The sequence below is a fragment of the Talpa occidentalis genome, unplaced genomic scaffold, assembly GCF_014898055.3.
Source record: "Talpa occidentalis isolate TD23 unplaced genomic scaffold, MPIMG_talOcc4v2.1 talOcc4.11, whole genome shotgun sequence".
NCBI lineage: Eukaryota > Metazoa > Chordata > Mammalia > Eulipotyphla > Talpidae > Talpa > Talpa occidentalis.
The window spans coordinates 75,532,014-75,638,487 of record NW_023601104.1 but is presented as its reverse complement, the minus strand read 5'-3'; the positions used below and the strand labels follow the sequence as shown (position 1 = coordinate 75,638,487).

General features: G+C 48.3%; 1 protein-coding gene across 1 annotated transcript; it reads right to left on the bottom strand.

Moving 5' to 3' along the window:
- Positions 1-21,758: 21,758 nt before the first annotated feature.
- On the bottom strand, positions 21,759-105,405 carry GALNT16 (polypeptide N-acetylgalactosaminyltransferase 16). The gene is made up of 15 exons (XM_037503567.1): positions 105,135-105,405; positions 52,823-52,980; positions 49,314-49,412; positions 48,035-48,102; positions 47,430-47,495; positions 45,389-45,510; positions 43,512-43,599; positions 41,661-41,745; positions 41,255-41,358; positions 36,335-36,461; positions 34,641-34,733; positions 33,549-33,632; positions 28,137-28,278; positions 27,368-27,490; positions 21,759-23,998 (listed from the first exon to the last, which is right to left on the bottom strand). The coding sequence occupies exons 1-15, from the start codon at positions 105,309-105,311 to the stop codon at positions 23,861-23,863; spliced, it is 1,674 nt and encodes a 557-aa protein (XP_037359464.1). The 5' UTR covers positions 105,312-105,405; the 3' UTR covers positions 21,759-23,860.
- Between the last annotated feature and the right edge of the window lie 1,069 nt (positions 105,406-106,474).

The window sequence follows — 106,474 nt, the reverse complement described above, 5'->3', positions numbered from 1 at the left end:
TGCGGGACCCTCCTCCAGTGGCCGGGGAGCAGCCGGGGATCGAACCGGTGCCGCAGAGGCTGCGGGCAGCTTCGCAACCCAGTGCTCAACCGCTGCACCACCAAGGTGGCCCTAATCTTGCTTTAAATGTAGAGACTATGGTCACATTGTGATTTGATCACACATTATATTGTACCTCATCATCAAGTACATGGGCATTCCCTAATGTTTCCCTGCCTCTCCCCCACCATTAAGGCCTTTTTCTTGTTTTATGCAGAACCAAATTTGAACTTAGTGTTATGTGTATATATATTATTATATATACTCATATGTATGATACACACATATGTATGTATATATACACATTTTTTCTATAGGCCTATTAGTCTAATAATGAAATGTCATCACTAGCACAGGATTATTAAAATTAGGGTACTTGACAGAATTACACATAGTTGTAGTTAATGTTTCATTGTGAAGCAAAGTTTAAAGCTAAAATGTTCTCACAAAATAAATAGATCCAAAAGTAAACTGGAATATCTCACCTTTCACTTGGCCTATCTGGCTGAAAGTTTTATTTCTCCAACAGATACAATCTTAACATCGTTTTGGGGCGATAAGAAAACGGCAGCGAATCTGAAGGAAATGGGATCCCTTGCTTCTCATAGACAATGTTTCTGGCATTGGGCTTACAGAGGAAAATAGGATTCTCTAAGGAATATGAGGAAACATCTGCATCCTAGATGTTAGAATATGAGCAAAAAGGGGAGCAGTATTTTGAATCACACTTTATAAAGTTCAAGAAAGAATAGCCCTGGGCCTCCCCGGTGGCGCAGCGGTTGAGCGCTGGGTTGCAAAGCTGCCTGTAGCCTCTGCAGCGCCGGTTTGATCCCCGGCTGCTCCCCGGCCACTGGAGGAGGGTCCCGCATGGCGCGCAGACCTCTCCTGCCGCCTGCTCTGCTCCCCGCTCTGGCTCTGGTGAATTCTCTCACCCTCCCGCGCTTCTGACTGTACCCAGTGCTTGTATAAATAAATAAATAAATAAATAAATAAATAAATCTTAAATTAAAAGAATAGCCCTGGAATAAATGTGGAGAAATACACATCTGACTGTGCCCAGTATCACACAGAAGTAGCCTTTTCATTGTTATGGGAAGCCTGTGATGAAACTGCCAGTGGTTTAGGCCACCTGCAACCACTGGAGAGTTGGAGTATTGATTGTGTGGCCTTTCCCCAAGCACAAGTAAAACCAGTTTAATTGCTTATATAACATACATAGCTACCTAATGGTGAAATCTACCGGACCAATTATAATATCCCCCAAACTCTAATTCCTTTAATATACCTGAGCATTTCTAAAATACTTTTTTTAAAAAAAGATTTATTGTGCATATAAGAACTGGGGTACAGGCCAGAGGTGTGTGGGGGGGGGTGGATGAGAGGATTCACCAGAGACAGAGTGGGGAACAGAACAGGCAGATCAACTGAAATACACTGCTGAGGGGGGCAGGTGTGCTGCGCCATGTGGGTAGTTCCTGGCCGGGGATCGAACTTGCGCTGCAGTGGCTGCGGACAGCTTCATCGTCTGCATCTTAACCCCTTGGGCCACCAGGGAGGCCCTCTAAAAGACTGCTTCTGTCTTTTAGCATTTGACCCAAGAGGCCCCAGGAGTATTAGAGGGACATCTTAACTTCCATCTCCCTGGCTTAAAATATTTCCAGCAATTCACTAAATGCCCAAATTACACATCTTAGTCATACTGTATAGGGTGGGAATGGTAAACTGTTTCACTTTAATCAAGGATGAGCAATTTTTTACTGTCCTGAAAGCAAACCAGACTTTGGATTGGGAGAAAGAGGACAAGGAAGTGGGTAGTATGACATCATCCATGTCAAATGGCCCTTCCCTATGTCAAATTGTTTTTATTAATTAAAGATTGGAATGAAAATCAGGATCAATATGTGAACTATATGATAAATATTACTACATTTGTAGGAATACTGCTAGAAGAAATGTTAATTTATAGGCTGTGTTAAGTATTATCACTTAGGCATAGCACTTACTGCTTAGAAAACATGTTACATGTATCTTATCAGCAATCCTTTGGAGTAGGAAATAATTGTGTTACATCGCCTTAATCCGTTAAAAGTTGTCAAATACGTCACCATTTTGAAGAAAGGGAGCAGTAGATAGATCGGGACCTTGAAGGTATATCTTTAGATCTTCTGTTAATTTGATTTCTCAGGACATTCGTTTTTCTTGTATACCTTTGCTCAGCTTTTCTGTGCATTCTCCCATTTCTTTGAATTCTTAATCATGGCAATTTTGATCTCTGTGTCTGATAGGAAGAACAGATCTTTCCTGTCTTTGTGATTGGCTCCTAGAGATATGTTCTCTCTCTTTGGTGTAGTTTTCCCCTGAGGACTCGGGTTGCCATTTGTTGTATTTTTTCTGTCCCCTCATTATTTGCTTTCTAAAAACTAAGAGGGGTCTCCCTGGTGGTGTAGGGGTGAAGTCTCAGCGCTATAGGCTGAATTCCAATCCCCACCAGGGAGCTAACCCATGTGGCACAGCAGACTTCCCGTCTGTCACCTGTTGCTCCTTCCCTCAGCAGTATATTTCAGTAAGTCCACACTCTGCTCACTACTCTGTCTCAGGTGAATCCTTTCACCATCCCCCCCACCCACCGCATCTCTGGCATACACCCCAGTTTTCTACACCAAAAAAATAAAAATAAAAAAATGAAACTAAGAGTGCAGCACTTCTGCTTTTCCTGTAGATTGTGCTCTGTGTCGGAGAACTAATCTGTAGGTGTGTCTTTGGTGTATGGGGCCAGGTTCTGTCTGAGGGTCTGAGGGATCTGCCATTGTGGATTCGCCCTCATGTCCCTTCCCGGAGTTTGCTGAGCCCATGTTGATGTCTGTTGGGGTGGGTCTGCCCTCATGCTCCTCTAGGGAGTTCACTGGGGCCACTCTCTGCTGTCAGCTGGCCTTCTGCTGGGCATGACTGAAGGTATATCCTTAGAACAGATAACACGTGGAATATGGGTTACACACTTTTCGTGGAACTAGTCAGCATGCTGTGACTGACCAGAAGTACTCAACTAGAGTGTTAGATATTGGATGCTCTTTGGTAAATAAAAACCATTTATGGTGACCTATACTGTTTCATACGTAGGTTCTCTGCCTGAATACCTTATTTCATCTTCATTCTTGCATATCAATTGTTATTTTACAACTTATTACTGAAATTAAGGGCAGTATTCAAGGTCAAGAAGTAAAGTCCTCACTTTGGAAGCCTTTTAAAAATAAGGTTCTCAGACCTTCTGTATTAGGGATGAGCAAACATTTTCTGTAAAGGCCAATAGTAAATATTTTAAACTCTGAAGGACACATGGTCTCTGATGCACATTCTTTGTATATTTTTTACAACACTTTGAAGATGTAAAAACCATTCTTAGCTTGCCAACCATGCAAAAATAGTCTGTAGGCTGAATTTGGTCTGTGGGCTATGGTTTGCCAACTCTTCCTCTAGAGACTCTGATTCAGTCCATCTGGATTATAACCAGGGAAGATGAGAACTTTTTAAAAAATCTCAGGACTTGCACTTCTAGCCATAACAGAGAGTCAGACCTGACACTGCATTTAAACAAAGTTCCAGATGACCACACTTGGAGTAGCAAGGAATTCCTCACCATACTACTTTCTATGAGACAACATAGAGGAAAGTCCCTGTTAGATATTATGTGCAGTAATTGCATCTGATAAATATTACAGGGTACATAATTGTAGGGTAAGGAAAAATGTCAGGCTTTTCTGCCCTCCTGCCGTCAGGATAGATGATGGATCCTTGCAGTCCTGAATGCATGCCTGAGGGCGGGCACCTGAAGTGGGTACACCTGGGCTGAGAGACTGGCCTTTTAAGGGTGGCGTCATGGGAAGCCAGCAGAAGCCAAGAACGAACAGAAGCCGAAGGAGAAGCCGAGAACGAACAGAAGCCAAGAGAGAAGCAGAGAAGAGAGCCCAGATAGAGTGAAGACTTGCTGGGGGCTGGGAGGCCTGCCAGCCTCCCGGCCCCCCAGCCCCTGCCTACTGTGTACCTGGTAATCCCAATAAAAGACCTGCAAAAACCACTGAGGACTCTGATTCCTCCTTTACCCGGTCTGCTGGATCCTAGAAAACCTGCTCAGTGGCCAGTCCTGCCCTTACAATAATAGACTACTAAAATAGGGGTTAAGTGTGTCAGCTCTATGAAGCTATCCACAGCCACTGCAGCAGAAGGTCAATCCCCAGCCAAGGAGGAGACCCACATGGTGCAGCAGCAGACCTCTCCTGTCTCACCTGCTGCTCCCCTCATCAGTGTATTTCAGTCGATCTGCCTGTTCTGCTCCCCATTCTGTCTCTGGTGAATCCTCTCACCCCCTGCACCTCTGGTCTATACCCCTGTTCTTATATGCATAAATAAATCTTTAAAAAAAAAATAGGGGCCTCCCTGGTGGCATAAAGGGTTAAGACGCAACCTGTGAAGCTATCCACAGCCTCTGCAGTACAAGTTCGATCTCTGGCCACAGAGCAACACACATGGTGCAGCAGACCTCTCCTCACTCACCAGCTGCTCCCCTCAGCAGTGTATTTCAGTAGATCTGCCTGTTCTGTTCCCCACTCTGTCTCTGGTGAATCCTCTCACCCCCCACACCTCTGGCCTGTACCCCAGCTCTTGTATGCATAAATAAACCTTTTTAAAAAAAAAAATAGACAAAGGTGATCTTAGGCAGTATGGATCTCCTGTAGTAGAGAGTAGAGAAGAGCCTAATTTGTGTAAGGAGCAGTATAGATTTGTATGGGAGAGCAAGCTGGGGTGGGAGTGGGGAGTTAAGGTGTCAAGGAACACAGGTAACAAAGGCTAACCAAACTCTAGGCTAGACACAAAGGCAAGTGAGTGATGGGCTAAGAGAGACTGAAATCATGAAGATATCTGGGAGGTGGTGAAGGCTGAAGAAGTTAGATGATGGTCAGAGGGATGCTTAGTAATTTGCTTTTTTGTCTCCACAACAGTTTGGTTTGGAAGTCTGATCTAAGACATTATAACCTTGAAGACAATAGTAATCCCTTCAGCTACATTTAGAGATCCTGTGTCAACTTACCTAGAACACTCTTTTCTCTTTTGTAATTATATGTTTCAACTGGATGTTCAAGTTGAGACAAATTGTGAAAAGGTTTGTTTAAAAGCCTCTTCTGTGCCAAATGTAATTTTCTTTATGCTTTTCAAGAGAGTAGGGAGAAGTCTAATGAGGACTGATTGCATCACTTAACAGAGACAGATCCTGTGTCCTTGTCAACAGATGTTTGAATTTAAGGTCTCTGGACTGTAATTTAAGAGAAATGGCAGAGAGCATCATGATTTCTTCTTTGGAAGCATGAAATTGGAGAGGTTGCCATGGTAATGCTAACTCCCACCTTCACCTATAGACATTTGTTGTGGAGTACCTATTCTATTCCAGGACCCCCTATCTGGCCAACTATATTGTCCCTCTTGTCTTTGAGAAAAAGAGTTTAGTTGAGTCTTTTAGGTCCTGCTCCAGGATGAATAGTTTAAAGAGCACCCAACAACCTGGGCCCTTTCTCTCCAGTGGCCCTGGCCATTCCACAGAGTGTTTTATATCCTTAACACTCAGTGAGCCCTGATGCCTGTTGGAGGCATAGTCAATCCATGCCTTTATGTCTGTGATTCAGTTCCAGAAGGGATTACCATAATGCTCTTCCCAGTTGGTAAGCAAATCCCAGTGGGAAGTTGCTGTTGTAGTGACAGGGTTAATTAACCTCACACTTCCTGCAGAGGAGTGGTATCAAAGGAGTTAAAGACAGTTTCCAAAAGGCTACTGAAGGCATATATGCATGAGCCCGAAGTCCTCCTGATGCAGCCCTAAGAAATCTGAAGATAGAAAGTCTTGACATCTCAGTTTCTGGTGTCTCTGAAGCAGGACTTCTGGATCAGCTCAAGTTTTTGATTGAGAAATCACTTCTTCCCCTTGTGTAAACAGCTAGTGACCACTGCTTAAATAGTAGAGTATTTAAGGTCTGCATGACTATATGTGATAGTCACCATTTGCACAATATTGCCCAATAATTCCTGCAATTGACCATCCTAAATATTGGAATTATGCTGTTTGTATAAAGGATCCTTTATCATCCCTTCAGTGGATCACCCAACAGTGAGTCAGTGTTGGTGTTCAGCAAGGAAATGCTGCCTGGGGGGCCCATGGGTGGTGGAGTCACTCCAGGCTTCCCTACATGAACACCCTCCACTAGATACCCTTGGCATGGACATCTCCCCTTATGCGGTCCTCTGACTTCGCACCCCAAGCCACTCTGGGGGGATTCCTTTCTCACCCTATTCATCCATAAAGATGCTTCCACATGGTAGACATGAATATGACTGGCTGCCCTAATAGTCAGTTGTGCAGCCTACATTTCATTTTCAGAATGTAATCCTCAGGACAAACACAGAGCTTAGTAAGTGGTAACTTAATATTATTGCAAAACAAACTTGGAGTTTTGTGTGCTTTTCTAATATACTATACTTTTATAAAATTTCCCAATTGCTGTTAAAACAATACTACCAGAAAAAAGGTCTAAAAAATTCACATTACCATGAATTTATTCCTGCAACTTAGTAGAGGTCTGGCAACCTCAGGGGTCCAGCCTCAAGCTGACCACTCAAGAAAACTGTTCATCTTCTTGCTCTCTAATGAGCTGTCTTGGTAGCACTGGGGAGTACCAGCAAGTCTGATGAAAACTGAGGGTCGCTGTGTTAACCTGTCTATTAGGCTACTTCTTAGAGTGTTTTTAAATGACTAAAGTTGCTTGGCACATCAATAACAATCCTAGTGTGGATATGATCTTGCCATGCCTTCATCTTTGTCATTTTCATTTCACTACTTTGCATTTGACATATTGTTGCTGCTGAGATGGAGGATAAAAGAGAAGGCAGTGCCAGGAGTTGCTGTCACTCACCAATATATGGTTCAATCAGTATTGAGATTTACTGTGACTTTTTGAATAATGGTATTGTGCGTATTCTTTTAAGTTGTTCACTTTCAGAGTATGTACTGAACCATTTATGGATAAAAGTGACATCATATCTGAGATTTATTTTAAAATAATCCAATGGTGGGGCCTCCCTGGTGGCGCAAGGGGTTAAGCACCGTACTATGAAGCAATTCGCAGCCTCTGCAGCACGAGTTTGATCCCTGGCCGGCCAGGAAGCAACATGGCACAGCAGACCTCTCCTGACTCACCCGCTGCTCCCCTCAGCAATGTATTTCACTCTGCCTGTTCTGTTCCTGACTCCGTCTCTGGTGAATCTTCTCACACTCACACACACCTATCTCTGGTCTGTACCATGGCTCTTGTATGCATAAATAAATAAATAAATCTTAATAAATTAACCCAGTGGAAGAATGTAAATAAAACATGAAACATAAATTGATACATGGTCAACCAAACTTTTTTATATGCTTGCTATTTTCCATAATGAAAAGTTAAAAAAAAAATCAAACCCCCAGTTACAATCCTGTCGTGACTACTGCACAGCTGTAGAGCTGAAGCCAATATGAGTGTTTTGAGGCTGGCAATGAGAGGCTGGCAATGAGTGCTCAGCCCTTACCCTCAGAGCGCTTTGTTGGTCACAGCATCCATAGACACGCCTCCATTCACCCTGGACACTGCCCAGCTCCTGCCCCTCAACGTGAGCTCAGAGGAGGGGAATGCAGACTGCTCAAAGCAGGACATATTCGGGTCATAAAAGAGCCTCTTCTCTGTACTATTTGGCCACTGGGTCAGGAGAACACTGCAAGGAGGCACAGCTGGTTCTGCAGAGTCAGGCTGGCATTCCAAAAGCCCAGCGATGTTTGGAGGGTTGTTTGGAGTTGCTGGAGCTGCAGTTCTGACACATGCTAATGAGCTTCACCCGGGGATGTAAACACAGAGCTTCCAACTGATTCTGGTGGAATTTAACAACCTTTGCTTAACTATCTCCCTAGATCCTTCTGAGTGGACAGAGAGCCAGTATAAAAGGGGGTATTTCCCACCTCTGACAACTTTACAATTCCATTTTTTTTTAAAGCTGCAACTATCCCCCACCTCAGTGTGGGCATCCCCAAAGGAGAAGCATGGATATGTTTCCTGAATACCCAATTTCAAGTTTTCAACTCATCTCCATAATCTTCCCCAGTCTGGTTGGGAAGTAAGCTGTCCTACGGGGGACCCTAGACAATTGGTCTGGGCGTCACAAGACTGATTAGACTGGCACTTCACAGCTGATTTTGTCATGCTGCTTTGAACCTTGCCTAATCAAGAACCACCAGTCCCCCAAGGTGGTTATGATCATTGGCTATTTGCAAAATTAGTTCTTTCTCTAGCAAGCAAATACTTTGATTGCATGCAGCGGTGTTACTCAGCTGGCTACCTGGTTAGAGTGAAGGACAACAGTGATGCAAGTGTTCCTCATAGAGATAGATGAATTTCTCTGTTTCACTAATCCCCGTCCCTGCTCCCAGTCCTTCTTAAGGGTTCCTTGGGTATATCACATGATCATTTCCCGGCCTTTGCACACACCCTTTCTATTATAGACTTGTCTAATCCTTTGAGGCCCCCCACTCTACCCTCTAGTCATAGGCTGAGACACCACTCAGGCATCACCATCTACTGGAGGTCGGGGGCCTTCATGGATGGAGGAGCTCGGGATTCTTGCCATTCAGTCAGGAAACCCCTGTGGGAAAGCATTCACTGAACATGAGCCACTCACTCCTTAAGGTCAAGTATCTCCCTACAAGCCCTCTCACTCATTGCTCCCTCTGCCTGGAATGTTCTTCCCTTGGATAATCCTCCGACTCCTTGTCACCCAGATCTCACATCAAATGCCAACTCCTCCCTCATTTTAAGTTAGTCCTTACCTTCCTAGTAACTCAAACACATTGGCTCCATTTATTTTCTGCACCATACCTATTCATATCTTGGAATATACTTGTATATCTTTGAGTTTACTTGTTCTTATCCCTTTAGCATATACGCTCCATGGGGCCAGGGGGGTTGTATTGTATTGCTTACTGGTCTACCTCTATGCCTGGAACACTGCTTGGCATATAGCAGTAGTTGACTATTTATTGCATTGATCCATTCAATTAGACAACGGGTTTTTTTAATTTTTATGAAGATTTATTTATTTATACAAGAACTGGGGTACAGGTCAGAGGTGCAGGAGGGTGAGAGAATTCACCAGAGACAGAGCGGGGAGCAGAACAAATGGGCAGAAGGACCAAAGACACTGCTAAGGGGAGCAGCAGGTAAGACAGGAGAGGTCTGCCGCATCTAGACAATAGTTTTTTCAAAGTCTGTCATGGCCAGACTCAAAGTCAGGCTCCAGGATAAAACATATCTCCAACCAGTCCCGACTCTGGGCTGGCTTCATGGGCATGCAACCTGTGCATTTGTACAGAGCCCTGTGCTTCGAAGGGCCCTGTGCTTGTTTTAATGCTCTGCTGTCATTATTTTCGAATTCTTATCAGTTTACGAATTAGGTTATTCATATTTTCATATTGCAGTTAACCACACAAATTACGTGGCTGGCTCTCCCCTGATAGTAACCCCAGAAAGTTCCCCAGCACACTCAGATCTGAAAACAGTTTAGGTAGAAGTCAGTGGGCCCTCTACACTTTTGTTAATGATTTTTTTTAATATGATTTTTTTTTTAAGATTTTATTTATTTATTTATACAAGCACTGGGCACAGTCAGAAGCACGGGAGGGTGAGAGAATTCACCAGAGCCAGAGCGGGGAGCAGAGCAGGCAGAAGGACCGAAGTACACTGCTGAGGGGAGCAGCGGGCGGCAGGAGAGGTCTGCACGCCATGTGGGGCCCTCCTCCGGTGGCCGGGGAGCAGCCGGGGATCGAACCGGCGCTGCAGAGGCTGCGGGCAGCTTCGCAACCCAGCGCTCAACCGCTGTACCACCGGGGAGGCCCTTTTGTTAATGATTTTAACAGGACTATCTTACATATTTAAAGAGATGTAAAGAGCAAGTGATTTATAGAGATGTAGTTTGAGTATAATTCTGGGGGTCTCCCTGGTACAAGGGGTTAAGCATCAGCACTATGAAGCTATCCACAGCCACTGTAGCATGAATTCAATCCCCAGCCAGGGAGGTGACCCACATGGCACAGCAGACCTTTCCTGTCTCGCTGCTGCTCCCTCAGCAGTGTATTTCAGTAGATCTGCCTGTTCTGCTCCCCACTCTGTCTCTGGTGAATCCTCTCACCCCCTGCACCTCTGGCCCATACCCCCAGTTTTTGTATGCAAAAATAAATTTAAAAACCTTAAAAAGAAAAAAAAAGAATTCTGGGAGCCAGACATCCTTGGAATGCAGATCCTGCCAAGTTCTGTGTGACCTTGAATGACTGAGTGACCTTGAGACACAATGTCTCCCAACCTTGATTTCCTCATCACAGAAGGAGATAATAATGTCTACCCCATAGAGTTGGCTTGAGAATTCAAATACTTAAAACTTGGGTCAGGATCTGAGTGTCTTAGAGTGGGTTCTGTCACCCAATCACCTCCCTTCTCTGCGCTCCCCTTGGCTCCTTTTGGTCTCCCACACACTCCAGGAAAATCTGGGTCAGTGTGAGCGGCTAAGTGAGAAGAATATTGAAGAGAAAAACCAAGGAATTACAGCCTTCAGGAAAGCAATAACATTTTTACTTAAAAACTGCTTGAGCATAGACTTTGTAGATGTTTGCAATTTGTATGCAAATAAACTAAGGACTCCTCTATCTTGAGCTGAGACATGGCCCTGGGCAAAAGCTTAGAGAAGACCCTGCTTGAGCCACAGAGAAGCCTTCATAGTTTCTCTTTGCTGCCAGTTCACACTGAAACTTTAGATCATCCCAACACAGCAATTTTCACTAGTTTAGCCTTTAATAAATTCGTTAGTATGGAAGTCAGTTTTCCAGCAAAGTAGGTGCATCCCAATCTGTATTTGTGGCATCATTTCTATTGTATGAATCTCCTTATCTTCACATTCATTGTCTGTTTAATCAGGGACTGATTTGAGATTAACTTGCAAAGGCTGGGTCTCTTGTGCCTGATAAAAAAGATTTTCCACTGGCCAAAACCCACCTGATTCTTTGAAAACCCAAATCAACACCAGGTAATAGAAAGCTAAGAACAGACATGCATCTCAAACTTGCCTTCCAAGTCCAGAGAGTCTCAGAAATGAAGGAGAACAGTAACTTCTTGTAATCATTCATTCATTCATTCATTAGATAAACATTTATTGAGCACCTACCATGTGTTAGGCATTGTCCTAGGTGCTGCAGGGAAGTCCTTTTCTTCATGCAATTTGTAATCCAGTGGGAGTATAGAAATGTTCAGGCGATTCCACTATAACCTTGATTCAAGGTCAAGGGACAGGTAGGGACACCCAGGGAACCCCCGTGGCTAGGGATGAATATAGAGCACCTCATAGATACTCCCAGTGTTACAGGGCTACCCCAAAGGGAGGTGGGATGGCCTGGGTGTGAGTCCTCACCAGCATGCTTAAAAATTCAGAACAAGACCTAAAGGCAGGCACACAGAAAAGGGTTAGTAAAAGGTTTATTTACAAGGGAAGTGAGAAAAGGAGAGCACAGGGAAAGAGGGATTAATTGGTCATTATGTCTTACCAGTAACACTGTCTGAGCCGGAATCCTGTGGGCACGCTTAAGACAAACAAAATCAAGCCTCCTGCAGGCCCATGTGTTTGTTTTTATACCAAGCATGGCTGCTTAACTCCACCCTTAATTCCCAGTAATACCCCCTTCAAGAAGTCAGGTGAGTCATGGCAGATTCGTGGCATGATGGGAGTAGTAGTCCTCTGCACCTGCGATCTCTGGCATGGAGGTGGGGGTAGAGTCCATTCAGGGCATATTGTTCCCCCAACACTGGCATTCTTGCCTCCCACAGCCCATGTACTCCATCTGCTTGTCCACCTCTCAAATCCATGCAAGCTGGGACTCTGTTATCAAAGTTAACACGCCCAGAGGCCTCACTGGTAGTGCAAGGGGTTAAAACACAGCACTATGAAGCTATCTGCAGCCACTGCAGCATGAATTCGAGCCCCGGCCAAGGAGCTACCCACATGGCACAGCAGACCTCTCCTGCCTGGCCCGCTGCTCCCCTCAGCAGTGTATTTCAGTCAATCTGCCTGTTATGCTCCCCATTCTGTCTCTGGTTAATCCTCTTATCCCTCCACACCTCTGGCCTGTATCCCAGATCTTGTATGCATAAATAAATAAATCTTTAAAACAAAACAAACAAACAAAAAACAAAGTTAACAAGCCCAATATATATAGCTATCTTTAACACATACCCCTACTGTTGTCTTGGGAACCTGGGCCAGGGCTCCTTTGCTCACACAGTTACACTCATTCATCTGTCATTAGCAAACACTGATCACACCCCTGTCCAGGCTCTGCTGGGCCCTCCTTTGGGTACCATGTCCCCTTTTCTTTATTCACTCCAGCCTATTTACAAATGTCACCTTCTTCAAACCTTACACTGAGAAGTGGGTGGGGGAGGAGATTGAGGTTCAGAAAGGTAAAGTGCCTTGCCCAGGTGGCCAGCTACTGACAGAAACAGCCAGGCTTCAGCTCTAGGTTTGGCTCCACAGCCTCTGCTCTTCCTGCCCTGCATGAACCCTGGGCTGGAAAAGGGTCCCCCAACTGCTGCTTGTCATTGGTATTGACAAATATCTGGGTCTTGACAACCTGACTTTGTCATCCTCCCTCAGGCCTTCTGTGAGAGGGCACCTGCCTGAGACAGTCACCATCTCCTCTGCCACCTGGGTCAGGCCCAGTGAGCCCTGATCCATACTAGCAGAGGACTCAGCAGACAGGGGCAGCTCTGCTATCTATCCCAGATGGAACTGTTATAGAGCAACCCCGATATTAAACGGGTTCCTGGCTGTGGGTCCTCACCCGCGCGCTTTAAAGGGACTTATGAATACTCTACTACAGACACACGCAAAAGGGTTAATAAAAGGTTTATTTACAAGAGAAAAAGAAATAAGGAAAATGTACAACTCAGGGAGAAAATAGGGAAATAAAGTCTTGAATGCGTCCTACCCGATCCGACGACCTGGAAACCCCAAAGTCACTCTCAGAGCTAGACGGACGCCGCGAGCTGGCCGAGGGCCCCAAAATGGAGAGAGGCCCACGTGTCTGCCTTTTGTATCCACCTGGCTGCTTAACCCCACCCTCAGGTCCCAGCCACCTTCCTTTGGTGGTGATGGGATTTGGAGTTCCCAGTGTCTTTGGCTTTGACCTGGGGTGGGGGTGGAGTCCACAAAGCCTGTATGGAATTTGCTTTGGGACTGCCTAACAGAACCACTCTTCCTGCCTCAGAACCTTCCCTCCTGCCTCCCATCCTGGCCTCCCTGCTAAGTCAGAAGATTTCCAAAGCCTTCTTGGAACATCAACCCCCCTGTTAATTTGCTTTCCTTGTTTCTCAAAGGCAAAAGTAAATGCCACCAAGAGTTTTCATAGCTAGAACAGCAGTTACCAGCTCAGGAACTAAGTGGATGTCTAGACATCCCTCCCCCTCACTCTGGGGTCCCCATGTCTGGGCTACAAGACTTTGCCCTAATGCTGGGGAATGTCCTTAGCAGCTGGAAAAATCCATAGCTTTGGGGTCTAACAAATTTAACCTACCCCAGGGTCAGAGAAATACTCCCTAATATTCTCAGACCACTGCACATGCTTTCCAGTTTTCCAGGCCTGACATTTTCTCATTTGCTCTTCCCCCACCTGATCCCCATTTTTCAGTTGAGGACCCCATTCATAAATGTCTGGGATTTCTCTCTTACTATCCACTCCTGCTGTGACACAGTGAAGCAGCCAAGAAATAACTGGAATAGACACATTTGGTTATAATAAACAAAAATATTAGCCCAGCTGCTTGAGGAGCTTGCAAAGACCCTAGTGCCTGGTGAAAACTGGGTGGGTCCTCCAGGCTCCATAAAGCATGCACAAGTCTCTATCTCAGATGCACAAAGCCAGAGAGACAGGTCTGCACAAGGGGAGTCTACCTGAGCAAGCACAAAACTAGTGTCTGTGGAGAAATAATGCAGAACAGAGAACCTCGGTGCCAAGAAGACACTTGGAAGCAATAGCCACAGTCAGGATGCAGAGAGAAAGCAGGTAGAGGGAGAGACAGATGGGGAGGCCACCTGGTTCCAATTTCACCACTGGGAAGTAGGTTATGCCTGTTTTACCAGTGGGAGGGGAGGGGGGCTTCCTGGGGGAAGGTAGAGAGGTCAGATCATTTGGGTTTCTCACCCTCCTTTGTTCCAGAGAAGGCATCTGGCACCAGACAGAACCATCGGTTGCCTCTGTCTCTGTGCCATGGTCTCAGGTCTACCGAGTCCTCTTGCTCCCAATTTCCTGCTCTGGGACTCCAGGTGTATGGGCCTGTAAGCCTGTATCAAATCCGTAGATGATAATAGAGCCAGCCCTACCCCGCAGGCTTCCAAGAATCGAGCATGAAAGGATGTGCGTTACAGGGGGACAAGCCTTGGGCTCCGGAGTGAGACGAAGAGCTTTCATGGGGCTTTAGTTTCTTTGAGTGCAAGATGGGGTCATAGCAAGTTCAGAGTTGGCATGAGGATACAAATTAATACATTCAAGGCAAAAAAGGGCAGTAAAGAGCATGGGCCCTATACTTGATCTTAAATCCTGACTCCACCTCCGACTAGCTGGGTAATTTCGGGCACGTATATTAACGACTCTGGGCTTCTGTTTCCTAGCTTTCCTAGCTGTAAGTTGAAAACAGCTACATGACAGAGTTGTTGTAAGGATAAAATAATTTAAAATGTGTGGATCTCAGTGTCTGGTGAAAAGCAACAGCATCAGCTATGAATGTCAGCAGTCGGGTGATCCATAAAAAGGACTTTGCCACGTAACTCATGGTAAAATGTATGCTGGCCTTCGGGCTGGGAGGTGCAGCACCAATTCCTTGATTAATGAATCTTCTGGGGTGGAAGCACTTCTATAATGAAGTCAGCCATATGTGGCTGGTGTTGGGGAAGAAACTCATAAATCACACAAAGCAAGGTTGGCATGTGGCATCTGGCTCAGCAGCAAACCTTGGCCCAGCCTCGTGCCCACCCACCTTCCGCCCCAGAGAGATCCATCACCACCCAGAGCCCCTTGGGGGGTGGCCTGCTTAGCAGAGGCCAGGCCTGCCACACAAAGCAACATCTCTGAGACTCCTGTGCCAGGTGGTGCTCAGTTAGGGGACCAGACCTATCTCGGTCACCAAACCAGTGGTTCTCAAATTGAGTGTGGATCCAAATCCCCTAGGGCCTTGTTATGCTCAGGTGACCAAGCCTCACCCCCAGAAAGCGTGGCATCCAAGAGTTTGCATTTCTAGCAAGTTTCCAGGTGCTGCTGTGCTGCTCTGTGAGACCATGCCACTTTGGTGGGACTGGATTTAAACCTCAGTACTTGTCTTTGGGCAAATTTTTCCCCCAGATTTGAGTCCCCATTCCCTCATCCGCAGAGTGGGCATACCATACCTCCTGGAGGTCTTGGGGTCTAAATGGGAGAACGTAGATGGTTGCCGCGTTGAATTCTGGGTGTCCAGGAAAGGCTCGATGCATGGCAACCCCCAACATCACCAACACATTGCTGTTGTGGGCTTAGGGGCGACTGATGGGTAGGAGGGGTGGCGTTGTGAAGATACCATACTTTTAAGGAGAAATAAGAGGAACAATGAGCAAATACCAATTGAGTGCTTTCTGAATGCAACGTACTAATTCCTAAATGCAAAAAAAAAGCTTTATCACTGAACAAAAAAACCCAGCTGGAAGCTTTTAATTGATTCATTTGGCAAGCCAACAAGTGAATCCGAGAAGCAGGCTCTGTGCTGTCTGTACGATGTAGGAGCTGAAGCAGACATCAGGCCTGCTATCAAGGAGCTACAGTCAAACAGGCATAAAATAAGTAAGGACCAGAGAAGACATGTTCACATCACAGTAAAAGGAGGGAGGTGACCACTGTGTCTGGAAAGGAGCGTTCAAAATGCTGAAAAAAATGAGCTGGGGAGATGCTTCTCAGACAGGTGGGCGATCAGGATGGTTTCCTTTGGAAGCAGCATTTGTCTGGAAAATGGGCAGCATTCCACCCATGGAGACTCTGTCCTCCCCTACAGGCAGAGGAATAGCATGAGCACAAACTTAACAAGGGCAGGAAAGAAGCACCCTCGTGGAAGAGGACTCGGGTCAGCCTGGCTGGATTGCCAGCAGAAGAGCCAAGGGTGGAGGCTGAGGTTGGCCTGGCTGGCTGATGGCAGACAGCCTTGACCACTGCTTTATAGGCTCCTCTCAGGCCCTTCTGTGTCCTTTGCAAGGACACATCCTCTTGGGCTTGATGATGCTTGTGGTGAGGATGCCACAGGAGTGAGGGTCTGCCTGATCCCTCAGCAGCAACCCACGCAACTCAACATGCTCCCCTTCTCAGCATGTGTCAGAATGAAAATGGTCAGTCTCCACCTCACGCTGCAGGACATGAACTCAGGGCTGAGTCACATACACACAGGCAGACCAAAGCCCCCCGTGCTGCCCACTGCCGCTCTGCTGATGAACCTGCCACCCCCCACAACTTATTGCAACCTGACTTAACCTTCACAGTTCCCCCCTGTAGGGGCAGGAAGGACACAGTGCAAGGTTTCTGATCCAGCAGACTGGGTAAAGGAGGAGTCCTGGAACCCTCAGTGGCTTTTGCAGGCTTTTATTGGGATTACCAGGTACACAGCAGGCAGGGTCTCTGGGGGGCCGGGAGGCTTAAAGGCCTCCCAGCCCCCAGCAAGTCTTCACTCTGGGCTCTCCGGCCTTCTCTCACGTTCTCTCTGCTCTTCTCATGGCTCTGCTTCTCTCTCGGCTTTTCTCTTGGCTTCTGTTGGCATCCCCGTGTCGCCACCCTTAAAAGCCCAGTCTCAGCCCAGGTGAATCCCATCTACCTATGCCCACACCCTACTCCAGGTGCCCGCCATCAGGCATGCATTCAGGACCACGGGGATCCATCATTAATGCTAATGGCGGGAAGGCAGAAGAGCCTGACACTTACCCTACACTGTCCCACATAGGGTCTCCTAGCTGGGGGTAAATCTCCATCAATGCTCTCTTGGCCAAGTTCTGTCGGGGGCCTCTGGCTCCTAGATCTGGTCCCCACATTCATCAGATCCAGGGGAAGCCTACTGAGGATTGTGGGGGTTGCCTTTCTTTGCTGTGGCTTGTTCTTACAGTGAGGTCAGGTGCAGCCTACTCAGTTGGGAGCATGGGCCCACCCTGACTCTCCTCTGCAAGGCTTCCTGGGACCTTCAGTTCTGCTCCAGAGGGTTGCTGATTCTTTATCCCTAGCACTTGGGCCACACTTCACACTGATGAAAGTTCTGAGTCAGCAGGTTTGGGTCAGAACCAGGCCATACCCACGTGATTCCCCAGGTTATCTGGTTTCTTGTTGAAACTGTTGGCAGGCAGCTGGGTTTTCAGATGGCCTGAGGGGATCGGAGATAACCTGAGCCAGGTTCAGATCATTTGTATTCATTCTCTCCAGATAAGTATCAAGGTGGGTCTCCCTAGTGGCCTAGGGGATTAATGCTCAGTGCTATTACTACTGCAGCCTGGGTTCAATCACTGGCCAGGGAGCTGACCCACTTGGCGAGGCAGACCTCTCCTGACTTGCCCTCTGCTCCCCTCTGCAGTGTATTTCAGTTCAGTCCTTAAGTCCTTTCGGCTCCCCAGTGAATCCTCTCACTGCCTCCCCACCCCCACACCTCTGACCTATACCCCAGTTCTTACACTCAAAAATAAGTATATAAAATCTTTTTTAGGGCCTCCCTGGTGGCGCAAGGGGTTAAGACACAGCCTATGAAGCTGTCCGCAGCCACTGCAGCATGAGTTCAATCCCCGGCCAGCCAGGGAGAAACCCACTTGGCACAGCAGACCTCTCCTGACTTGCCCACTGCTCCCCTCAGCAGTGTATTTCAGTCAGTCTGCCTGTTCTGTTCCCGACTCTGTCTCTGGTGGATCCTCTCACCCCCCGCACCTCTGGCCTGTACCCCAGTTCTTGTATGCACAAATAAATAAATCTTTAAAATCTTTTTAAAATCAAGGAATTTTCTGGCCATCTAGCCCCACCCCTTCCTTGGCCTTCCCCAAGGGAAGAAGGACATTGGCCTCTAGAAGAATGCTGAGGGCTGCCTGTGAGTTTAAATGGCACCCACAGTTTCCTTCTAGAATTCTACGATTATAGATTAGTCCATAACACCACAGATGGAGGCTAAGAGTAGGAAATTTAGGATGGAGGTGACACAAGACCAAAAACTGCTGTGGGGCTAGAAATGATTAACAGAGTGGCTAAAACAGCTATAGAAAGGTATCCTGAGGTGCAGACTGAAGGTGGGTATACAGAGATTGAGGGCCACTGTCAGAATTACTGATTCTTTCAAATCTAACTGTTGTAGAGCAACCCCGATACAAAACGGGGTGCCTGACTGTGGGTCCTCACCCGCACGCTTAAAAGGACTTATCAATGCTCTACTGCAGGCACACGTGAAAGGTTAATAAAATCAGGACATCACTTCCCCCTAACATACCTAGTTACACCCTAGAAATAATTAATTTAACAACAGTTATCAATTCCATAAAGGGACAAAACTCCCTCCCCACAGAAAGAAGATTATGTAAGAACAAGGCTGCCCCCCTCTGCAGCTCACCTGCCCGCCTGTGACTATGCAGGTGTTTCTCTTCACCAACCTCCTTCCTTTGCAAAGCAGCAGAGGCAGCTCTCCCCCCAAGGCTGCCCGCCTGTGACATGCTGGTGTCACCTTTAACAACCTGTTCTTTTCAGAAGCAGCTCTTTCTGCCTGCTTATGTCTGTGCAGGCATCCTGTCCCTTTTCTTATATAATGAACCTGCCCTTTTGGATATAAGTAAACGTCTCTGCCGCGTGAGCAAACTTGCTGAGTGCCACTGGAAGGGGAGCTCTGCTGAGTTTCCTCAGTGGTGACCTAAGGACCCGGTTCTCTGAACAGAACACTTCTCCAAACTGACATCAACCACAATGTGGCATAAAAAGCCCAGCCCCTCAGGTAGTGGTCTGCTGAGTTTCTACAGGTAGTGAGGCCAGTTGACTTCACCAGGACCCACCCAGCCCCCTTTTCTCCAGTCTGAGGCACATACAGCCCAGAATGTCTTTCAAATTGACCCACACACAACATCTCCTGAGACTTCCTGGTCCCCAGGTCACAGTGAGGGGCCCCTTCTTGCTGTTCCTGTAGCTCCTGCCTCCCCTGTAGCTTTTATCCTGTTGTATTATGGCTGCCTGCTTATTTTTCCACCTCCCCTCTGACATTAGTTCCTAAGGGCAGGGACCATTTCTGTCTTGTTTGCCCAGTATGTAGTAGGTACGTAGAACATATTTTTTAATAACAGCAACAACAACATTTACTAAGCATTTGGAAAGGGCCAGATGCTTGGCAACCATTGAATAAGTTAGTCCTTACAAAACCCTCTAGGGCTAGGGACTGTTTTATGGGTGAGGAAACAAAAACTGAGCCAGGAGCCAAGTTATTCAAAACCAAGGTGGCTGGAACCCATACTCCTGCCCCTGCCCGAGGCTGTCCTCAGATGACCTGATCTTATGTGTACGGGGTCACTCACACAGCCCGGCTGCCAGGCCAGGGGACAGCACCCCTCCTTGCTCTACCACCAGGTCCTCACTAAGGGCCTGGCAGTGAGAACCTTATAAAATGAAAGAAGCTGCCTGGGTCCCGTCCCCCCTGGAAGAAACTGACTCAGCCCATGACAGGGGACAGAAATACCAAAGACTTGAAGAACACTGCCGGGAGAGAAGCTGTGGCCATTCTCAGCTTCAGCCTTGCCTTTCAGGCTTCCTTTTCCTGCTGTCCTGGTGGGAGAGGCCCACAGGCCACTCAGTGCTCCATGACATTCCCAGCAGGCCTGGGGGTGCCACACCTCAAGGGACAGTGGCATTGCTGGGCTCATTTCTCTCTAGAGCAAAAAGGGAGACCACTACTGAGAGGTGGTGGGAGCCTTTGTGAAAACTGCAGCCAAGTCTCAGAGGCCAGGGAATGGAGGATGTCCTCCCTGCTGGACAAACGGGAGGGCTGGTCCCAGCAGAGACCTTCCCTCTGTGCTCTGGGAGAATTTCTTCTACTGGGTTATATAAGGCCTGTTGTTAATGGCCAGCCTGAGGGCTTTTGCTGATTCCTCTAGGGATTAGCTAAAGATTAACAGCCTTAGTTCCCAGGAAAAAAGGAGATGGTGAGAGAGAAAACGGGACTCCGGAGAGTTAGATTTGCAGAACAGCAAGAGAGTAGACACTGGAGAAGCAGCACCAGAGCCCTGCAAGGAAGGGAGGAAAAAGAGAAGGGAGGTGGGAAGCTGGCCCACCCTGGCCAGGGAGGAGGCCTGACAAGGTGGTGGTGTTAGGGGCAAAAGATGTCCTGAGCAAGCTCCATACAGGCTTTGTGGACTCCACCCCCACTCCATCAAGACACTGGGAACTACAAATCCCATCATCACCAAAGGGAGGTTTCGAGGACCTGAGGGCAGAGTTAAGCAGCTAGACTTTCAGGTTGGGTATTTAACCAGTCATGTGGCCAGGGGTGGGGGGTTGCATGCTTGGCCACGAGGCAAGCTAGGTTTTTTTGCCAGCTCGGCGGGTCACTGGGATTCCATGTTAGCAGAACGGGTAGGACGCATTTACCAACTTATCTCCCTCTTTTTCTCCCTGAGTTATTCATTTCCCATTTCTTCTTCCCTTGTAAATAAACCTTTTATCAACCTTTTGAGTATGTCTGCAGTTTAACATTAATAAGTCCCCTTTAAGCGCATGGGTGAGGACCCACAATCAGGCAACCCCATTTTATATCGGGGTTTGCCCTGTAACAGTGGCAGCAGGGACTATGCTCCTTGAGAGGAAGACCAGGGACAGAGACTGCTGCCAGGATCTTCTGTAGCAAATTGCCACCTTAGCCCCGAAGAAGCCGGACTCTGCAGCCACCAGCCAGAGCTTTGCCCCAGGGTCCTAAGGGTCCTTCTGGTGGTCAGAAGTTCTGGGGAAACCTGGATGAGCAGCCTTGAGACAAGGTGGGGTGGCCAGAAGTGGCTGCATTCTGGGGAGGTTTAGCACACACTGGCCTGCCCACCACAATTCATGTGCACATTGAAGTAGCATTTATTTTTACCAGGGCAGGTTCGGCTTCTGATCACAGAAATGGTGAGGGCTTTCCATTGGTTTCCATGGAAACATAGGCAGAGCATCTGCTACCAGATCAAGCAAGGCTGGGCTGTTAAGATTCCTTCTGAATGGTTTTGCTGTTTACTCAGAAGGCTTGACTCACCTGCTTTTTCACTATTTGGCTTCTAGCGTGGGAGAGGAGAGGAAGGGCAGTCCAGAGGGATCAGGGCTGGTGGCCAGAGGGTTGGCTAAAGGCAAGCATTGAGAGAAGCCCTTGGCTTCTCTTTCTAAGCCCCATATAGGTTCCTGTGATGAGGTCACAGGAATCTGGTCTCTGGTTCTAGCCTGACCCTGCCCTGTAACAAGGCCAGCCGCTGGCTCCCTTCTGAGTCCCTGTGGCACCAAGGGGCACATAGGCCAAAGAGCAAATTTTCAGGTGCTGGAGATAATTAGATCAGAGCATTTTCAGTTCCATTTTACAGAACAGAGGCATGGACTTTGCTACAAGGCCTGGGAAGATGGCACTGAGGGCTTGGCTCTGGAGCCAGAAAGCAAGACAACGGTGCATGTGTACATGTGAGAAGTGGTTTTATTCCAGGTGTATTTTCATAAAGACAAAGTCCTCAGGGACAGCTAGTGGCACATGCTTTGGTCAAGAAGAGGAAAAGCAAAAACAGAATAGGGTTGAGTCCCACAAAGGACGGCGGACAAGTGCCGAGCCTGGTCTGACCTCAGGGGAGGAGGGCAGGCCCCTCCACGTCTCTCTGAGCAGCAGTCCTCTTACATTCAATGACAGAAGTACAGGCTCCCCCTCCCCAACAGGCCACATTGCCTGCTGGGTGGACACGAAAACGGAGGTGGAAGTGGATGAGACAACAGAGGACAGGAGAAGTGTGGCCAAGGGCCCCGGGTTGGTGAGCTCAGGAGCTGAGAGGACGCTGGTGAGAGCCAGGAAGGAGGGGACACCACTAAGAGCTCTCCAGGGGGGCGCTGCCAACTAGGGACGATTGGCCCCTGACCCCTAGGACCGAGTAGAGGGAGCAGGAGGGTGGCAGCGCAGGCACATCGGGGAGGGAGACGGGCACAGTAGCTTCAACCCAGAGCAAAGGTTCAGACCCTTTGGGGCTCAGGGATCTCTGTAAGAAGCTGGGGAAAAGCACAGACCCTCTCCTCAGGAAAACGCATCTAAGCACACATGCAATATCTGGGGGATAATTTCAGCAGATTCCTAGGCCCCCTGGGAACCATAAACTCTCTAGGGGGTTGTGGGTCTCTAAGAAAGGCCAGGGGAATTCCTGGAGTAGCTGTGTCCATCCCATTTCATTAGCTATGGGAGGGGCCTCCAGGGTCCTGGTATCAACCTCTTTTACCCAAGATCATACTGCCTGAGTCGGCAGGGGGAGAGGGGGTGGAGGAAAACGGGGCACAGCAGAAACAGCAAGACAAGTCCATGGGGTAGAAGGAAGAGGCCGGTGAGGATGAGAAGGACCCAGGCGCTCTCCGCACAGACAGGAGCCAGCAGCCCGCCTCCCGGCCCACTGCGGGAGCTGACCTTAGGGGCCTCTCTTCTGAAGTGGGGAGGGGTGAGGATGAGGCTTAGCCTGGATGACTTATCTCCCAGGGACTTAAGGAATGTTTATGCTCCAGAAATGAGGTTCCATTCTTACAGGGTACCCCAAGGCCACAATGCTGTATTTACAGGGGCAAAGGCTTTTGAGAAGGCGGGAGTCAAAAACTATGAATGAGATCAGAGCTGTTCAGTGGTACCTGATGGCTGCCTCTCTTTGGGGGTCCTCATGGTGGGCCCAGGCAGGGGGGCCAGGGCACAGCTGGTCATTAAGGCCCGAGGGAGAAGTCTTAGCCTGAAACATGGTCAGAGGCGGGGTGTGTTTAGCTAAGTGTGTCTCAAGGCTGCCCACACAGCCTCTGACTAAGAATGTAGGGTCAGAGTGGAGGGCTGGAGGCAGAGGCCTGGGCTGGTACGTGTGGGAGGAGCTGGGGTCCTCGGGAAGAGACCTGCGCTTTGGGTGGTCTTGCAGCTCTTCTGCCCATGTCCTGCAAATCCTACATGTTTTTCCCAGATTCCAGCCCTCCATACCCAAGCCAGTGCCTGCCCGGGACAAGCTGCTGAGCCCCTCACCTCCTTCCTGTTCCTGGCTGTGCCGCAGGCTGCCCCCTCCTCTCACCTTCAGCTTTCCCATCCACGACGCCCACATTCTCCTCTCAGCCCCCGTGACCCAATGAGGCTGCTGTGTGGGCTTCTGTATTTGTTCTCCTCATTCAACAAGGGGAGGATTGTAAACCACAGCCTGGGCCCCCAGGAGGACCACGGGAGGGGACAAAGGACCAGGACACCTCCCAGTCTCCATCCTACAGCAGTCCAGCACCCTGAGCGCCCCCTGTTCCTGGCAAGGCCAGGAAGGCCCTCCCTGTGCAAGCTTTGGAGAGTCGTGTCATGGCAGGGCTGTTTGCTGATGATTCTGGCAGAAATGTGAGGAGATGGAAAGGGCCCGCTTTACACTCGCCCACCCTAACCCCTTCGGGTCCCAAAGTCTCATGCAAAAGGTACAGGAGGCCCTGGGGCTACCGTCATGTGTGGGGCAACAGCTGCCACTGCTGGGCCGGGGCATCCGCCTGGCACTTGCTGGTCACCAGCTGGTCGGGCTTGGTCTCCAGGCAGAGGCCGCTGGCTGAATGCTGGATGAAAGAGGCTTTCCTCCTCCATCTCTGGGGAAGGAAAACAGTAATTGTAACGTAAATGACCCTGTGTAATCTGTACCCCTTCATTTATCAATCTGTGCGTCCCCTACACTGGAGGCTCCCCACGCCCCTGCTGTGCTATTGCCTCTGCAGTGTGGTGTGAAGTCACTGTCTAGAACAGAGGCCTGTGGGCTGACTCTAACCCAGAGATGTATTTTGCTTGGCCTGCACAGCGTTTATTTAAAACTCGGCCAAGTTGTCACAGAAAGTCTGCATTTCTAGTTTCCTCTTAGACTTGGGCCACTTTCTTCTGTGACATCACTGTTTGGGCCCAGGATCTGCTCCTAGCTGTAGATGGGGCTCTGTCTCGGTTCTCTGTAGTCCCAGGACTGAGAAAGAGGTTCCCAACCACTCCCCAGAGGCACTTGAGTTTGTGGGTTCTGGCCTAGGTGAATCTTTCACTTCTCCAAACATTTCTTTTCCCTGCAGATCTAAGCTGACCTGGTCTGTAACTGCAGCTGGCTGCCTACATACTTTAGCAGATCGCGAGCAAGGCCAGCAGGTGGCAGGAGTGCTTGACTCCCTATTAGAGTCATGAAGGGGGCCTAGGTCAGTGCCTTTTCCTTCTGGTGCCTCCAGTGCCCACATTTAACAATGGGGGGGCGTGGGAGTGTGTGTTCCAGTAGAACATGTTGGAGGTGCCTGGATGGAGGATGGAATGTTCTTTGGAACATTTAGGCAGGAGAGGCTGAGACCCCGGTCTCAAAGCTCAGGGAAGAATAAATAGTGAGATAAGTCTTTTGGGGGCTTCTCTCCTATTTTCTGTCCCATTCATCAATCTCCTATCTTCCTATGCCCACCTGGTCCTCCATAAGAAGTGCAGAGAGCTGGTGACTGTGTGAGTGGAGCCAGAGGCTCTGAGGGGGAGGGGAATGTTCTTTTTGGAGCTGCAGGGAGAAGGGAAATGAGCTGCATCCCACCACAGGGCCAGGGCGGGGCTCTGAGGTTACTGGAGTGGGCACAGAAGGGAACCGAGTAGGATGAAAGGTGGGGAGCCGCAGAGCCTGGATTCCCCCTGTGAATGCAGAGCTATGAATCAGCCCCTCCGACCCACGTGGCCCCAGCAGCGGAGTCTGAAGGTCAAGAGTGGGGTAGTACAGGGCCTCGGCTTTCTCTGGAACTCACAGCATCCTATTGCCTGTTCTCACCTAGGCCAAATGTCCAGCAATGCCCAGCTAGAGTGCGCACCCCCTCTCCAGGAGGTCTGACTGACTGTTATGTCCTAGTACCAGGCTCCTCGGGGCTGCACGGGCATGCTTAGTGCTGCCTCAACATCTAGCCCTGGTGTGGGGTGGATGACTCCCTCCCCTTCCTCCCCCGCCAGACTGTAAGCTCCTTGGGGACCAAGGACCAAGCCCTTCTTTCATGCTTGTGGCCAACATGATCCGCACAGACCCTGGCACAAGGGTAACACCAAGTGCAGTTTTATTTTATGAAGAATGAATGCAGGGGTGAATGCATGAATCCCTTAATTAAGAGGTGCTCCCTAAATCATAAGGGTCACACTTCCTTCCAGTGCCACTGGGCACACATTCAGGGCACTCCCAGCTACGTGGCCTGGCCAGTGAAACAACATCTCCTCCAGCACACTCCTGCACCACCACCCCTGGCCTTGGTTCTGGCAGCTTCCTTGTGGGGCAGGCAGAGGAGAGAGCCCCTCATTTTATAAGATAGAAGACTGAGGGTCAGAGAAGTGACCCCGCTAGACTTGCTGGCCCCATCACACTGTCACTAATGCACAGGGAGACATGACACCACATGGCTTTGGAAACAGGGTTAAAGGGAATCAAGAGGGAGCCCAGATTCTAGAAGACTTTGGCACTGGCCAGCCTGTCCTCCCAGGGGGAGAGGGCATAGCTGCCCAGGGTGCTGTTGGGGGGCCTGGCAGGACTTGTAGGATCAAAATGAGTGGAACCAAAGGAGATTGCTAGAGCACCTTAGCCAGGGTCAGCACGAAGAGAAACTGGATGTTTCAGTCCCTGTGAGCACTTGTGGGGTAGCTGCCCAGGAAGTTACTTCCCAGTTGGCTTCAACAAGGAGGGGATTCCATGGACTCAAGGCTTGACCCTCAGGGAGACCCATGCTGCAGGTGAAGGGGAGCTGGATGGCAGACAGGTCTCACTCCAGGGCAGAGCAGAGGGCAGGAAGCCTGGGGAAGGGCAGAACAAGCTGCGTCTCCCCAATCAAAAGTGCTTCAGAAGTATCCACAGACCCAGCAAGCAGGCCAGGGCAGACAAATCTCTCAAGCACACACACACACCCTGCTCTCAGACCTCTCAAACATACACACATACCTCTCAAATACACACACACACACACACACTCTCTCTCTCTCTCTCTCTCTCTCTCTCTCTCTCTCTCTCTCTCTCTGGAGGAAAAGGACCTGGCTGCTTTTCCAGAATAGAATAGCAAACTGCCAGTCATCTCTAAAGAAAGAGCTGACCCAGGCAAACAGCAAACAGCAAAGAGGTGGAAGGAAACCCCTGCAGGCCAAACCAGAGAGCTCCACAGGCTGGCCAGGGTCAGGCACAGGGAGGACTGCAGAGAAGGGCGGGAAGAGAAAGAGCTGGAGCAGGCACCGGCTGGGCGTCCATTCCCTGCTCAGGAGGGAGCCAGGCCGCCTGCCTCTGGCTGCCCTGTGCCCTGAATGAGTGACGTCATCTCCCTAAGCACCAGTGTTTCCTCTACAGGTGGGCCTGACCTCTCTCTAGGGACTAACAGAGATCAAGTGGATGGGAATGTGTGACTAACAGAAAAGGCAGCCTTGCGTGGAGTTGGAAACCATAGTAACTGGATCTCAGTTTCCCCAGTCGGCCAGCAGTCAAGAAATACTTACTGAGCATCAACCATGTGCTGTGTTACAACTAGGCTTAGGAGTCACACTGACCTGGGTTTGAATCCCAGCTGTGTGATCTGACATATTCCTTAAATTCAGTGAGCCTTGGGCTACTCGCCTATAAGATGGGGAAGTACTAGGGCCTTCGTCCCTGGTTGCTGGAGGATTCCATGTAGAGCTCCTAGCACAGGTGCTTAGTGAAGCTAACACTTACTTTGATTGTGGGGGTTGTCAGGGGCAAGAGATGAAGTGCTGACAAGTCAAACAATCCCTGCTCTCCTGGAGCTCACAGGCCAGCAGGACAAATTTACCCAAACAAGTGTTTCCTCATAAGTAAAACAACAGAGTTGGCCATGACTTGACTTGGGCCCCCAAAATCCTCACTCTGGAGGCCTGATGAGTCTGTCTCAAGCTGGGGTTCCTTTACTGAACTGCCCCCCTCCCATCCAGTGTGCTCCTGGGACTGCTGGCAACCCTGTGCCCTGGGGGAGGAGCCTTACCTGGCGGCCTTCTCTTGGGTTGCACACCTGAAGTATGACCAGGGACCCAGTGGAGACGGAGGTGGAAGTGGCAGCCAGGCACTTGCCCTGCTGCTGGATGAAATGGTCACTGAACAGCCACGTCTGCAAGACAGGGACCAGGAGGGCCAAGTCAGGAAGTATAGTGACGGACGGCTAGGTGCGTAGAGGGGTGACAAAGCAAGTAGGTCATGCTTTTCGCAGACTTTTCTACAAATGACAGGTGGGTGTATGGGTACTCACTCTTCTATAAGTTTGAAATTTTTATAATAAAATATTAGGGGGGTGCTTAGGAAGAGCTAGTCAAGAGGATGTAGCAAGGGATGTTGGGGTGGAGAAGAAAGAGAGGATGTGTGACCAGGGCCACCAGGGAGCTGGCTCTTGCTGGGGGCTCTGTGATCTGCTCTAGTTGGTGCATCTACATTCATATGTTGCCACGTGTGCACACAGGAGTCCCCAACACCCTGCTGCCTGTCATACAAACTGACCACAGCATGCGCCAGGAGAGAACAAGGTGATGTCAGGGCAGTGTTTCTCCCACTGTAAAGAGAAAGTGGGTAGTGGGCAGAGGGCACCTGTGTGACACTGGAAAGCAGAAGGGAAAATGGTTGGAATAGACCCGAGGGGAAGGTTTGGGGGGGCATAGACAGAGAAGATGAGAATGAGTAGAGGGAAACCTCTCACCCCATTCCTGGACAATGACCCTGGCTCCTCTCCCCTCATCCTGACCCAGAGGTCCTAAGCAGCTTACCTGAGGTGCTGGGGGGTTTTTGGCTGATCCTCTGCAGGTCCCCATTCCGAGCAGGAAGTTACCAGCCATGTCCTGGCCCTGGGTTTCTAAACAATTAACCCCCTGCTTAATGATGCCAGGCAGGACTTCCTTCACCGGAACACTGAGAAAAAAAGACAGCTGTCAGGCTTCTTCTTCTGGGTTTATCACACCTGAGGATAGCACCTGCTCCGCTCCCAGGCACCAAGGTCCCTATGGCAAGCAGCAGGTGGAGAGGGTACCTAGCTGGCAGGGGGAGGTGGGCAAAGAGAAGAGGGGAGTCAGATCCCTCTGGGAAGACCTTGCCCCATTGGATTTTGAGCAGCCTGAGACTGTCCTGGAGATCAGACTTGGGAGGCCCACAGGGCCAGAAGTCCAGGGCTCCCAGTCCTGATATGGGCTCAATAAGCAATCTCAAAATGACAGGGAAGGGGTTGCTATGGAGAGGCAGATTTAAAACACACATATAACAATGTATCCAACCTCACAAATGATTGAAGAAATACATATTAGAGTTACTACAGTTTATTCACCATATAAGTATATGGGTGGTGTGTGATTTTCAAATATTTATTAATCAGTGTAAATAAACCCAATACAACAGACTGACATAATTTCATGCATTTAAAGGGGAAATATTTCCTGGGTAAGTAGAAAATGGTGCAGGTGGGTTCTGGAAGACCTTCATTTTAAACAGCTTTACAGTGAAATAATTCATTTACAAGTCTGGACCTTCCTTCAGTTTGCTGTAATTGACATTCACTGAGTGGAACTTGTATTGATCATTGTGACCCAGTTTGTTCCAAGGTTCTGGGTTATTCTTTCTGTCCCAACTGACATCTGGATTGAACAGAGCCAGACGCATGACATGCAGGCTGCTCTGGTACCTCCGGCGCCAATTAATACAAAGGAGGAATCAAGCCAGGAGGCTGCTTGGCCTAAATGAGTATTAGATCTTCTCACATCCTACTAGTAACAGCATAAATTGACCCAGATTTTCTGGAGCACAATGTGGTATTATGTATCAAAGACCTTAAAAATGTATCTGACTTTGACCTAACAATTTCACTTCTGGGAACTTAATATCCTGTAGCATTGAACATAGTTGTGTGCAGAGATTTAGTTAAAAAGATATTTTATTCACAGTGGTTGTTTATACTGAAAGCACTGGAAATTCATAGATATCCAACAATAGGGAATGGAAAATAAATTCTGATTCATCTGCAGAACAGAAAACCCTTTAGTCATTAAAAAGGACTTTGTAAAAGAATACCTGGTGGTGTGGGGAAGTGTGCACAACATACTTAAATGTTAAATAAAAAGGCATGTTTCAAAATATTCTATTTTAAAACACTTTATAGTCCCAGGAAACCATGCTTAAATACACACAGTGTGAGATGAGACACCGGCTGGGTCTATGGATAGCACACCTAAGGGCCTGCCGGCCCAGGGACACTGCGTTAGGAGGTTGTACACTCTCTTGGACTATGGACTCCGAGGGAGTGATGGGGAATCAATTAGAGTGACCATCTGCCTAATTTTATCTGTCTCCTGTTGCCACCGATGGAAAGAAAAGTGGGGGTGGGGGAGCATCATGACATTTCTGGCATTCTTTGATGTGCAGCTCCTGCAGGATCTCCACCAAACCAGGACTCCTTCCTCAAGATAGGTTGGAAGCCCCCAGAATCCCAAAGCCAACCTATTCTCTTGGCACACTGGGGAGGTCTTCACTCTCTTGCCTTCCTGGCAGCAATGCACACCCTGTAGGCCCCCCTTGGAGAGATTGCCTAGTTCTAGAGCAATGTTTGCAAACTGCTGGCCCTGGAACTGAATCTGGCTTTGGATATGTTCTGCCTCACTTGCGGTGTTGAGGTGGTCGCTTTTAATTAGATGGCAATATTTAAAAATTTTCAAGGTTGTACTGAAAAATCTGAATCCAGCCTCTCTTGAAAAAAACACAAACAAACAAACAAAAAACACAGAAGATCTGGTCACACCAAATTTGCATTCCAGCATAGCATTAACAGCCCTGAGTAGCAGCTGCCCCAGGGGCAGTAGTGGGGGGAGTTGCAGCTCCCTGTTTGCCACAGTTCCCTTAACTCCCTAAAGTCTCATCCCCACCCACCCGATTATTTGCATCAGCTGTCTGATCACTGCAGGATTTGTGCTTGCAACACCTGCCAGGTGCAAGGGTGTTAGGAGGCAAGAGCCCATGCCCTTGCTTCCTCAGGGAAAGGGGTTATATTTCCCCTGTCCAGATGGAGACAAGATGGCTGCTGGTCCTCTGGGAGCTTGACTCTGGGGAATGCAGTCAAGGATTATTCCAGACACTCCTATTTTCTTTTTCTCCCTACTCTGTTGTATAGGGATATTGGCATCTTTCAGAGGCGAGATGGGCACTGTCCAAGGGTGGCCAATGGCCACGGGCACCAAGACCTACCCACTGATGCTTATGGAGGAAACCCGGGGCCTGGGCAGCAATCTCAAGACCAGACGCACTTCCTGAGGTGCCTGTGTGGTAGCAGCCCTGGAGCTGCTGGGAGCAGCTGGGGTGGTCTCCATCCCCACCTTCCTCAGGTCCCTGAGCCAGGCCAAGCTGCCCTATTATCAACAGCCCTCTTGAGTCTGCACCTGCTTCCCTCATATGGACCTCCTCCAAGCTGGCTGCCATTAGCCTTTGTGATGCCATTGCATAAATAGCAGTAGGAGCCCCTTCCTTAAGACAGTTTATTTCTATCTGTCAGAAAATTATGGCAACATACTGGTTTTGTTAGATGAGGTTTACTGCCATCTGCCAGGAATTATTGTAATAAACATACAATATCTACTGTGTGATGAGCGCGCTCACAGAAGCTGTAGCTTGTGCAGTGCACAGCCCGCCCTAGTCCTGACCATACTAGTAAAAGCAGGGAGTGAGCAATTGCTGAGGCCAGCTGCAGAACTCCGGGGTAGAGAAGGGGCAGAGCTGTGTCAGGGCTGCAGCAGGATGAGCCTGCATGCAAAAGCCCCTTCCTTCAGCCTCTCAGTTTCCCTCTTGACCATCTGCAAGTGCAGGCCAACTAGTAAGATCTTTCCTTTGGAGAAAAGTTGGTTTCATTTGGGCTTCTAGGTCTCCTTTCTAACCAACAGCTGATCTGCTCCTGGCTTCTCACCCTGAGGCAGAGTGGGCGGGGATAAATAATCTGGATAGGAATGAGGTGTGTGGCTTCTAGCTTACCAGAAAAATGTATTTTCCTTCCACAGTGACAGAAGGAAGAGAAGATGACTTACGCTCCTCATTTAACACAGTTGGTTTCATCTACTCTCCTGTCTTGTGACTGATCCAAGTTTCTGATAGCTTTAAAATTCTCTTCCTCATGGTCCTCAGGGGAGGACAGGGGAGGCTGTGCACGGAGACAGGCCTGCAGGGAAGGGCACACTCCCGGCCCTCCCAGCACCTGCCTGCCTGGGGCCAGTCTGTGTCTCCAGCTGTGTTTTATGATCTCTGACAGAATGTAAAGAAATGACTTTTCCCCCCAGAAATGACAAGATTCAATGAAATTGTCCCCTTGGAGGTGGTCATTTGAGGAAGTTGTTCATTTATGACACTTTTAATGCTCGTCCCTTCACCACTATCACCTGGGAGCTGGGCTTATCCAGGCAGGCAACTTTTTTCCAAGGATGCTGCCATTGCTCAAATTGTTATGGAGCTCCTTGACACTGCTCCTTGACACTGTTCATTCTTATTGCTTGCATCAGTCTTGTTGTGCTGTATTTGGGATGCAGGGTGTGTTACCTGAGTTAACGATCTAGCTTATCCTATGGACTTGGTTACCATTTAACTCTGGCTGCTTCCCAAAAATCAGATATGCTCTCAAAGAACAAAGATTTGCTCTCTTTGAGGATAGACAGGTGCTGAGGGATGGAGTGTTCCAGAAAACCACAGGCATCCTTGGGAGAAAACTGGCAGCAGTGAGAGTTATAGAAAGGAGAATGCCAATTTTGAAGTTATTGCTGAAGGTTTTTTTTTTTAAGATTTATTTATTTATGCATACAAGAACTGGGGTACAGGCCAGAAGAGTGGGGGGGGGGGTGAGAGGATTCACCAGAGACAGAGTGGGAAACAGAACAGGCAGATTGACTGAAATACACTGCTGAGGGGCAGCGGGCAAGTCAGGAGAGTCGGCTGCGCCATGTGGGTAGGTTTATTGAGTGCAATTTTTTCAGTCAAAAATATTTATTGAGGGCCTCCCCTGGTGGCGCAGGCGGTTGAGCATCACACTGTGAAGCTGTCCACAGCCTCTGTAGTGCAGGTTCGATCCCCACCAGCCAGCGAGAATCCCACATGGGCAGCAGACCTCTCCTGCCTCGCCTGCTGCTCCCCTCAGCAGTGTATTTCTTCAGTCTGCCTGTTCTGTTCTCTGCTCTGTCTCCGGTGAATCCTCTCACCCTCCCATGCATCTGTACCCCAGTTCTTGTATAAAAATAAATAAATCTTAAAAAAAAAATTTATTGAGTGCCCATAGATGCTGAGATAAAGCCATAGACAAACACCTCTACCCTCATGGAACTTACTGTCAAGTGCAGGGAGGTGATGAGAAAATTAATTGGCCACATACATGCTAGATGATGAGGTAGACAGAAAATAAGCAGGGAATGCTGGGGACCAGGGTGGTATGCAACTTTTCTGTTCAGGGGGCTTCTCCCTGAGAGGGGGACACTGAAGTCAAGACCTAAAGGAGTTGAGAAAATGAGCCACATGGATTTAGACAAGACACAGAAAAAGACTTTGAAGGAAGAAGAAAGGCATCCTCTGCAGTTCCAGCCGTATCCCCTGTACCCGGTTAGCACACACAGAGGCCCCTCCACTTGAGTGATGCTCCATTTGCATTTTGCATCCTCATTTGCTAGAGCAAACATTTCCCTGTGTTTTTTCCCACAGTCTTTATGATTACAATATTAATGGGCACATAATATTTGCTTAGATGGGTGTATTGTGATTCAATAAACCCAGCCCTTATTGTTAATTGTCTCTTGATTTTTCACAATAGCAGGAAGCTGACTGTCAGCACCTATCTATGCATCTACATTTTTTTTCTTGGGTTGCTGATTTCCTTAGGATAAACTCCTAGAAAGGAGAGAACAGGGTCAAAGGGGAGTGCATGTTTTTTTGGCCTTAGCTACATAACACTGTGTTGTATCCTTAGGGCACAATGCCCATTTCTAGCTCTAAGATCCAATCCACTAAACATTTGCTTCTTACTATACGTCACTTTCAACTCCTGTGAACATCCTCCTAGTTCTCCCACAACCTGCCCACAAAGACAAACACTGACAGCCAGAGAGAGAAAACTTCCTGGGGGGTGAGGGGGGTGTCCCCAAGCAGCTGTCCCTCACCCAGCCAGAGGCACTCACGTGAGCTCTGGGTAGACGTTATCCAGGTACCAGCGGAAAGACTTGCAGTTCATCTTCTTCCTCTGCTCGATCCTGGTGGCCACACTGAAGAAGGAGGCAAGGCTCAGTCTTTGGCCAGTGGCATGGGAGGAAGCCCCAGGGAGGACAGAGGTCCCTTCCCAGCCCAGGAGGGCCAGGACCAGGAGCCATCCATGACCAAATTGGCCACCTGTCTTAAGTCGTCCTTTGACCTAGAAGCTCACCCTAGGTTTCCAAACCATTCCTCTCTCCTCTGTACAGTTTCCTGTTCCCACTCACATTTCAGGGTTAGCCAGCCCCCAGGGACCAGGCTCTATTCTCAGCTTCTCACTCTTAACTCCTCAGTTGGAATATCATTAACTGCTCCTTATATCCATAGAGAAGCTTCATGAACTGACGTTTTCCTTTCCTGCATTCCAAATTAGGAGCAAGAGCCTAATGACCAAAACAAAAACAACCCAGGCTTCAAATATTCCTCAGAAATTCTGGAAAACAAGAAGCCCTCTGCTGTGTCCACAGGACACCCTGGTTTGTTCTCCTGACCATCCTCAGCTACACTGACCACAGAGACTGCTGACAGAGGAACCCACATTCTGAGCCTCAGCTTCTTCTCCAGTAAACTGAGGACACGAACACCTGCCTCAGGCTTTTGTGAGAATCAAATGAAACCAGGGTGCATAAGTGACTAGTAGAGGGTAGGCCTCAGTAAGTATTATTTCCCAATTAAAAGGAAGAGTTAGTGCCATAACATTTTTTATTTTAAGGAATAGCTATAAACAAATAGAGGAAGATTCACTGATGATCACTAATAAAGTTTTCCAACTTTTCTGACCACAGCCTTAAGCAAGGCAAATAGACATCTTACATTGGAGCACATATGCCCCATGCACATTTGTAGGTATACACACACACACCCCTATATCTGAAGTAAGTTTCACAAAGCAATACGTACCCTTCACTGCAATCAACTGTGAGAGCTTCCCTGGCATATTTTTGGCATATTTTGCTAGGGTTGTGCTAATGTAGGTGGAGGGAAGCAGACAGGGATATTGGGGTGCGGGGGAGAGGGCCCACCTGCCAAAGGCCTTTCCGATGGCCGAAGGTCGAGCCTCATAGTAATATTGCTTGTATTCATCCATCCACACCTCTGCAGTGCGCTTGGTATTCCTGAAAGGAGAGGAAGGAGCAAAATAAGGTCACCAGGGCAGTGGCAGTGTTAGAGTTTGGCTCAGGTTCAGCTATGCACAGTACAGGATAATGAGAGAACAAAACTGATTGGGATGGTATAAATGAGTACAGTCTTTCAGGAGAACAATCTGTCTATCTCCATCAACTCTGTAGGTATGTATACTCTCTGATGCTCCACTTGAAGAAATCTATTCTAACGAAATACTTGGCAGCAAAATAAATGCCCATCAGTAAGAGGATAATGAACTATTTCTGTGTGTTGGAGTACTAGGCAGTCTTGAAAAAGGATGTACTGACACAGAAGGATGTCTGCATTTAGTGTGGAGTGATTAAAAAACATGTTGCAGATGGATGGTGCTGGAAGGGATCATGCTCAGTGAAATAAGCCAAAAAGAAAAAGAAAAATACCGGATGGTCTCACTCATAGCAGGAATCTAGAAAACTTAAATAAGGGACCAGGAAAATGAATAACTATAAGAAAGTGAAAATCAAAATCAGCAAAAAACTATGAACCAGAGACACTTTTAGGGGGGCGGGGGCGGGAGGGGAGGGATTGGGGTCAGAATGGGGGGGCTGCAATTGTATGGGGAATATAACAATAAAATTTATTATCTAATAAAAAAAATAAAATAAAAAAAAATAAAAATACACACCTATATGAAAACTTGTACCTAAAAAAAAAAAAAAACAACATGTTGCAGAAAAAACATACAGCATGACCCCGTTTATATAAAAACACAAACAAAAATCCATTGTACATGTATGTACATCTCTGTCCATGAACTATATATTGGAAAAATGAATGAAATGGTAGACCAGAAATCTACTAACAGTGGTTACTTTTGGAGAGGCAAGTGGGATAGGAGTAAGGTTGAGTAAAAGGGAACTTCACTTTTTTCTCTGTATATCAAGAATCAAAATTATATATATGTGTGTATATATATATATATACATACACACACATTCACAAGTATGTATATATTGTATATTGATACTACTTGAATTTTCACAGTGTATATGTATTACTTTTATGATTATGAAAACAAAAATGGGGTGGGGACAAGCAAAACAAAGTGATGGACCATTGGGTTCATGAGACTTGGAGAACTTGCTCTAAACAGGAGCCAGAGCCCAATAAGGCAAAGAATCATCCTTGGAAAGGAGAGATCATGACATTCCTCCTACCCCCGCTTGCCACTCTCACAGGAGAGTGGGTCATGGGGTGATTTCTCAGGAACTTACCTATTCCCTTTTGAGACCTGTGGCTGGGAAGGATGGGCAGATGTTACCCAAGGGAGGGTTGGGATATGGCATCCATGACTGACTTGGTGCCCAGTGAGTGGAGGGCAGCTTCTACTTGGTCATTTGGTGGATTTTCCAAGACTCTCAAGAATAAAGCAAGTCAAAGCAAGGGAGACACTCTAACTCTATGCCTCCATTCCTGAAAGTACCTGGAATCCCAGAAGAAAGGACTGGAAAGGAGCAAGTGGGGAAACAGACCCAGAGAGGTGGGGTAACAGGCAGAGCTGGGGTCTAAAGGGTAGGTGTCCTAGCTCTTAACCCAGGCCACTGTGACCTACCTGATGTAGGTGAGGGCATTGCCCTCAGGGAAGTTGTAGGGGTGTCGTTTCCTGAAGACGTGGCCCACCCTGCTGCAAGGCACGATCTCCAAACTCCCACCGCACATCCACACCCTGAAGGAGAGCTCTGTAGGAGAAGGCAGCAGCTGTCACCAGGAAGAACCCCTTGGCAAGTCCCACTGAGTGAACAGAGAAGGGCTGCCTTCCCTTCCCTTTGGTGTCCCCTGGGAGGCATGTGCAAGCATGGGAGCTCCTTGGCTTGCTTCCAGGGGCTGCACCCACTCTCTGCATTCGATCCTAACTGCTCATCCCATGCATGTGCAACACAACCACACTGTGCCTCACATACACTACACAGCACACATGCATCAACCCTCTACACACACATACACACACACACTCTAAACACACCACATGTATTTTCCACACACACACACATCTTTTACCTGTATATCACACACACCTCTCCACATACATACATCCTCCACATACACCAAACACAGCCCTCCATATACACACCCCTTCACACATACACCGTCCACAAACACAGGATATACAAATATACCACACACACCCTCCACGCATATCAATCATATACATCCCTGTACACACCACATACACACGTACCAGTCACACAGACACACCTTCCACACACATACCATATACCTGACACACACACACACACACACACACACACTCACACACACTATTCCCTACATTTGTGCCCTGGGATATCAGGGGGAGAGCTTTGAAGGAATACCAAGACCCTGAATAGAAAGAAAACTGAGTGAAATGGCCGCATCATTTCTAGTCTCTGTCCTGAAAACCCCATCCAGACATGAGCTAAGAAAGAACACATTTGCTCATCCAGCTCTGAAATCCAGGACATTAGGAGACCAACCACCAAGCAAACCCCAGGCTGCTTCTGCGGCATCTTTCTCACCGGCCCAGGCTTCCTCAGTGGTTTCTGATCACAGGTCACCACTGGCCCTCTTGAGACAGGCTTTCTTCTGATAGTGGTAAGGGAGCTAATGAGGGTTAGCAGATGCCTGCAGTCCCTGGTGGTGTCGGGAGATGCCTGAAGTGGCCACTCTGCTTCCCAGAAGAGGGCATCAAAGTGGTACACTCTGTCCTCCACTCTCTAATCATCACTTCTGGCAAGGCCCCCTGAGCAGCTGACTGGACCTCACATAATTTCTCCTGATTTCCTGCTTTCTTTCATTCTAACCCTATAGTTGGGTACCCTTTGACAGTAAAACATCTTTCTGCCTCAGAAATCCATAACTTTTGGGTTTTTTAATTTTTTAAATAAAGATTTATTTTTATTTATTTATGCATACAAGTAATAAGATGTAAGCCAGAGGTACGGTGGGGGGTGAGAGGATTCACCAGAGACAGAGTGGGGAGCAGAACAGGCAGACTGACTGAAATACACTGCTGAGGGGAGCAGCGGGTGAGACAGGAGAGGACTGCTGTGCCATGTGGGTAGCTCCCTTACTGGGGATCGTACTCATGCTGCAGTAGCTGTGGATAGCTTAATAGTGCTGAGACTAACCCTTTGTACCACAAGGGAGGCCCACCCATGTTTCTTAAGTAAGGACTGTGAAGCTCAAAGGTGTCAAATCACCTTTCCAAGGTCACCCAAATATTCAGTTGCAGAATTACAATGCAAAGTTCACATTTTGTCCAGCCAGCCACAGCATTTGAAACATGTTCTGGACTTCATTCATGAAATTTTTACTGGGGGCGAGTAAAAATTCCATTCTAGTGGGGGCGAGACAGGAACTCAGTAAAATAAGAAACAGAAATAAATACAAGTAGACAAGAAAATGAATGGAACATGTCATCTGTCAGATGGTAATAAAGCTCAGAGGAGTAAAGTGAAGCAGAGTAGGAGACTGAAGAGGGCGGGTGGAATTGGGGTAGGGGGGGACTACAATTTTAATTACATTGGTTAGTTAGAGAAGTTCTCACTGAAAGGGGAGATTTGGGCTAAGACCTGCAGGAAGTGAGGAAGCAAGTCACGTGACTCTTAGGGAAGAAGCATTCTAGGCAGAGGGACCAGCCAGGGCAAACTCCTGGCAAGTTCAAGGTGTTCCCCAGGGAGAAACAGTAGTTGAGAGCCGAACTCTGGGCTGGTGTGTGCCTGTGTGTAGTGGGGGTGGGGGGTAGGGGAATAAGTAGCATAAGGGCTCTGCAGGTCTGGAGCAGTGGAGCAACATGATCTGAGTGAGCGACAACATTTTCTAAAAGGATCCCTAATGTGAACCCAGAAGTTTTTGCCCTGCCCACCCCACCCCCCAATTTTCCCAGTGGTGGCTCCCATCCCTGACCAGGGCTCCCCAGTATGCCTTTCTCAGGGATGCAGGAGGAATGATCTCAGCTCAGGCATACCCTTTCCCTCAACAAAGGGATAAAATGAAAGGCTCAAACCCACCAGCAGCAGGAGTCTCCCGGCTCCAAACTCAGCTCCAGCAGCCGAATTACTGAGCACCTTAGCTAGCCCAGACAGTTCTTTGAAATTCTTCTAAGAGACAAAACCTTCCCAGAACCACTCCACCTTTCAAGTTCCCCAAGCACTGAGCCCTCGCCTCAGGCAGAGTTTGAAGTTAGCTATTTGATCATTCACTTGTTTCTCTGTCAGTCCCCAGACAAAATAAAAGAAAAAGAAAAAGGCCCTGGACGCAGAAGAGACCATTCTTTCCCAGTCCTCGAAGTCTCCACAGGGAACCGGCTTTGCCAGAGCTCCCTTCAGGCTGAGACCTAGGACACAAAAGAGGTCACTCAGGCCCCAAACACATGAAAGGAGGTCAGAACAGAAGAGTCACTGCATCCCAGTTCCCAGAATTTACTCCTCCAAATGCCTGCTCAGAAACTATTTCCAAGAGTATGTTACAGAGGGGAGAGAATTTTACATCAGCGTCCATGCTGGTTGGTTTTGAGTAGGAATCAGGTCTGTTTTAAACCCCTTGGCTCATTTGTGTGCCATCAGGGACAAAGAAGAGAAACACAGACTGACTTTGCTAAGGCCTCACCCCTCAGCAGCACTGCGGAGGCCAGCATGCACCTGCCAGACGGGAGCTCCTGACTGAAATCTGGAAGGCAGCATCCACCTCAGTTTTCCCATCAGAACCCCACCAGCTCTGTTTACTTCTCAAGATATCTAATCAGGATGACAAAGGAAAGACTAGGAACAGGTTCTGCAAAGGACTGGCCCACCCCAAAAGCAAGGACAGGCTTTGGTGTGCTGCTGCTTCCACAGACCTCCGTGAGTGGCTCTACACCATCCCATTCAGGAAGGCTGCTGTGTGGGCTTCCCTCTGGATTTCCTTCCTGTGGCTGACAGGTTCTGCCTGCAGAGGTGCTACCGACACATAAGAGTAGGGACAGTGAAGGTGGGTGTTCATCCCCTCCCAAGGCTGACAGTCGGTGCCCCAAGACCACAGCTCCCCTTAGGGACCTCTCCAGAACATCTTTCAGACCTAGGGGGCCTACACCTCCTGGCAGTCACCAGGGCAGCCCAGTGCAACACTGTCTCTTGTGGTTCCCTATATCTTGCTCACACTGTGTCAACAGGCCTTTTTTTTTTTTTTTTTTAAGATTTATTTATTTATACAAGCACTGAGTACAGTCAGAAGTGCAGGAGGGTGAGAGAATTCACCAGAGCCAGAGCAGGGAACAGAACAGGCAGACTGACGAAATACACTGCTGAGGGGAGCAGTGGGCGGCAGGAGAGGTCTGCTGGGCCATGTGGGACCCTCGCCAGTGGCCAGGGATAAAACCGGCGCTACAGAGGCTGCGGGCAGCTTCGCAGCCCAGCACCGAACCGCTGGGCCACCAGGGGAGACAACAGGCCTTTTAATAAACCTCCTTTAATTACCAGTGATTATTCCAGCTGTATTGGACCTTTATTTAACCAGTGACCTGGGATGTTTCCTGGGCTCTTACTTCCTATTTTGCCCATGAGGTTCAAAAACTGATTGACTCAATCCTCTCACCCCCACACCTCTGGCCTGTACCCCAGTTCTTGTATGCATAAATAAATAAATCTTTAAAAAAAAAACTGGCTTAGGGCCTCCCCTGGTGGTGCAGTGGTTGAGCACTGGGCCGCAAGGCTGCCCATAGCCTCTGCAGTGCCGGTTCGTTCCCCGGCAGCCGGCGAGGAGTCCCACAAAAAAAAATAAATAAATAAAATAAACTGACTTACCCAAGGACACTGCCATATATAGGAGAGTATAGGGTCTGGCATCTGGTGTCCACTTCACAGTGTGCAGGGGTCCGAACACCAAGTACTGAGAAGCGAGTATGTGAGGGGCAGCTTTCTCCAGAATCTTTTTGCCCTGCTGTCTCTTTCAGGGGAGAGGGGTGGCTTCAGGGAGGAGAGGGAAAGGAAAGCTTCCTTTTCCTCCTGGGCTAGAGGGTTCCTTCAGGCAAGACAAAGGCCACCAGCACTGTGCCACACCTCATTTGGTACTCTTAACTCTTGAGGAAGCTAAGGTGTAGGGACACTTGAACTAGCACATGACCAAATAACTTGTAGGATCTGCCCCCAGGCCATCTGACCCCATGACTTATAGTTAACAATTATTCTCTTTGCACCACCAGGTTGTATCCCCAGTCTTTCTGGTAGGGAAGCCACCACCTTATCTGTAAGTTCTTCTACATAGGTCAAGCCGTGTGGCCATGGGTTTCCTTTGACCACCTAAATATTTGTTTATGAGCTGTGTCACTCTGGACAAAGTACTTAACTTCTCTGTGTCACAGTTTCTTTGTCAGTAAAATAGAGATATTAATATGTATACTCAGCGGGTCATTGTGAGGATGAGTTAATGTGAAGCCCTAGAACAGGGCCTTATGCATAGAAAATGCTCAGTCAAGGTTATCTGTTATTGTTGTTATTGTTATTACTTTCCAACTTACCAAAATTCTCACCCCCCCAGATGTCCATCTGGGCATCATACTTTCCCAAGTGGTTGAACCAGGACTTGTCAATCACAAAGATTCCTCCAGCTATGACAGGTGTCCTGGGAGGAAGGAAAGGAAAGAGGCAACACATGAATGAGTCTAAGAAGCAAGGAACCCCTCTAACTGTCTCCAGGGCCCCAGGCAATTTGCCCCAAACTCTCCTGTGAGCAGAGTCACTTGGTCAGAATGTCTGGCTAGCTTTCCTAGCCACTGTCCTCTCTGTCTCTGGGACCCAGAACAGAGTCAGCACTTAGATTGTGCACTTTCAGAAGCCCTTGTAATGCAAACAGCCCCTGAAGTACCACCCAGGCTCCCTGCCCAAGAGAGGAAGGGGTCTCCCGGAACCCACAGCAGTCCTGACCTGATGGGCCGCGTGGGGTCTGTCCGGGCAATCTTCTGCTCAAGAGGGATCTGCTCCCACTTGAAATGTAGGCTCCAGTCGAATCCTAAGAGACAGAGTAGGGTGAGAACAGGCTCAGGGCCAAGCCTACTGGGAGCTAATGCCCTCTCCTTCCACCACCCCTCAGGGTCTCTCTTGATCTAAGGGTCCTCATTTCTTCTTTCGGAATGAGACAGGTCTTTGCCCTCATGGAGTTTCAATCTACTGAGCAAGACAGAGGTTATAGAGATAAAATTAGTGAAGGGATAATATGTAAGTTGGGGATGAAGAATGCTAAAAGGAAGAAATTAAAGGAGAGATGCCTATATTATTCTAATAAGGGTCATCAGGAAAGGTTCTCTGACGAGGTGACATTTGAGTGGAAAACTGAATGAAGAACTGATCCACACAGATAACTGGGGAAAGAAAATTTCAGACAGAGGGAACAGTAAGTGCAAAGGTCCTGAGGTGATTTTCCAAAGGAGAAGTGCTTAACTCCCTTCAGAATCCCACTCAGCCCCAAGATCTACTAATGGATTATGTCCCTTTACTGGAAGTCTGGGCCCCAGACAGGAAATCCACTCTGCACACTAGCCCCAGAAACAGATTCTGTAGAGTCCTGTACTACAACTTTCTGGAATGATGAAAACATCTTATATCTGCACTGTTCAACATGGCAGCCACTATACAACTATGAATATTGAGCACTTTAAATGTGGCTGGTGAAAACTAAGAAACTGAACTTTAAATTTTATTTAATTTTAAGTAATTTCTTCTTCTTTTTTTAAAAGATTTTATTTATTTTTATGCAAGAACCAGGGTACAGGCCAGATGCGCAGGAGGGTGAGAGGATTCACCAGAGACAGAGTGGGGAACAGAACAGGCAGACTGAAGAAATACACTGCTGAGGGGAGCAGTGGGCGAGACAGGAGAGGTCTGCTTCGCCATGTGGGATTCTCGCCGGTTGGCTGGGATGGAACCCACGCTGTGGCTGCGGACAGTTTCACAGTGCAGCGCTCAACTGCCTGCACCACCAGGGAGGCCCTAATTTTAAGTAATTTAAATTTAAATAGCCAAATGTGGTTATTGTCTAGTATATTGGACAATACAACTCTAAAGTCTAGAATAGTGCTGCCAAAAGAAATAGAATGCAAGCCATATGTAATGTAAATTTTTCCAGTAGCTATTAAAAAAATAAGAACATATGAAACCAATTTGGATAATTTATTTTTAATGCAACGAGTCAAAAATATTATCATTTCAACATATAATCAATATAAAGAATCACTAATGAGATATTTTACATTTTTCATACTAGGTCTTTAAAACCTTCTGTGTATTTTATACTTACGGCACATCTCAATTCAGACTGGTCATATTTCAAGAGCTCAGAAGCCAAATGTGGCTCACAGCTACTGTGTTAAACAGCACAGGTCTAGACCACTTCCAGGTGTACATGTTAGGAATTCATGCAAGGTTGAGGGCTCCCCCTCCACCACCCTCAAGACAGTTGTCATGCCATGCCCTTCTGCCAGGACTTGGCTGTGGTCCCTGGGTTGGCAGCATTTGGGAGGATGTGTCAATGTTTGGGGGAGGGAAAGATGAGAGAGTAGGTTGGCTCTGCCACTCAATATGCCAGGAGCCTGCAAGCGCCAGATCTGACCCTTGGCCCCACCCCAGGACTCCACCCAATCCCTTTTCACTTTCTGGAGGTATAGAGGGAAGTGAGACACTCTGGCACAGCTGGGAAGAAGAGCACCAAGCCAGGACTTTAATCTGCCCTCACCTGCTTCCTTTCAGGTCTAGAGCCCCTCCCCTGGGAGCAGGACCCACCTCCGCGAAGGTCAGCAGATGCAGCAAGGTAGGCAAAATTATCCAGGCTGATGACATCAATGATGGGGCTCACCACACGGGTGTGGTCCTAGGAGAAGAAACATAAGATGCTGTGAGGCCAATGAATAAAAAAATGAAATGAAAACAAAACAAAACAAAATCTACCTTCCTGATCTGACACCATCTCTTCAGAAAAGGGGACACAATTGCTTACTGCAGGCCATGTTAGTCTCCCAGAAGCTGTCCTACATCGCCATATCCCGGTTCCTAGAAGGTCCCCCTGGGTGCCATCAGCACAAAGCTCTCTTTCACGCATGATGTTGAGCCCTGCTGGGATCTCACCTCCTCAGTGAAGCGCTCCCTGATTGCTGCAGGCTGAAGGAGTTCTTCCTCTTTTAAGCTGCTCTCACAATTGTAGTCTAGACAATTCCTAGAACATGACTCATGTGCTATCTAGAGTGGCTCTTCTGTTGCTGGTTTGAACTGTTGATTTATTAATTGTCATTCACTTTGTGAATGTTTGGATTGAGTCTTCCCAATAGGATCACCAACAGCTTCGAGGTAGGGGCCCTGTAGTTCCCATGTAATTTGGGTCTCACTCCTCTCGTGCCACATATACTTCAAGGTCAGATTGTAGCTCCTCCATCACCTCCCAGACACAAATCCACCTCCAAAACATTGGTGAGTAATATTGATTTTACCAAAGTTTGTTTGGGGGGAGTTAGAGGTAGTGTTGTTACTTATGCAACTTGCAAAACTGAATCATCAGCTCTCTTCTCTTTCTTTCCAAACTCCTCCTGCCTCCCTCCCAACTACTAATCTACTTTCTACCTCCATGGAATGTTTGTTCTGGACATTGCATATAAATGGAATCATATAGTAGGTGACTGGCTTCTTTCACTTAGCATGAGGTTTTCAAAGTTCATAAATTAGCACTTAATTCTTCTTTATGGCTGAATAAATTACATTGTAGGGATAGAACACATTTCATTAAGCCACTTAACAGCTGATAGACATGGGATTGTTTCCACATTTTGACAATAAAGGATAACACTGCTCTGAACACTTGGTGTACAAGTTTCTGTATGGTGTATGTTTCTATTTCTCTTGGGTATCTATACCCAGTGCAACTGTGGGATCATATGATCCTATGTTTAAACTTCTGAGCACTGCCAGACTGTTTTCCAAAGTGGCTGCAGCATGGCACATGAAGGCTTCTGTTTCTTCACAGCCTCAGCAGTGTTTGTTACTGTCCAACTTTTCGATGGTCTCCTAGCATGTATCAAGTGGTAGCTCATTGTGGTTTTGATGTACATTTTCCTAATGCCTTAATGTGGAGCATCTTTTCATGTGTTTGCTGGCCCCTTGAATATGTTCCTTGAAATAAATGTCCATTTAAATCCTTTGCCCATTTTTAAATTGGGTTATTTGTTTCTTTATGGTTGAGCTGTAATCGCCTCATCCTCTCCTCCATCTGTCCAAATCCTCCTCATTCAGAGATGGCAGGAGCCCCTTTGTCCTGATCTGCATCTGTACATCCTCTCCTGCCTCCCTCTTGATCTTCCCAGCCCAACTCAAAGTTCCTCAGCACAGGACCCTGTGTCCCCCAGGAAGAGAACAGCACCCACTCATTGTAGGAACTCTGTAGCTCACTTCAGCTTTCATCCAAGTTGATTCTCCCATCAACCCAGCAGGGCAAATACTACAATTATCCTCATTTTCAGGAAAGAAAGCTCAATGAGATAAAGTCATTGAGGAGGAGACCATCTAGACTGCCTACTCTGCCTGTCCAACCTCAAAGACTGTTCTACATGCCCACAAGTCAAGAACTGGCGGGTGGCTGGAGGGACACAGCCCCCCTGGGGCAGGCGGCTCACCTCCTTCACCCGCTGCAGCATGGGCTGCAGCCACTCCGTGTTCACTTCACAGTGGCTGTCCAGAAAGGTGAGGACAGCAGCTGTAGCCACATCTGCCCCTCGAACTCGCGACCGGATCAGCCCTGCAGTGGGAGTGAACAGGGGTCGGTGCTGACACTGAGCCAATTTGCATCCCAGTCACCCCTACAAAGTCCCCAGTCACCACCCCTGCGAGCTGAGGTTTCCCCTGAGTTACTGTGATTCAATGCTACTTTGTATTTGTTTATTTCCTCCCCCATTTCTTTCTCTCATTCATCCATTAGCCATCATTACCCCAAAGTCATTGTTTGGGTGCCTTCCTGTGGCACACACTGCTCTGGGCCCCAGGGACACACTGATGAACAGACACAGTAGAGTGAATGGAAATTGCAATCAAGTGTAGTTTGTTACCAGAGAACCAGAAATCAAAAGCCTTTCACCCTCCCCAGGGAACCTCAGGGTGGGATTCTCCACTTGTACCTATGTGACCTGGAGAGAATCTTCTAGACTAAAACAGGCTTGAATTAAACTACCAGTCCCTTTATTCACCTTGAGCATATTATTTAACATCCCTGAGCCTTCGTTTTCTCATGGAGAAGATTCAGAGAGTTAATCCCTGCCTGTTGGAAGAGCACCTGGGACCTAGTTGGCTATGCAGGCTGGATTCTGTTGTTTCCACACCACCAACCCCCCAACCCACCCCCGAAGTCTCCCTGACAGCTCAGAGAATGACCTCACTCTTGGCAGCTCCCTGATCAGGGCTGGGAACTTTCCTGGCCAGGAGAAGGGAGACCCAGCTGGTCCTGCCCCAACAGAGCAGCCCCTGGTGCCCTGTGAGCTATGGGTCTTTCTCTAAGACCTTGGAATACAAATTGCTGCTTAGGGATATTTCCCTACCCGTCACTCTGCCTTGATTCCTCTGATTGTCCACCCATCTGTGCGAAAGTCCATCTGCCCCCCTCCTTCCACTCCACAGGTGGCTTAGCACCCGATCATAAATTTACCTCTCCGTCAGACAAAATTCCAAGGCACAGAATATCCCTGAGCCTAAAGGCACCCACAACCTGGTGCCGGGGACTGATTTCTCTTTGTCATTTCCATTCCAGACCGACTGGTCTTTCTTAAACACGCCCATCACCCCTCTTTCTCTCACCTTCAGTGGTTCCCTACTATCTGTCTTATCAAGTTTCAAGGCCTTTCTCTGGCTTCCAAGGTCCTCTGTCATCTAGCCTCACATCTCCCCTGCTGACCTGGCTCAAAGTCTCCCTGGAAGGGAGAAGAGACACAGGGAGATGAAGAGGCTGGGTTTGGAAAGTCTGGGTTGGCACTCTGCCTTTTCTATTCATCATTCCAGGCAAATTACTGAACCTCCTTAAATCCCACTTTCCTTATCTGCAAACTGGGGTCATGGCTGTTATGAGGACTGAACAGGTCCATGTAGGCAAAGTGAAGGCCTGTTCCCAAGGGGCACTCAGGAAGGGGTCATTCACATTCCAAGGGTGCCTAGTCCTGGCCCTGCCTCTGCTTGCAACGCTCTGAGCCTGGAATGCCCTTGTCAATGGCCTCACAACCCCCTCTCCCAATCAAGGCCCACTCTGATCACCACCTTTCCTCTGAGCTCCATGCTATGCCCATACAACTATAACCAGCTCTTGCTCTGGTAGATCCTGACTCCTTGGCCACGGAATAAGCTCCCGGAAGGCAGGGACAGCTCTAGTGCTGTGGTTGATGCTGGAAAGCCCCTCTTTATTAGATGTGAGGTTACATCTGCTTTATAAAATCTTTAGATTTCTCTCTATCTTGAAAGAGAAACCAAGGCAGCCAGAAGCAGAGCAATAGCCCGCATGCTGTACAGGGCTGCACTGGGACAGCTGGAGGGTCATGCCACATACCTTGGTCCTGGCCTCCAGGAAGGCATAGGACCATGCTGGCCTGGTGTGACATGGCGCCAAAAGAGAGAGGGGAGGTGCAGAGGACTAGCCCACAGTGACTGTGTTGTGGCGCCCAAGGTCCAAGAACTCACCTTCCCGCCGGTCATTGCGGAGGCATTTGACCTTGGGGATCCTAGTCAGGAGCAGACAGTCTTCAGCTGAGGGTGGAGAGAAGGAAACATGCACATTCCGGTACAGACATCAGACCACGAGAGGTTTGGCCCCTCTGGAGCTGCCCAGGAGTTTCATCAGGCAACAGGCCCACGGAAGGGCTAGGCTGGGGAAGGTCTGGGGGTGTGGTCATCATCTACTCCCAGGTGGGACTGAGGAATGCCTGTAGCTCCAGCATCACCCCCAGGGAGCGCCAGAGAGCATAGCTCGGCGGGCAGACCAACCCTGGTGGAGCTGGGTTGGAAAGACTACTGTCCTTTGCGTATGGCGCTTGCAATAAAGAAGGACGTTGCTGTTTCCATTTTTTTTTTAATGCCGCTGCACTGGTGTCATATCAAGGCAACACCACTTCTCCTCCTCCTTTGGCATCAGGGAGCAGGGCCAGGGATGGCACATAGAAAAGACTAGAATCCTAGTGGAGAACACAGAGGTCAGTCTGTGATGGCCAGGGTCACTTCCAGAATGTCTGTCTCGGTGTTCTGGGGAAACAGGGATCTGGAGGGGTGCAAAGAAGGTGGAAACTTACGATCTGAACTGAAGTCATCCACTAAGATGATCTCCTGGATCAGGCTGGCAGGAGTTCGGTTCAGGACACTGGAGCAGCAGCAGAACAGAGAAAGAACCCGACTGAGGGGTCACCTTGCATTTATCTCTCCTGCCATGGGGCACCCTCCCACCCAGTTTGGTGTCAACACACAGGCAAATGCTAGCAAACCTTCCAGGCCCTGATCAGTGGCTGAGAAAGTGTGTTCTGGAGACTCCTCTAAGGGTCCAGCTGACCCTGCTTCATGGACCCTCAGGCACTTGCGACACCCACCAGAGGCAGGGAGGGGCAGGGAAGGCTCTGAGTGGTCCAGGGAGGAGCAGTAGCTGCTCCAGCTGCCTGAGGCTTGTCCTGCGTGGGGCAACCCCTAGCTGGATCCAGAGCTGCCAGCTCAGCTCAGGAAGTCTGGTGAGGTTCCCATTGGCCTAATGGGCAGGAGGGTATTCTCAGAAAGCCCCTCACTCTTTCCTTTAAGGGCCCTCCTCTTCCTCTACTCCCTGGGAAAGGAAACCCAAGCGTCTTTAGTCCCTGGAATATTACCACTGGACACTCCTTTCTGAATGCTCCTCTGTCCATGCTCACTGAAGAAGCAAGGTGAGTATGGGTTCAATTGGACCACCAGGCAGGCTTAGAGGGCAGAAGGGACGCCTCTCTGAATGGCTGATGGTTGTCTACTGGACTGGCACCTGTCCACCTGGGACCTTATGTCCATCCCCGCCTCCCTTGACCTCACCCTGCATCTCTGCCCTGTCCGAGGAACCTGACCTGGTGTTTATACATCTTGCTAACAATTGCACTTCTTTTTTAAAAAAATTCATTTATTTATGCATACAAGAACCAGGGTACAGGTTAGAGGACTCACCAGAGACAGAGTGGGGAACAGGACAGGTGGATTGACTGAAATACACTGCTGAGGGGAAACAGTGAGCGAGACAGGAGAGATCTGCTGCACCATGTAGGTTGCTCTCTGGCTGGCTGGCCAGGGATCAAACTCGTGGTGCAGAGACTGCAGCTAGCTTCACAGTGCTGTGCTTAACCCCTTGCACCACCAGGGAGGATCCAATTGCACTTCTGGGGTCTTCCTGACTCTGATTCACCAGCCCCAGCATCCCAGAAGGGCAGTGGGAGGGAGTGCCCATGGGCTTCATGCTGTCTGGGCATAGCACCCTACCTCAATGACCCTCAGTCAGGGTCTCAGAAGATCACTCCGAGGCTTTGGGGGGCAGCACCAGTGAGACGAGGGTCCCAAGGCAGGGCTCACCTTTTCACCGTGCGCAGGAGGGTAGAACGGGCTTCATTGTGGAAAGTGATGATAACACTGGTCGCTGGCAGGTCCAGGGAGTAGGACATGGAGGGGCAACTGGGAAAGGAGCAGAGCAGTCAGAGGGCAGCTGTGGGAGCGACACAGGGCAGACTTGAGGCCCCTCCTTGTCCAGCCTGCTGCCCCCTAGCATCCCTCTGTGGGACAGAGAAGGCAAGTCTGAAGCCAGGTGCTGACCCCACCACTCCACACCCAGGCTGTGCCCAACTCAGGCCACCCAGCCTGGGTCCTGGAGGAAGCAGCAAGTTGGGGGCCTTTCCAGGCCCAGGAGTCTATGACCAAAGACCTGGCACACCCAGAGCTAGTAGTCACTGAAGGACTTAGGAGGGCTCCTATGCTACTATGCGCAGGCACCCCGCCAGGGCCCGATCCATCCCTGCAAACCACAGCAGTGAAGACAGAAAAATGGGGGAGAAAGGGGGAGCAAAAACAGCCTCTTTGTCTGACGGGACCCCTAGCTTGTTCCTTCTCTCCTGGCTCATGACAATTACGCCTCCTCAGCCTGTGAATTTCTCCCTCTCACTGCCCAACACTCAGCGCCCAGACACCAGGAAGAGCGACAGTCTCACTCCGCCCACGGGTGCCTGGGACTCCTGGAGGAAGCTGGAGCTGGGAGCAGACACCAAAGGCATTTCCCGCCACCTGCTCTCCCCCGCCGCCGAGCCCCACCAGATATGGACACCACGTTTTTTGGCTCCCTTGGCTCCCCCCTCCTCGGGAAAGGGAATTGAGACAATGCATTCTGCCTGGCTTCTCCCCTGTCCTTCAGCAAATGCATCTATTCCACTCCTGGGGTGGCAGGCGGGCAGGCAGCTGCAGTGGTTTTCTTCTTTATAGTGGCAATCTTCTTTATTACAATTGCTCTCTGACTATTCCAGCAATGACTATTTTTTCATTACAGCATTCATTCCTCTGACAGCAGCTTACAGCCAAATTCCCAGGCCCATTTCCGGCCCTGCAGAGTAGACAGTGTCAGACAGGCAGGCGTCCCACAACCCTGGGACGCCCGCGGGAGAAATCCTGAAAGGGTTTAAAATAATTCTCCTTGAGAGGGGATGTGGGAGGGGTAAGAGGAGCAGGAGGGGTAGGGATATTCACTTCTGCCCCTCTCCCTCAGCCAGGCTTCCCTAGTACCCATGGGGACTTGGGGGTGGAAGGGGCTTGGCTGCTGAGATAGGGAGTGCTGGGAGAAGCAGCCACTTCCTGGGTGCCCAGCCCCCCAGCACTGATCTCTAGGGCCCCATGTCTCTTTTCTTGAACCCCAACCATCTGGTGTCCAGGAGGAGGGACTCTGGGTAGCAATACTCATTCTTGACCCACAGGTGGCCAACCTACCCTCACCACATCTGGAGGGGGGACTTGACCTCCTCACCACCCCACTCTTCACCCTGCTTTTCTCTGGGACTTAGATCTGCGATGATGGGATTTACCTGGCTCCCAGCAGCCAAGTGTCTCTGAAGGGTTTCGTGCTGTGTCTGTGTTTTGAGTTTGGGGCTGGTGGGGTTTTCTCTGATAGGTCTGTCTTGTATGGTTTAAGTTTCTTTTTTCCCCTGGCGGGGGCCTCTGTAGATTGAGAGCTGGACCAGAAACAAGCTTGACAGTTTTGAGTCCAACAGATATTGGAGGGTCAAGAGAAAGAGGGTGGCTTCTGCCAGCACACCCACCTCGGCCATGGGAGCCCTGCCCACCAAAGCCACCCCTTCCTTGCTCCCCCAAACATAGGGAACACCTGTGCATAGGCATGAATGTGCATGACACACCTTCTCATCCACCTTGGGCTTCTGAGAAGGCAGGGCCGCAGCAATGGGGCAGGAGGAGAGGCCTACCTTACCCACCCATCACTAACTTGGATTTAAAGAGTCTCATTTTTAAATTAATGATGCCTCAAGAGGAATTTCCCCTTTAAGTTCCTTGTAAGTAGGTGGGAGAGATGGTAGAGATGAGGCAGGTCAAGCCCTCAATTCAGATTTGAGTCGGCAGGTCCTCCATCTAGGCCCTGGTGGATAGGTTGGCCATTCTAGGGCTGCCCATGAAAGGTTTCCAGGTGAAGCCTCATGGACTTAACAGCACTGGCAGACATGAGGGAAGAATGGCCAGGTCTGACTGAGAAAGAATTTCCAAAGCCTGAAATTGGCCATTAGATCTGGCTAGGGGGCCTTCCCCAGTAGCAGGCTTATCGCCCCCTTTGGTAGCATGAGAGATCTCTGGAGGCTGACAGTGCTGGGTTACAGGATAGTGAGGACAGTCTGGGGCTCCCTAACCCCATGTCCATCTCACCTTGCACAAGCATAAGCCCATTGTACCTCAGGCACACCTCCATGAGTGACAAGGAAGGTGCTAGAAACAGACCCCCTTCTACACCCTTATTGTGAGAACGGTCTCTATGTTCTCTCAGATCAATGGCCAGTGATCTGAAAAATAAGTGTTTATTATTCAGATTCAATTCTTGTCTCTGCTTATTGGCCTATTTGGCAATGACAGGGAGCAGGACCCAGCCCTATTCCCACCAACATTACCTCACGTTCATCTTGTGCTCCAGGGCAACTGCTTCAGAAGGAAAAGCACTTTTGACCCAAGTCATTCTCTCCTACCCTCAAACAAGGGCCAGACAGAGGCCTAACCTGGCGCTGGGTACTTAGCTACATCCAGCACAGCCCATGCTGGTCATTCAAAATTGCAGGCATATCAGCGGGACCCCGGCAGCCCCTCCCTGCCCTGTTAGACGTCCACATGGAGCACAACTCGAACCGGCCTCGGTTGTCAAGAAACCTCCCCTGAAGGAAGGACTCTGAGAGGAGCTGTGAAAGTATGTGTGTGTGTGTGCACGTGTGCGTGTGCGTGTGCACGCGCAGAGAGGAAACAGTACAGGTAGAAATGAGGACGGAGGCAGCAGGAGTACAGGGTTGTGTTAAATACCAGGTGCAAGTGATCAGAGGCTGGGAAGTAGGGAGGGTTTTGTGCTTCAGGATAAGGAGCCCAGTCTGGTCCAGATGGTGAGGCCAGGAAGAGGAGTGACTGGGTAACCTGGATAGGACACAGCAGGGCCTGCACTAGGTCGGTCACCCACAGTGGGAAGTCAGAGCTGGTGCTGGCGTGGAAGGTGTCCTTATCATGGCCGAGGGCCCCTCTCACCTACCGCAGCAGCGCCCACTCCCTCTCTAAGGTCGCCTGGGAGGTCACTCTTGCTAATGGACCTTCCTGACCTGGGCTAGGAGGTCTCCTTGGTCTTCACAGGTCTTCCCTCAGCTGGCCAGTCCCTCATGAGGCCAATGAAATAAAGAGAAGTGAGAAGGCCCAATGAAAATGAAGTTTTGAATGTCTCAGCAACTAGATTGAATCTAAGGAAGTTTTTTTCATTTCTTAAATCCACGTGACTGAAAGGAGACAAGCTAGGCAGCGCTGGCGCTTCCCTCCACCTTCTTTCTCCCTTGGCACAAAGGAGGCCGTACCTATAATGGCGGGTGTCCCGGATGGGCCTGTCTGGGCTCAGCTTGTCGCTCTCCAGCTGGTTGAAGGCGTGCTGCCTGTAGGGGTCTTCTCCCGCCTTCAGCTGCTTGGCGGCCAGGTACGCCTTCTCATCGAAGCCTCTAGAGGGCGTTCCTGTCACCTGAGACAAAGGTCAGCATAAGCGGGGCGAGGGCAGCCTGTGTGTGAGGAACTCTTGGTACCACCAGGTGGGCGGCAGCCATGGGATCTCATCCGTCCCTCACCCCCAACTCTGGGAGGAATATCATTATCTCCCCATTGTACAGTTGAGGAAACTGAGGCTCAAGAAGTTAAAAACAGCACCTGCATGGGGGGGGGGGGCGGGTAAAAGGGAATTGAGTACTTTTCTGCTCACTTTTGCTCTGTACCTAAAACTTCTAAAAAATAAAACTCATAAAAAAAATTCCAAGGTCAGAGCTATTGAGTCAAAGGTTCTGGATTCAAACTGATGATTCTCACTCTGAAACCCATCATCTTAATCCCTGCCCTTCGCTGGATATAGAACTGGAGACTTCCAGAGTGCAGCGGACAAGGCACCCAGAGGGACCACAAACCAGAGTGGAGTCAACAGTCAACCTGCAGATTGACAGCCTCCTGAGGGTGAACTTGGGCCTGACCCTGGACTAGGCAGTAACTGAGCAGTAACACCCAGAGCTTGGACGAGCTGCAGCAGAAGCACGCAGGCCCTCACTGGCGAGTACCACTGCTGCCAGAACTCAGCACTCCGTGATGCATCTCCCAGACCCGTGCTTGCTGCTAACGCAGCCCCACATCAGGCCTACGGGGCTCACTGGCATTAAGTCCTGGGGAGTGATAAAAGACAGGTGCTATCTAGCCTCCTTCCTAGAAGCCACCTCCCACTCCACGCTCCCAAAGTGCCCCCATGAAAGACACTGGGGAAGGACACATATGAGATGAATGGCTGGATAGATACATCCTGACAGGTCATTATTTGAACCAAACTGCTGGCCGATGTCCCCCAGAGTGCCCTGAAATACCATCGGCTATGAGCGCGCTCCATCCCCAGCACTTCCACCTGACCACAGCCCACACTAGAGGCACAGGCTCACAGAAGGTGGGAGAGAATTGTCTCCACAGAAGGTGGGAGAGAATTGTCTGTGCACAGCTCCCTTGCATGGGGACTCCATCACAGGCCAGTGGCCCCAGGAAGGCAGCGGGACCTTCAGGACAAGTGGCGGATATGTTGGCTGATGCTGGGGAATATCCATCAGCAGCCCAGTGCTCCCATATTCCTCTCAGAGCCTAGCTCTCCACCAACCTGGACAGAAAGGCCGAGGGCTCCAGGGAGCACTTATCTCCTTAAAGGCTGCCAGTCTGTAGTGTTCACAATTCCTGGACAGGTTGCATCCTGTCCTAGGAGTCAATCCCCAAGCTTCATGAGGTCAGAGTCAGTGAGAGAGCTTGTGTCCCCTGGGCCATGCTAACCATGCACATACGTGCTCAGGATGGTGCCAGTGGCTGCCGCACCGTGATCTCCTGAGTTAGTGCCATGCTAGAGACTGGACAGTTGTAGCAGAGCCCACGTGGTCTTGAAGTTTATTTCAGAAAAGACAGAAAAGGGGAGGCAGAAAGGACAGGATGAGAGAGGGAAAATTTTCTGACTTGAACCTTGAATTGCCAGAGGCATCCAAGCAGCTGGACTTTGAGAATAGGAATGTCCTTTCCAGCAGCAGAAAGAAAGGGTGCTAGCTCTGCCTCCTTCCTCCCAGCCAAGGGACATGGAGAGCAGACTCCAGTCGATGGCTGAGCAACTAAAATGAAAGAAAAACTTCAGAGGGGTGATTTTTTGGAAGCTTCCAAAGGCCACTTAATTGCCCTATAAGTCTACTGTGGGAAATAACCATGTTTATTTATTTAGGACTATGGCCATTCTGTGGGCTCAGGAAACCTCTGAGTCCTCAACCTACATCACCCATTGCCCAGTAAACATTGATTGGAGCCTCCATCTCCCAGACTCTGGGGCACCCTCTGCCAGCAACTGAGGATCACCTGGGCATTCATTCACTTGCTTATGAATGATTGAATTCATCACTCATTCAGCCAAACTCTGCTGAACACCTCCCATGGGCTAGGAAGCGGAAGGAAGGCTTCCAAGACTATGTTCCCCTGTTCCCGCCCCCGCCCCCCAAATCCAGCCAATTGCTTTCCTGGTCCTCACCGAAAGCTGCCTATGGGCCACACCAGAATGTTGTCGAAAGCGTCTGCCTGGGTCCTTGAAATTGAGTCAAACAGCCTCACAGGTGTTGTCGGGGAAAGTCAGCTGCTCCTGGCTACAGATCCTCAGCCTCTGATGGTCCTGCCCCTTCCCAGGTGAGACCCTTTACCTGTGAGACATCTTTCCCTTGTGAAGAAGGGCGCCATGAAATAACAGGCCCGCTCCTTCCCAGAGGTCTTAGCTCCGCTCCCACGTTGACCCTGCTGTCCCCAGGATTTGGAGCTGAAACACTAGTGGACCCTGAGTTGGCCGGGGGTGGGGGGCGGTGCTGGGGAAGGAAAATCCCCCCTTGCAGGACATTCACCTCCTCTCTGCCCAGCCCCTCCCCGGTATCACCCTGTCACCACCCAGAGCTTCCTCCTCTCATGTCTACCCCCAGCCCACGCGTCCACACAGCATTCATATCCTCCCAGCTCGCCGACTCTCCCTTTAGCCTTGTTCTTTGATCCTGAGGCTTCAGGCCTTTGGCGACCCCATTCCCACTCTTAACTCGGGATCTCCAAAGTCCTCATTCATCCCCAGAACAGTCGCTTCCTCCAAACCACACATCCATGGTCATCCTTGCTGCCCTTCCCATGCTGCACAGCCTGCCCAGATCCCGGCCCTGGGTGCCCATAGGTGGGATTCTGTGGGCAAACCACTAGTCATTAAATCCACAAATATCTATTCAAAGACATTGTGCAAGAGGCTGGGAAGATGGGAATAAACGAAAGGCGGTTTTGTCCCCAGAGGAGGGATTTCGGAACCTGGTGCCTTTCCTCCCCTGTCCACACCAGGCCAGGCCAGGCCATGGGGAATGACAAGGAGCATGAGGAGCTGGAGAACTGAGCGTGGCTCCTCACTCCACCCTAACTCCAGCGAGGGTTGGGTTCCCCTCCCCTCTTCGCTGGAGAGGTGTGCTGACTCGCTCCCGCTTTCCCGTCCACACCGCTCACCCAGCATGGCAGCGAGGGGTAAATGCATCCTATGGCTCTGGGCTGTGGGACCAGGAAGAGCTGAATCTGGATCAGCTGGAGAGCCCCGAGATGCTAGGCTGGAGCCACTGGATGGGACTCGAATTGCTGCCCCTTCTGGAGGGGTGAGCGCCTCAGGCACGCTGTGCACTTCTCGTGTCACATGGCCCTGACCTCTTGCCTTGCTTCTCTTTCTTTTCAACTAGATGTGAGGGTCCCAGCACCTGAGCAGGTGTGGCTGAGTAAAGGAATGGACGAGTGAATGAATACCTAAAATAGTGTCCCTGTAGCCACTTAATATAATCAACTGGGGAGGAAACCACAGCAAACAAAAGGAACCAGTTAGCCTCCACGGTAGGGGCGCAGTCACCCCATGGGCTCAGCCTCTGCAGGTGCCCTTCCCCTGTGTAGGGTAAGGAAAAATGTCAGGCTTTTCTGCCCTCCTACCATCAGGATAGATGATGGATCCTTGCGGTCCTGAATGCATGCCTGATGGCGGGCACCTGGAATAGGGTGTGGGCAGAGGTAGATGGGATTCACCTGGGCTGAGACTCGGCTTTTAAGAGCGGCGTCACAGAGATGCCAGCAGCAGCAGAAGCCAAAAGAGAAGCCGAGAGAGACGCAGAGAAGACGCAGCAGAAGCAGCGAAGGCCAGAGAGCCCAGACACAGTGAGGATTTGGTGGGGGGTAGGAGGCCTGCCAGCCTCCCGGCCCCCCAGCATCCCTGCCTGCCATATGCCTGGTGAACCCCAATAAAAGACCTGCAAAAAACCACTGAGGGCTCCAGGACTCCTCCTTTACCCGGTCTGCATGGGATCAGAAAACCTGCACCGTGTCCAGTCCTGCCCTTTACACCCTGGCTCTGCTCCAGCCGGGGCCGCCGCCTTCTGTTCCTGGAGCCCGCTGGGACCCTTCCCCTTAGCCCTTTTGCGCCTTCTGCCTTTCTAGAAGACTCTCCCCCACATGTCTGCACGGCTCCCTTTTCCAGCCCCTGCAGGGGCTCTGTTCAAACCTCACCTCCTCTGTGAGTGTCCCCGGACTGCCATCTATAAAACTGTGCTCCCCTCGCCTCCATTTCCCACCCCCTGCTCTGCTTTATTTTTCCCTTATGGCATCCCTTACGGCACTTAGCACCTTCGGATGTCCTACGTGTACTTTGCATTTTTCTTTTCTTTTCTTTTATCGACTGCTTCCCTCCACGCGTACATGGGCTTTGCCAGGACAGGGGTTGTCTGTTTTAAAGCTGGATCCCAAAGTCCCGGACAGCACCAGTGATTGCGGGACTCAACATCCACAGCTGATGGTGTTTAGTGTATGAGGGATGAGCCTTTGTGACCGCCCCCCCAGCCCCCCCCCCCCCCCCGCACACATGCACCTGGCTGACACACTTGGAACAGAGGTGGCCCAAGCAGCTGGCAGAGTAGTTTTCACCTGCCTTAGGGAATCCTCTTCCCCACTCAGCGATTGATGAACTGTCAATCGCTGTCGCCTGACTCCCAACACCTCCATCACCGCCACAGGGGAGTGGGCCAGACCCAGCTGATCCCATCACTGCATCCCAGGCAAGGGGTGGTAGAGAAAGGTCATTTGACTCAAGGACAACCATTCAGAATTTTCCTGAGGCTTCTCTCTAAGATGAGCTCTTTTTGTCAGCACTGCTGAGGCTGGGAGCTCAGCCTTCTTGCCCAGACATGGAGTCTTGTCTGGAGAATGAAACCGAGAAGAAACAATCGGAGCCAAGAAATGGAAGGAAAACACTCTCAAGACACTGTTTGTGGTCCCTGGAACCAGACTCATCTGATCCAAATTCACCTTGGGTTTTTTCCTTGTCTCTTTAATTATCTAGGGGTTTCGTCTGTTTTTTGCTTTAATTAGTTTCAACTGGGCATCCTTCCCCAATAAACGAAAGTTCAGAGATACAGTCCTTCAGGCAATTATTCGTCAAAAGTAAAAGACAAAATGAGAAACAACCCAACAAGGGAGCCACGAAGGGCCAGGACATGGTGTAGGTGACAGCCACTCATTGCGAGTTATAGGCTGGTCTCTAGCATCAGCCCCATGACATGAGCCCAGAGCTAGGCAGGTCATTCCCTGCTTTCCCCAGTGGGCAGGGCTGTGATCGGGCTTGGGGGTGGGCAGTGAGCAGTTCCAGCTGGACTGTGGCTTAAGAGGCCCTTGGGTTGCCATGGCAAGGAACAAGGGGAGGGGACTTGTGAGTGATAGTCTGATGGGCTCCCTCCCACAGTCCTGCATTCTCCTGCTGGGGAGTTCTTGGCTGCCAGTTAGGCAGCCGCCTCCACCCTGGTCTTTGTCTTTTTGGGAAGTGCCAAATGCAGCACTTCCATGTCCAATAAGGTCAATCACATCTGAAACTGCTTAAGCTGAAATAATGACTCTGCTCTATAAAATGAGAAGAATGATTTCTCATCTTGGAGAGTTTTATTTTCAGTCTATCACTTCGATTAAACTTTGAAATTTGCCTGAATTGTTTCAGGTTTTTTTTTTTTTTCCCCCAGCTAGATCTGCTTATTTCTTCTTGACTGCTAAATTTAGGAAACAAACAGCAAAGGGGAAGGTTTAAAATAAGAAAGGAAAATATTTTCCATGTCATTTTCATCAAAAGCAGTTCAACCCAAATCCCTAAGCTTTGTAAATGTTCTTTTAAAACATATAAATACCCCTAAAATTTATATTTAAACAACTCCCAGCTCCTTTTAATAACTGCTGCTCAATTTCCTCTTACTGCCAGTAAAACAGGTACCTGCTGGGTTTGCCTTTTGCTAAATTTCAACAAAACTCCAAATAAAAAGGGTCTGGTCTTAGTTTATGGATGATTCCTGATTTTTTTTTTTTCTGACTCTGCCTTTAAACCCCAAACACTTGATGAACAAAACATGATTCCCAACCACTCCCCACTCCCGTGGGAACAAAACCTCATCTGATGCCGTGTCCCAAGTTGAAAGACTGCCATTCATTATGAGAGCTGGGAAACTAAGTGCATGGTTCACCGTCTCTGAGCTCAGGGTCTCAGGTTCCACCTTTTCCAAATGAAAAGGCAAGCAGATCCCATAGGGCCTTCCTGCAAGCAGCTGGGTTCTGGGGAAGAAGCCAACCCCACTAGGCCTGCCATTGCTCCTGTCCAACCAGACAAGATGCTGGGGGCAATGCAGGCTGGGAATCTCAGCTTGGGTGAGAGGAAAAATCCTCAGGGTTTTGAGGGTCCCTGAAGGACCTGCCTCAGCTGTGTCCCCATCTTCAACTTCATATCACCTTAAATGCAATTATTATAGGGGTTAACAGCCCAGGCTTTGAAAGCTGATGGCTTCGGAACAGAATACCAGTGATCACTGCTCCGTGGTCTTAGAAAGTCACTTACCCTTTCTAAGTAAATGTAGATAAGGTGCTTAGCATAGTATCAGCACATGAATTATCATTATCAATTTTTATTCGCTCACCTGCCTTTTGGTTCTTGGCCAGACATTAGAATTATCTGGGAAGATTTTTTTTAAATCCTGATATCCAGGTTCTATCCAAGACCAACTAAATCAGAACCCCTTGGGGGTGGGCCACAAGCATCAGGAGTTCCTAAAGCGCTGCAGGCAGTTTTAACACACTAGCAAGGCCGAGCCATTGCTTTATGCAAAAGCAAGCTGATGAGCAATGGGCTAGTCATGGGTTGGTGAAATCACAGGACCAAGAATAGATGGGACCTTAGAGGTCACTCTCCTTGGCCTTGTTCCCAAGGATCCTCACCTTTAGCAGAGCCCATTGTAACCTGTTTGGAGCCTCTGGGGTTACCATGGAAACCACCACCTTTGTAACACTTATGTTCACAGGCCTGGGAGTCTCTAGTTCAATTACATACCCAGGAACACAGGGTAGGGGCTGCCTGGGAAGCCCACCTCTGGTTTCCAGTTACAATTCACAGTCCGATTTTCCAGGGGTGCTGATGACAAAGCTTTATGACACTAGTGGCCTCACCAGGAAAAGGGATAGCACACTGTCCATCCGTTTAGGGATCTGAACTAAGTCCCACTATTCAAGGCTAGGACAAGGCATTAGGCCCACATTCTAGATGGTCTCTGCTCAGATCCAGGGAGATTCCAGGCCCAATCACACTTCCAGGTCTCCTCTCTCACATCTGCCCAGTCCGGGGGCCATCTAGGGATGACAGAAGGGAATCCATACTAGGGATATATGGCGTGACGGCTCAGTTCCCACCTGCATGTCAGTTTACCCAGCTTGAGTAGAGCATTCCTGGCTCTAGGAAAGGCCCCAGAAGCCTGCCTTATCCTCTCAGCCATAGCTACTGTGGAGCGTGAGGAAATACGGGGCCTATGGACAGTGATGAACAGATACTGCTCGCTGAGGGCCCGCCATGAGCCAGATGCCATGCTAGGGACTTATTTCTGTCTTCAAGGAGTCCTGTCAAATGGGTGCTCTCCTTTTTTTTTTTTTTAAAGAGGCATGTTTATTTATTTATTTTTTTTATTTGTTTGTTCGTTTTGTTTATACATGCACTGGGTACAGTCAGAAGCGCGGGAGGGTGAGAGAATTCACCAGAGCCAGAGCAGGGAGCAGAACAGGCAGAAGGACCAAGGTACACTGCTGAGGGGAGCAGCGGGTGGCAGGAGAGGTCTGCGCGCCATGTGGGACCCTCCTCCGGTGGCCGGGGAGCAGCCGGGGATCGAACCGGCGCCGCAGAGGCCGCGGGCAGCTTCGCAACCCAGCGCTCAACCGCTGCGCCACTGGGGAGGCCCCTCCTTATTCTCATTTTACATAGGGAGAAACTGAGACCCAGAGAGATAAAGTAACATGCCAAAGTCACTCAGCTGCTGAGTGGCTGGGCTGAGACTGGAATTGAAGTGATCTGGTCGCAAAGCCTAACACAAGCTTTCCCTGTGTGCCTTAACACTACTCCTAGGCTCAGATGGACCTGCTACCCTCTTCCAATTCTGAGTCACTTGGCTCCACAGAAGGCTGGCCTCTGGTGCCCAGAACATAGCCAGCTCCTGAGCAGTGCAGGCCAGAGGCTGCCTCCCTCCTGATCTCAGGAGTCAGTGCATCAGCTTATGCCTCAGATGGGCCTTGCTGGGGTTGTTGTCTCTTGACCTGACATGGACATGGAAACACTTTTCTGCTATGGCCAGAAAGAATATGGGAAGAAGAAAAAGTATAAGAGTTTGTATTACTCAGGCCAAAAAAGCACATGACCAGATTTCCTGGGATCTGCCTGGGCCCCTCATTTTCCCAGCCAGGGTACCCTCAGGATCCTGATGACCTTCTGCTGCAGTCACAGCAAAGGAAAGACCGAGCCAACTCCTGCTGAGGTTCTTGTTTGCGTGATCTCACGGGCCCTCCAACCAACATGGCCACGGTCCACAACCGAGGGAGGAGCAAACAGCAATCAAACACCGTCCTGGCCAACATGCCATGCGGGTCACCAGCCCACTCTGCTCTAGTCACACAGATGTCATATGTTGATATTTGTAAGTTGTCATTGTTCTTCATGTGAAAACTAGTGAACTTGACCTGTCGGTTATTAACTAGAAGAATAAAAGCAGTGTCAGGCCACGTAACCAACAGGACACATACAACAGTGTGACTATTCCTGAGGTAGTGAGTTTCCTGACTCACCCTCTAAGGTCAGTAACCAGTAGGTCAGGATCAAATTCAACACACTAAAATTCAGTAGGGCCCTGATCATGGGCTGGGCACATCAGTTTGCAACACTCCTCCGAGCAAAGAGCCATAAGAGAGTAGCCATTACAGGCACTGTGGGTCAAGTTTAAAAGTAAAGTACCAATCATTAATGACATAACCAAAGGGGTAGATTATACCCACCAATAGGAGATGGCATTACAAAGGCAGACTTTTATTTTTTTAATTAAATTTATTTATTTCTATATATTTTACATCATTGTTCATTTTTGCACAATATTTGCTTTCGCCTCTCAGGGATAGTCCCTGTAAAAATCCCCCCCCCCACTTCACCCGTGCACCATCACCATAGTCCCTTGTGCTCTTCCCTCCCTGTTTTGATCCCTCTCTCTGCGCCTCCCCTGCAGAATGTCTCTGATTTATAGTTGTCTGTTAATTTTGGTTATTTATTTATTTATTTTTCCTGATCCCTTATTTGGTTCCCCTAATTACTCCTACAAATGAAACTATCTGATATTTTTCTTTTTCTTTCTGACTTACTTCACTGAGCATAATCCCTTCCGGCTCCATTCAAGTTGCTGCAAATGGCATGAGTTTATCTTTTTTGGTTGCTGAACAGTATTCCATGGTGTATATGTACCACATCCTCTTGATCCAGTCATCTATTTTTGGGCATTTGGGTTGTTTCCAAAGCTTAGCTATTGTAAATAGTGCTGCTATAAACATAGGGGTGCAGGTCTCCTTTTGAATTAATGATTTTGTGTCCTTTGGGTAGATTCCTAGGAGTGGAATTGCTGGATCATTGGAAACTCCATTTTCAGTAGTTTGAGGAATCTCCACACAGCTTTCCATAGTGGTCGGACCAGTTTGCATTCCCACCAGCTGTGCAGGAGAGTTCCTTTTTCTCTACATCCTCGCAAAAGCAGACTTTTAAAAATCAGAACAAGGAAAGAGAAAAAGGAGATGGGGAAAAGGCACTGGCCTCGTGTGTGACTTCTGGCTGGGCAGGCGCCAGCTGTACCCTCCATAGGATCCTGTCCTTAGGCTGGACCTTCCTGTTGCCACCCAGCATTTTATCTAGGTACAATATACAAAGTAACTATAAAATCTAGAAACAGTAATAATTTTAATACTCTTTTAACAGAAAGAACTTTTTAAATTATCCCTGGAATATAGTAAAGATGCAATTTTATTCAATGAGAAATCAAAACAAACTGATCACAGTGTCTCACCAATGCACAAACACCGAGCTCAGTAGAAACTCTGCTTATCCATCACATTCATGACAGGTTTGCACAGTGCACTGGTCCACACGAGGACGATGTGGACAGAGTCTTAAATAAACCACTGAGATGATTGTCTAGGCTTTCCTTCATGGCCACCCTGGAGATAAATGAAACCTTAAAGGGAAAACACCTGCCCTATTCTTAAAAAAGACTCAGTGATCTAAAGATACAAATCCTTCCTGACTTAATCTACAAACTCAGAGCAATCCTGATTAAATGATAACTGTGTTGGGGGTGGGGAGAGTTCAGCTGGAAGCATTTAAACATGAGCAAATAATCAAGAGAACTCTGAAAAAAATTAGCTAGGAAAATTGACTGACCAGATATTAAGACTTATTAAAGACCGCTGACTTTGGGCCTCCCCGGTGGCGCAGCGGTTGAGCGCTGGGTTGCGAAGCTGCTCAAGGCCTCTGCGGCGCCAGTTCGATCCCCGGCTGCTCCCCGGCCACCGGAGGAGGGTCCCACATGGCGCGCAGACCTCTCCTGCCGCCCGCTGCTCCCCTCAGCAGTGTACTTCGGTCCTTCTGCCTGCTCTGCTCCCCGCTCTGGCTCTGGTGAATTCTCTCACCCTCCCGCGCTTCTGACTGTACCCAGTGCATGTATAAACAAAAAACAAACAAATAAATAAATAAAAACATGCCTCTATAAAATAAATAAATAAATAAAATAAAAAACACCCATTCTCCTTTAAAAAAAAAAAAAAAGACTGCTGACTTTATATAGCAAGATGCCACTGGCATAAGGCCAAGTAGATCAATAGAAGAAAAGAGAGAGGTCAGAAATAGACTCAAGTATACATGGAGAGTCCACATAAGATACAGCTGCACTTCAGAGGACAGGAGGAGGGAAAGAGGGATCATTCAATTAGGAAAAGTGACTAGACAATGTGGGAACAAATAAAACTGAATTTCGGGAGCCTCCCTGGTGGCCTAGGGGTTTAGTCTCACCACTACCACCAAAATGGCACTTTTGATCCCAGGCCAGGATTAATGGCAACAGCAGACCTCTCCTGTCTCCACTGCTGCTCCTTTTAGTAGTGTATTTCAGCTCCCCACTCTGTCTCTGGTGAACCCTCACACTCCCAGCCACCTGCACTTCTGGTCTACAACCCAGTTCTTCTGCACCAAAATAAATAAAATCTTTTAAAAAAGAACTGAATTCATTTCTTAAGCTAACATCAATTTTAGGTGGCTGAAAAATTTAAATTTAAATAATAAATGAAAAAGTATAAAAATAATAAAAATACTGGTTACTCTTTGTTGTCCTTATTATTGTTTTTGCAGTCTTTCACATAAAATCCATTGGTCATAAAAGAAAGACTACAGAAAAACTTGACATTTTTCGTAAGGCTAAAATTACCCCAAATTCAAGACACAAACAATAATTGTCACAATAATAAATGAAAAGATGATCAACCTCATCAATTATTAAATGTGAAAAGATCCAATTTCTTGCTAATATGGCAAATTCAAAAATAATTATTAGTATACTGCTTAGTGTATTGAGAGTTTGAAGAGATAGAAGTTCTTATATGTTAATGGATTATATATTTTCCTGACCAAAGGTTTTGTGTGACACATTAGTATTTTAAATACTTCTTTTTGATGCAGTAGAAGTTTCACTTTAAGGTAAACCTATACCTGAATTTCCTGAGACAGTCCAGGATCCACCTATGCTCTCAGGAGCCCCTCTGAATTAGAATTTGTCCTAGTTTAGGTTTTAGATTATATTATCAACTGACATTATTAAGCATTAATTCTACAATTAAACTCACACAAACATATGAAATGTATATTTTACAATAGTACCACTATTTATTAAAAAGACTAGAAATAACAAATGTGTATTACAGTATATCTCTATGATAGAATTCTAAACAAATGTTAGAAGGAATAAGTTATATACGTATCATGTGATTCATTTTGTATAACCCATGTAAATGGACAGATATATCTGGGAAAATACTCAGCAAACTGCTAACCAGGGCTCATCACTAGAATGTGGCTCTGGAGTGGGCTGCAAGACTGAAGAATTGTATTATTTTCTTTATAAAGCACTTTAAAAAAAACTAAATAAGCATGTATTCTTTTACAAGAAAATTCTTTTCAAAAAAAGCTAAATCTTAATTCTTCTCTATCAAAGATGAATGATTTGAGCTAATTGCTGTCATCATCCACACCATCATCTTGAGAGTGAATATTGGGTATAAATAAATAGATGACAATTAACCTCTCCTTGGCTGCCACATTGAGGGCAGAAGTACCAGCAGGAACAGGTTACTCTTGATGGAGAGAGAAGGGGAAAGAAGTGGCAGGGGAGGAAAATCATTTTCCTTCCACCTCTCTGAGTGCTTAGTTGAGATCCTTATAATGATGTATGATTCGCCAAAGAAAAACAAACAAGTTTATTAGCATGTATACCTCTTGTGTACATGGGAGATACCCAGGGGAAAGTGAGCAATTCCCCAAGGTGGCTCAGAATTCAGGATTTAATATCATCTTAATAAGGCATGGAGGGGATGACATAGGTTCTTGGTGGAAATTGAAAGGCTTTCAGCAAAGATGAAAGGGCAATAGATGGGGGTGTGAGAGTGCCCACAAGCCTCTCTGCGATGAGGTCCCCCCTACCCTGGTTGGTGAAATACCCAGGGAGGTGCTGATGGCAAGTGAGTTCCTTTTGGAGGATGTCTTTGCACAGACAGGGGGAGTTCACAGAAAGCCTCTTCCTACCTTTGCTGTGTTTCAAGTGCCTACAGTTCAAAATAATCAATATACCAAATGTGGCATTTTGGAGGAGAGGGGAGGCGGTGTCTTCTGCTGTCCTTCAAAGTGGAGGGACAGGAGCCATATCTGGAGGCTGAGCCCTAGTGTGTGCGGGGGAGGGGGTAGTGAATTCATTGTTTGGATGGTGCTTGCACACCCAACTGATTTTTTTTTTTTTTTGCTTGTGAAAACAGATTCCCTTTTTTATTCCACATATATTGCACACACTGGACTTCTCTCCTGATTTCTTCCCAAAGCACAAGCCTAACAATTGAAAATGGGGGAGAAGGGTGGAAAGGCTAAGAAGCCAAGTCCTGCCAGGGGCCATCAACCTTAGAAGGACCCTCGGAAGACGCTGGGACTCAGGCGCAGGGGTGATTGGTGCCATTTCCTTGTCTGTTTTGTCCATTTTAAGTGTTGGGTTTTTTTTTTTTTAACCTTTTCTAAAGTACTTGGTGTTGTGTGCCTAACTTAGTGACTTTGTTCCTCAGGCTAGTTCACAAGCCACTCTGCAGTAAGCAGCATCCACAGCCTTTCTGATAAGGATGTCTACCACCCAGGGGCGCTGGGCAGAGTCAATAAAGTCTTCCCATCATGCATGGAGCCCTTCACAAAATGACAGTCTCAAAGGTGGGGGTAGAGCAAGTCTTTGGAGCACGACATGCACCGTAACCCTCTGTTCATCCCATCATGCTCAATACCTATTTACTGGAGGCCCAGGTCTCTGAACAGGGCCACTGATGGGCCCAGGGCTGCTTCCCGCATGCCCTACTGCTGGACTTGACACAGTAGGTGCTAGGGGTGTGGTGGGGGGGCTGTTGCCACATAAAGAAGGTGAGCACATTGTGTCTCCAGAGACCCTGGTTCCACAGTTGCTGGAAGAGTGGGCAACATGTCTGATTAAGTGCTCCTTCCAGAAGGTAAAGAAAAGGATCTCTACAATGGGGGAGCCTCACAATAGGATTAATGTGGGAGCTCCTATGTTCTCCTATCAAGTTCGTAAGTTAGGCCGATGGGCATGCTTTGTGTTCAGGAGGGACAGACATGACTGTTTTATTGTGGACGAAGCATCCTTTGTGGGGAATGACATTATTGTGGGTTAATGGTAGATACTGCATTTCTCCCTTGCCTGATATCTTCGAATATTACATTAAATTGTTTTTAAGATACTAGAATGGCTATTAAATTAGCCGGACCCTTTTGCAAAGCAGCCTGGCAGTACTAGCGTAATAGCCTCTGGCACAGGCCTTGTCTATTTTTTTCTGTCCATTACCTTCTTCTATCTTGGCAGAAAGCCAATTGGGCCCCAAGTCTCCTATATATCCAGAAGCTATAATTTAACTTTGAGAAAGAGGGAGAGATTGACATGTATAAATAGGTCCCCTCATCGAAGATCTCTGTTTTAATCGCATAATTAATTATAGACAAATATTAGGCACAAAGATGTTCACAACAGTCTTATTTACAGGAATGAAAACTTGAAAACAATTCAAATGTCAACAGCAGGGAAAAGAGTGAGTAGATTATGTTCCATCAGCTGAAAAGAATATTTGGCAGCCATTTACAATAATTGTTATAAATTGTGGGTAAATAAATACACTCTTATGTGTTATTAGAGGGAGTATAAATCGGCATAAATCTTCGAGGAAAATTTACCAGTATGTATTAAGAGTCTGGAAAAGATGTATACATTCAATTCAACTTTAGGAGTCTGTCCTTAGGAAAGGATTAAAAATGGTTCTGTTTATAATAGCAAGAGATTGTGGAGGAAAAACACCAAGATTTCCAATAACAATGAATTGATTTAATAAGTTATCGTACGCCTTTCAATAAAATACATTGCAATTATTTAAAAAGATGTAGAAATGTATTTTTAAACATGGGAAGATGTTCACCATGCACAGTTAATTGGGAAAAAAGCAGGCTACATATCAATACGTGCATTTTGGGTTTCTTTTTTGTTTATCTGAATGTTCTAATTTATCTTAATGAATAAATATTACCCGTGAAATCAAGAAAAAATAACATTAGCAATATTAGCTATGAAATCTGTGTAGCCACACAGAAGAAAGCTTGCACAATAATGGGAGGAAAGGGCAGGATAAAAATTGTATATACTCCAATTGCAGCTGTGTAAAAATTATGGAGCTTGACAAGGAAGGCATACTGAAAAATAAAAACAGCGATTTGTTAGGACGGGGAGATTATGGGTGATTTTCCATCCTTTCAGTTATTACTGTTTATGTAATTTTTATTTTTTAAGTGGAATAAGAAACCCTTTGAGACTTTCTCCTCCATAGCCTCTCCCCTCCTTGGCATGGTTGTCTTTATGGAACAAAATCTGCTTACTAAAAATAATGCTTTATAAAGGGCCTAGGTCTTTACAGCTTATTTTGATTTCCCCTGAGTGAAGTCAGTCATAGTGTCCCCTTCTCTTTTTATGGGAACACATGTCTCTACCCTATTTTTTACCTGCCCTGATCCCTTATCCAAGCACCCAGATGCTATTGGACAACACAGCCCTTCCCCTGGGCTCTTTATTTATTTATTTTTTTTAAATTTTGGGTTGTTCTATATTTATTTATTTTAAAGACTTATTTATTTATACAAGCACTGGGTACAGTCAGAAGCGCAGGAGGGTGAGAGAATTCACCAGAGCCAGGGCAGGGAGCAGAACAGGCAGAAGGACCGAAGTACACTGCTGAGGGGAGCAGCGGGCGGCAGGAGAGGTCTGCACGCCATGTGGGACCCTCCTAGGGCAGCCGGGGATCAAACGGGTGCTGCAGAGGCTGCGGGCAGCTTTGCAGCCCAGCGCTCAACCGCTGCGCCACCGGGGAGGCCCCCCCTGGGCTCTTTAAACACACTCTGGCCCCACCCCTTTTGACTGTCCTGGACACCACAGATCAACTTGCCAGCCTTGAAACCTAATGTCTCAGAGTCTTGCTGGGGCAGGAACCATGAACTAAAATAAACCACTCATTATGAATGGAGCATGTTTAACCCCTCCCGCAACAGCACTGCCATAGAGAGCTCTGGAGAGTTTTCTTTGTGGAGAACAACTTAGCAAAAAAGTATTAAAAGTCTTTAAAATATTTATACCCTTTGGTCTAGCAATTCTGATTCTAGGGTGTTACAAAATGATAAGTATATGAACTGTGGGTACAAAGATAGACTGCTCAGTAATTTTTATACTAGTAAAACAGTGGAAATTACCTAAATATGCAACAATGAGAGGTTGGCTAAGTAAATTATGGCACATATGGTTACTATATATAATACAGTAAAATTAGAGTTTTAGATAAATAACAAACAATTTTTTAGTATAAGTATATCCCAACTATTACAGGGGATATACTTATTCTAAAACCATATTCATTGTTTATCTCAAATTAGAACATCACTATACTAAAAAAAAAAAATCTATTTGTTGTTTATCTAAAATTCAAATTTACCTGGGCATCTTGTATTTTTTTTTTTAAGATTCATTCATTTTTGCATACAAGAACTGGATTACAGGCCAGAGGTGTGGGGGGTGAGAGGATTCACCAGAGACAGAGTGGGGAACAGAACAGGCAGACTGACTGAAATACACTGCTGAGGGAACAGTGGGCCAGTCAGGAGAGCTCTGCTGCGCCATGTGGGTAGCTCCCTGGCCAGGGATTGAACTCGTGCTGCGGTGGCTGCGGATAGCTTCATAGGTTGCATCTTAACCCCTTGCACCACCAGGAAGGCCCCGTATCTTGTATTTTTATTTGCAAAATTAGACCACCCCACAATTCATATAATAGAATACATTAAAATGTATGTGATTAAAACAGGGACTTTTCAATGTGTATCTTCTGTGCTTTAGCTAGAATTTCTCCTGTTCATTTTGTGTTTTAGACTTCTGTGTAACATTTGGTTTGAAAATAAGAGTTCCATTACTAAAAGAAATTTGAAAAAAATCTGTTTTAGAACACTTTAACAATAAGAGACAATGCTCATAAAATAAGTTTAAAATCATCTTAAAAATAAGTATGATTCTATTTTTGCACATACACACACATGCACATTTAAGGAGAGAGAGAATGAGAGAGTCAGACACCAGACACTGGTTAAAAAGAAAAGAAGATCGTTATTATTCCTGGGTGATGGGATTATAGGAGAGTATTAAAAAGACTTCCCAAAGATTTTTTTCCAATTTTCAACAAAGAACTGAATGCATTTACATTGTGAAAAAAAATTACTATTTGAAATATACATCCTCTCAGATGACGTTAATACTTTGTCACCATTAAGACTCTGTATTTGGAAGTGATGCTTGTCGGGGAATGTAATGACTCTGGGTCCTAGTCTCAGATGGCACATCACACTACATTTTGCACACAGTTCTATCTCCCATTTCTTCTTAGGACCCCTCCCCTAGATTCTAGAATGCAATTCCTTGACTTGCTTATAAAGCTACTTCCTGTCCTTGTGGCAGTGGTTCTTGACCTTTGGTGTGAGAAGGTGTGGTCACGCACCTGCTCTCAGACCCTGTTACAGCTATAGACTCCCATCAAAATAAAAAGCAGATGTGAAGCCACATGGTGGTAGGTTCACAGACTTCCTGGAGTTCATCCTTGGACCTCAGGTTCAAAACTTCTGGTATGATCCTAAGCTTTGGCAGTCGCTGAAGTCCTGACTGGCTAATTGCCTTTAGGACCAACTGGCTAAAGATGGATTTTGAAAAGAGGGACAAAGTCAGGGATAAAATATAGCTCAGTGCTTCCAGGGCAGCACTGCCACCAGTGTACATGTGTGTGTATGTAAAGCATTCAGTTTGGGAGGGCTCCATGAACAGGCAGAAGAACCAGAAGGGAAATTCAAAGTCAGTACCTCTTACTTTGTATGACCTGTGCCTTTGGGTAGTTGAATGGGCCAGGGAGGCAGTTGGGGGAGGAGTATTGTGTTAAGTCCAAGTTGGTCACCCACTCTCTTTAAAGACTCTCTCAAGCAGCTATACCAAAACCAATCTTGTTTATGCCCCTGGAGAACCAAGCAGGGACTGACAAAGTGCAAAAGACTGCGAGTTGCGAGGACAGTCCTCTGCAGGGCGGGGTATTTGGGCAATAGTTATGGAAATGTTTAATATGCATGCCCTATCTCTTAGTATCTCTATAAATAATCAAATCAAATCAAAACAAAAACTTAGCTACATAAAGAGGCATTTGTGTAGCATGTCAACCAACACAAAGTTATCTCTGATCCACTATATATTTTAAAACAAAACGTAGTCACCAAACCCTATGAAAACAACATGAATTTTATGTCCTTTCCAGGGGGAAAACCCAATCTCCTACAAAGCTCCAAGCTCAAGCTAAAGCTGCCTCTCTGTCTTTTTCATCTCACTCCTAACAGAATCACAAGACCAAAAAGTGACTAAGACAGCCATGTAAAGTGCAAGGAGCACAGACTTCAAAGTTATGCAAGAGGAAGATATGGTTGCTCTTCTAATGGAAATAAACATCGTTTTCTCTCTCTTTTTTGCTATCATCCTGATGTTCATTTGGAAGAACAAATATCTGAAAAGAGCCCTACTCCTTCTATTCCTTCCACTTCCCTCTCCATCCCCAAGGGAAAATAAAAAGCAGTAGAAAACACTTGTCTTGCCAGTTTTTAAAACTAACTCTAGGGCCTCCCTGGTGGTGCAGGGGTTGAGACACAACCTATGAAGCAATCCACAGCCACTGCAGCATGAGTTCGATTCCCGGCCGGCTAGAGAGAAACCCACATGATGGGACAGACCTCTCCTGTCTTGCTCACTGCTCCCCTCAGCGGTGTACTTCAGTCTGTCTGCCTGTTCTGTTCCCTGCTCTGTCTCTGGTGAATCCTCTCACCCTCTGCATCTCTGATCTGTACCCCAATTCTTGTACAAAAATAAATAAATCTTTAAATAAAATAAAATAAAACTAACTCTAAAGACACGATAATCAAAACAATATGGTACTAGTTAAGGAAAAGACAAATCAGTGGAACAGACTATAAACTAAAAATAATATATACAGGGACTTAGTGAATAACAAATTGCATTCTAATCTAGTGAGGAAAAGAGTTTGACATAAACAGTGCTGGCATAATTGGCTATTCGTACAGAAGAAAACAACATCAGGTCCTCACTTCTCAACAGAAACTGATATAAATTCCAGATACATTTAAAATACAAATATAAAAATATCTTAAACTCTAGTAGGATAACCAAGAGGTAAGGAGGATACTTCAGGAGGGTAGGAAACCCATAAACCATTAGGGAAAATATAGAGAAGTCAGACTACACAAAAAATGAAGAATTGTCCCATGGCAAAAATACTGTTAACAAATCTAAAAGACAACAATATCCTACTGTTCAATAATTCAATATTTATATCACATTTCACAGATAAAAGATTAATCCCTGAAATGTGCTGAATTCCTCCAAACTGATAAGAAAGACAAACAGTCAAAACAATAAATGGGCAAAGGGTGGGGACAATTCATTAAAGAGACAAAGGGAATTACCAATAAATATAAGATACAGCAGATAGGCAGAAAATCAACATAAAATAAGGTGCTGTTTCCATTTATCCGATGGGCAAACATTTTTAAAGAATAATAATGCCTCCGCTGGTGAAGCAGCAAGAAACACAGCTAGCAAAGGAATTTATTTCCATCACCTCTAGGGAAAATAATTTGGCAAGTTGTGTCTAAATTTAAAATACACAAAGATTTGGCCAGTGATCCATTTTGGGGGTTTTACCCAACAGAAATAGAAGCAGGAGTACGTAACGTCTGACGTCTAAGAGTGTTTATATAGCAGTGTGTATACTGGCAAAGACTTGAAACAGCCTGACTGGCCATTAGTGTGGCGTGGTGAAACAAACCGTGGTGGGGCAGTCTACACAGTGAGCGAGGTCTAAACTCATTGTCTTGGAGAAAGCCTCTTCATGTTCGCAGGGAATCATACATAAGGTGAGATACCATTGGCAGCATACGGGAGAGCTGGCTACGCAGGTGTATGCACGATGTACAGTGTTTTCATGATCATTGAGGAAAGAATAGAAATTGAAAAGGCTGGGCCTCCCCGGTGGCGCAGCGGTTGAGCGCTGGGTTGCGAAGCTGCCCGCAGCCTCTGCAGCGCCAGTTCGATCCCCGGCTGCTCCCCGGCCACCGGAGGAGGGTCCCACATGGCGCGCAGACCTCTCCTGCCGCCCGCTGCTCCCCTCAGCAGTGTACTTCGGTCCTTCTGCCTGCTCTGCTCCCCGCTCTGGCTCTGGTGAATTCTCTCACCCTCCCGCGCTTCTGACTGTACCCAGTCTTGTATAGATCAATCAATCAATCAATCTTTAAAAATAAAATAAAATAAAAATAAATAAATAAAAATAGAAAAAAAAAAGAAATTGAAAGGGCTATTAAAGTTTAACATGACAGGCTATTAAAGTTTAGCTCTAGGATGGGGAGAAGGGGCAGGGAGAGAGTTTTATCTTTCTCTTTAGCTGGCAGCATTTGTTAAAATAGGTGTGTGTTGCTTCTGTTATTTTAAAAAATCTAATAATCCTTTTCAAAGAGCATGGTCTGCCCTCATGAGCTATCTGACCTAGTGCTCTGGCTGTAAAATGGGACTGTGCCTTGAGGTCCCAGGAGGATTACATGAAATACCACACACAAAGAGCTGCCCGAGGCCAGTAGAGGAAAAGGAGGCCCAATGAATGAATAGAGGCGTTTCAGCCAAAGCCTTGAATGGGGTAACGAACTAGGGCTGTCAGTCACTCAGTTTCTCAGGGGGGACCCTATGTGGCTTTGCTCCACTAGAGGGCTTGTTATGAGATCTGCCAAGCTCCAATTCTTCCTGAGCCTTTTACCTAGACCAAGTTTAGAGGGCACAGCCCTGGCCCTAAAACTGAACACTGCTAGCTGGCTCTCTCAGGGACAGGCCACTCAATGCTCTTGGCCTCTGCAACTGGACAGCATCTCCTTCCCTCCCCTGTCCCAGAAAGACCACACCCTGACACTCCACACTGCACCAGCGCCCCTGCTCCGCCTCCAACTTCTACCACCCACCACAAGCCCAAGTCTCACTCCTCTGTCCATGGGCCCCAAACTAACACCCATCACTTCAAAAGCCAGTGACACCCAGGAGGTGGTACCCAAAGCCAGCCCACCCCACTCTCCCCAGTGCCGTGGTGGATGCTGTGAAATTCTGCAGATACCGGTATCATCCAAATCTACATTCCAAGCCTCCCCTGCAGGCTTCACACATCACCCAGGCTCTGAGTAGGAGAAAGAAAGAATGGTTTTCCCAGAGATCAGACAAAGTCACCTTGTTCTCTGGGGACCAGCAACTCTTGGAGGTAGCCCTGGCAGCCACAGCAGCACCAACGGTTGTGGTCCCAGCAGCTGCAAGCGCTGGGATGGTGTCACTCCTATCCTGGGTCTGCTATTCGGGGGCTGCAAACTGTATATGAGTCTGGGGTGCATTTGTGTGTGTGCACAGGTGTGTGGTGGGTGTGCTTATGTGTGTGCACGGACACAAGTTTTCGTATGAACATGGGCTTGTTTGTGGATACCAGGGAGTGTGTGTGTTCACATGCTCTTGTGCGTGTTTGGGAATGCGTAGTTTTAATATAAAAGCTCTTCAGGAAGGCAAGGGAATCACCTCTATGGTTACAGATGTACTTATTTTGGCTCTGACTAATTTTTTCAAAATTCAAAATCACCTATGGCACATGCAATGTCCCTGCCTGGGGTCTGCATGCTTAGGTGCTACGAGGCCCCCAGCTTTGCAGCACCAGTGGTGCAGAGAGGAAGTGGCAGAACTGTGGGCCCTCTTAGAGCCTCCAAGGCACACAGCTCAACATGCTTTTTAGAGGTTCAATGAGGCAGAAAAGATGTTGGGGTTCTAGGAAGCAGATGTCCTCAAAGTGGACAAGTTGAACAACTTCACCAGCCTCAACCTTTACCTGCAACATGAAGGCAATGACAGAAACTCCTCTGTGAGGGCTTTCTGGAAATTCAGTGAGGTAATTCCTGCAAAGCACAAGGCACAGCACACCTCAGATCCCACCCAATCCCCTTGGCTTAGGCCCCAGATGCAAGAGCCCCACAGTCCAACTCCTCCCTTTCCCATGGCCTCCAGGTGACCTGGAGGTTGTGCATGTGACCCTGCTATCCCTCTCCCACATCACCTTGCACCCTTCCTTTCATGCTGGGACTGGCAGAATGGCTCCCACAGAGAAGGTGGTGAGAAGAGGAAGGGCTGTCCTTCCATAAGCGCATCTGTTCAGGGTCTTCAAGAAGTGCACTCCTCTGGCACAAAAAGAGATTCAGGAATTTGCAGTGAAGAAGGAGGCGCTCCAGTGTGCACACTGACCCAGGCTCAGCAGAGCTGTCTGGACCAACAGAATAAGGCATGTCCATAGCATATCCTTGTGCTGTTGTCCAGGAAACGTACTGGAGATGCAGAGTCACCAAACAAGCTGTATACACTGGTTACCTGTGTACCTGTCCCCACTTTCAAAAATAGGCAAATAGTCAAAGAGGGGATGAGAACCACTGATTGCCAAATAAAGTTATAAAACTAAAAAAAAAAAAAAACACACAAAAAACTTCCCCTCTGCCCCAATACCCACCTCCCACACCCCCAACATCGTTCATCCTCAGGCACTTCCAGCAAAGCTGTGCATGTATGTCTCTGACTCAGGGCCTGTTTCCCAGAAACCTGACAGTCTAGGTGAGGTCCCTTAGGGAATGAGTGAAGATAAAGCAACAAGCCTTGAGCCCCAGGCCCTGCAAAGTTTAAGGGTCACAGGACAAAGAAGGGGAGAGAATGGCTGGAAGAGTGTGGTCTCTAGAAGCCAGCATGACCGGAAATATGGCCAGGTGTGAGTAGCCTTCATGAAGGCTGAGGACCAGGAATTAGTGATGGGATTCAGTCAAATAGAGGCCACTGATGACCTTGACAAGAGCATTTTGGAGGAGCAATAGGGACAAAAACCAGATTGGAGCAGATCAAAAAAGAATGGGTGGAGAGAAGCAGTACAATAAGCACAGACAACTCTCTCCAGGAGTTCTGCTATTTTAACCACAGCAGAGTTGCGGTAACAGCCCCCAGTGTCCCTAGGACCACCACACTCACAGAAATGAGCTTGTAGGGGTAGACACCTACCCTGCCTGCCTCAGTCTGCATCACACCACCATTTTCTTTTTCTTTTTTTTTTTTTTAAAGATTTATTTATTTGTTTATACAAGCACTGGGTACAGAAAGAAGCACGTGAGGGTGAGAGAATTCACAAGAGCCGGGAGCAGAGCAGGCAGAAAGACCGAAGTACACTGCTGAGGGGAGCAGCGGGCGGCAGGAGAGGTCTGCGCGCCATGTGGGACCCTCCTCTGGTGGCCAGGGAGCAGCCGGGGATCGAACTGGCGCTGCAGAGGCTGCAGGCAGCTTTGCAACCCAGCGCTCAACCACTGCACCACCGGGGAGGCCCCACACACCACCATTTTCAATGCTTTGTCCATGGTTTCCAGCTGCTCTCAGCCTGGAAGCAAAAGTGCAAGGCCTCGGCCTCTGGTGTTGTCGAGTTCACTCTCAGGACCGCTGAGGAGGCAGGAGCAGCTTTCCCAGCATGAAGCCACCTCTGCAGGATAGCCCCTGAAGATACCCAATAAAATCTCCACCAGATCTTCCCACTGGGCCCCCAAATTTGGTTTATCAAATTGTTTTCTGCCACAAGGACCACTTACTTTCAACAGCTGTTGTCATAGCAACCAAGCAGCCAGCCTGCTGTTCTAGCTAACAGCCACAAACCTCCCGCTGGCTCTTTGGCTTGGAGAACTCAGGGGAAGGTACCCCAAAACCATCTAAGAGGCTGGAACATGGAGGAGGGACGTGGGAAGTGAGAGAGGGGAAGGGAGGGTGTTTGTGAAGTGCCAAGCTCCGTGCTTCCTGCAATTATTCCAGAATTCTCCACCAGCAGGTTGTGACTGGGAAAGTCTGTGAAATGACTTGTGTCAGAGAGGTCCCTCATCTTGTGAGACAGGTCACTTCTGCAGAGACACATTCACCACTCCTTCTACTCCCCTTCTGCAAGCCAAAGGAGGAAAGTGTTCTCCCAGGACAGAGACGGGGGCCACACAGCCAGGAGAAAATCCTGCACATGGGCCGGGACACTGTCCTCACTAGCAACCTGTTTAACATGAGGCAAAGTACTCAACCTCTGTGAGCCTTCCTTTCTTTAGCTGTAAAATGGGGATGAGCAAAGTACCAGGGTCATCAAACTATTTCAAAGATTAATTGAGACTGAGCACATAAAGTGTGCAATGCACAGTGCCTGGCACACACAGGCAGTGGAGCATATTACCACCCCTGCTGATACTGTTATCATCCAGGATGAGCACGCTGGTTAGCAGGCCTAGAGGCTGAAGACATAAGTGACTTACAAGAACAGAATAAGAGCAAACCTCAGTGTAATATATACATTGTCACTTTTGCTTAAAAAATGTTAACAGTGAACATCTTTAAGTGATGGCACTACATTTATCTTGGTACTTTTTGTTTTACCAAGTTTTCTGAACTGCTTCTGTAATTAGAAAACAACACTTCAAATAGAGGTTAGAGATGAATATTAAAAATAAGCTATAGGCTAAAAACTACTGAATGATATACTTAAAATGGGTGAATAGTATGGACTGTAAATTATATCTCAAAAGACTATCTTTAAAAAAAGACCTTAAGAAATGCAGGAAATAACCCATTTAAAAATTCTTAATATAAAAATGTAACACTAAACAAAATTAAAAATAAAAGCAAGAAAATGAGATAAGAGCTAAAAAACAGCTATTATGTGAAAATCAAAAAGCTGAACTCATTGGTGCAATGAGGAAGAATCAAGTACTTGTATATATTACTGGTGGGAGTGAAATTGATACAACTACCAAAGAATGAAAATCACAAAGGTCATGAATGCAAATACTCTCTGACCAAGCACTTTCTTTTCAGGAAATGTACCTTATAGGCATTCTGATAGAAATGTGAAATGATGTCCGTACAAGTTTAATTACAACAGCAATGTCTGTGACAGCAAAAGACAGGAAACACTCCAAAAGCCAACCAGCAGGTAACTGGTGGGATAGGTCAAGGTACAGCCATACAATGGAATCATATAAAGCTATAAAAATAAAAGAATGAGGGAACTATCTTCTGATATAAAAAAGTTCACTAAGATTAAGTGAAAAATACTAAACTACAAACAACATATATAATACATGAGCTACCTTCTATTTTTTTTAAAGATTTATTTATTTATGTATACAAGAGCTGGGGCACAGGCCAGAGATGCAGAGGGTGAGAGAATTCACCAGAGACAGAGTGGGGAGCAGAACAGGCAGACTGATGAAATACACTGCTGAGGGGAGCAGTGGGCAAGACAGGAGAGGTCTGCTGCACTGTGTGGGTAGCTCCCTGGTCATGGTGCGAACTCGTGCTGCAGTAGCTGCAGACAGCTTCATAGTGCTGTGCTTTACCCCTTGCACCACCAGGGAGACCCTGAGCTACCTTTTATGCCAAAAGTGGGTAAAGACTTCGTATCCATATTTACCTACACATGCATTTTGCAAAAATACATGACAATTGGATCCTCCCTGGTGGTGCAAGGGGTTAAGCACCACACTATGAAGCTATCCACAGCCTCTGCAGCATGAGTTCGATCCCTGGCCAGCCAGGGAGCAACGCACATGGAGCAGCAGACCTCTCCTGTCTCGCCCGCTGCTCTTCTCAGCAGTGTATTTCAGTCAGTCTGCCTGTTCTGTTCCCTATTCTGTCTCTGGTGAATCCTCTCAGCCCCTGCACCTCTGGCCTGTACGCCAGTTCTTGTATGCATAAATAAATAAAAAAATACATGACAATAACAATGGTTGGAAGGGACTGAATGGAAACTGAGCAGATGGGGAGAGAAGTATCCAAAGTGAATCTTTTCCCTGTATACCTTTTCATACTCATGGTTTTATAATCTTATGAATATATTACCAATTAAAAATTGAGTAGAAATTCATGTTTAAGGAAGAAGTTAGAGTGATGTGAAATAACCCCTGTGAGGAGTCCAGATGAAACTACAGTGGAGGGTGTCAATGCTAAATGTTGAAGTTGGTTGATCACTCTGTGGAGTTCATTGTCCTTTTATAATGTTTCATAATAAATTATTAAGAGGGCCTCCCTGGTGGCGCAAGGGGTTAAGTACCACACTAGGAAGCAATCCGCAGCCTCTGCAGCACGAATTTGATCCCAGGCTGGCCAGGGAGCAACCCACATGGCACAGCAGACCTCTCCTGTCTTGCCCGCTGCTCCCCTCAGCAGCGTACTTTGATCCATCTGCCTGTTCTGCTCCCCACTCTGTCTCTGGCGAATCCTCTCACCCTCTGCAACTCTGGCCTATACCCCAGCTCTTATATGCATAAATAAATAAATCTTAAATATTTAAAAAGTATTCATAATGGTCAAAAGGAGGAAACAATCTAAATGTTTATTAAGTGGTAAATGAATGGACAGAATGTGGTCATCCACACAACAGACACATTTTATCAACAGAAAGGAACAAACTACTGAGATGAGGATGGACCTGAAAAAACTCAAAGTGGAAGAAGCCAGATGCCTGAGCACATACTGTACGATTCCATTTATATGAAATGTCAGAAAAAGGCAGATGCATAGAGACAGAGAGTAGTGGTTGCCTAGGGCTGCGGGTGGGAAGGGGAAATGACTGTAAATGGGCAAGAGGGATCTTTTGGGGCTAGCAGAAATGTCCTTGATTATGGTGATGGTTGCAAAACTTTATAGACTTAGTAAATTTAGTAAAAGCCATTGAAGTGTACCCTGAAAATAGGTGAATTTTATTTTATTTAATTTTTATTTATTTTCATGCAGAAAAACTAGGGCACAGGCCAGAGGTGCAGGGGGTGAGAGGATTCACCAGAGACAGAATGGGGAGCAGAACAGGCAGATCCACCAAAATACACTGCTAAGGGGAGCAGCGTGGGTGAGACAGGAGAGGTCTGCTGTGCTATATGTGGTCCCGCTCCCTGGCCGGGGATCCAAACTAGGCCATCATGGTGACATCGCTGAGACCCAACCCCTAGGCCATCAGGGAGGCCCAACAAGTGAAGTTCATAGAATGTAAATTATGCCTCAGTAACATAGGTTTTTGTTTTTTTTTTAAAGAGTAAAGGAATGGAGGATACTAAGAGATGATAATGATGAAGAGCATGGGTACTGGCACTGGACTCATTGGGTTAAAGTATCAGGCCCCCAGGATAGCTAAATAAGCTAGTCTCTTCCTTGTCCTTATCTATGAAGCAGTCCAACATTAGCCAGTGCTTGCTGGAAGCCAGGTGTTGCTCCAAGCATGTTATAAATATTAAGCCATTTAAGCCTCAACTCTTCTAATGAAGATCATCATTTTACATCACTTTACAGATGAGGGAACTGGGCAGAGAGAGCTTAAGTCACTGGCTCGTGGCCACACAGGTCACACAGCTAGCAAGCACAGCATAGCACGTAGCCTGACTTGAAGGGCCCCACTGCTTAACCAGCACAGGGCACAACTCACAACGATACTGCCAAAAAAAGGCAAATCCATAGAGACAGATAGAGAGCAGTGGTTGTCTAGGGCTGGGGGTTTGCAGGGGAGTGGATGTAAATGGACAATTAATTCTTCATGAGAATTAGATAAAAAATAATTAATACAGGTGTCTGACATACATTAAGTGCTCAATAAATGCTAGCCAGAGAAGAAACCACTCTCTAATTGACTTAAGTGACTGGGGTTTATACAATTGTATTTTTAAATGTTCAGGGAGTAAAAAGCCAAGCCTGTTTAAGAAAATGTCTGAAAGAAAAGTACTAACCTCTACAGATCAGCCATAAAGAAATCCCTTTTCTGTCTGGTTTAGACATTAAAGGATAGAGAGCCGAGAGAAGGCAACACGGTTCCTAGTGTGTTCGTAAGTGCCTGGTTTGTCTGGAGGGCGCTGAGACAGTGTGTTAAGGAGTTGAGAATCTTGCCTTTGGAGCAGAACAGAAAGAAGTTTCCTCTGGGCTTCTTTACCTACCTGGTCTTCTGATCAATGACCACATATATAACTTCCGTCAAGTCTCAGCTTCCTCAACTGTCAAATGGGTTAGGAAAAATTGTAGCTCCTTGGGCTTGTGAGGGTTGCATATTATAATCAGCACAGGTTCATGGCACATACTTGGACTTAATAAAAGGCAATGATCGTATTACCTAATTCTCTCGCCTACAGATATATTTCCCGTTGCAGATCATTAAGGAAGCAGTGCCTTCATAGAGGAAGCTTACCCAGACATCGTGGGCTCCCAGCACTGTAATCTGACTCCACAATGGGACAAGGCTGCCAGGTGGGTCAACCCTGTCCTCACTGTGGAGGGAAGTGCAGTCACTGTCCCCAGGAGGCAGCTGCCAGGCTCTCCGCAGCATACCTGCAAACCTACCGGACAGAGTAAGCCACCCTCACTAGACTAATGAGGAAAGGACCAGAGGTTTTATTTTAAGTAGATCTATGAGTTTGGTACAAGGAAGGTTATTATGGTGGGATGGAACAGTCCCGAAAGTGGAGCAGGAGGCTGGCCAGGCTAGGCATCCGGACTGCTGGTGAGCCATAGACCAGGGGAGGGGGAGAGGGAGGGGCGCCTTGGTGTCTTCAGGGGACAGGGAGTAGCAGAGGAGCGTGCATTCCCTGCCCTGCCTGCATTGGAGGAGGGGCAGAGCCCAGAATGCAGCACCATCAAGCATCTGACCTACCTTTGGCCTTCAGTCCCAGGAGAGAGGTCAAATGAGAAACAAAGAAGTGGTTTGAATAATGGCTCAGAGTACTAACTTAAGAAGGAGACTTACCTGGGTGAGAACCCAGTTCTGCCCCTTATTAGTACACAATTTGGGGCAAGTTACTTGACCTCTCTGTGCCCCAGTACTGACCCCACAGGGACACTGGGTGAAGAAAAGGAGATCACGTGTGTAAAATGCTCAGCTCGGTGCTGGGCATGGAGTTAACGCTCCATAAATAGCAGCTATTATTAAGCTACTGTGGAGGCTGAGACAAAGCCACCCCTTTCCCACCCCAGGTTCCTGCCTTAAAGAAAGACCATCAGGAAAACTTCAGGTCTGTGCCCAGTAGGTGCATCGGAACCCCTCCTAAGATAGCAGTGCTCCTGGGTCACACCGATTACGGGACTTGGGGTACTCACCGTAAAAGTGACCACAGATCCTGATGTGTTTATGGCTCTGGATCATTTGGGAAGCAATTTCACATTTACTATTTCTTGGACAAGACTGTGTAATCAAAATAGCCATTTTACAGATTAAAAAACTGGAGAAATTCAAGGGGGGAGTTCCACAGCTAAAGAAGTGGGACTTAAGCCCAGGATGTTGGGCTCCTGTTCCATGTCACTTTGACCTTCCTGGCAGGGGTGAGGGCTTAGCCTGTCCTGCCACACTGCCTTCCTGCCTGAGCTTCTGCACCCGGTGGTCAGCTAGCACAGACCTGGAGGCAGGCCAAGACCTGGGAAGATGGACCAGTCGCTCCCACCACTTAGGTCAAGAGCAAGGACAGGCCCTGGTCTCAGTGGGCTGTGTCCTCACCAGCCCAGCTGCCTGTGCAGCAGGTCACCCAGCAGAGAGATGTGAGAAAATCAGAGTTGAGCCTCCTAGGATGCTTTGGGGACAAACTCAGGTGTTTCCATGTAAAATTTTAAAATACTAGCTTATGGGAAAAAAAAAGACCCGCCCTTCCAGAAAGAATTTCCCTCATCCCCTAACATTAAGGTAAAGACCACTGAAGTTGAGACTATGAATATTAAGAGGGTCACTGAGCCCCAGCAAGTCTAAAGGCCTCTAACCCTGCTCTCCTACCCTGTGAGCCACAATACACCCCTTCCCTGAAAATCTGGGGGGTCCAAGGAGCTCTGCAGTCCAGAAAGCTGAGGGGAGCCTTTCCAAATGACATCTCTTCCTGTAACACAGCTCAACGTCGTCAATAATGGTGCTGGTGTGGAGGGTTTTGCAATTTAATTCTTTCCAGTTTGAGCTGAAACAGCATTTTCTTTCTCTACCCTTATTTTCAAGGGCCGGTAATTTTCTGAACCCATTACCATTTGGGCTGAGATTTTGTTCCAAGTCCAGAGGTGAAGTATACAGGGAATTTTCCTCAGCAGGTCTGAATACTAGAAGGTGCCCTCAAGAGTCACATTCTTAATGTGAAACTTTCAATCACTCTCCACCATACCATCTTGGGGTCAATGAGAGCCTGACTATTTTTATAACCTTTTCCTTTGCTTCTGTCAGTTTGAAATCATCAACACTGAAACCAAAGGGCAAAGCCCACTTGGATGTCTTGTCTCAGCTCCTCTGGGGAAGCAGCAAAGACAGCTGACTCTGGGAGTCTGCCCTGCAGAGCTACCCTGGTTCCAGGCAACCTGGATTCAATTCTAATGCCTTGGGACAGCTTGCTCTTCCCCTGCCTTCCTGTCTGCCGGTAAGGCCATCCAAAATGTTGGTTTCTCAAGGCAAAGGGTCCTTCTCTGGGGAGTGCTGAATCCAGTAAAACAACTGCCTCCCAGGAACCTCAAAGTGTGGGTGTGTCAAGGCGCAAAGAGCATTTAGAGATCGCAGTCCTGACAACAAAGATGCACATGCGGGCGGCCACAATAACCTGTGAATGGTGGCGCTGTCTCTCACTTTTAAGGTTAGAGACTGACAGTGACCAACAAAGCATACGTGCAGATTAAATTCATTAACAAAAATAGCTCGGAACAATTTCTACACTGAGCACGGAGGACTGCCTTTGTTTTGGGAAGCCCAGCATCCATTTCTTCTTCCTAAGAGCACCCAGTTTCTTGTTAGGGATTTACCGCTAGCTCTGAAGGCAGCCTTTCTGGGAGGGTAAAACCCAGGGCCTCTTCCACACTCCCCATCTATTTCACCACCCAGCCAGAGGGTCCTGGCAGGCCTGTTTGGGGCTATTCCACTTATTTCCACCAAAGGGCAACCACAGGGCTTAGTAGGTCAACAAAGTCCTACCAGGCTTCAGGCTTCAGACCAGGCGCAGAGAATCACAGAATTTGAGCTTTCTAGCAAGGTGACAGCTTCAGACCTGGAAGTGGCTGGTTCCATGCCTCCCCTAGTATACCAGCAGTACTTTTCTCTGTGAGGTAAGACTTAGGTCCGTGATGCTAACTTACAGCGAGAGACTCCAAAAATGGTGATTTCATCAAAGCAATGATTCCACATGGACTGTCACTCAGCCTCTCTGTGACCTCCGGCACCTCAGCATCCCTCAGAGGCCCCGAAGGGAAAACAAAACCTTTCTCTCCAGCCAGGAAAAAATGCCAGCATCAGACTCCCAGGAGCCTGGGTCAGCACTCACACCCTCATCCCTAGATGCTGACTTTCCCAGACCTGGGGTTGAGTTTTAAGTGTCTAATTCCATAGAGACTATTTTCTAATCCGCAGAGCTCTGGGTTGATGGAAACCTACTGGAAACTTCCAGTCCTAAAGGATGTACTCTGTGAAGGGCCCATGAATCTCATTATCTCAGAGTGATGCCCGGTGGTAAATTAGTTAGGTCTGGGGCACCTCACCTGGCCAGGCTCTGGGCTCACTAGGTGCAGAAGGAACAAAGGCAATGCCACAGGCCCTAGCTGGGTTTTGGAATGTCACTGGTTCTGGTGTAACTGGCAGGAGTGCTGTGGTCTTGTGGGCCCAGCCTATTCATTCACCACCACAGGCTTTTTTGCAGCTGGTTGTCAACCTGTTCCAACTGCCTTTTGGCTTGCCCTAATGCAGAACAAATGTCCTGTGGCTTTCTAAAGAGGCAGCATGGTGTAGCAGGAAGAGGTTGCGGCCAGGAGGCGGGGAGGCCTGGACCCCAGCCCTCATCTGCCCAAACAAGCCGTGTCACATTAAGCCAGTGACACTGGCTTAGGGAGAAAAGGAAACACAGGCTTCTTGCAAATCAGGCCAGATCTGCAGCCTCCCAGGACATTTCCTCAGATTCTACCGGCCTTTCCTCCAGTCTCTGCTGGAATGTAGCGGGGGGACTTGAGAGGAGCAGCGGCCAAGACCCTTGTTGCTTTGTGTTGGACTCATGGAGTCACTGATTCCAAGAACTGTTCTGTTTTTTATCATTACTGTCTTTCAGGACTCAGGGGACTTAGGGTACAAATCAGAGCTCCCGCTGTGGAGGGGTCTCTCTGAGGCCGCAGGATTAGCCACTCCACATGCAGATGAGGATCAAGGGGAGAATTTCTACTGGATTCAGGTCCTCAAGTGAGGCTCCTCAGTCCCCTACCTCACTTAGAGGCATCAGTTCCCAGTAGTAGCTTCACCTCAGGTCTGAATACAGATCCAGGAGAAAGATTTGAATTTCTGCTGCACCAAAGGTGAATTACTCTTGGGGCCTCCCTGGTGGTGCAGGGGTTAAGTCTCAGCTCTAACAAGCTATCTCTTGCCATTGCAGCAGAAGTTTGATCCCCAGCCAGGGAGCTAACCCACAAGGCACAGCAGACCTCTCCTGTCTTGCCTGCTGCTCCCCTCAGCAGTGTATTTCAGTAGATCCACCTGTTCTGCTCCCCACTCTGTCCTTGGTGAATCCTCTCACCCCCCACACTCTGGCCTATACCCCAGTGCTTGTATGTATAAATAAATAAAACAAATCTTTAAAAAAAAAAAAGATTTACCTTTGTTCTCAGTTTTCTAAAAGAGAAAGTTTACCCACCAGTCAATTTTTTAATTTTTTGGTATCTCAAAGGAAGCAGTAGACCTCAGCATATTTCACCTTTAAACACTTGAGCAAGCTTATCACTAACTAGAGTTCAAAATTTACTTAAAGTTTTATGTGGGGAGGGGAGGCGTAAAATGTACATATCTTCAGAATATCTTTTTATGACTGCTGATAAAGGCATACACTTGTTTTATCCAAATCCCTATCAAGAAATGGAATATTACTATCACCCCAGAGAGTTCTCTTATTGAGGGACTCTGTCCCTGCCCTATGTCCATATTCTCTGCTGCCTTAATCTGTGTGTTCTGTGCTCCAGGGCACTGAGCTCTTTACTCTCGCTGTTTGCTCAACATGGGCACCTGACTCAAAGGGGGGCGTCCATCCAGGTGTTGGCAGGTGACCTTTAACTTCTATGGCTGGGCTCAGCAAGATAAGCTGGGCCAATCAGAAGCTTTTTCAGGAGGTGGGAAAATGAGAGTTGCTAGTAGGGCAAGGACCACGAGTATGGATCTGGGGCTGGGCCACAGGCCACATGCCAGCAGAAGTACAGAGAAGCCAGGACTAGCGACGAACACAGGGTGTTCATCCACCCAGAAGACACAGCCTCTGTGCGAGGGGCCACATGGTCCCTGAGGGAGGGACAGGATACAGGGCCTCAGTTTCCTTGTTTGCAGCTGCAGTTCCAGGGCATGCCCAGCTTACCTCCCTGAGGGGTGGGCTGCAGGCACGACCCAATTTCCCTGGGAAATGGGAACAATAAGTGACATCAAAATAACAAAGCCAGGCCTCCCTGTTGGAGCAAGGGGTTAAGCACCTCACTGTGAAGCAATCTGCAGCCTCTGGAGTTCAATCCCCAGCCAGCCAGGGAGAAACCCACATGGCGCAGCAGACCTCTCCTGACTCGCCCACGGCTCCCCTCAGCAGTGTATTTCAGTCAGTCTGCCTGTTCTGTTCCCCGTTCTGTCTCTGGTGATTCCTCTCATCCCCCACATCTCTGGCCTGTACCCCAGCTCTTGTATGCATAAATAAATAAATCTTTAAAAAAAATGACAAAGCCAAACCCAACGCTACAGGTTTTAATGCATAATCTCATCTGATCCTCACAGTCTCCTCCAAATAAGCAGACAATTTACTTTGATTTCCCCAGTTTTGCAGTTGAGGGAACGCAGCACAGACACATAATTTACCAAAGTTCATGGTAGGCAGTGGGGCCCGAGCAAGTCCCAGTGTTTTGCTAGATGAGCTGCTAGCATGCTCAGCGGAGGGCCTGGAGCAGGCCTGAGCTGCTCGCATGCTACCTGGAGCAGGCGTCACAAGCTAGCGGTCCGCCTGTAAGGAGCCTCCTTGCTCTGGCTCTGACCATCACCTACCTCAGGCCAGGTGAGGTGAATTACCTGCAAGGGGCAGCCCAGGAGTGGACGGCGGCATGTGGGTGTCCCAGCCACCTGAGATAGCTGCGTGCATCTGTCCTCCAGGCTGGTGAAGAACCCTGGCCTTTAAAAGTGGGGTCATGGCAGGAGAGCCACCGCAGCAGCAGTCAGCTCCAGTGCCTGTCTCCCGGGAGAAGAGCTGACTTCCTGCCCTGGGGAACTGCCGCAGGTATTAGTGTGGGAGACAAGGAAGAGGTCCGGTCCTTTAAGGCCCCCGCCAGCTCTGAGAAGGCAGGATGATTCTAGCCCCAGGAGAGGGTCAGAGAGGCCTTGCTGCAGGGCAGGTGTGAGTGCCCTGAGTCGGGAATCCAATTTTCCAAACCCAAAGGGGCGAGGCTTAGTGGAATCATTCTTCTAGCGGTCCACTTGTAAGGAGCCTCCAATCTCTGGCTCTGACCAGCACCTACCTCAGGCCAGGTGAGGTGAATTACCTGCAAGGGGCAGCCTTGCAGGTGTGGTCTCCCTGCTGTAGGGTTTTCTTTTTTTACACTCTATATTTTTATTCTACTTCATTTTTAAAAACTGTATTACTTGTACTGAGGTTTACTACACTGTACACCATTGTAGGGTAAGGTGAAAAAGTATCAGGCTTTTCTGCCCTCCCGGCATCAGGATAGAAGATGGATCCCTGCGGTCCTGGATGCATGCCTGATGGCGGGCCCCTGGAGTAGGGTGCAGGCATGCGTAAGTGGGGACACCTGGGCTAAGGCTGGGCTTATAAGGGCAGCATCATGGGGACGCCAGTAGAACAGAGAGCAGAACGAACGAAAGAGCAGAGAAGCAGAGACCACCAGAGAAGGCCGGAGAGCCCAGCTAGAGAGAAGACTTGCTGGGGGCTGGGAGGCCTGCCAGCCTCCCGGCACCCCTGCCTGCCGTGTACCTGGTAAATCCCAAATAGAGCCTGAAAGGGCACCGAGGGCTCCAGGACTCCTCCTTTACCCTGTCTGCTCGGATCATAGAAAACCTGCCCTGCGTCCTCCTGCCTTACAACCATTTAGGGAAATAGGCGCACACCTCTTCACATGCACGTCACCACACCACGCCCACCACCAAAGCACCCGGAACCTTCCTCTATAGACCATTGGGCTCCCTCCTCCCTTTGTTCCCCACTCCCAACCTTTCCTTCTGGTAGCTTCAATTCCGTAGTCATATGTCTAGGGTTTGTTTTGGCTTCGTTTAGTCTGTTTCTTTATTTTGTTTCTTTATATTCCACATATGAGTGAAATAATCTGGTATTCCCTTGGTATTTATCCACACCTCTGTCATGATCTGTTCCCTCACTGGACTATAAGCATCTTGAGGACAGAAGCCAGGGAGCCTTGTTCACCTTTGATTCCCTGGCACCTGCACAGTTCTTGATGTATAGCAGGTGTTTAATGAATGGTATTGACAAGAATGATAATGACACAGGGAAGCTGAGAAAGCAGAGGGAGACCACACCGGCTGCCCCTTGCAGGTAATTCACCTCACCTGGCCTGAGGTAGGCCTCTCTGACCCTTTCCTGGGGCTAGAATCATCCTGCCTTCTCAGAGCATTTACTAAGCACAAGCATTCTAAGAGCACTACTTAGACAAATAGTCAAATCCTCCTAAATACCCTGTGATGTAGGTACTGAGGCACAGAGAGGTTAAGTAACTTGGCGAAGGTCACACAGCTAGTAAGTGGTGGAGCTACATTTGAATTCAGGCATTAGATTCCTATGTATTGACCCTACCCTATCTTTCCTACCCTGGAAAAGCTGTCTGGCATATTACACCAAGCTCCTTACCTGCCTGAGTCCAAGAATCAGGACATGTAAGGGGCTGGGTGTGAAACTGGCAAACACACTGACATCCTGGCAACTAAGACGTAGGTGCACGAAGGGCTACACTGTGTGCAAAGCAATGCGGTCATATCAGTAATAGGCAGCCTTCCTCCAATTTGGTCGACATCGCCACAGGCCTATCAGGTGCCAGGCACTGTGTTGGCCCTGGTGCAAACTAGACAGTCAGCTGCCACAGAAGCTGAGTGAAGGGCATTAGTGATCCATCTTTGTGACATGCCTCCTCCTGGCCACACTCCACGTGTACGGCGTCTTTTCTGATATAACCCCTAGGACTGACTACTATCCCCACTGCACAGATGAAGAACACAGAGGCTCAGAGAGTTTAGAGGTCAGGTTATGAGCTCTCTAACACCACATGCTTGCTCCACATGGCAGGCCCCTACAGAAGTGCACAGCACAGCAGCCTCTCCTCTCCCGGCTGTGCATTCCCGCAGAGAGCAGAAAAGAACACACGGCCAAGATCATTTCCAAGACTGATAAGTGTGAGAAGGCAATAAAGCAGGGTAAGGGGCTGGAGAGAGGAGCCAGTTGGGGTGGGGCGGTGGGGCACTCAGCAGTGGGGCAAACCTGTGCAAATGGCCCAAGGGGGGCAACTTGAGCGGAGGGGAGGAAAGTAGGGTGGTGTGGCTGGGACACAGTGAAGCTCGGTAGAGAGGGAATTTGACCCCGGGTCTGGCAGACTCCAGCCCAACGCCTGTATCAATGCAGGCAGTGTACAAAGGAAATACACAAGGAACCACCCTTCAAGGTAAGAGACCAGAGCAGCTTCCCAGCTGCTCACTAGGCAGCTTGAGTTGTCTGCATGCAAAGAAAAAAAAAGCAGCTCGGGCAGACATAATCCTTGTCAACTCTGATGTCTCTCCAGAGGTCCTCTGGGGCGAACCCCACCATGTAATTTATGAAAATTAATCATCTAACACTTGGTCTTTGAAGTGCTCTCTGTATGCATGTGCACACTAGCAGGAAGTAATTCCAGAATGAGTATCATTCCTCTAATGACCATCACAGTGGCTTGGGGCTTAGACAGGCCCTGGGGACAAGCTCAGCTCCCACCCAGCACCTCACACTTGGGCAGAGGACTGTGTCTGGAGTGATGGGGACTGTGCCGGGCTCTCCAGGCCTGTGAAATGTCAGATGTCAGGAATGCCAAACCTTGTGTCCTGGAGAAAAGTGAGAGTGATGTCAGCGTTCTGGAGCCAGCCACTTCTCCCCTCGGTCACGACAGCACATGCACTCAGCCTAAGAGATGGAGGCTGGGCTGCTCTCGGGACCACACAGCCCTGCTGGCAACAAAAGAGATTTCCACTGCCCCGGAGCTCTTAGAGCATGGCCAGGTGGCAAGCAGAGAGCAGAGGAGCGCTGGGTCCACCAGCTTTGGTCTGGCTCCCCTTTCCCTCTCATCCTTTCCTCCTTCCTATCCAGGGGTTCAGCGGCTGCTTCAAGTGGGACCTCACAAACCTAACAAGGTCTGGAACTGAACTGGATTCCCCTCACAGCAGAGGGGAATCTTCTGTGTGGTGAGGAGTCCAGGCACCTCCTTTACACACCAGCGCGGTAACTGTTGGCTGCGACATCAAACAACTTCCCTGCTCTCTGAGCCTCGGTTTCTTCACTGGACAGTGGAGACATTGATAGTCCCTCATGCAGAGTCAAATCAGAGAATGTCTGCCAAGCTCTTCACCCTAGCCCGGCACAAAGTAGGCTGTAGGTTCAACCATCACAGAGTCACTGAGTGCTATCGCATGCCAGGACTTACGGAGGTCAAAGTGGAACAGCCAAGGAAAGCAATTACATAGCGCGTCTGGGCTGAGCGGCACAGGCAGGGTTTTCATTGGCCATGAACAGCCCAAGCTGATATTTTTGGGCTGCATTTGGGTGACTGATGCTGGACATGCCACCCCTTTCCCTTAGAGTTATGACGATCAGTGGCAACTTTTGGCAATGGTTGTGGGCAGTCAATTGGGGGAGGGCTACCTAAGGGCAGTGTCCTCAGTTTCTGCCTCAAGAGAAGGGAAGGGAGGTGAAGGGAGGTGAAGGGAGGTGAAAGGAGGTGAAGGGAGGTGAAGGGAGGTGAAGGGAGGTGAAGGGAGGGTGAGGCTTCTCCCAGGACTGATGAAAGCCAGGCCCTCTCAGGGAGCCCTACAGTCTGGAGATAAAGAGCTTTGGTTTCGGGGGTCCCTCTTCCCCCACCTCCTGCTATGGGCCTTGGGTGAGTTATTCAGCCCCCTGGAGCTTCATTCAGCCAACCATCCACTGCATACTCACTAGGGGCAGGCACTGTGCTGGGTGCTTGGCTCCCTTTTCTGGTAAAATTAAGGAGAGCAGTTCCTCAAAATACTAAAAATGGAATTAACATATGACCTGTCATTCCACTTCTGATATACACACATACCAATTGAAAGCAGGATTGCAAACAGATACTTGTTTCATCCATTTTCACAGCCGCACTATTTGCAGTAGCCAAAAGCTGGGAGAAGCAACTTAAGTGTTCATCAACGAATGAATGGCTAAAAATCTGGTGTGTATATACAATGGAATATTAACCAGCTTGTAAAGGAAGGAAATTCTGACAGGACAGTTGCTATAAGGATGAATCTTGAGGACATGATTCTAAGTGACATGATCTAGCCATAAAAACATAAATGCTGCGTGATTCTACTTAAATGAGTCTCAGACTAGGCAGTTATATAGACAAAAAGTACAACAGTGGTTTCCAAGGACTAGGGGAAGGAGAGGAGGGGGAGCTGGCATTTAATGGGTTCAGAGTTTTAGTTTGGGAAGATGAAAAAGTTCTGGAGGTGGTTGGTCGTGGTGGTTGCAGGGCGATGTGAATGGCCTAATACCACCGAGTCTGCTTAAAAATGGTTGATGCAGTAGAGTGTTACGTGAATTTTATCACAATTTAAATAATCAGAAGAGCTAATCAACTTTAGGCATCAACGCCACTATTATTTCTGTTAGGTGGGGAAGGTGGCGCTCCTGGGAGAATGAATGGATCATTCCGGGCAGGGTTCTCGGTACTCAGTGTGCTCTGGAACCGAACAAACATCGGGCTCAGGGGGAAACAGCAGTGTTTTCCTCTCATTCTTGCCCTAGTCCTGCTCTGTTTCAGGCTATGACCTTATGAAACAACTTGGAATTGAGGTACCACACCGAGCTTTTGCTCAGGACATACCTCCTGCCCAATGTTCTTTCTTTCTATGTCCAACCAGGATGTTCTCACCTTCAGGGACTCCAGGGACTCTTTCATCCCTCAGCAAAGGCAACCAAGACTTCACTATTCTCAGCACTTCACCCTATGATGGCACCCACACCCTTCCCCACCATCACCAGCTCCCTTATAAGCCCAAAGAACCAGGTCCTATTCGCACTTGCACTCCAGATTCTAGCTTTGTGTCTGTCACATATTTTAAAATAAGTGTTTTCTGAGTAGAGAGGTACATGACTGTTATAGAACTCACTCCTCACGGACACTGTTCTGAGAGGTTTACGAGCACTCACAGTAACAACTCTTAAAGGGACTTGGTATCCAAGGATGGGACTCACCTCAGAGGGACTCACCTCAGGTGAAAAATGTAAGGGGGCACCAAACCCCTCAGGAACCGGGATAGATATTTTGATGGAACATTAAGATATTTATATTACCATTACAATAATCTTATGTTATTTTAATGATTTTTCATTAAATATCAATGCAAAAAGCCTAGAATGAACAAAATATTAAATTTTTAAATTAAAAAAAGGATCTGCACTTAGACCTCTCATCAGACTCCCCTCAGCCTAATCCCAGCCCTATCAGATTCTGTCTTTAATTAATTGTTTAACAGTTTGTTTGACAACTCCATTTCCAGCTATTTATCTAAGGGATGACTCAAAACATTGTGTGCAGATTTACCTACCAGGATGCTCATTGCTGTGTTCTTTATAAAAGTGAAAACCTAGAAAACATTTGATTGAATCATGTGAACTGCCAATATTTGATCATTTTTGACAAAAAAAAATCATATTGTTCAAACTAATCTAAATGTACAGCGTTTGCAAACTGTGATTATGTAATCTATGAAACATTCACTCAATGAAATATTAGACAGTCATTAAATATGACTTTGGAAGAAGACAAGACAGAAAGCTGTTCATGATATAATACTAACTGAAAAAGCAAGTTACAAAACTATATACAACCTATGATTTCATTTTTTTAAAAAAGTAACCAAAAATCTGAATGTTAATAGTGGTAAACCCCAATGGTAATATTTAGATTTGGGGTGATTTTCATTTCCCTCTTTTTGGCTTCCTGTCTTTTGTGTATTAAGCATGTACTATGTCTAAAAGGAGAGAAAAGAATAATAAAGAAAAATCTGGGCCTCTTTGGTGGTGCAGGGGTTAAAGTCTCAGCTCTATCAAGCTATTGACAGCCACTGTGGCCTGAGTTTGATTGCTGGGCAGGGAGCTAACCCACATGGCGCAGCAGACCTCTCCTGTCTCACCCACTGCTCCCCTCAGCAGTGTATTTCAGTAGATCTGCCTGTTCTGCTCCCCACTCTGTCTCTGGTGAAGTCTCTCAAACTACCCCACCCCTACCCCCGTACCTCTGGCCTATACCCCAGTTCTTGTATGCATAAGTAAATAAAAATAAATCTTAAAAAAAAAAAGAAAAGAAAAATCTCCTTGTCTTTGATCTCATACCTTTCTACTAAAAGCCTGTCCTCTCCTCAACCCAGTAAGCTGGCTCTGGGCTTACCTGCAAGTAAGTGAAGGGGCTATTGAGGTGTTCTGGACAGGATGGGCCACTAGAAGTCTGCACAATGTTTGCAGGTCTTGTCACATCTCCTTAGTTAGGGTTGTGGGCCATTAGGATGACCGATTTCCCCTCTGCTATTCTGCCTCAATGCAAGCTTTATCCCTGTTTCTTCAGGCTGCCAGTGTATTAAAACTACAGTGTATCAAGTCTACAAAGTGGAGAAAAATAACTCAAGCAAGACACTTCATCAGCACAGGATCAGTGAGCAGAAGGCACATATTCTATGATTCCTTCCTTGCCCTTCACAGACATGGCTAATCGATGGCTCTTTCCCACACAGCCTGGATGCTGCTTCAGAATCCTTTAACCGCCTGCTCCAGGCTGCCACTTCCACAGGTTCTGAGCTGGCAGTAGAGTTGAGCCCTATTTGTCATTCTGGCTCTAACAGGACAAAGATGAAATGCCAAAAGCAACAGACTGGAACTAATCCCTCTTCTTTCCAAGGGAGTAAAGTCTCCCCACCTCCACTGCTCCTACCCCTCCTTCAAAACCCATTTTCATCACGGTCAGAGCTTAGAAGGGATTTTAGAAAGAGAAGATGCTATAAGAAAACATTGCCCTTGGTTTTAATGATGGTATGAGGGTTAGGACCCATGCTGGGAGGTGGCCCAAGACCACAGATGATAGTGAATTAGGAACAAATGACCGAGCGACAACAGGTCCAGAAAAGACTCACTCTGCAGTCAAGGTAAACTAGGAACTAGCCATATTCTTTATATATAGCCCTCCCTTGACAGCCTCCTAGTACTTTAGAGAAGAGTCATGAACACATGTAAAGAACAGCTATCCAGGGCCTCCCGGGAGGCGCAGCGGTTGAGCGCTGGGTTGCGAAGCTGCCCGCAGCCTCTGCAGCGCCGGTTCGATCCCCGGCTGCTCCCCGGCCACCGGAGGAGGGTCCCACATGGCGCGCAGACCTCTCCTGCCGCCCACTGCTCCCCTCAGCAGTGTACCTCGGTCCTTCTGCCTGCTCTGCCCCCCGCTCTGGCTCTGGTAAATTCTCTCACCCTCCCTCGCTTCTGACTGTACCCAGTGCTTGTATAAATAAATAAATAAATCTTTAATAAATAAATAAATAAATAAATCTTTTAAAAAAAAAAAAAAGAACAGCTATCCAGGGCCTCCCCTGGTGGCGCAGGCGGTTGAGCGCCATGCTGTGAAGCTGTCCACAGCCTCTTCAGTGCTGGTTCAATCTCGGCCAGCAGGTGAGGGTCCCACATGGCGCGGCCGACCTCTCCTATCACACCCGCTGCTCCCTTCAGCAGTGTATTTCGCCAGTCTGCCTGTTCTGTTCCCTACTCTGTCTCTGGTGAATCCTCTCACCCTCCCACGCACTTGGCCTGTACCCTAGTTCTTGTATAAATAAATAAATAAATCTTAAAAAAAAAAAAAGAACAGCTCTCCAATGGAAATAGAGTGAAAGCCACATATATAATTCAAAACTTTCTAGAAGCTGCATAAAAAAGAAAAAGCAAATAGCAAAATTAACTTTAACAGTATATTTTGTTATTTTATTCAGTCTAACATATCCAAATGTTATAATTTCAACATATAATCAATATAAAAGATATCAGTGAAGTTTTTTATTGGTGTGTGTGTGGTTTTGGGGTTTTTTTTGGTACTAAGTCTTTGAAATCCAGAGTGTATTTTATAGGTAGAGCACACTTCTATTTACAGGCTAAATCTTCCCCAGAAATACTTGTTCTATATTGAGATTTCATAAAATTTTCTGTTGAAGACATAAGATTCCACATATTGAAATTCTTCTAAACACTCCTAAAAGTTTTCCAATAACTGAAATGAGGGTCTGCTTTTAAATTTAAATCAATTTAAATTAAATTAAGTTAAAAATTTAGTTCCTCTGTTGCACTGGCCACATGCCAAGCACTCAATAGCTGCATGGAGCTGGTGACTACCATATTGGCCAGTACAGGTATGTACCAATTGGGGCTCTTCCTACCTCTGTCAGATTCCAGCTTCCCATCAGAGACCCTGTGACTGTCCAGGCTTGTCTAGTGACCTACTATCTGTCTCCTCCAAAGACTCTTGCCTGGACACAAGTCAGTTTTCGGGCTAGCCACCCTGACATGGTTCCAAGCCTAGCTTCAACCACAGAGATGTGGTTCAGGGACCCCACTTGACTGGAAGGACTGTTTGGTGATGCTGCTGTGTTTCTTGCTGTGCAAAGAACCCCATGGACTAGCAATCTTGACTTGTGTCCAGGAGGGACTGAATTTCTTTTGGTGTTTTGAGAGAAGTCCCTTATCATTTTCATAGCCCCATTTTCGTAGCACTAAGACTGTTCTAAAACATCACCTACCACAGGCACCCTCTGTTCCCAAACACCGTTCATTACCTCCTCTGGTTCCTGTAGTGTGTCTGCTCTGTCCCTTAGGTGGTTCCCTTTCTTCCTCTGGTCTCTTGACATGATGAACTATTTGGGGGCTGGATCTCAAACCTACCACCTCACTTCTTCAAGGCACCAACACCAAGGTAGACATCATTAACTGGTCATAGTTCTTTCTCTCTGAGCCTCAGTTTCCCCCACTCTCTCCATCCTCCCAACCCCATGAGTGATTTAGAGGGAGGAAAAGATGACTTCTAATCAAAGAATCTGGTCACAGGTTTGTGAAGTACCAGAGATAGCCCCCTTGGAACTGACCACAGACTTAACAACTTTGAAAGGTGCAGCAGAAAGGGACCCCACCCTGTGGCACTCCAAGGCCAGACCTCCTTGAAATGAATGACCCTGAAACATCATCAGCTAACAATTTAGTTAAGGAAGCTAAGTGCCAAAGCTGCTGTGAGAAAATAAAGGGGTGACAATCTTAACCCAGAAAAGCATCTAAAAGGGAAAGACTGACTAGGGTCTAGAATCGAGTCTGTGTGACCTAAACTCCAAATACAGACCACTGTTGCTTGCCAGTAATGCATGCGGCCATATTATACCAGTCACCTGGGTACTAGAAAGCATCTCAAACATAGGTGGATATAGCCCCAGGTGGAGCTGTATTTCTCCTGAGAGCAGCCCCTTTCATCCATCACCTGCCTGAGAAAAAGCTGTGTGGTGTCCTTGATACTGCACCAGGTGTAGGGGTCCACCTGTATCTGACGGAAAGCCCTGGATGCTTCCTCCTGAAGGAACCTGAAACTTGGGACAGGAATGGGCAAGAATTCCAAGTTTCTACATCACCAGAAAACATTCTCTCCAGAGTCCTAAATACATCCAAAGAGAACACCATGAACCAGATGAGGAAACAAAGGAGGACCTGATCAGGTACCACCTTACAGAGGAATTCTCCTTTTCATACAAAACTCTCCCACTGGAGACAGCGCCCTCCCCAGCTGCCCTCCCCAGCCTGCCCTCCCCCACTACTTCAACAAGGACTCCATTATCTCTTCAGGCACCAACACCTCTGTTCCTCCTCACCAGCCTCACCCCCCAAAACACACACACACACATGTGCACACAGGCACACACACACACACACACAAACCTCCTCCTTGATCTCACTTTATAAGGAAGTCAAGCATTCCAGTCACAGAGTATATTTCAAAAATGTTTGTGTATCTCTTTAAGAACCAACACTTACTAATACATTTGACCATATTGCTGGAAAATTTTCTGAAATGAATGACATGGTCCCCGACTTACCAAGCCTGTACACTGAATGTTAATTTATCACTTCCTGATGACTCAAGGACATGTTACTGAGTCTGTCTTTACCAGGCCCTGTGAGACCTAATGATCTGATCTTCCACCTTGGGCCATTTCTACCCTTGCTTAGGCTGCCCCAGTCAAGTGCACCAAGCACACACCCTGGTCTTGGCTGTCTGGAACACTCTCCCCCTTTGTCTGCATGGCTCGCTCTTCATATTCATGCACAGCTCTAATACCATCTTATCCAGAGGCCTTTCCTGGCCAACTGCTCATCTTTCTGTCCCCTTTTGCTGCTTTCTTTCATTTTCATAGTATTTGCCACCACTTAACACATTGTATGCTTGTTTATTTATGCTCTGTCTCCCCCCCACTAGAGTGTGATCTCCTTGAAAGGCAGGGATTTTATCTATTTTGTTATCTCCAGTCTATTTCAGGGGCTCAGTAAATCATTGCCAAGTAAATGAACAAGTGACCAGCCTGCGCCCACTCCAGATGCTGGAGTGTCTGATGGTGGACTTCGCACATCTCCACAACCTGGGAAGAGCAAAGCGAAGCTACAGAGACTCCTGAGAATTCCTCTGTACAGTGTCTCCCTGGGGGAGACATACAACCAGGCTGGAGCAACCAGACTCCAGCCTCACATGGCCCTTCCTGGTTTGTCCTTCGCTATCTACTGTGAGTTCTCAGTGTGTCAGCAGCTCCCAGCAGTTCCCTCATCTTGCTTCTTCTAATCTGCTGTATTTGTGACCTACAAAAAGCTGAAGGTTGCCTGGGGATGACCAACTTCCTGAACTCCTTAAACTTATTATTATCACAATGTTAATTTCAAGCTTGTGGTCTAAAAGCAATTCCATGGCTGTCTTCTGAGGAAAGTTCAAGGGTTTGTGACTCTGGATTCTCTGCTCAGGAGTCTCTGAAGCTTTGCTTTGCTCTTCCCAGGTTGTGGAGATGTGCAAAGTCCACCATCAGACACTCCAGCATCTGTGTCTATGTGCACACCAGGCACTGCACTTCCGTAGGCCTCCAAGTCACAGAAGGGGAGCGGCATGGCTCCAACAGACAGTGTGTCCAGAGAAGAGTATGGGCAATGGGTAGGTCCTGTTTATTCCTTATGAGAATTTAAAGTTTTCTCTCTCTACTGAACACAGTGGTTGAGGTCTTTGTATACCTCATCCTCTGGCCTTATTCTCTCCTTGGTTCAAGTACTATTAGACCTTGAGTTCTGGCTTGGGGTCACCTCACTTTTGCCTGAGCAATTCAACAAAGAGAAGGGCGGTTTGAGCTGAGAGGGACCTCAGAGACCCTATAGTTCAGCTCTCATCTGACAGAAGAGGAAACTAAGACTCAGAGTAGAAGTGATTCACCTAAGGAAACACCTAGAAACAGGGCCACTTGGCCTTCATCTCCTCACAGCCTCATGACTGGCAGCTGATGTCTGTTCCTACCCGCACCATTCTTCCCAACTAGGGTCCCTGCCAGTCCCACAGAGGCAGGTGTCACAGCCCTAAGTATGTCAAGAGATGTCACCATCTCTGAACTCTGAGACCTTGATCTACCCTGGGCCACATGTCACCAGGCAGAAGACTAGAAAGAGGCACTGCTGCCCTTAGGCTAAAACTTGAAGTCACCTAAGGGGTTCAGAAAAGTAAGAAGGTTAGGAGCAAACCTGCCTCCAGGTGGACCCAAATGTGTCCTCAGCAGTATCTTGCTTACAGAGCATAATCCAAACGTTTTTCCATGTGTCCCTCTTGTCCCCAGATGTACCCTGTCTGCCACTCCTACTTGGTCTGGTCATGAAAGTCCTCAATAGTCATGCGGTCTTTAGCCAGATACCCTTAAAGGGGGTGGCTGAAATTCAGGCTGTGGGGGAGACCAGGAGCCTAGGTTTCAGCCAATACCACAATACACAGTTCATGTGTATTGTCAGCTGCTGCTGCCCTGGAAAACAATGGGTGGGGCCCAGGAGGACAGGACAGGCCCCCTTAATCTCCCCATGCAGGGTCAGGAAATAGACAGGAAATTGGGACGGTGGGAGGGGCCTCGGCAGGCAGGAGGACCTTGGTGGGCTCAGTCCTAGGGAGCAGGGAAGATGCTAAAAAGCAGCTCTTCCTCTTCTGCCTCTTTGCTCTGTCCAGTCTTGTTCTCTCTCCTTTCCTGCTTGGCAGCCCCAAAGGATCAGCAAGGGATGGCTCAGAGATATGATAGTTACACGTTTCTTTTAGCCACCTCTTCCCAGGTCTCAGTGGCAGCCAGCCCAGCTTCCCAAGGTGCCAGGTCTCTTGTGGTGCAATAATTGAACCCCGAGTCAAGCTTCGTTACAGAGCTGCCCGACTTCTTAAGAGACAACGAGGCTTTTTTCTCCCAGTCCCCGCTGCTGTTGGAAAGAGGTGCTGACCTGTTGACAGGGGGTGTGAAGAAAACACATATCAGGGTTCAGAAGTGTGAGACAAGGTTAAGAAGTCGACACCTTCATTGAGGAATCAAGAGTGACTTTACTCAGTCACTGAAGTGTTTTAAAAATAATTATCCTGATTGTCTTTAGCATTATCATATTAATAGAAGCTTATGTTGGAAAAGAGACAAACTATGGAAGGGGGATTATCCAAAATCCTACTTTCCTTACAGGTAACACTTTGTTCTAGATGGTGTTTGCATTTTTCTCCTAGCAAGTGCTTATGGATTGAATGCAAAGCGAGGCGCTGGGCCAGGGCTCCAGGGAAGACACACCACAGCACCAGCTCGGGTCTTGCCCAGGAGATGCTTTCAGGGAAAGCAGAGCTGGGGTTGCAGAGACAGCAACACTTCACTTGAAAGGTGCCAGTTGCCAGATCATGAGTAAATCACCAAATCTCTCCAAACCTCAATTTACACCTCTACTAGCTGGACCTAACAATAGGATCTAGTTTGTTAGGTTGTGGAGAGGATTCAAAAGAGTGAAAGTTTGTAAAACACTTTACAAGGCAATGAAGGAAGTCACCCAAAAATGTCACGCGAAGGTGACAGATGACGGAGGTTGCTTGGTGCAGCTCAAAGACCAAGCTTTCAGAACAGAGACCAAGCCACTGGAAGCCATTTCAAGAAGGGGCTGTCAGCCATCTATGACTGTCCTGCACCCTCGTCTGACCTGTGATCAGACTCACTGCTCAAGTAAATTATTACTTGACTTGTGCCTGAAAGCTCTGCTCCCCTGATCCTTTTGGAAGCCTTAGGTCTCCCGTCTGTTTGGCCTCCTTGTGTCTGTGCCCCACTGTTCATGGGGAAGGTGTGTCAGGTCTCCCTGGGAAGCAGACAGCAGATAAATCTTCAATCTTCTAACTTAATGAACTGCTCGGCTACAGGCTCACCTCTGACTTCCAATTTAGTAAGACTGTCCTCGGGGCAATCTGGCCCAGTCTTGCCTATCAGCGCCCCCTCTACATTGGCTTCAATGGCACTTCTAGACCCAAGAGCATCCTCTGTTCACAGGCAACAAACAGCACCTAAAAGGAGAGTCAGGCCAAAGCCCTTGGGGCAGCCAGTGGGGAAACTGGCACAGAGCTAAAGGGCCCATCAGGAAATGAGCAGCACCCTAAAACTAACCCTGTGCCACTGGGCCTTAAGCCTCCAAGGAAGGTGGGCTGTTGGGGCCCTTACCAGTCTTGGTGACTCTGAGCTGTGCCCAAGTCCAAGTGACAGGCCTCAACATGACACGCGAGGGGATCCAGGTCATGGAAATCAACCCTTTCAATCTGAACATTTTGGCAAAGAGAATTGCAGGTGTTTGTTTCTCCTGCCCCCGCCCTCTTTCTTGTGTGTGGCACCTAGACAAATAGAAAATCATTTTCCAGATAAACTAAATAAAATGAAAATCAACGTTTGGATTGTAAGACCAGTTAGTGGTTACCAGAAGGGAAAGGGGTAGGTAGGAAGGTAAATCAGGACACAGGAGAAAATGGCACGGTGAGGGGTAAAATCAGACATGTAACAAGCTGTTTAACTTAACCTGGTTTGCACACATGCCCACGGTCCATGGCGCACACCTGAAACTTACATAATGTTGCAGCCACAAAAAGGGAAATCGCTGTCTGTCATTTAGGCAAATCATATCCCGCAGTCTTAAAATGCACATAATACAAGTAAAATATAAGCTCATCCAGATCTGACTGAAATCTACTCTCAGAAAACAGTTCCAGAACAGCCATCAGCTGTGTTCTCTTCTGCTGGGTAAGCAGGACCCTTGTGAGGGTCACGCAGGACCTTCTCCTGACTGGCAAGTCCCTCTCAAGCAACAAACCACACACTATCCTTCAGGAGAGCTCCTGTAAGGCCACTGACCTGCTTCTAGAAATGAAGTTAATGTTTGTCTAAGGATAAGCCCTACAAATAATTTAACCATAATAGAAGTAAAGTCCAGAGAGGTTAAGTATTTTATGCATGGTCACTCAGAAGTATCCCAGAGGGTAAGAAACTCTGGTTTATGAAAATGCTGGCCTAAAATTTTCATGGTTCCAAATAGGAGACGTGTCACAATGAGAATATCTCATTTGTGGATAGTCTTTTAAAAAATGTCTGTAAGGTGAAATTCTCTGTCTTTCTGTCTAACACCTTAACATCCCACCAGCGCCTGTCAGAGAATTAGCATATGGAAAACCTGACACCAAACCAATCACAAAAGTTCTTCCCGCTGCCAGAGCCAGTGAGCCAGCGTGCATCAATGTAGACAGAAGTGGATGTACTCAAATCCACTGCCTTCCCTTCAAAGCACAGCCTGGAAAGATTACAAACCCTGCCACATTGTAAGCAATTATATAGGGAGGGAGTCAGTACCTCCCTTTAGTTTTACAGATTCCATAATAAAATTATTCCCATCAAAATTTGTAACACATGGACTGACAGCAGGACAGAATATTAAAAATCAGGACCTGTCTGAGAAATCCGGGCCCTACGGTTGCCATGCCGACACCCCACAATGCCAAACAAGCGATTCCAAGGTCCAGAAACAACTTGGCTTGCTTCGAATAGGCCAGACATTGGGAAGGCAGGCTGCCTCCAGGCCCGGCTCTTATGCAGACCCTCCCTTTCCCAGCTCAGCTCTCTGATTCCCCAGGGGAGTGATGATGACGCTTGTCTGAATTTTCTCAGCCTCTGTCAGCATGGCTGGCCACATCATTCTCTAAGAATCTGAAAATCCACATGCAGCATCCTGGCCCAACTAAACAGTGATATTTTAGAATGACCAAGAGGTGGGTGAGAGGTAAACCACAGATTTCAAGGAGAAAGTAAACCCTTAGCTGCATCTGGCCCTTGTAAGTTGAACAAAGGTTTCAGCTCATGGAGATATAGTCAAATTGGAGCTGCTCCGAGACATGGGCAAAAATCTGACTTCACTCATCTTGTAAGTACTTACTAAGTCTTGCTGTGTGCATCAATGTAAGGTGGAAAGAAGCTTCTAGCACAGTCCCTGTGTGGTAGCTTACATTTAGCTGAACAGACAGGGCAGATGACTGAGAATCCCACTGATGTGAAATACCTCGAATATAAGAATACGGCGTATGGTGTCCAAGGCACTGTGTAACTGGGGACCAGTACCTACAAACAGACACCCCAGGGCTAATAATAACAGAGATGAATAGCTGTGCCGTGTGGCCCGAGAAGGCGCTGAGAACTTCCTCTCCCCCCACTTTCTTCAACTCCACTCTGGCTCCCAGAGATGTGCCTGATATTCCTGTACATTTCAAACTGAGCTACCTGTTCACAGCCCTTTTCTAATCTATAGCAAGTCAAACGCCATAGGAACAAGGAGAGAACGAGGATGCTCCCAGGAGCTCCCTCATGACCTCCAATTTCTGTCCCTCCACATCTCGCCTCCAGCAGTGCCCTCCCCCACACCAGCTTGGGGGTTCTCAGTCAGGTGGCTTCTGGGTCAACCTCTGAGAAGCAGGAGAGAGGCCCTCCAACAAGGTCACGACTGTGAGACCCAAACACCACTGGGAGCAGCATCTCCCCTGTGTTACTCCCCTTGCATACAACACTTCTCCAGTTCTCCCTCCAGGCCAGACCCTCCTCCCATCACTACAACCACAGAGAAGGACAGAACATCTGGTCTGCCTGCCTCTCCCCTGGGGGCTCAGCCTGCCCAACCTGAGGTGGGGCTGGCCTCTCAGGGTGTGAGAAGGGAGCAGCGGGATGTCTTCACAGTGTGGAGGCTACCTGGGGTCTGGGGCTACTCCTGGATCTGCCCGTTCCCACTCCACTCTGTCAGTCCACCCAGATCCCCACATTCTGGGGTCTTTACAAGGGATGCTTTTATTTCATCAGCTTTTCTGTCCTAACATCCAGGACCTGCTTTGAAAACAGTCTTAGTGACAGGGATCATCAGCCCAGAAAGGAGCACCCAACCTATTTGGGTTTGCTCCCAAGAGAGTTCAAGCAGACAGAGATGTGGGAATTGGGAGAGGAAGACTGGGGGACACCCACAAACCCCAAGGTCCCCTCAGGCCAAACTGGGAAACATGGATGCTTTGTAAGGGATTTTTACTTCTTTCTGGGTGGCACAAACAAAACAGGGAATCTGATGCAGGACAGGACTATGAGAGTGCTTCCACGCCGATACCCTGTCCATCACCCCCCCACACACACACACATACACACACATTTCTGGGGCTCAGCTACCTTTGCACAAATATCTCAGATTCTACTCCTGGCCCTGCACTGCCTCTCCCCCGCTTCCAACCTCAAGGAGCCCCTAGCCACTTCCTCCCCAGACCTAGATCTTTTCACTATAGAATGGCCACCCTCTGCTCTCCTCCACCCAGGGCAGCGCACTTCGCTCTCTCCTCCTGGTCCCCCTCAGGCTAAGATGCCCCAGCCCAGCCGCTCATCCCGAGGGTTGCCGAAGGCGCTCGCCTACCTCCCGCCCCCGTTGGAAGAACGTGCCCGTCGGAAGAACGCGCCGCCGGAGCGCGCTTCGCCGCGGGTCCCAAAGCCTCCCGCCTCAACAGGTGCCCCGGCTACAAGCTGTCACCCGGGGCCCGGGCGGAGGCGGCGACAGGAACGCCCCCTGCAGGGCAGCGGGGGTTGCGCATCCCCAACCCTGGTCCCAGGAGCGCCGAGGGGCCCCAGCAGCTCGGCCGAGGCCCCAGTCGAGCAACGTCGCCTTTGTTTCCCCGCTGGCTTTGACGGCGCTGACCCAGTGAAAGGGGATCTTCGCGCCCGGGCAGACAGTGCGCGCTCAGGAGTGGCGATAAACTCTAGTGTTGGGGTGAGGGGCTTGTACAGAGCAAGACCTTTTCCCGATCCAGAGAACCCGGGGTGGGGGTGTTAGTGGGGAGTCCTCCGTGCCAAAGAAGCAGTTTCCAGTTGGCGCGGGCTGGGAAGAGTGTTCAAAGTCCGGCACAGCTCCTAAGGAACTCTGCCTTCCCCAGAGCCCCCACTTGAAGTCCTTTGCCCCCAGGAGGCTGGCAAAGGGGTGCGTGTGGTCACCAGGCGCTCCGCTGCACGCGGTTCCCACCGCCCGCTAGCTGCGCGCAGAGGCCGGCCCCCTTCCTCAGCGGGCTGGGCGCGGGCAGCCCCCGGCCCCCGGCCCCCGGCCCCCGGCCCCGAGGCGCAGTGCCGACGGAGCCGCCACGTTCCCAGCCGCGCGCGCACGCCGGGCCCACCAAACTTGCAGCACTTTCTCCCAGCCCCCACCCCCTGTCACCCCACCTCCCAAGCGAGTGCCTTAGCCCTGCCGGCCCGGCAGAGGTTACCATAACAACGGGCAGGAATGCTCCGACACATACAAAGCCGGCGGGGAGCGGCGGGCGCACAGCCCCCGGCCGGGCCCGGCGCCCTCCGGAGCCGTGCGGGGCCGGGATGCGCGCCGCGGCTCTCGGGCCGGCTGCCCGGCGCGCAGGGCACACTCACAATGAGCGGGATGGTGCGGTCCTCGCGGAGCGGCTCCGGCCTCCCGCCGGCCCTCTGCGCGCCGCGGCCGCCGGAGGATGCTGCGTGGGCTCGGTTGTCCTGCCATAAGTAGTAGAAAGTGCCCAGGATCCAGGCTACAGTCAGGATGGCGATGGCGTTGGCGCGGATCTTCCTCATGGTGGGCGGGCGGGCGCCCCGGCTGGGGGCCCGGGCCGGCGAGGTCTCGGGGCCGGGGCGGGGGCGCTCGCAGCCCCAGCTGTTTGTTTTCGCTCGCGCCCGGCTGCTCAGTCCTGCAGAGCAGAACAGGAGAGAGGTGGGGGGCGGGGGGGTGATAGGGAGAGACAGGAGCCCCGAGCGATCCTCACGGTCCTAATGCCCTTCAGCCCCGAGCGCGCGCGTCCCCGGGCGCCCATTCATTCGCGCGCAGAGCCCGCCCCGCGCTCCAGCCCCCGCGGCCGCCGGGCCGCTGCGCACCGGGAGAGGCGCCCGGCGGGTGCGGGGCGACGCGGGAGGGAGGCGCAACGAGGCAGGCGCCCGCGGCGGAATGGCGACGGGCCAGAGCTCGCCTCGGCTCCCGCCGCTCTGCGACCGAGTACCCGGCGGCTGCCCCCGCGCGGCCCGGGTCGGTCCCGCCTACCTCCACCCACCCCCGGACCGAGCGGCCCTGAGTCAACGGCTGGAGATGCGCGACCCCGGCCCGGGCCCGCGCCGCGCAGCTGCGATGGTGGCTGAGCGCTGAGCTGCGCGGAGGCGCGGGGTCCGAGGGGCGCTTGCCGAATCCTTGGGCAGGGGCGGTGGGCGAAAGGAGAGTCCCGAGTTGGCCCTGGAAGCCTCCGCAGCCGAGGATTCAGAGCGGCCGGACGAGGGCCCGCCCCGGGGAGGATGGAGAGCTGGTGCACTTGACATTGGAAGACAGCAACCGGGAGGCAGCGCTGCTTCCCAGCCCGGGAAAGCAGAGTGGGGGTGCAGGCACGCCACATCGCCCACTGACCCGGGGCTCCCGGCTCTCATGATGCTTCTCTCCACCCCGCCTCGTTGTCCTGTGGACAACCCTGAGGTATCATCATCACCATTTCATCATAAAGATGGGAGGCCAGAGAGGCAGGAAGATTCGCCTGGGGTCATACGACTGGTGGGGCACAGCCCAGTTTAGAAACCATCTGGAAACCACTTCCGACAAAGTACGAAAGACGGTGGTGAGAAACACGTACACAAAAATTGAGATTCTGTCCCAGCCCTGGGAATTAGAGTGAAAACCTACTGTCACTCCAAGCACGAAGCAAGGAGGGCTAAATTAATTCCAGGAGATCAGCACAATATAGAGCACAGGGCAGACACTT

What these genes read in the sequence shown, in the direction of transcription:
- GALNT16 (XM_037503567.1), bottom strand. Translation starts at nt 105,311, where the DNA reads ATGAGGAAGATCCGCGCCAACGCCATCGCCATCCTGACTGTAGCCTGG. An exon ending in CGGGACACCCGCCATTATAG is followed by an intron (nt 49,413 to 52,822) that starts GTACGGCCTCCT and finishes CTCCTTTCCCAG; the next exon opens with TTGCCCCTCCATGTCCTACT. An exon ending in ATCGGAAAGGCCTTTGGCAG is followed by an intron (nt 33,633 to 34,640) that starts GTGGGCCCTCTC and finishes CTCCTTCTTCAG; the next exon opens with TGTGGCCACCAGGATCGAGC.